Source organism: Buteo buteo, chromosome 26, assembly GCF_964188355.1.
Source record: "Buteo buteo chromosome 26, bButBut1.hap1.1, whole genome shotgun sequence".
Lineage (NCBI taxonomy): Eukaryota > Metazoa > Chordata > Aves > Accipitriformes > Accipitridae > Buteo > Buteo buteo.
In genome coordinates, this window is record NC_134196.1 from 14,055,367 (window position 1) to 14,199,545 (window position 144,179).

Sequence of the window (144,179 nt, forward strand, 5' to 3'; positions counted from 1 at the left end):
CACCCACCAAAATTACTTCTCCACTGGCCCTTCTGGCTGAAATGACTCCACCCGCTCCAGCCTCCTTATCTATGCTGAGAACCTGCACACTCCCTGCTAAAATCAATTTACATCTAGGATCATTTAACTTTTTTTTTGTTTTTTCTTCTTTCTCAGTTTTTACTTTGTTGGTATTTTACCTAGTTCTTTCAGGTACTTCACAGAAATGACCTACAGTCACAATCTCTGAAAAACCAAGCACACATAACTGTCCTGTGCTGCAGTCCCTCCTAACAGGAATGCATCCACTGTCTTGCCTTTCCTTGATGCCTAGATGATGACATGACTGTGCTTAGCCACTGCCTGTCTCTAATTCAACGGAGCTGTTAACTTCTAGTGCAACCTGAGCAACCTGACTCTGGCCAAGTCCCATGTTTTGGCCCCACCTTTCATTCGCCCTTACTATCTGCATCCTATGCATTTCATATGTGATGCTGCTACTGCCTCTCCGCCGTGTACCAGCTGAACTTTGCCAGCTGTTTGGTAAACCCTGACCCGCTTCGTCCGCCACGTGAGGGATTGGAGAGAATATGAGGATGCATGTGGGAGAATTTGCTGTCTCACCAGAAGCAGCAGCCTAGTGCAGCAGAACCTCATCTCTCCTGTGGTCCAATATGGTCTGAAGCCTGCTGGTAACTCACGCACGTCCATCGCCCGACCTGATGCGCGCCTTTGTCACAGGGTTGGCAGTGCCAGTCTCGCACGTAGCAATTGGGAGAGGTCGTCACTGAGCTGTGAACAGTGTGCACCGGGAGCAGGATCTGTTCATAAGGGTCTGTGAGTGAAGTTTTGGTAAAAGACTTAGTCTGTGTTGAAATGAAACACTAGTCTTTTTTTTTTCTTGCTCCCCGGACACCTAATGAGAACACGCAACCTGTAATTTATACTTTGCCAAAAATTTCGGACACCTAGGGAGGTTAGCGTAAGTATTACAATAACTTGGGAAGGATTAATTGAGGATGCATGCCATTTTGTGAGGTGTTAGGTCCCGATTAAATGCTCTTTACCGTGTAGTCACATTTTATTACAACTTACATATGTTTGGAACACTGATAGAAAAGAAAGCATGTCACCTATTTACAATCACTACACATTTACATTATGTTATTTACAGATAATGAATTTAGTAATATATATGAGCAGAAAATATAGCAAATATCAATATGAAACTGTACAGGGCTTAATCTCACGTACTTTACTGTGGTTGCATTTCACTGTAATAATAAATACAGTTCTATATTTACACATTTTACTTTAAAAATCTATTAAATGAATTTTAACAATTTCAAGTTTAAAATATCTGATCAAAATATTTCAAACATGCTTATAAAAATAAGACACAAAGCCTTTAGGACTTTCTGCAAGCTAAAAAAGTTCTGATAAAAGAAGCTTTCTTTAACTAGTCTTTAGAATTATAACATTATTTTGCTTCTCAAATCACTTTACAAACTTCTTAAATATAGCGAGCTGAAAGGAATTTCACTGACATTAAGCAGTGCAGCACAGATGGACCCCAGTTAAATTAAAGCTAAGTAAACACGGTAATAGGTATTGTGCAATGGTTGACTGATCCTCTGTTTAATCCAAAGTGGTTTCAGGCATCGTTCTCCAGCTGTATGCTGCACTGCTTCAAAAGCCACAAGAGATAAAGGATTAAGATAAGTACTCAGCTGACTTTATCATACATAATTTCAGCATTGGTTCATTTTTTTTCCTGAAGGATGAACATGTCAGCCAAAGTCAACTGATGCCATCTGTAACTGCAAAACTAAAAATATGCCAGTGTGAATGGACAGGAAAATCAAGGCATATCCATCATTGGCAACAAATTCTTCATTGTGAAAATACATCCTTTGAGTCCCAGGAAGTTTTATGTACAGTAACAGATGAACAACAGAGATCATCTGTAACTGATTACCTTAATTACTGGGCTAGCCTAACCTTGGTAATGTTCAAAAATTAGTCTCGTTCACCTGGAGGTTGAGTGGCCATTAACTGAGCAGTGAGTACTGGGCTATTAAATGTTACTCCTCAGGGAGCTATTTTTAACAATAAAAAAAAAGTAAATTTGTGCACTTTCGTGTCTTAAATGATCAGCTCACTCGAGCAAAAGGTGCCAGCTCTGAGAAAAGAATACTGGAATATCCGCTGATGGCTTGGCCAGGGTCAAAGACTGATATTCTAGGGAAGTGAAGGTGGCTCTGTTGTCCGAGATATTTTGACAGTAGACTTGGCAAAGACCTGAAGTCTATTCTCTCTTACTGGGATGCTTCTGATGTGTAAACATAGATGCCTTGATTCAGCAAAGTATTAACAGATTTAAAGCCAGAGAGAAACTCTGTGTTAATCTAATCTAACCTTTTCCTAAACTAAAGCCATCAGAAGTCCTTGAATTCCAACAGCTGCTCCAATAAATTTTTTTGCAATATATCCAATTTGAATTTAGAGATTTTTGGTGACAGATAGTTCCACTAGCTAATGACCATCACTGTCAACAATTTGCACCTTTATTTCTATTCTGCATATCCCTAATGTCAACTTCCAGTCGATCTTACCAGATTCTTCTCCTCTTGAATGAGTAGCTCTCTGCTCTCAAACTTCTGTTTCCCAGAAGTAGCTACTTACAAACTCTAATCAAATCTGCTTTAAATTTATGATATTCATATCCTCTTAAATTTCACAATGCTCTTTACAGCATGTGAATGCAAGAACTGTTTGAATTATCCCAGTAGTGCTTCCATCAGCACTAAGAACACAGATCATACAACCTCTTCACTCTTACTTGACATTGCCTTGGCTAAGGATATTGGCTATCCTTACCCAGAAGGACACAGTGGCCTCTAAATCTTTGACTGACTAGTGACCATGAACTAGAAGCTTTCTAGAATCACTGTTTCATAGGACACAGATCATGCCATGAGAAGGACTACAGTTTTTGTTCCTAGACAAATTACCTTAAATGCATGTTTCTATGTGAGTGCCTTTGGTGTCCTTTAATTGCCCTCAGCATGCCAGTCTTTTTGTATTGATGACTTTCTATGCAGTATTTTCCACCTTCAAATTCTATGAGTCATCTGCCAATTTTATCAGCAGTAATTCTGGGAGTAATTCTACTGGCATGGTAGCAATTCAGGACCAAACCGTGCAGAATCTCACTAGAAAAATACCCATGTGACAATGGCTTGCCATTTACAATTACATTTTAAGCGCTTGACAGGATCTTGATTAACTTCTTTCACACCATGTTAATTTTGTAGGTTTAGCTGACAATTAAAAATGCTTTGTCAAGTCAGATGACTTCTAAAAAACAAACCCAATGCCCGTTAAACTATTAAATCAGCTTTATCAAACATGGAACTTCACCAAAGTCTATTCTGCAGAAACCTTTAGGACTTGAACAGGATTACTCCTCCATTTAGATACCTTGCTGAATGACGACCATACACAGATGCTTATAAAAACAATCATGGTACTGAAAAACTATTATTAAAACCAAATTACAGTAAACAGGAAAAAAACCCCCAAACCCTGAAAACAAACTGTATCAGGTGGTGCTCAGAAAACAATTTAACAGGCTATTTTTGCTCTTGGCCAACTGAAGCCCTTTCTGAGTAGTGCTACTTTAAAAGGGAGCAGCTGATACAACTGCACAAAATGCAGCAGCTTTCAGTTTCTCTCTTCATCCCAGCATTTTGGAAGTAGGCTGAGAAGGCTCAAATATTGGATCTTCAGCCTGCTGCAAGTTTTGTCATTGTTTTCTGATGTGTGCAACAATAACTCAGAGGCACTCTCTAGTTTGTATGCACCCATCCATACTTACTTTCGGGATTAAAAATTTTGTAAACATAGGTATTTTCTGTACTGCCACTGAAACTAGCGACATGGAACAAATGCAACTGATGAAAGATTGCAGCTTTCTGTCATTTGATAAGATGATGGCATTAGTGAATTGCTGGTAGGCATATCATATGATATGCTGGCACTTGTGAACGTTACCAATGCTTGTGTTGAGTCACAAGACTGTTTTTCTATGTCTTCTGAATTCACAGAGATCAGACTAGCATGTTTTGATCTCCTCCATAACAAAGTTTGCTTTCGCAGACTTCCCAAGTCCTCCTTAAAGTGTGGATTGAAAAGTATATAAAGGAGTGGATTTAGACATGCAGGCAGTGGGACAATCACTAGCAGTATTGACTTAATCACTTCTGGGCTGATAAAAGTGAGGTTTAGTAAGGAGGAAAAAGATAAGAAGGCCACAGGGCAATAAAGAATGCAATTAGTAAAAAGTAGCAAGGCTATATGTTTGACCATAGAGCAATCCCAAATGTTGTCTAGTTCTCCCTTTTCTAAACTACAGTAGAGCTTTGTATAAGCAATAGTCATTACCAGAAAACAAAGGGAGTTCAGCAATACCAGTGCTACCATGTAGCCCATAGCACTGGGTTCTCCAAATGGTAGTGGTAAACAAAGCGGAGAAACCCCATACTCACTCCCAGTAAGGAGTGGTACCACTGCAATGATTAGTGCCAACATAAAGCAAAAGAAAATGGCAATTTTTACACTGGCAATGGAGGATTTTGTTTCAAATTTTGTAGCATGCTTTACAGAGAATGCACGTTCAAGTGCAGCTAGGGTAAGGAGGAAAATGGAAGCCTCTGAAGCAAAAATGGAGAGAAGGCCAGTTATTTGGCAACCAATTCCACTTTCCCACCGTGCTCCGTACTGAGCAAAGCTACCAAAAGTTGAGGCATCCACGCTGGCCAGTACTCCACTAGCCAGACCCATCAAGGCATTTACAATAGCGATTAAACCAATCAAAAGTTTTATGGAGGACATATACAATAGAGATCTGAAAACTGTAGCGGACACCAGTGCATTGCAAATAAAGGTCAAACCCACTACGGTCCACACTCCAATTCTGATCAGCCAGCTACCAAACAGATGGTCACATGGTTTGAAGGGACCTGAAATGACAAAATAAAAATGGCAAGGGAAACCCATGTAAACTAAAAAGTAATTTTGCGCTTTCTAAAACATTACATTTCATGCTTCTTGCAGGTTCTCAGCATAGCCAAGCAGTGAATTTCAGTCCAAAAAGGGAGCTAGAAATTTGCTCTTCCTTTGGAGTAATCCGAGACCTTGGTAACATGCTGCTGAATGCACGATGCATGTTTCATTACTGGTGCACATGAGTCTTTGTCCCTCCACCTGAATAGTCTATGGGTTTCTTTTTGCACCTAGCAGTACAAGTGAAATGTGAACGTCCAGTCTGTTGTTTCAAGAAATGCTGTGATGTTTGTCAGTGTGTGCAAAAAGCTAAAAAAGATACCTCTCACTAAACTAGGACAGGTTGCTAATGAGTCCTTGTGAAGTGCGATGTAATGGATATGGACAGATGCACTTTGCCTACCTTATAACATGTCATTACACAGTCCAAGAAAATTGAGGCTGTCTTTGCATTTGGAAGTGCTGCCTTTTTGGTGGGGCTTCTGATGACCTGTGGCTGAAGTCAGGTCATTATGACTGAAGCCTGCTGTGTAGTCTCATCAAATTGAGGTACATATGCTGTGCGGTTGAAGCTGAATGCTCTGCAGTCTGAGAAACAGTATTTATCTTGGTATGAGCCAGCTATGCTCTCCCAAAGCAAGTCCTTCACAATGGTCTGTGCTTCTCCATGAAGACACAAACCCCACAGCTGAGATGCACTCATATGACTACAGCTGTTGCCATCAAGTAGGCATAAGCATCTATTGCGTCAGTTGGCAAGTTCTTCTAAGATACCCTTTGAAAGATCAGCATGGAAGCTGGATTTGCTCTTGGGTCTGGTGATAACTTACCTTGAAGACAGTGACGTTTTTGTGAACTCAGCAGTTATATTAAGGCCACAGGAGAATATGTGATGGTCAAATGGTTCTAAATTCTTTGGCTTCCTGCCTTTTCTATTCCTCTTTACATAACTTTTTAACATAAATTTTAAACTAAGTAATAAAAATTTATTATTATTTGCTGTTACAAACAAGAATCTTGGCTTGGAATGAATGCTGAAGTACTAGTTGTCACTTGGGTTTTTTTTGTTCATGTTTCACAAGACAAGAACAGCTACGGTAAATGTTTGCTGAATCAAGCAAGCAAGACTTATGACCACAGCTGTTAAAGCCAGAAGTGACCTTCCAAAGACATGTTTCTTTCCTTGCCTTAAAGGAAACGTTCAGTGGAATTGGTGGCCTGTAGCTATGCAATTCAATCAATGTATTTCTTTTTCCTTTCTGCCACACTGCGAAGCCAGGGATGTGCTATTCTATAAAGAAAATGACAGTGCTGGGGGTACTTTGTGATGGACTGTGTACATCAATACAGTAGTGTTTGGTATTTCCTAGACATTGAATGAAACTGTGTGTTGTTCAAGAAGCTCAAGTGTAGAATAACGCAGTGAAGTTCAGAAGAATTACTTTAGCTTTGCAAAAGACTGAGCGAGCAAAGATTCTGCTCCCCTTTATCATCTGTGTCTCAGTAGAACAGTCTTTGCTCTCTCCTTCCCTTGATAAGGGGATCAATTCCTGTGAAAAGGGGCCCAGAGTGAGGATCTGCTTGAGGACTGGGTAAAACTTCTGTTATGCTCATAGATAAATTTAGTAGCTGTATAGTTTTCTGGACTTCAATGCAAAATTCTATATTATTGTGCAATGTATTTGTATTATTCTCATCAAATTATTGTGAAACATCACAATAATGTTTGCTGTCCTAATATCAGACTCAGAGTTTGTTCTGCATCTAGAATATCTGGTAATGCTGTGCTTGGTTTCCTATCTGTCTGGCAGTTTCATACCTGGAGAAGGTGAGCATTGCACTGAATGATGAGCTTTCAAATCTTCTTCAAAGTCAAGAAAAAAATCTTCAAAGTCACGCTCATCTGTGGTGGAGAAAATACCCAGATTTGACACTGCAATTTTCAGGAAAACTTCTTTTAGTACAAATTGCAAAAATGTCTGTGGTATTTAAGGCCTGGTCTTGTCCCTTTGCCTGCCAAACTGTGAGCAGAAGCAGACATTTGCCTACTTGGTTTTGAATTACTGTACTCAGGATTATTTAAAAAGTTGGCACCATCGCTTCTCTGAAAATAATCACTTACAGGTACATTCTTTATTACCTAATTTGCAGTGTGATGACTGCCTAGGGAGGAGTTTAAAATATGAATTCTGCTGTTGTGCCAGGCTACTAAGAATTAACCCAAGTTTTTCTGTGTTTCTTATGTCATTGCTCTACCATGTATTCTTGGCCCTATTCTTGCTGGCGCTAGCCCTGAACTCTGAGACTTACTGGTTTGCAGGAGTGGAGATAGCACAGAAAGCAGTAGGATGGTATAAAATATATGTGTGCACCTACGTAACAGGTCAAGTAACAGACCCTGTGCTGAAGGGGAAGAAAAATACAGTAGTTTTACGTCCTGGAGAGCAGATGCACTCTCTGGTACCCAGGAAGTGCCAGGAAAAAATATCAGCAGCTACGCCAAAGTAGCCACATAAGCTCTGTGACTCATCCTGAAGCGTGTGGACAGCAGGAGAGCCAAGGATGTGTTGCTACTTCCAAAGCTGGCAAGAAACTAGATCTTTGTTGGCCTGCCCTTGTATGGGCTTACGTACTAGCACCACTTCCCTGTCTCTCACATAAAGGGAAGAATTCACTTACCACATTATTATAGTTATTATTTGGATGGAAAGATGAGTGAGTGAGATTTTTGAGAGGCAGACCTGAAAAAATGATTTTGCTAAGCATAGGATTGTTTGAATAACATATTATCAGGTGAGAGAGAGGGAGAGGCTGCCTCTGTGATTGTAAAAGAATATTGGATTTGCTTAACATCACAGGCTGCTCACTAGCCTTCAGGTAGATTTAAGAGCCAAAGATGACAATTACCTTGAATTTGTAATAAACCAGCATCCTTCCTGTGAAAATCATCAATGCTGCTATTCTCATCTTTGTTCCACTGGCTGGAGATTTTGTAGTGGCTCTCACAAGCTCCAAAGGCACAGCACTGATAAGCATAAGGCATTTCCATGACCCTGTAGAAGAATAAGGAAGCATGCCATGATACTCGTTTAGCACCAGAGTTACTGGATTGTACTGCTCCTCTTCTGTTAGCATAAAGGAACTTGTTTAAATAACATGTCTGAAAGTAAAAGTATCTATGGGTAAAAATCAGTCTTGATAATACACAATGAGGACTCACAGATGAAATTCCACACCAGAAATGCATATGTTTTCTAGGCTAATTTTAGTAAAGGCACAATGAAGTTTTCTTATGCATTTTCATGGGAGATATGGAGGTGGGAGATATGTCCCTTGCCAGTGAGTGAATGTTACTCTTAGAGTTGTATTTCTGTTTTATGATTTTGAATGATTTTACAGTGTACCTCAACAGTTTCTCCATGTTACTTTCTTAATGGTTTCCTTTAAAAAAGCAGATCCAAAGATCACAACTGCATCTACCTACCTAACAAGCAAACCCAAAATATCACTTCCCAAATGGAATTTCTCCAGCTTGGGGAGAATGAGATCTTTTGGAATTCAAACTTTACCCACCTCTTTCTACATCCAACTCTTTTCACAGTAAGATGGCAAAAAGGAGATTGTCTTTTGTGCACAGATCAAGAAAGCAGTGTTCTAAACCAAAAGGTGAATGAATCAGAAAGGCACTGTGTGTGAGAACAGATGTCAGTGAGAAAAAGCTTTTACTTTATTAATTATCTTAGAAACGAGCATGGTCATTGCAGGACACCAGATGCTCATTCCTAACTCTTAAGATCACTGGTATTCCTAACACATAACTGAGTATAGGTCAGTGAGTTTCAATGATTTTGAGGGTTTCTTTCGTCAGAAAATTGCTCATTTCTAGTATGTTTTGAATTTAATTCCTTTGGGGATGTGAAAATTCTGGGGTAGCATGGAAAAACTACATACGTTCAAGTTCTATAGACTACTTCTTCTATTCTTAGATATATTTTATGCTTTGGAAGCAGAGATAGTTAATTTGCACAGTTCACCAACAGTACCTAATAAAACTTAACAACTCACCTTAATTCCAAAAGCCCGATAAACCAAAAAATTCAAAGATAAAGAGGTGATTAGAAGTTATTCTGACTTCACTTAAAAGGAATAAAATAGAACTAGATCCTCCTATCAGATTACTTTCAACAGGTTAATCATGTAAATGAACGTAATGAGCATTCCAAGGAACCTCTAACCCCCTGGGAAATCTGCAAAGAAATCAGTCTGAATCGGGCTCAGTGCCAACAGGGCTTAGACTTGTGCACTAGCCAAAAGCTTGGTACAAATGGGAACAAATGGAACCCTAAGCTCTGAAGTGATTTTTAAATTAGTGCATTCTGGGGCATTTAGATTCTATATACTTACATTTCTGTTGGGAATTAGCAACAATAATCTCTTCCCTTGTACCCAATACAAAAAGCTACATAAGATATTTTTGAGGTACTCCAATAAATGTTCAAGATAACCAAGATCTAACTATCATGGAATCTCATGCCAGCAGATCTAAATATTTAATTTCTAACTCATTTCTGTGCATGCCATCTTTTAAAATAAGGACATTATCTCCATTAAACATTTCTGAACACATTTCCCTGAAGCCCTTCTTAAATAAACTATTATTAAACCTATAGATTACCACAGTAACCCATAGCTAGTCACCTGGACTAAAACCAATCCCAATCCCCAACTAGAAATGCCCCTTTTCTGGAATAATTCCCCACAAACAACAACAAAAACCCTTATTAAAAGAAACACTGACAGTTCTGCAAGGTGATCACTGCAACTTGTGGCGTCAGACCTTTTAGAAGACATTGATACAGCTGGGGAAATGAACAGCTAGTGGATATTTTAGGCTCAAGGGACTAAAAGAAATGTATTCTCTGGTTATTCAAACAGCTCTTTGTGCTTAATAATGACAGATTTCCAGACGCTGTTGCGCTTCTACCAGCCTGCTGGCCTGTCATACACTGGGAATGTGGACCTCTTACATTGTGCTGGTCCACTACTTCGATGAAGTAGCCAAAAAACCCCACTGCTTTTAAATTATCTTTAAAGACCAAGACTCCCATTTCTTATCCTCTCTGTAGGTTTTTCTAGCATCCTTTCTTAAACCTGAACAGTTTGGGGTTTTTTTCCCCCTTAATTAGTAGGATAAACATATAGGCCTCAAATTGGTGAATGCTTCTGAATCTGTGTGCAAAGCATAATTGCACAGAATGACTGGGACCCAGAACACAGAGGACAAAACGTACTTTCCAATGCAGAGAAATTAGTATCAGTTTTTCTTGGTGACAGAGGAAGTTCGTTCTTGCAAAAGCTACATTTAACAAGAACAACAACAACAACAACAAAATAAAAGGGAAGCAACTCTCAGCCACACAGTGCTGGAAGCAGTCCTTTTTATGGCTGGTGCTTATTTGATATGGGAGATTAGATTTGGACTTTGTCAAATTAAACTCTTTTAGAAACACTGGCTGAATTTATTTTTATATACTGCTTATCTTACTGATGATATCTGTATCCCTGATAATTTTTTCCTGCAGCAAGGAATGCCTCTTTTTTCCTGTTTTTAGACTAAGCAGCAGAGAACAAAAGGTCATTTTCCACCTCACAAAGGTGTGGGGTTGATGGTGAATGGGAAGGCTCAGTTATGATGAATGGAGCAAATCACTGAGTTCTTTACAGAGCTGAATCAAAGCATCAGACAAATAAGGAAGGAGTGGCTGGCAGCCTGACTTTACTTCCTCAAAGCTTGCCATAGCAGGTTGGGCTCGGCGCTGTAGAGCGTTCTCCTGCATTGCTGAAGGTGGGGCAGAGGATGCTCAGCTCTTTGATGTGTCTGTGTATTGAACAGCAATGACCCATTTAGATGAGGAGGAAGCTTTTATACAGGAATTTGTCTTTAATGTTGTAACCAGTGTCTAGTTCCAACAATTGCAAAGGTTGAAATTTCATTTTGTTTTAGATCTCTGTTCAAGTTTGGTTCTTCATGCATTGTCTGTGCAGTGACCCTGTGTGAGGTCCTGGCCTTATTTTGATTTACAGTAAAAGTCCTGCAGACTCCAACTCAGGATTTTACCCCATTTTCTCCCAACTGGATGTAATTTGTTCTTACAGATGTGAATCAACTCTAGATACGATAAACATTCTTTTTATCCCTTTTTTTAAGACTTAAGCTACTGCCTGACACATCCTTGTTAACTACTTACCCAGACTAAATACACTGTAGTTGCATATGAGCAATGTACATAATTTTACTGGTGGAAAAATCATATAAAGTACAATTTTGATAAAAGAAATAAAAAATCTTAGTTGTACATATTTCAGTTGAATAGTGGATTATTCTAGGACTACTACAGCACCTCTTATGCCTCTAGGCCATGGTATATACATCACTATATATTTGCTAGGTTGCAGTAATCCATTTTCTTGTGTTTATATTCTTTTAAAGAACCTTCAGGTATTTTAGAATTGTCACCTGCCTCAACATGTGGACAGTCAGTGAGAGAAGAAAAACTATGGCCGAAGCTCAACCTCAGCCATTCATGTTTTCTTATGGCACTTGCTTCTTGACCTCTGAGACCCGTCTCGAGGTCTCTAGTGTAAGAGGGGCATAAAGCCTCTCGTACTTTGAATGCTTATGTTATAAAGTAGTTTCACACACTGTGATGAAGTCACTGCCCAATCTCCTCTGTGACAAACTACAAATATTGGGTTTATTAAGACTTTTAAGGCATTGTTTCCTAACCTTGGAACCATTTTTTTGCAGCTCTTCTCTGAGCTTATATTAACACGCCATCATAGAAGTGTTCCAGTGTGGAGCCCTCCAGTGCTGTATGCAGAGGTTTTATCAGCTCTGCACTTCTACTCATGACTCCCTTACTGAGAACTCCAAATACTCCAGTCCTTTTCATTAGTGGCAACATCTCCTTGAGTTGTCTGCCTGCTAAGACTCATAGGACTTTTCCAGTGCAAAAGGCAAATCTAGTGAAGACATGAGGATGGAGTCTCCATCCTTGGAGATATTCAAAAGCTGTCTGGAGGCAGCCCTGGGCAACTGGCTCCAGGTGACCCTGCTTGAGCAGGAGGGGTTGGACAAGATGACCTCCAGAGGTCCCTTCCAACCTCAACCATTCTGTGATTCTGTAACAATGTGCACACTGTTTAATTGTTTCAAATGTTATGATATCAAACCTTTTACAGTAAAACATGGAAAAAATGTATGTTGCACTTGGCATCCTCTAATTAAAATATAAAAATCAAGGGAGATTTAGAGGACACTCCCAAATACCCTGAAGTCAGAGGCAAAACTCTCTTTACTGTGATTTCTCTATGGTTATCCAGTGACTGGCAGAGCTGCAAATGATCTCTAGAGAACATTTCCTTCTTGTATCACAGAGCATCCAGCAAAAAATTACTAGCATCAAAATGTTTTAGTAATAATGACAAAGAATTACCTGAATCTTAATCAAAAGATTACAGAAAAAACCATGTTCAAACAAAAGAGGTCAAATATTTTGGAGCTTCAGGAGTATATTCTTCCCTTGATATTTGCTGTGTTCTCATTAAATATAATGGAAGTTCTGTAAGCACAGTCCAGTAGAAGAAGGACATATCACTAAGCTGCTAGCAGTATTGTTTTAACAGCTTTTGAAACATATCACCAGGAAGCAGATGTGGCTTGTATTAAGCAAGTACTTGGGTTAATATTTCAAAACCCTTCATAGTTTCTTCAGTTAAAAGTGAGCATAATAAAAGAAGTCTATCATTTTTATCATATTTGCTTTAGTTTTAACAGCACAGATCAAAGACTGACAATACGAAGTAACATGCGTTACACACTGACACACCTTCCATTGCACATGAACACAAATGTGGCTTATTAGTTTTAATGATATACTCACTTGAGCTCTGGAAAATTTTCAGATGATATCAAACTTTGTAGGGCATGATTTCCTGTTAATTTTAAATGAGTTAAACCATGTAGCCCCGTCACAGGAAAAGAGGACAAAAGGTTGGATGACACATCCCTGCATAACAGCAAATAAAAATCAGCTTATGGGTTTTCATTTTTTTTCTTCAGCACTAGAAGTGTCACTTTGGAAAAACAGGTTAGACTTTTCTAACTCAATCAAAAATGACTACATTAAACAGAGGCCCCAGTCAGCAGAGCAAAGCTGCAGCACTGCTCAGAAATATGCACCTATGTGTCTAGCAGAAAGCTAACAGTAATATCTAGTAGTTAGCCAAGTCTGTTGCCAAATTTTGATTCCGAACACTCATCGTGCCAGTTTTGAGACTAGCAAATTAATTTAAAATCTGTTCATTAGTTTGTCTGAATTAAAGGGAGCCAGGACCAGAACAGCTTCCTGTAGTTTAAAAGATTCAGTGGGATGCTAGAGGGCACGGCTGCCCTGAAAGCTCCCCAGGGAGCCGGTCAGGTGTATGGGGAAGACATGTGTTTCAGGGTAGGATGGGTCTGGGCTGGAGCAGATGCAGGTGACAGTTCTAAGCTGAGGTTTGTCCAAGGAGCTGAGGGAAGACAATGCAGATGAACATGGATACGTAATGTGGGAAAAGTAAAACAGGTGAATGAAAAAGTGACAGTGATCAAGGAGATATGGTAAAGTAATCAAAGAGGGGGAAGTCCAGAGGTATTCTGTTCTCTATTTCTCCCTCTCCCATTTATTCTATGGGAACAGAATCAATATTATAGCTATTAATAAATAGAGCCTTTTCAGTCCTCTTCACAATTATCTACACTGCAATACTTAAGATGGTCAACAGTCAAGAAGGAGGAAGAAGGGGAGTCTGATGCTGCTGAAATGCTTTTATGCCCAAGGGTGAAGAGCAAAGTACCTGTCTCTTGCACTATCTACTGAAATCTAAGGGCTAGACATAAAATAAGGTATGTTGATAGGCTGGTCTTCCACCTATCTGGTTTAGTGTGTGTGTCCTCTTGATCACAACGTACTTAAATACCGAAGGTGAAATTCTGGTCCTACTGCAATGGTAAGAATGACCACTGACTTCAGGGTGGTCAGACCAGGGTTAGAGACTAGCACTTCAGGAAACACTGGCACACTGTGTTACTGTGCGTGTGTTAAAGGGCTTTTTTCTTTAACCCTCTCTGACTGTTCTATGCCATTGACCAAAGCTACAATTTATTGCTCACCTCACAAAGTAGGAAAGTTCTGAGGAGGGCCCCAAAAGGGACGTCACAGACAGTATTGTCTTTATGGACGTTTTTCAGTGCACCATTCAGAGGGGTGGCTTTGCACATCGACAGAAATTAATACCCCTTTCCAAATTTACGTTTCCCAGCAGCTGCTGGATTATCCATGAGCAAATGCCCAGCAATGTATGTTTGTGACAACCATGCAGCAGGATGACTCCAGAGGAATTTTTTTTCATGTCTTCCCCATACTCCCAATGCCTCAGGGATTCACCTTAAAGAGGCATTACAATGACAGTGGGAAGCAGGAAAAAGTTAGTAAGGACTGAGAAGTGCTTGTGAACAAGGCCTGCAAAATTGGCTGCTGATGTTTTGACCACTAACTGCTCTGGCTGCACTTACTAAAGAAAAAAACTATTCTATCAAATGAGGAATGATGAAATAAAGATGCTTACTGGAAAATGTTTCTTATTTAATTTGTAATCCAATTCCTTAGTCCTGAAACACAACTAACAGGAAATATTCCCCACTGCTACAAGAGACTAAACTGCTAACAAATTGAATGAAGAAAGGCACTGATATTCTTTGTGGACCCCAAATCACTCTGCTTACGCAGTGTTATATGCAGCTTTGCCATAATACCTATGGGAATTGGTGAAGTACAAGAAAGTAGGCATTTAGATATGGATTCAACTGACCAGAAAGTTAGAATAGAGAAAGCCTCAATTTCTGCTGGGGCACCAAGTTATTAAATTTTTATATGCTCTTGCAAGAAAAATGTGAAAATTTAAATGTAAAAGATATACAAATACTTACAGTTTGATCAGAGATGGTAAAGAGGAGAAGGCATTGGGGTGAATAATTTTAATTTTGTTCCAAGCTAAATCCCTACAAGAAAATGAGTGAAAAATTACATACCCACTGAATGAATATGGAAGTTTTCATACCCTTGATTAGGAGGCCTAAATATAAAAAAGGTATTAATTACATGCAAATATTTTCAATAAACTTCTGAATATCTCATAGTGCAAAATCTTTTTTCCATTTTTAAATTATGTTCGTCAGTTAATGGTGTTAGTTATTAAACTGACAACTTTCTTAAAAAGTCTTAATGCCTTCTACAGTCTAAGGCAGTTATTTTCAGTCTGCTTCCTAAGGCAGCAGAAAGAAGGGTGGGGTATACAGACTACTTCTAAGAGGTCCTCATGATGTGACTAAGAACAGCAAATCCATTGTCCATAGGCTTAACTTAATCTCAATCTTCAGTGCCCCTGAAAAATCAAAGAGACTGAAAGCAACTCAAAAAAATGTATGGGTTTGATCATGCAAAAACTTAGAACAACGAGTAATTTCTAGACAAAATTACTCTGCTAGGACATGTGTCTGTGTGCAAACTAGAAACCCGCACATGACTGGACTCTATTTCTTAAGACACTGTTCTCTATAAAAAGATTTCATGCTATCTAGAGCTGATTATTACGTGAACCTGCCAAGAGATATCAGCTCTGGCTCAGTATCTCTCTCCATCTCCATCAGAAACATTTAGAAGTAACAGCTTTTATAGCTACAAGTATACATCTTTGAATTCATTGCTGCAGATGCTAACCTTCACAATGTTTGTTCTCCTTTCACAGTTATGACCTAATGGGTGAAAGATCAAAGTGAGGAAAAACAGAAACAAGGATGATTTGGGGCATATAGCGAGCAGACAGTATATACCCCATGTTTTTAAGAACCTGGGTGAATGGCTGTTAGGGCTGTACTCACAGAGACCGAAGAGCAGCCAGCTGCTGAAACGTGTCTGCTTTGATTTCACCGATTTCATTGTGATGCAAGTCACTGAAATAGCAATAAGAATCTCCTCAGTTTCAAAGGCACTTGGAGGACACTTCAGGGTGTTTTAGTTTGTGTTTATGATCCACTTCAATATACTGTAAGGGTATGTATTTGGGATATGTCAAATCAGCCAGCAATAACCAAGGTAATGATGCTTAAACACATTTATATATAGATACTTCTTTTTAGGCTTTTTAGGGTAGTTTGATGCTTACATTTTTTGGAGTTTTCTACATGCAGTAAAACACGGTAAATCTTCCAGCAGATTATAAGACAGATCCCTGTAATACACAAGAAAAGAAAAGATGAACATCAAAGTGATGTTAAAAGATCTTTCATTGTCTGCCTTCACACTCAATTTAAAACAACTTGCTTTTATCCACACTCACAGAAGAACAGAAATGTGCAAATTCACTTATCATCTCTCATCTGTCAGATTTTGATTTCAAACTGAGGAGGACAGAGGAGGGGAAAAGGCAAAATGTATTAACTCCATATCCTACATTTGCAAATTCCTTGCATTGTCTGAAGATTTCCTGCCTGAAGTGTAGACTTCTGCTGAATGTTTTACAGTAACGATATTGGCCATCTGCTCATAGGGAATATTGGATTTACATCACAGACTTCATATTCATCGTGTTTAAATTCTAACAGTATTTAAACCATTTAAAATAACCTACTAAATATATATACTCATTCAGAGAAGATCCTGTATTTTTCTGGTAATAATCACAATGGACTGTAATCAGCTTTCCATTCTACACTTTTAATTAAGCACTATTGCCTCTGGTCCTTAGACTGTTGTATCTTATAACTGGGGGAAATGGTTAAAAAAATATTGGAAATAACTTTGAAATCAATCACTACATGGGGGAAAAAAAAAACTTAAAAAGACTTGAGCCAAAACTCAACAAATTACAGAATAACTGAAACATCTGGACTGATTTATAGTATAATATAGCTAATCAAAACCAAGCCCAGGCAATTTGCAGAAATTGGAGGGAAAAAAAAAAGGAACCAAACACTCCCCCTCCCCCCAACAGTCTCATCCTGTATATACATGTTGCTCAAGAAAAACTGAATGGGAAATTTGCTAGTGAAAAGAATATAGAAAAAAAGCTTACGCATATAATTAGGAAAAATGTCCTTTCCCACAGTTAATCAATATTATCACATAAAAGAGTAATCTCTTTTCACTCCTGTTTCAAATTCTTTAAAACTGGTTCATCTCCACCCATTTACTCCCTTGGTAAAATTTTATTTTCACTGTTACTATTCCAACAGGGGCATTTAGATTATTCTGTATTTGTAGAAGTGGTGCAAGTAATGACCATGTGTGTTTTTAAGGTATTCTACTCTGCTTTTACTATGCACAAAGGCTGCCATCAATTTATGTACATTTTTGTTACAGCAGGGAAGATTACAGCCTCTTTTTGTATTTTTCACAGGTACTCTGTGGTTCAAATCAGACATGACAGAGGAGTATTCAAGTGAGCTGGAGGCTTTTAGGCCAAGGTAAAAGATGTTTGGTATGTCTGGTGGACCGTGGCTGTTCTGTCTTCCAGAGATTTGTGACTTATGTCTTCTTAAAAGTATATTATCAGCTTGAATTTTGTACATACTGACACTCCCTCTTCACACATGAAAAAAACCCAAACAAACAAAACCAAAACCCTTCTCCCCCCAGTTTCTGTTAGAGCTCCAGGAAATACTTTACTTGTTTATTTTTATGGATTTTTCCCCACTTTGTTAGCACATGAGGCTCTTGGCAGCAGCAGATGGCAAGTGATTTTGGTTCCTGTGTTGAGGTGCGTACCCAACTGTGCTGAGGGTAGTCTGTTGAGGACTGCTGGGACCATGTTCTCACATACACCTTTACTGCAGGTGCACAGACACTCAGGAAGCCTCCATGTACATTAATCCACACTTGGAAGTATTGGTGGCTACGTAGGAGGCATAAATTGTCTTTCAAAGCAGCATTTGCGCTTGTAGTGTTTGTGCATGTATCTGAGCCAGGAAGACCCTCCAAGATCGCAGTCTCCAAGTAACTTGTGGGGTTCAGCAGACCATTATGCTGTCTTTTATTGTTTTGGAAATGATTAGATTGAGTCTATCAACTAAAACTTATTTTTTTCTGGAAATGTTCATGACATCCACGCTGGTATTCAAATAATGTGTTATAATTAGTGCTATTTCAATGTTGGCCAGAGAACTAATACCGAATACATTCCTAGTGATGTAATACATAGAGGAAAGTGCTGTTGGCTCATTCTCAAAGAAGCGGACACGATGATTACTTTCATTAGTGATTAAGCAAACTCCAAGGAAATTTCCAAGCTAAAATAATATTGGATATTTAGCATAAAAACTATACCCCAACTATGCCAAGGAATAGTCTATTAAAATGTCAGTCAGCTACTTATGTCTGGTTGAAAAAGAAACTAAAAGAGGAGCATAACAAGGACTCAAAACTGCACTCCTTCATTATATTTTCCACTTACTTCACTGAATTATCTGCCTCAGTGAGGAAAAAAAACCCAGACTACTGTAGGAGAGACAGAATGAATGAAAATAAGGTAGTTCTGTTGTTTATTAAAAAATCAAAGACTGTTTTACCCCTTCCTAAAAATATGCAAAATAATTATCTTTTTCAGCAACCTATGGGAAATCCTGGCTGATAAGTGGGTTGTGAACTTCTTGAGTAACATGGGAGCCTGCTCCCTGAGCTGAATTCCTAAGAAGTAATGTGATACACAGAAATAGCAGTAATTAGGTAATTTTGAAATCATAATGATTTAATTTGTCCATTAATTTCTTGCATTAATGTGATGTTAATAATCTTACTGAAACGTACAGCACTTGGAGATTAGGTAACTGGTCACAAGCTGATTTGGGGAGAGAGGTGATCTGTGCTCCTGTGAGTGTCCTGTTGAAAGTATTTGTTAAAAAAAAAAAAAGAAAAAAAAAAGATTAGTTTTTAAAGATTGCAAAACAAATATTTTTTTTTTTTTTAGGACATTCTTTAGAATAAGTCAGTATCCAAAAAAATAAAACAAAGCAAAAATACTTCACCAGCACTTACAAACTCTCCAGACTTGTAGTCCCTGTCAGATCAGGAAACTCTGTTATCTGTGAAGCACCATTTAAAGTCCTAAAATTTAAAAACATCATTTCAATACAACTGTGGTGAGGGAAGTTGTGGGATAACTCTAATATTGCAATATATAAAGAAAAATAAGAAAGTAAACATACAGAGTTCTGAGTTCTGGTAAGTGTTGAAAAGCAGATTTTCCAACAAGCTGGATCGGGTTATCATAAAAATGTCTGCAAAAGGAGGATAAAAAGACTTTTTACAAGAAATGTTTTAAAAGATTCTAAATATATTACATGATTATACTATAAGCAAATGAGTAAATGATGAATCACAGACTGTGCACCTCTGGCTGTAGCAGAGGTGCACCTCTGGGCTTTTCTCACCCACTAATCTATATCCATCAACCACATTTCACGTTTTGAATATTCAAGTAGTCATTGTTTTCTTGGTTTTAAAGCCAGAAGCCAGTCAATGAAATATTCCCTCTTCCTCCCAAGTTTGCAAAGATAGAAATCCAGATATGAAGAAGTTTGTTATGACCTGAGACAAATTTAAGGTTAGCAGGTGAAGAAGTCAGAACTTCACCTACTCAGAAAAAGTTCCCTTGCACTTTTGAAGTCATGCTGCTCTTGCTCATAGAATAATATTGCTCAAGATGAGTCACTATTTTTCTTATATTTATCTTATGATTTCTTATTTTGAGGTTTGCCCATTAAATGCATTCTCATGTAAGACAATGGGAACTCGGACTGGAATCCATCAAGAGTAATTTTTGCTAGCTTCTACATTGCCAGTAAAGCTAAGAGACTTAGAAGAAATAGTTCAAATAAAACATCAAACGCCAGAGACCACTACTCGCTTCCCTTAAACATGGCATGCAAACTGCCATTCCTTCCACAAAGTTGGAAAGATACGAGCTTGTTTGCTTGTGTAATGATGTGCTACACAGTACGCTTACAAGAAGAGCTATTTGACTATTAGCCACAAATATGATACTTAGTTCCAAGTTCTCTAATAGGAAGAGTCATTGAAAAGACTTATCACTTACATTGTAATAAGTGATGGATTACCCACAAATGCACGCTCAGGTATTGACTTGATGTTATTGCTATGAAATCCCCTACAAAAGGAAACATGGTTTACACAGTAAGAAAAAAAAAGTGAAGGCACAATCTCTATTCACAATGTACAATTTTTTTTGTTTGTAATAAGAGAAGTGTCTGTATGTAAAGATATGTCCTTGTTTTCTGGAATAAGACAGAACTGAAAAAAGCTAGAGAAAAGCAAAGCAATGAATGAAATAGCTGGAATCCTGCACTTTTCTAAATGAACAAAACCATTCAGATGAAGTAAACTGCAAAATGGCATTTTAAAATTCAGATGCCCTCAGCAGGAAACTGCTTTGTAGCTGTATGTCATTTATCTATGTGTGTATGTTTATAGATATAATGTAAACACACACACACACATATGAACCAATAAGATTAATATTTAAATATTAATAATTAAATAAATATCAATAAATAGTATATATATTCCCTGCTGTACTTGCTGAAAAGCAACTATTTCTTTTGCTGGGATAATAATGGATTGTACAAGTTTATCAAGTAAATGATTATACATTATATTGTATTATGCTGAGCCTCCCACAAACACCTTTTTCTTGAAATATTTTAAATGTGGACACGAACAAACTATCCAATGTAGTTGTGCCTGCTGGATAGAGGGCCAAATCTTTGTTTCATCATTAATTACTGGATTTTATTCATATGAGTAATTCTCCATTGTGAAAAACAAAAGACACAACTAAGATTTCAAAAGAACAATGATGATTTGTGTGGGAAACTCCCATTAGTTCAGTCGGGTATGAAAAAGGCTTCCCAGCTTAAATTTATGCATTTAGAAAGCCTTAAATTGTTCACTGATGCAAGCACACTTGGCCATTACTTGAACAGGTCCCACATTATCAGTTTTACTTGTTTAGGCATTGTGTTACTGCTGATGAGCTACAGAGCAAAGCTCTAAATCCCTAGTTCTTTTGCATGCAATAAAAACTGCATCATGCAGATGCAGACTCTAAGCAATATGAGGATCCCATTTAATCTAGAACCAGTAAACAGACTGGTTTTGTGGCTGCATTGAATGGGATTCCGTGCATGGCAGAAAAGCTAAGGAAATGGCACGACTACTTCCCAGGGCAGTGTCTGGCCCCTCATCACCATTCTGACTTGAGTTAGGGTGAGGAAGCAGCCCCATCATAGCCAAGAGCAGGCTCCAGCACATTTATGCCCAGAAGACCCTGAAGCACTTTTGAGCCGGTCGGAAGAGAGCATGCTCACGGCTGCAGCCTGTGTCCAGGGGCACTGTACCCAAGTGAAACACTCTGTCTGAACTGAAGGCACTTCCTAGCCTGTTTGTTCACATACTCAGCAAAATAGCAGTGAAATCTACCTACACCTCTGGGTAAAAAGACTGTATTAAGGCTGCACTGGGAAAAATGCTTCTATAGGTATCTTTAAAATCCAGTCTGGAAAACATTACGCGTGCATTAACTTTGGGTAACAGCTATACCCACTTACTTTGGAGAGGTAACTACTCCTACAGCTGAGACCTCGAAGTGCAGAGCGTCTGGGACAATGGTGTCCCTGTAGCATCAAACAGATAAGGCCCTGACTCGCTGGCCACTTGCCAGTAGATCTCCAGCTCTGACTGGCTGCCTTGGATGCCTCCAAGCTGTAGACAAAAAGCCATAGCCTGTGTTTTCAGCACAAATTCTGACAGAGAAGTGAGGTCCCACCCAGAAACACCCTTACTAAGGTGGCCCTGCAGTGAGCTAAACCTCTGTGGGCCGGGGTTCCCACTTGGGTGAGAACAGCAGGGCATGCACCATCTTGTGGGAGACACCTTGCACTTATAAGATCGGCTTCCAGGGCCCAAACAAAGCACTGAAGCACATGGTCTCATGGTCTGCGCTGGGTTTGGGATGTCAAGTTGCAGTTTCACGCTCCAAAGTTTTCTTGCACCTAGGAGCTTATCTGAAACAATAAGTTTGATACTTAGAGGTGAAGTCCTACAGGGGTCAGTAGTATTTTCAAGCACATCAGGCACTTTGCTGGGTCAGGCAAGGTGCATTTACTGCAAACCTGGATTATCCGTGTTTGGGTACTAACTCCAGAGGTCAGCAAAAAGGCTAGCCTTCAAGGCCACTGGATTTCATACCAATTATTTTAGCCAGCAGATGACGTAGCAGCAGCTGAGAACAGTAGGGCTGAGAAACTCATAGCCCCACTCCCTCCTCCAGAGCTGCACTCTGCCAACACTGGAGGTGCTGAGCTGAAGTCAACACTGCCTGGGGATCCCTCCTTTGGAAAAAATCCCAGGTAGCTACCTAAAGCGGCTTTAAGATCAGTTTGTGATGTAGCAGGGGTACAACCATGTCCAACTAGTATATGATTACCTATTTTTTTCAAGAATCTATGCTGATGGTACCAGTAACGTGGTAAATAATTCAAATGGAAAGAATTCTGAACGTATGCATTGATGTGTACATTGTGTGTATGATGTGTGAATATAATTTCATTCTTTTTTTATAATTCAACTGTTTCTTACAATAAACTTGGCTGGGTTCTTTTAATTGCTGATTTTTTTAAATGCAAACTATGTCTATGCATCCAGAAATATTTTATTTACAGCATTACAAAGGACTATTTATATTGAAAAGAAAGTGCTTTAATTTAATGGGGGAGAGGGAGGGAAGAAGGTAAAGACATTAAAATCTGGTGGACTAATGAGGGTGCCACACCTTCTTCTTCTTAGACTAGAAGACTGTGATATATTGAATTGTTTGCATAATCCAACTGTTGTGTTTGGGACTCAAAGTGAATTAATTGTGTTTATTATTTACTGTATTCCAAGGATGAAGTTCCTGGAAAAAAGCCACTGCAGAATGCAGTATAAAAGTAAAAGTTGTCAGAACCTGAATTCTCTAAACTGAATGTTGAAAATTATCTTTTATGCATGATGGCATGTTTATTAGTTTTTCCTAGGATATCAGTTTTTAAGGATTACTGATAAAATCACCAGCATTAAAAAAAATAATCACACACTAGACAAAACATCCTCCTTCCTAATATGAGCTCTGTACTTACAGTTCTTTTAGGTTTGTTAGTGTCCTGATAGCAGTGGGGAACTCGTCCAGACTGTTGTAATTTAAATCTCTGTGTGAAAATAGATTTTATTATTTAGGTTATGCAATGCATAATGGATAACACAGAATTGTTGGCATTTGTAATGAAATATCATCTTCCATGCATTGAATAAACACATCCAGCCAAAAGCCAGGAAATCCTCAAAAGTGTATGGATGTTTTCCAACAAACTCTATTTAGGGCACATTATCATTCCTATTTTTTATCAGCATCCTATTTTTAGTTATATCTTAGCTATTCTGCAATAAAGAGAACATAAGTGGATTCAGATACTACTACGGGATTTGCTGTTTTGTAAATTGCCCACCCTTTTCATTACTTGAAAGTATTAACAGGAAAAAAAATCTTTCAAACAGAATATTCAACAACTTTGTATGGTGAGCTGCATTTTACATGGCTAATACATCTTACTACAAAGGTTTCATTTGCCTCTGACTCACTGTCTAGTTGTATTAGTCTTTCTTTTTTTTCGCTGATGAAAAAACCTCTGAAGAGATTTTTCCTGATGGTTAAGTGGTAAAAATAAGACATACTGGAGTTTGGATGGTAAAAATGATTGGGGGAAATCTTCCTCTGGCTAAAACAAGTGGAAAAACATACAGTAAAAGTTCAACGTTACCATTAACTGTATTGTTAATTTTAAGATTTGTCAATATTCACACAGAGAATGTTTGTAACCACACAAATCATAAAAATGATAGTTTAGCTAAGGTAGTGACCTCTGCTTTAAGAACTGCTCTTGCTGCAGTGGTAATTAGATTTTACTCTGGTAGGCTGAATGGACTATAAGCCTACTTCTGCCCTCAGCATGACATGTGTGTCCTTCAGCATTCAGGAGACACCTGAAACTAAAATTGACATATACCACTTCACTGTGATGCTCTCTGGTACTACTTTGTGAAGAATATAGTCTGAAAAACTTGAGCAAAAGCCTTTTTGAAAAGGCAAAACACAAATCACAGTTTACAATAGATTGAAAATGAAACAGTATCAGGCTGAAGTAATGCAGGCAGGAAACTGCTGTCTGAACTCAACAAGGCTTTCCTTCCTGCTTGTAAATCTCTCTCTCCTGCTTATTGACAAAAAGAGATTACAGGCGTGTACTGTTTGGTTTTGCCCTCCAGTGATATGTTATTTCCAGACCTATGCGTCCATGCAAATGAATGATCTTAAAGCTGGCGTCCATCATTTACACCGGGATCTCTTTAGCTTATCTTGAAACTATCTGGAAACTAGTCTATACAGTATGCAATGACTATGCTTGAGGCAAGTGTTACATTCTCCTATTGAATTGAAGTGGCTGCACCTACACCTATTTCCAGGTTCCTGACTGTCCTCTATATTTTAATCTCTCATGCCAGGTGGCTGGGACTGGGTTTGCAATTACTTATTCCATTGTTCTGTTTTTCCCCATTTTTGACCAAGTGCCATGTGAATCTCACTTACAAAAACAAAACAAACAATTACATTTTCCTTCTCCCTTTCCTGTCCCCCTTTCCGGTGCTACACTAAGGGACTTCCTCTCAACTCATAGCCAGCTAAAAGTCAAAATTGTAAAATTGCGACTCAGTGGCAAGGGATCAATGTGATCAAAATTACTGATAAAAAAAAAAGCCCCAAACTTCTGGCTTTCTGATCTTAATGAAACATGAAAGTGGGCAGTACACAGTTCTGTGGATGAGAAAGCAAAAGTCACCTTTAGACTAGCATTATTCATGTTTGAAACTGTCTATTTGTTCCTTATAACAGGCCTTTTAGGCTCTGTCCTGGTTGGATGAAATACCTAAAATCTCTGAAAATGATGCAGCTGACTGTGGCAGGTGCCAGGGGGAAGGTACACAAGGTTTTATTGTCCCCATAGCATTTTGGGGTTCTGTGGGCTACTCTAGCAGACAACATCTTTATTTGACTAACTCTGTAGCAAAATACTTTGATAACTGTCAGCACCGCATTCCTGTTGTGTGTTCTTCTGTAGAATTATTTTTTGTTAGAAAACTCAAGAAAATTTGAATTGGTATGAACAGAACTACAGTGAAAACTTGAGGAAATTTCAATCTCTACCAGTGCTATTCTTTATTAGAGCTCTTTAAAGACAAAAACTTGGATACAACTGAAACATTCCTCTTCCTGCCTTGTAAAACACATGCATAATTTGGCCACCTGTCACTTTCGCTTTTTCCAGGGATACAAAAAATAAAACCATCTGATTTTATAACCCTCCTCTATGGCAAGACAGTTTCTTAATGTTAAAGCTTTTCATTGTGACAATTTCCCAATCTAGCTATTAGCTTTATTGATTAAACAAGACAAACAAATAGTACTAAGCTAGGCAAATGTAACTGTTCATGAATAGCCACTTCTTTTTCAATGCTCAGTACAGTTTTCAACTGTCATTCAAACAATTTATCAATTGACAATGCTTATTAAAAAGGCAAACTAATTTTATAGTCAAAAATAGGATTTGCTACATAGAGTCATTGTAAACCATCACTTAGATCCTGTAGCGATTAGGCAAGCCAAAAACCACATTTGGCTTTTAGGCTATTTTTATTCTTTCAGAATATTAATGAAAACACTCTAGAAAAAAGGAAACAAATAAGAGGTCAACTCACAAAGTCTCTAGGCTGTGGAGCCCATCAAAGCATTTCTTTCCCAGGGAGTAGATTCTATTGTTATGGAGATGTCTGCAGGGGAACATTAAGCACACAGTCAGGAAAGCACACTACACACAGTGGACTTAAGCAAAACATTTTGATGGTTAAATCAAAAGAAACTTATTTTCAGGCATGCACTGATTATATGCAAGTCATGTTTTTGCAAGAGCATGTATAGGAGGTACCTTCAATGCCCTCCCCCCTTTCTCCCGATATCTCCCCACCCACGCAGGCTTCCATTTGGTTTCATAGAAGGGATTTGTTTTAAAACCACCTAGATTGTTTAAAAAGGGTATATCCTGGAGTTCCAGGTTGGGGTTTGCATATCGAATACTGGGAAATCATAGACATAATCTCACTGGTGGTTAATTAACATGTCTTAAAAACTGTGTGGTGTGTGAGATGTATATTTGGAAGGTGTATATTCGGAGGGCGTTAGAGGGTATGGCACAGCAGAGGAGCAGGTGAGGAGATGGATAATACAGCAGACAGGAAAGGGGCATTAGGCTTGCAGTATGAAAGAAGACACAAAGCCACAGGACAAAAAAGTCATTGCTTCACTGAGATGAGTAAACTAACCAATCCTAGGAGTGCTGTAACTTGCCTTCCTTTGTAACTACAAAAATCAACAGCTACTTTCTCAAATGTTTAGCAATTGAAAGTAATTTTTTTATATCTTTCAAACAATCCCCCCCTCAAAGGCTCAGAGTGCTGCCTATTTCTAAGCCTTTTAGTCCAATATGGAAAAAAACCACTCTATGTGAAGCTCATTAATGTGAGTATATACAACTTGGAGCCACTTCAGATTGTTTTTTTAAAAAGGATGCCTTTTTCCCAGCAGATTTTCCCTTTTATTCTTGACACTCTACCCCTATAGTGGAGGGAAACTACAGGAGTAGTACTTTAAAAGAAAAGAAGGGCTGTGAATGAGGGGCTTCCAGGCCCTTTCCCTTCAATGCTTCATTCTGCTCTGAAAATAATATTAAAGGTCAGAGACTCTCTGAATGTTCTGCTGAACCTACAGAAATTGAGTTTACCTGTCCATAAAGGCAGGGATTCTGATGGCAAAATGCAAATGTGCTGTGGGTTTTTCCTTTGCTAGGAAGAAACATAATCAACTTTTTTTTTTTTTTTTTTAATGACTACACTGACCTTTAATGCTTTAGTTAGCATAAAGAGTGCATCTTCAAATTCCAATTATGGTTGAGTCTTTAATGATAGAGCTTCAAACCTGCTCCAATTGACCATGCATTTTTGCACTGAGTTGAAAATTTGCCAGACTGTATAGAGTAGCAAACAAAAGAAAGCAGAACCACACACAAAGATTTTGATGAGCCAAAAATATCAGATGTTGTAGATCATGAGGAATGATTCAATTATTAATCAATACGAAGCCCAGAAGATTAGAAATAAGCAAGGCAGATCTGAATTAAGGAAACCTAACTTGAGCAGAAGCAATCAGGGCTTGAAAAGAAATTATTTTCTCCTGCATTTCTTAACTGTTCTCTTATCACTATATTTCTGGTAGGGATCTAGAGAACAACATTCAATCTATGAGAAGTATCTCATTACTGAGACAAGTCTAGAGGCTCAGTCAAATGACAAGTCCATCTGTTCTTTAACTTGAATGGGATTGATACTTAATGTAAAGAGAAGGCAAAGATTTTGCAGCACACAGCAGTTGTTACCGCCATTTTTGGTGCCCTATATGCTTATATGAATATATTAAGCACCAGACAGAGATGGTGACTATAAATGTCATTAAAGAACCCCGGAATGTGCCAGGTCCAATGCTTACACTGGGGCTAGAATATGCTAAAATATGCTAAGTGTCTTACAGACTATGGTTTCAGGCAGCTTGTAAAGCTTGAATATATTATTCTCTCTTTAATAATGCTAATGTTTTCCAAAGTATCCTGAAATAACTTCTCCACCTCAGTTTCTCCAGCCAGTCTAGAATTTTTTCCACTTGGTACATTCCCAGAAGATAAAAAACTGAAACCGCGCTCCACAATATACCTTCCAGATTTTTGTGCAAGCTACACAGGTTTTGTTTAGTTGCACTGGTATGCAAGTATAACAAAATACAAAGCTACATATACTTTCCATGAAGGGAAATGCATACTTTTTCTACTGGACAGCATTCTTTCCAAGTCACCCAGAAAGCTTTCAGTTCATTTCCTGTTTCTAATCTTCCCTCATTCAGCCTTAGAGTCTTAAGAGGGCACACAATTCATCTCTTCCTGTTTGCTTTGCTGACCAGATAGGGTGATTTTTTAACTCCCTTACATAGTCCTTTATTGAACATGAAAACTTCTAAGCTAGATCAAAACAAGTGATTTAGCAAATGCTAGTTTAACTGTAGGACGATGTAAAAAATCTGCTTCACCAAGATAATTTTTTAAAGTTTTGGTTTGTAGTACATATACAATTCAGAAAACTTAATTTATATTTCAAAAAGAATGATTTCTGCAACAAACAAAACTGACCTCTTGGTAAAGGAGTATCACTAAGCCTAGTACAAATGTAAAAGGGAAACTGCAGATTTATAGCCCCAAGATATCAATTTAATATTAAGACTATAAGAACAAAACAGATGTTTAATTAACCCATGTATATACCTATTTACCTATCATTTGCCAACTGGGGAGGGACTAGGGGAATATTTAATCATTAAAGATTGTCTCAAGCAACATCTGAATTAAACATTGCATCTTCAAGTAATTTATCATAAAGAGGTCAAAGCCTTGCAAAGAAGCTGAGATTGTGTCTAAAAAGCAATCAATAAAACTTACAGAACTACCAAACTAGAGAGGTTTCCAAAAGCATAGTCTGGTATGTAATGAATTTTATTCAGTGCCAATGTCATTGCCTGAAGTGCTGGTAAACTTCTAAAAGCTTGGACGGGAATTTCTGTCAAAGAATTATCGTCTAGCCACAGGTGTCTAAGGGAGACCAAGCCATTGAAGCAGTTGGGGGGCACATAGTTGATGTGGTTGGCATCCAAACGTCTAGGAGAAAAAGAAATAGAGAAAATTGACTCTGAGAAAAGAACAGTGGACTTACACAATGGCTATCAGAATTTATCACCAAGAACACAACCCCAAAGGATGGACATGGGTTGCCACATCCATTTTTCATTTCCTGGAGATTCTACATTTCCACCTGGCTTGCAGCCTCACCCCTGAGACCTGACATGGTGTCTACAAGTCTCCTTGTCAGCCGGCTCCCTGCAGACAGCTCTCCTTTGGAGCCATCAACTCACTGAGAGCACACACTGATCGTTTTTGAGCAGAGCCTCTCTACAAATGGGGTATGAATTTGTTTCCTTTCCCAATTATTTGAAAGTATGGAATAAAAAAGTACAAGAAACTCAGCCAGAGATTCTCTTTCAGAACCTATAAATCACTGAGCTGCAAGATGATTTGGGTTTTCATACACTAGACACCCATTCTAAGAGCCAAAAATAAAACTCACTTCTGAGTCTCTGTTCCCGTTTTACCTTTTCTTAAATATAGTTTATTCCAATGATTCTAATGAACACTGAAGTTCACATTTTTTAGCAGTGGAGCAAAATGATTTTTGAATAGAGATTAGCATTGCTAATACGTGTATTTATTTTGAAAAAGAAGTTACTAAATACACTTCAGTCGCTGCAGAGCCAACAGAGGGAGCTCAACTGCACATCGTACGTCTTCAGAGTCTGCAGGTGATATCTTGCTCTCACACTTCTGTAAATAAGGATTAGATCTACTGAACTTTTTGCAGATGTGGCACTAGAAATACTATGTCATATATTCATTGGCTTTTGCTTTTGCTCTGTTTTGCTTTCCCGTTGTGATGCTTTCAGGGAAAGATTTAAAAGCGTGCTTCAGATTTCTGAAACTTTGTGAAACATCCAGATGGTGATCTGTACTCCAATACACTTTTTCTGCTTTTAATGTGTTGTAGTAACTTGTACCTTGTTCAGAACATGAAAGCTATGCTCTAAAACTTTTCTTGAAGATGTCTGTACAGAGGAGTAATTAAGTGAATGGTGAAAGAGAAATAAATTTAAATAGATGTTTGAAAACACTATAGAACAAACAGCCACACCCAGGGTACAAAGAAGTAATTCTGTACAACCTAAATTCGGTCTGTTTGAGAGAAACGCAATACTCTTTGTGGCGAGCATACTAATCTCTTTATTTAAAGCTGCTTCCTCATTTACAGTCATGTAAAATGTCAGGTCCATTCTATCTCCTGCTCCATGCTGCTCCTACCTACTGCATGAGAACAAATAATGACTGCTAAGGCTCCGTGCCAGGCTGGCAAATAACTGAGACAAGGTCAGTTGGAACAAATTTATAAAGTTCAGTGTCAAAGCCCTTGTACAATTAAATTTTCAATATAATAACTGACATGGCAGGCAGCAGAGACAGAGCTTCCAAAATAACTCAAGGGTCTGTCAACAAATGGGTGAGGCTGGAAATGTTTAGAAATACTCATGCTGTACCTCCCCCATTCCCCAGGCAACAACCATGCTATGCCTGTGTTGTCAAATAAGGTATAATTTGAATGAGTAGATGAGGTTTCTTTGTGTTCAGTCAGAAGTAAATTTCTTCCCTGGGTGATGCTGGTATGTAAACTAAGAAGTTACAGTTGCCTTAGTTTGACAGTTACACTGATTAAAGAATAGAGGCTTTATTCAAACTAAATGTGTTACTGTATTACAGTTAACATCTTGTTCAATATGGAGCCTGCCTGTGCAGCTCTGACATCCCCGTTGACTCCACAGGAGTTACTCACAGGATGCCTGGCTGCGTGGTAAAGCCAACAGTCAGTTGTTTGTATGCAGTCCTGTGGCTGAAATGGCAATATTTCTGCTGTCATCAGTGAGATCAGGATTTTTATCTTACCAATATTCAGTAGCAAATCAAGGAACTGATTTTTTTTATAGCTGAAGTTTCCAAATATAAACCCACCACTGCCTATGTAAACAAAATACGCAACATAGAAAGAAAAGGAGGAGTGCTGTAATATAAATGAAATTCTAGGTAGTTGAATTATTGTTTAAATAAAGCAAGAAGCTACAATGATTTGTGCCGCAGGTCCTATAACTTGATTACATAACCTGCAAGTGCTTGTAAGAAGTACTGCCTCAAGTACTCTTTGGTTATCTAATCTTTTTAAAATTTCCAAGTACCGTTTTCCCTCTTGCAGATATTATAAGGTTTCAGCAGTGGTTATGTTTCCTGTCATACTGTAGGTAATGCACACTGATGTATAAAGCATTGAACATAATCGCCGTTTTCAGCCAATTGTTTTACATGTGTTGATCAAAGTTTTGGCACTTCCAGAACTAAACCCATTAACTCACAAACAGGACCCTATTTAGAATTGAAAATAGATAGATAACATGTGGTGAGTTTGAAAGCTGCTATTATATTCCAGAGGGAGCCAATTTAGGGAAACAGAAATACTTGATTTCTTCTGATAGGCAGCATGTAAATAAAGCAGCCAGTATGAAATTCACCATGAGCTCACTTAAAATGTCCAAACCTTTCAAAGCAAATGCTTGAGCTATGTGGACTGTATCCCACTGGTGTTTCCTGTGACATACTGCAAATGCTACAGCCATGTGCATAAATTATGAAAAGATATCATTCATACAGAATTGTAAACAGGACTCATTTATTGGTACTCTAAAATGGGTGAAGGTAGATGTTTGAAAAATATTTGATTTGCATTTCTTGATCAATTCAATACGACTGCATACTTAGTTTTATGCCACTGGTAGGTTTCTAAGGGAAATATATTTTTTTTCCTTTTTCTGAGTTTTTCCTCAAGAGCAAGCCCAGCTACAAACTGGATGTACCCTGTGATCATGAAATTCCTTCATGTCCTGTTGGGAGAGTCTTGCTCATTCATTCAGGGTTAAATCAATGCTAGATACGGGATCGGGAAGGAGGTTTCTCCCACATCATTCTCCCCTCTGAAATAAACAGCTATTACATGGATTGTCTCTTCTCACAATGGATGAGGGCCTGAATACCATGAAGGGACCAGAAAAGAGGAGAGCCACAAAGACAGATAAAGAGTCAAGGACAAAATGTTTCTTCTGACTTTTAAGTTTAAAATAGGAGAGGTAAAACCAAATGAAAAGGGGCTATACATAACAGGTGGGGAGGCAGAGAAGTGAGAGCACACGAGGACTGATTTTGGGCATGGTGGATTAAAGAATCTCCTTTAAAGAGGCTCCTCCCTCTCCTACCACCTTCCTCTTCTCCTGACCTGGCTCTGTTATTATTGGGAGCCACAGCGGAGCCTCACCCCAAGGTATGGGTCAATGACGGATAGGGGCTGGGGACATGGCCTGTCTGGGCCTCCCCACATATAGCAGGCAGGAGCAGTCACCTGCAGCCCCACCATCTTTGCTAGCGTGTGGTGACACGGACCATCTCAAGGGTTTGTTCACAGGAGTTTGACTAAAGCCTCATTTAAGTAATGGCAAGTGACATCGAAACTGGCTCTGAAAAGTGGATGTAATGAAAATATAGCTGGCTATTGTGAGCCATGTTTTTCAAACATGGCCTTTTACGCAGGATATCCCCTTCAGTCCACAGGGGAAAATGATAGGACTATTGTAAAAGCTTAATTACAACACACCAGCACAGCGGTTCCCACAGCTCGCTTTCATCTCTGCCCTTGTATGGGCTTCTACAGGACTGATACAAAGAACCCGGTACGGCAACAGCAAGACCAAAAAAGAGAAGTCACAAGTCACAGTTTAGTAGCGTTTGTTTCTGTCCCACTGCTCAGTTTTACATCAGGAGGTCTCTGCAGCTCTGGGAGTTTCAATCCTTAGTGTTCCTCTTCGTATCCAAACCTGCTGCTCGTGTTTGGTTAACCTGCATTCGAGACGGTGGGCCAGGATGCTAGCATGTTGCATAAAGCAAAACCAGCCAATTGTAATGCTATGTTTATACAAAGATTGGCTCTGACACTGGGTACCCTCAATCCCCACAGGTGGGAAAAAGTGGGAGCCAGCAGGAGTTGTTGGGTTATCCTAGGAATCTGGCTGCAGACTCAGATCAGGAATCCACAGCTAGACCGGCACATTTGGTGTGGCTGGGAATGCTCCCAGGTCCTGCAGCCAACTGGCTCGGAGTGGCCCGCGTTACGCTGGTGACCTCTCCTCGCCTCCCAAGCGAGGTGGCTGTATGCAGGGCACCTACTGGGGACGGTCCCAGGGGCATGAGAACTGCCAGATGGCTCCCGGGAACAGTTCACGCAAATGTTATTTGGCACGGGTCAAAAGTGTGCCAAGGACCCTGTTAACGGTGCAGCAGGACAGACTGTCATGGCCAGTGCCTGGGAGCACTCTGAAGCACTGTTTGCTTTGCTAGGCTGGCTGTAGCCACAGTCTGTCACTGTGTGGTGCCCTGGAAGATCTCCTTGGAAATCTAGGGTGAGCCTCTGTACTGCTAACCACTCCAACAGCGGCTTCTTGTCCTCCTCTCACACGTGGTGTACGTCCTGGCAGGCTTCAGCCATGCAGGATGATTTTTGGCTAGCAGTTCTGAGGTTGAGAAATTTGTCCGTCCCTTACAAATGTGACAAAAAAAACCCCTTTTGAGATTACTCAGAAGACAGAAAAGAGTCAGATGCCTAGTGGCTTCTACTAGATGAAAGAAAACATCACCCAGTGGCCTGGAATTGCTGATCTAGTTCGGCCTTTTTGCACCCCACTTTGAAAGCAACTGGCCCTACAGATGGTTGAGTTAGGGACTGCACCCAAAAAAATTAGTAGCACATACATTTTAGGGAGCCTTGCACCTCTGTCTTCCTCCCAGCTGCTTATCAAGCTAGAAAAGTGTGACTGAGAGAGGTGGTCTGTGATTGTACTAGTGCTCCATGTTTCAGTCACCCTTGTGTTATCTGGTGTGCCCCTGGGCTCTAGTAGCTCGGATGGTTAAGATGTGCAATAACATGAGCAGACTGCAATGGTGAGTTTTGAGACATCTTTGCGTATGTGTACAGACACCTGCATGGCTACACACAAACGTGATTTAAACTGTGGGAAATTCCTCCTCAGGGAGTTTGTGGGTACCTGTTGAGGTACCGGGTTTCCTAAGAAGGATAATGCCTTCTGTAGGCTGCATTACCATGGGGTGTGACATGGAAAACCACAACTAAAGCTCCTGTCTTTTCATGAAAACAGTTCTCTTGGGAGAATGTGATTTCATCAAAGTTGTATTCTCTTTTAACTAAAAATGAGGATTATTAACACAAGCATCAAACCGGAAAAAAATTGTTTAAAGTTAACAATTCTGAAAAAAAGGCTTTTTAGTTTCAAGCCTTAACTGGAAACATTTCAGAACTCTGTGCCCTCAAAGTCTTCAACTCTTTGTTTGGATTAAGAATGGAAACTTCTCTTGTAATGTCAAATATTTGGAGGAGTAGGAAGATGAAAAATCCACTTGCTGACCTGTTCCAGCCAGGTAATTAAGAACATCCAAGATGATTTCTAGATAATCTTTTATGTAAAACTCAGGGTCACCATCAGCTGCTCCACAAATACCAAAATATCTTAAAAATAAAATTTAAGTGATTTACAAATTCTGTTAGGAAATTTAAAGCAAATTTCATTGATATTATTTTCTTGTTCCTTGTAAAGTCAAACTAATTTGCTTCACTAAATCCCAACTTTGCAGGTTGTCAAGGGAGAAAAGATGGTTTATTTTTTCCCTCTATCAATGGTTTCCAGCGATTTGGAAGATGAGCTATGTTGTATTCTGCCCTATTTTCTACTATTAAAGTAAAAGTCCTCTTAAATTTTACAGGAATGAAAGCAGGTGATACAGTAAATAATGCTTGCTTTTAAATGTCCTTCATGACCGGTTTGGCATGGGCAGTGAGATAGCACCCAATGTGTTCTTGGTTTTGACTATTTCTGTGTCTGACAATGCAGCAGTAAAAGCTGCTCATTAACACTGATGTCTAAACAAAAAATTAAACAGGGAGTGAAGTTTCATGAGTAGTATTCACTGCAAAGGATTGCTTTTCCATCAGCAATGCCAATTACATTTTCCTCCTTTATTTAGCAACATTTGCAAATGGAAATCTGCAACTTACCAGTTGCTAGTAATACAAAATTTGTGTTAACATGTTTAGGGAAAAAATCTAAAAAAAGTTATTGATATGTCATTGCCTGCTTTACCAATCCCTTCTTGTTCAAAAATACTTAAATTATATGCCAATTCTGGTATACAAGGGATGTCACTGGAAACTGCAGGACAATCACACTGGAGGAAAAAAAGTTACCTATTTAAACAAATACATACATTAAATGAAAAAAGTTGGACAGAAAACAAGCTGTTAATTAATAATGATACTTGAAGAACAAATCAATATACCATGACAAAGATTTTTGGACTATACAGGTATATTAAAAATCACTAAAATGCTTGATTTAAAAGCAGAATGGAGATATTGATGCTGTGGGAAACACAAAATCCAGAGACCATCTGCTTATAGTCAGTTCTGAAGAAACACATTTGCTCAAGGTGAGTAACAGGGAAGACAGCATTCAAGTGACACTTCAGACCCTGCTGCCAAGATCTAAGTAGTGACACGTCAGTGATTATGTGTTCCTCCCTTTCAACCATGGTACCTGCGAACATATTTTCCTCTTTTTGGCTTAATGGAAATAAATGCCATTTGAATCATTAGGACTAGTAATCCAGATAATTTGTATTCACACTAGTTTTCAGAGGAAAATTATAGCCCATATAATAAATTGAAGATATCCTTATGCTGAACTTGGAGATCAAAGCCACATCTCAAAATCAACAAGTTCTGGTTACTTCCTTAAATCCTCCTGCCACAAAGGGCACTGGAGTCCTACACAATCATTGCCCAAGCTCTGGTAGCTGAACTCATTTATCAGTCAAAGTAGCACATCACTGTTGTTGACTATTGAACTACAAAGACTTTTATAAAATTGGAGAAGTTTTAATATTGTTTAATCTTATTTTTTCTTCAGTGACAGAAAAAAAACATATTGTTGTTTGTTTGTTTTGAGGCAACAGTAAAAAGGTTTTCTCATAGATTTTTGCTGTTGGAAGATGAAATTCACAAATCTTAGGCTTTTTTGGTTAATTTTTTTGTGGCCATTTCTCATTTTATAGTATTTATTAAATAATGTCTGCTGTCTGAAGAAGACTGATCTATTCTAGAGTTAGGTCAAGCCTTAAGAAATTTATGAATATTTATCACTCAAACTTCTCACGCCATTTTGCATGGCAGCAATATTACAACTTGAACAAGAGAGTGGAAGAAATTGTTGCTCGTTCCTGCAATACACCAGTTCTTGTTCTGTGTGCCCCATGCCATTTAACATTAATTAATGTATCTATCAATATCGATACATATACTGTAATTTTTGAGCCTGGAACTAGATAATAAGGGGAGCATATTATCCAGAAGTACCTTTTTGTGCAAAAATATGTGATGAATTTGCATGATGAGTGAACATGGAAAACTTGTGTGTGCATACATATACCCATATATTGTGCATGTACACACACACAATTATATATGTATACTTATATAAAAATGATTTTGACATAATCCTCTTCACATTGATTAAGGTAGCAGGTAGTATGGCCTCACTCCTGTCACTGGTTTTCAGTTTTTTGCATCTATACTAACCTAAAGCAAAGGGTTAACCAGGCTTTCAGGAATCATGCCACCTGCATAGTTAAACATAATAAATACAAGAAGTTGCTATCTTATAGGAATTGCCTTTGTGAAGGCTTTTAACCTCTTAATTACACTCTTGAAAAGACTCCTGCTATTTCAAAGGTTTCAAGAAATAATTCCTATTGTAAATCAGAAACCAATGCAAGAACCACCTTGTGAGCAGAAAATTCCTAGACTGTATGAAACAAGAAACTGAATCTGTGCACACCTTCATCTGACAGGCACAACCCCATTTAAGCAAACAAAAGAGTAATAGTTTTCCTTTCCTCAAAGAAGTCTCTTTTGCTGGTGATCGTCTTTCAGGTGAGTAGCTTTTCTGTACAAACCCGTATCATTCCATCTTGGGTCTGCTACACAGCTGTCTAAAGGTTTCCACTGACCGCTCCTATTCTTCCTCTGTTTTAATTCTGTCGCAAAATATCGGTCCTTTACATAGACTGCACAAACTATGTTTGGTTTACTTCTTCAACTTCTTCACCCAAGGAAAAAAAAATTTGCAGCAAAGTCTGAGTGAGACTGTCATTTTGTTTAGAAACTGTGCTGAAAATTCAACAGTCTTTTTCAGAGCAACAAAGGAACTCTTGTTTGCTTGGCTTATCGTGTTTTGGTCCAGAATATGTATACAGCGATGTGATCTCAGCAAGATTTTTTTTGTTTGTTTAGCAGAAAGAAAATCTAATATAGTCACTAGACCAGCATTTTCTCATGACTTTTTCAAAGATCAAAGGAAAGAACTGTAACCTCAAAAGTATATGGCTGAGATATTTCAGTCTGTCTGGTCAATAAAGAAAAAAGGCACTGACCAAATAACAATTATAAGATAATTAATTCTTAGGGCTGTTTAACCTTTAGGAACCTTAACAAATGCTTTGTATATTAAAGAGGTAAATGTTGTTCAAGACGGACATAAGAACCTGGGAGCTAATACAGTATAATGCGTGTCTGTGTAGTGGTAAGTTATACACAGATGACATAATTTTGCTGAAAATCAATTCATTTCATTAATTCTGTTATTCAGATTTTGGCTGAATTGAATGTATGCAAAAGATGTTAACCTTCTGGTGGAACTTCTTTATATAAAAAAAAAGAAGAGCACGTTCAACACAATTTCTCAACCAATACATCTTAACCAGACTGGATAGCTTGGTACGGATGCTCACTCTATCCTTGTCATTGTTAAGACTCTTACCAGTGACACTGGTGATCAGCGCACACTGTAGCAACAATTTTTGTGATAGTTATTTGAACTTCCAGATTGACTTCCACATTTGGATCTTGGAACTTTTTTGGAAAATAATTTTATTTCAAAGTAATTCTGTGAAAATATAAGGTGGTCAACTAAAGCACAGAGAAGAGTCAGTTGACATTTTCCTCTGTCCAAAGAACCTGTCTGCCTATCTTCAATCATCTAGATATTTTATGCTGCACATCCAAAATCAGTAGGTCCTTTAGAAAATTTAGTCTTTTTTTTTTTTTTGCATCAGGTGACAATGAAATTCTGTGGATAATTCAGAAACATACTCTATTTACTGTGTCCTGGATTGAGACAGCAGGAGTGGCCTTGTGGTTGCAAAATGTGACCTGCAAGTGCAGCAGAAGGAACTCATGATACTCAATTGACTGAACAAGAACATGGCAGATGAATTTCGGTATAGACAGGTGTCAAGTGAGGTACTTAGGGAAAAGGCAATTCAAACTTTACATGAAAAACTCTTGAGTAGCTACTAACATGCTAGAAAGAGGTCCCACAGTTGTAGTAAGTATGAAAATAACAGGTCAGTGTTCAGTAAAGGTTAAAAAAAATTTAAGCAAAACAAAGTTTGAGGAGTTAGTAGGAAAGCGAACAAAAAAGCATCCATAATTCCCCTCTATAAATCCATGTTGTGCAAATTTAAACATGCTGTGCAGGTCCGATCCCTCCTTGACTTGTCTCAAATCATATATATGAGAACTGAAAAAAAGTTCAGTAAGAGTGAGAAGAATGACCAGAGGAAGGGAATAGCTCCCACATGAGAAACAATCCTATCAGCCTACGTCTGAAAAACATGACTAACGGAGATACAACAGAAGTCTATAAAATCTGGCATACATCAATAAAGAACTGCTGTTTCCACTTTCCCCTGATGCTGCACTTTGGGGACATCAAATGTGGTGGGAAGTTCCGAGTAAGTAACAGGAGCTACTTCACCATGCTACACAGGGCTAGCCAATCAGCAGATACCCTGCCACGAAAAATCGTGTTACGTTGGCTCAAAAAGCAATCGTACAAACTCAGAGAAGAAAACCCTTTAAGAGCGATTAAATTCAAAGAAGCCACAATAGGCTCAGTGAGTCCTTGAGTACAAACCTCCGGCAGCTGGGATATTTTACCAAAGGAGTATTACTATATTCTTTGCCGGACCTTCTAGTTTTCCTTTGGCATCTGCTGTTGAAGACTGGATACTGGTCTAGGTCAGCTTTTAGCATAACCTGGTACAACCATCCTTATGTTACGGGGCAGAAGCACATCAAAATAATTTCATTCATACCACGAAGCAGCCAATCCTCACTCCTTGTCTAGAGTTTTGGCAGGAGTTCTGTTAAAACTGAAGCTTGTGGACTGAGTCAGCACAGCACAGTCAAGAACTATAAATACAGAGACCTGCCTGAAGCACAGAATATAATTAAGCATCCTCTAGTACACTTTGTTTCATGAGTTAATAGTGTTTTCCATACTGCTTAAAAAGAAAAAAATTATGCCAAATGAAAAAAACCATGGGAGTCATTTGGGGTTCTTTCTTTTCCCCAGTAAAGAATCTTAACAAGAAACCATGGGAAAGACCAGTGCTCAAGGGACCATATTCTTCTTGACAGACAGAAAGCATTGCAGGGCAAGGAGTGTCTTCTCAGATGGTAAAACAGTTTAGAACACTGCAAAGAAGCTGCCACGGTCATGAAATTACTGGAATGAAATCAGTCACTTCTGATGTTTAATTGAGAGTACAATTCTCTTGAAAAGCAGCTCAAAGAGAGTTGAAAGAAAAAGTTGATTCAGCACATTATTAAGTGATATTAACAAGTAGTTAATAGGTAATCACATATTACTGTTCATGCAAGGTTACAGGTTCATTTATCAAGTATACTCACAGAGACTGCAGGCTGCGCAAGTTCTGGAGTGCTTCAGTAGGAACCTGGCGTAGTTGGTTATTCTGCAGCATCCTACATTTTGAGTAGCACAAAAACCAGAATCAACACAGTAAAGATATTTTCTTTCTGTTGTAAATTTTCCTCCAAGCTTACCTCCTTTGTACTGGTTCTACTTCAAGATTACAAACAAAGGAAAGCTACACAAATACTCTGTTCCTCTGCCCCTGTCAAATGCCAGTTCTCTTTAAAGCAAATACCTGTAGCATATTAGCTTTGTTAACAGCTACACATCAGCTTTGAGCAGGATTTTCAAAGCAGCTGAGGAAGTTAAAAGAATAAATCTGATTTGCTTTCAATAGTGCTTGAGATCCTAATTGCCTCCAGTGATTCTCAAATTGTCATCCTCATGTACTGATTTTGTTTTCCTTCTGAACTGCTGCAGTTTCTTATTCTGATAAAGCTGTGAAGGATTGACTCTTGAAATCCTTACTCGGGCAAATGCTGCTATGGCAAACAGAACTTTTGACTGTATCAGGAGTTTATGATTTGGTTTGAATAAAATTCTACCTCTGTAAAAACTGCTGAATTTTTCCCAATGAAATTAATTTTCTCAAATGGAAGGTTTCTAGCAATTACCTGACAAATTTCTTTTCTGAAATATCACATCACTTAGCTTGCAAAGATTGAAAAATCACTTTTCATTCCAAAAGAATCTTTTCCTCCCTTTGAATACGGTTTCATTCACACCACCTAATATCCTTGTTTGGACCAACTCCTACATATATAAAAGGATTCTATGTGGGTAAAACTGAAGTAGTACACGCTGCCTTCAAAATGAGGCATACTCGATGGCACATTGTAAACTAAATCATTTTTGGCAGGCCTAAATCTCCTTAGGCCAACAAGAGCTACAGCTGGCCAACTTAAGAGTAGATGGAGTGGGAAGCTCTTCATACTTCTTTCCCACTTACATATATTTTCAGCAGAGCTTTGTATACTCTCACAGTAGCATCTGGCTTGGCTTGATGCTGCCCAGGAGGTTGGTGTTCTTGCTAATAATACAGTTTCTTGAACTTTACATAGGCAAAGATACCCTCTAGTATAAATATTATGAGATGTGGCCTGCTAATAATTTTAGTAACCATATGTACTGTCTTATTGCTCCAAATAATACAGGGTTTTGTCATATTTTTCATAATTTATCTTATAGTAATTACATTGCAAAGAACGAGATATGAAATACAAACTGCATTTTAAATTACATGGTGTTCTATAATAATGGTTTTTTCCCCCTGGCTCTCAAGAAAAGGAAAAGGCAATTTACCCCCAGTTTTGTGTGATCACGAAAAGTTCACTAAGATTTTTAGACTTGAAATTAGAACTTTTGAGACAATTAAAGAAACTATTAACCAAACCAATTTTTACCTTTGATATTGTACAGAGACATCTACTTGATGAGCAAGTTGTTTTTAGAATGCCATTAATGTTTTCCAACCTTTGTGTTTAGGATATTTTCTATATGAAAAAACAAAGATTTAATGATGTTCATATGTATCTTCACTTCAATTGAATTGTTCAAAATGAGCTGATCAAAATATGTAATTTACTTGATCAAAACTTCACTGGTTAATTAGTTCCCTGGAGCATTTAGGAAATCAGAAATATATCAAACAACACACAGTTTACTTACAGCACTTTAAGACTGAAAAGGCCAGCAAATGCTCCCTTAGGAATGTATGTCAAGCCATTTCCTGCAAGACGTCTGCAAAGTTTGAAAAAGGAAAAGAGTGAATACTTTTTCTCTTCATGTGGAATTAATTTGGTTGTTAAAAAGTGCAACACAGCTATGTTTGAGTGACTGATGCCAGAGGCAGTAGTTTAATAGCCTTGTTTTGTCATTAATACACTTTTAAAAGCAAAAAAACCTGAGAAGCCGTTAACTGTACAGTTGATTTACTGACAGCTGGACTGCAGAGACAAAATGCAATTTCATTGCAAATCAAGCTTATGGTTTAGAATGCACACTGAATTCTTCATGTTGTTCTTTCTAAGGATTACAGCAATCTCAGCAACTAAAATACAGATATACTGACAACAATTAGCATCACTGGATTTACAGGCATGCACTTTTGGAATTGTGCATGTATGATGTCTGTGAACATTTAACTCATTTGCACTAATATCAAAATATATCCACATAGTAATGGCCACAGTTCATTTTAAAATAAATACACATAAAACCGCCGTACTGGTGGAATCATAATTTTTCCTGTGAGCAGATGTGTAATAGGTTGGCATAAAGTGTATTTGCTAAAATTTGTAGGGCTTTTTTCCCTACTTCTATTACGTATTCCTTCTCAGAACACCTGAAAGTATTTTACAGACCTATATAAGTACAACAAATACCTCTGTTAAGCATGTTAACTCTGACAAAAAAAGACCGCATTCTGTAAGGTTTATGCCTAGGAAAGATCTCACGCATTCAATGTGAAATAATGGTATTTCCATGTTCCCCATCAGTGCATCTCCACAGAATCTTACATTTAGCCTCCTGACATCTCAGGTCGGCATGAATGTGCTATGATACCTGTACCCTAGCTGGAAAACTGACTGGCAGGGGTCAGATTCCCCGTCAAGTTACTTCGTGTCAGTAGAGCCATAGTGTCTGCTCTTAGCTGGCAACAAATGCAGGTTGATATGATGTAACCCTCTCCTATCTGCAGACCAAGTTAAGCCAAGCGCAAGTGATATTTCCCATCAGCTAAGATACTGCACACCAAAATTGCAGACAGTTACCACAGACCAGCTGATGTGATAACAGAGTTGACATTTGATTTGGCCTCTGGCCCCTTAGGAAAGACCACAGGACTAGATCCAGAAAATGCCTGAGGTACCAAGCTGGCAGAGAGGAACCTACAGCACTGAAGTAGGCACCAGGGTTGCCAGTACTGTTCATGGCAAAGGCCGGCTGCTTATGACTGCAGTCCCAAAGATCCAGCACTGACTGGCCCTTCAACGCAGTCTTCCTTTGGAGTTTAGTTGCCTCAAGCTAACTACAGGGTCCCGAGCACACCTCCTTAGACACCTCTTTCATGCAAAAAATAAACATATAAATTGGGCCATAAAGAAAGAAAACACGATTCTAGATCGCAGCTCCAAAGACTTTTCAGGCGTTTCCAGTTTGTGGAAAAGGCTCTTCCCTGTACACACACACCTGCTGAGCAATGTGACCTGTAACTCCAAGCAAGTGGCTCTTCCTCTCTCTGTTTAATGAATTTAATTGTGCTCTGCAGAAGCACTCAGCTTCAGACAGAGCTGCTGAGCTTGTGTCTCACTTTGGAGTACACTGGAGTTTGCCGTTCAGACATCTGAGAATTGGGCACGTGCGCCTGAATCCCTGCAGGCAGATGAGTGAACCAAACCTGGGTCACTCTTGCTCCAATGTGAAGCACTCACAGGCCGAGTCTATTTTTTTTTTCAGATGTGTGAGTGGCTTTCATTCTGAATGAAAATGGCAATGACTTTTGGGTTGTTGCTGGATCAAGCAGATGTGTGCTAGGTCAAGCACACCAGACTGGGTCTCTGAAAGTAAATGCCATTTGTGGATCACTGACTAGTAGAGGCTCAGGACCTATCTAATGCTGATCTCAGCTTAGGATATGATTTTTTGGAAAGACTTCACCCCCACAGCACCCTTTTGATCTGTTATTTTAATGACATGACTGGACATGAGTCTCAACATGAGCCTGGCATGAACCAGAAAGTGAGGCGTCTGCAAAACTTTACTGGAAAAAAAGTAGGTACAGATATTGAGGTTTTCACTTAGAGCTGTAAATTACTGCTTTGAGTGTCACATGGAAAGCTTGATAAAGAGCAGAGAACTGAACTAAACCCACACGTCTAAAGACTCAAGCTGGTGCTCTTTCAGGCCACCATCCCTTCTTTAAGTGTGGCTGTGTTGCGGCAATTTTTGTTAACTATCGCAATGCAAACTGCTAAACACACTACGTGTTCATACCGCCTGTTTGAACTGGAATACTCTTCATAAAGTGGGCCAGCTGAGAAAATCAGACCTGTTTAAAAGCTCCTGGAGAAGGCTCTGACAATTACCAAGCACGCTCCTCCCTGCTGCAAATGCAGGACTGTGGCAATTTAATTGGGACACTATGCAGCTTTAAAGTCTTGTTTCAATGTGTAATACTCACTTTTCCCAGCTTCAGAGCATCATCGTGGCTTTCTGTGGTAAGACTTAATGTTTGGCATTTTTTGAAAATGTACTATCATAATTTTAAGACATTTTTATGGCAGCTGTAATGTATATCTAATATATTTAGAAAGAAATACCTAAGGACAGAGAGACACTTATACATGTACATGCTACACGTTTTTTTTCCCTGTTTCCTTTTGTGGCCAGGTCTTCTGTCAAACTGGCTTCAGGAGAAGATTTGCCAGATTAAACTGCTGTCATTCTGACTGTAAGTTCCATCTAGCCACCCACAATATACCAGCCTAAGAGCCTGACCCCTACGCATGGCCCCAGCTCCAACACCTTTTAGAGGAATATCCAAAGCTGACAGACGGTAAGTTGTAAGCGAGGGATGCTGAGCCATGTTCCTGAGCTGTTCTGAGTGATAGTTACCTGCACTACTAAACTGAGATGTAATTTTTTCCTCTTTCCTTTTGTTTTGTTTCAGATTCCAACCCTTGTTTTATATTCTGCTTCTTTTCCTTCTAGATCACAACTTCTCAATTATTAAATATGTCTTGTACAAACACTTTAGACAGATGAAACCACATGTTTATCTTCTTTTTGGTAGAGACAGCTTCTGCATTTACTCCTTATGAGTTTTTCAAACCTCAGGTCATTCTTGAAGTTCTGCTTTGAATATTTTTGAGTTTGGAAAGAGCGCTCACTAATTTTGCAGTCAGTGATTAATACTATCTTATATAATACTCCTCTGCTTATGCAGCAGAAGATCATGCTCATCATGTATAGCTTTACAGATTTCAGTAGAGGGCTACATCAAATATATCACAAATGCCAAAATACATGTATGCCTGTCTAGTTCTCTCACGAAGCAAACTGACCATGTCAGAAACGGTAGACATCTGGCAACAATTATTTTCTATGTAATGATGTTGTCTGACCTTCAGTTACCATATTAAATTCTTTCTCATGATGCCCTTTTCATGACTTTCTGTGGAACTGACTTCAGGCAAACCACCTATCTATTCCCAAGACTCTCCATGGCACCCTTCTGAACACTGGCACAACAGTAGCATCTTCCCAGCTGTGGTAGGTGTGTGGTTGGAATTCCTCAGCATTGTGGTATTTGGCAAAAATCAGCAAAACCGATTCATTTGGATCGTTGTCTAATTCTTCCAATATACTGGGATGAAAGTTAGCACATCAGTTCTTTAAGGCCTGCTGCAAAGCTCATTAAGTTTGGCTTATTTGTTCCTGACCATTTTTAATACCTTCCTTGCAGCTTTTTCCTGCTATTACTGTGTTTCTATGTTCAGTCTTGGCATAGGGGAAAATTAATCCCCTTGTTGACACTACAGTATCTATGAAGTACCTATCAGGGTTTACTCTTCTCCACCTCAGGGATTTTGTTTTCCATTACCCTAAATTATTTGAGGGAAGCTGCCCAGTATTGTACTGAACTTTGGATGGACTTTGGGTAGTGATTTTACTCTGGATCGGTAAATATTGCTTTCCCTGAACAGATGAGGATGGACATACTATCTGTCTCTATAGTTCAGCATTTAGTTAATGATTTCTGAGAGCCGGAATGAACTAGCTTGTTTATAGCACTTACATAACCAAATAGCTGGCTTCTATTGTTTGAATGACTTTGAATTTGAATTTTTAAAAGTTATTTATTTCCACCATTTCTGACATTATTTTAGGAATATCTCATTAAGTACATTCAGGCTCAAATGTATCACATCTCTTTAATGAAAAAGTAATCAAAAGTACACAGCATTTCTGATTTTGGACCACACTTTTGGAGCTATATGATTTTAGAACTAGATTATACCTACACTGCTTCATATAATCTTGCAAATTAATGGAGGCTGGAAAAGTTTATGGGGAAGTGTTACCACATGCTATCCTCAGTACCTGCCTCTTGCCACTGTTGGAGTCAAAATACTAGGATACTTTTGGCTTAAGCATAGACTAAGTTTTTATACTACTGCATGTTTCTTTCTAAAAGATGTAAAATAAATGAGTTTAGAGAAAAGCATGTTGCCTCCATTCTTTTAAATGGCAGCATTTTATAAAATATCTTTCAACGCAGTTCAGCCCAGCTGGCAATCTCTGCTCACTGTTGGAATAGCTGCAGTGCTGCAGGTCAGGTTCACGGCCTATGGCTGGATCTAAAAAAAGGTGTGTCTGGGCTCTCCTTTGAGTGTTCCCCATCTGTTTACCCCTTTGGTGTATTCTGACCTCTCATGTAGTGTCATAGTTCTGAGAAACGGTGGTCACCAAGTCAGCAGAACATTCCCAAAGTCAACACAACTAATGAGACACCCACAGAAAGCTCTGAAAATGATCAGAAACTTTTTGTTTTCTTTCAATTGTTGCTCATGTCTGAAAAGAAAAACTTCATTCCTCAGCAAGAAGCAAATAAACATGAAGTTGTGACTGAGCACAGTCAACTATTTTCTTTATGTTTCTAGTACAATAATTTTTCTTCGCCACCTCAAAACTGCTTTGTATGTGCATGTTTTCTGCATCAGGACAAGCCTTGCCTGGGTCCGAGTGTCTCCTCATTACTTGCTGGGGTGGAAGGTGAACTTGAAACACTGAAAAGTCTTCTCTCTACAGCTAACAAACTGTGGCATTTAACAAAGAAAGCACCTCTCCACTTACTGTGGAAAGAAGCCGTGGCAAATCTAACCCAGCTATTCCTCATTGTCTGCAGCAGACAGTGACAGTATGATATGGGTAGTGACTGCTTTTCTTCTTTGCTTGAGTAAGTTCTAGTCCAGCAAATGCTGAACAAGCACCTGTAAAGTGTATTTCAAAATCTAGCAGTATCAAACCTATAGGAAGGACGTGAAAGGAAGATAATAGTCTCCTTTGGAAAAAAGCATAACATTTCCATTAATTCATATTCATGCTGTGTTCTAACAGGAATAGCACAACGGAATTTTTTGGAACAAGTTACTGATCAAATCTTGCAAGGTGCTGAAATGTAGGAGAATAGATGGCACTCTGGATCTTGGGGTGGCTCAACATATGACAGGAATAAGCAGTGTGAAAGGAGACAAGCTCCACTATTAAGAAGTGAAAATCCAGTGAAATCTGTCATAATTCTATTTCAGAACAGATACAGTTAAGTAGAACTTCATTACACTCAAATTTATGATAAATATATTGGACTCTTATTATTATGCCAGTAAACTATAATAACAATACCAGACTGACTCAATGTTTCTAGACTAGTGCCAGTGCATGCCCTTTAATACAGATTAGATTATATATTGTTGCACCACTTGTGTTGCATTATATTTAATCAATCCACATATACTGCAATATCCTATGCAGAATGTAATTGTGAATGCAATCCAAGATCATCCTTCAGCTGTGCAAAGATACTGAGGGATTTCTACAATAATAATTCTGTGAACTACTATCTTGCCTTGATGTCCCTTTGACTTTGCATTTTACTTCTGTTCACTAACTGGTTTGCTGATTTTATTTAAAGAATGAGCAAAGACTGCACATGCTAAGAGAATGCTATCCTGAATTTGGTTATATATATATATATATATATATATATGTTTAAAGATGAGTAGGTTAACATCAACAATGTCACAACTCAGTTTTATATTTGCCTGTTTTCTTGGAAAACAGACGTTTCATTCCTCATTTGCTACATTATATACTATGACTAACAAACTCTCCAGACAGAAAATTGAAAAGGAATAATATAGAAGAACCTAGAGACTGATGAAAAAAGTCTTTGCTTTTGTGAATATAAATTGGAAGTACAGAAGGCCTGAGACAGTGAAAAACCCCAGCAGTTGGGACAGTTCTGCTGCTATATGGTACTAACCTTCCTGAATTTGGTGCTAAACCACTAGCATGCCATGTAGAATATTCCGTTAAAATTCATGTAACCGTGAATTGTCTTTTATACCTTGGGTACAGATAAGAAATTCTCTTTTGTAATTTGAAACTTCTTTCTTAAAAGCCTGATCCGCCTCTCTAACTGCCATAATTGCTCTGAATAACTGATAAAGATCCGTGGTGAAATCTTAGTCTCATTGATGTCTGTGGAAAAATTTGTGCTGACACAAGTAGAAATAGGACTCTCATTTGCATCCTCCCTTAGTATCGTATTTGCCAGCAATTTACTCTTCTCTGAGGAGTTGTACAAGTAGCATTAGTACCAATCCTAAAACTATTCCCTGCATTTCTAATAAAGGAAATGGCTGTTTGTGGAAGAACAACGTGGAAGTATAACAGGAAAACATAAATGTTCAAATCTTTTTCTAAAACAGCTTGTTCTGGATATAAAAAATTGCCTTTGTTCAAGGAAGAATTACCAATCTTGAATCTTTTACTTTAATTTTGTTTCCTGTCAAACTTAATCAAAGATACACAAGCACACAACTACACATATATTTAGTCCAACTATGTAAATATATAACCATTATATATAATTTATATATTTCTATGATGATATTTTTCTTCAGCTTACATATACACCCAGAAATAGGTAACAGGAAATGTTCTTGCTTCTTACATCAAAAAAGCTTTGACAATACAGATACTCATCAAGCACTTACCCAAAGTCAACTAAAATTTCAAGGTAAGAGTTTAATTTGATGTTTATTAGTGATTATTCTTGGGCCAATGCAATAGAAATGTATGAATTAACAGATGATTAATTACTGTGTTAATTATTAGTTAATTAATGGATGATATCAACATATATATTTCAAAATGTTTTTGAGGAATTACTTTGTTAGACTAGGAATTTAAATGTTACTCTGTATTTTAATTACCTTTTTATATTTCAATCTGTCATGTTAATTAAAACTGTAATCATTATAGTAATATAAAAAGAAATGTGCGTCAAATGATATATTAAAAAATCTGATGCTCAGAGAGATCAAAGAAGAAAATGTAAAGATATTCTCCTTTCTTTAAAAAAGGGGAGGGGAGTGTGCAAGTTGTAATTGTGCTGTATATTATATTTATTGCTACTTACAGTTTAGTTGGAAATTCAAATATAACACAATCTGCTCTTGCTTTAGGGCCTAATTGGCTTTTAAAATGCATGTGCCAAATTCTCATAGGGTGTAAACTGGAATAACTCCAACTGACCTCAAGCAGTTGGAATGAAATCAGTGTGTATTTGATCTTGAGCTGGCTTTGATAAAACAGATCATAGATTTTTGTCAGTTAAGGATACGGTCTAAAATGCACTATTTCTTTCTCCACTTACAAAAGGCAGAGACTCTTTATGCACCTGGCACGAGTGCTAAAGACAACTGATCTTTCCCTTCATGAAGCTGTCCGTGGCCAGTGCTGAGAACAAGCTGTTTTGCTCTCAGCGCTGCAGAAGGCAGCGTCCTTCTACAGGGCTCCAAGAGGGCCCTTCTGCTAAACCGGCAGCCAGGTACCTGCCTTCTGACTGCAGCAAGGCCAGCTGTCGGGAGGTACTGCAGCATCAGCCAGGGGATCCCACGCCGATTCCCAGCAGTCGATCCCGAGGATAGAACCAGTGAGAGACGTAACTTTACTTCTGTGTTTAAAGAATGCTGTCACCAAATCACTACTCCCAGAGTAATCTTAAATTTGTTAAAATTCCTGTCTCAGTGTTTAAATGTTACAGCAAGATGCAGCAACAAATGGTGGATCATATAGATCACACTTCCTAGGCTGGGTCTTCCAAGTGTCATTTACACTTCTGATGCTAGTTTTTGTTTTATCCCAGTAGTGCCAGTATCACCAGAAAGGGTAAGAACTAATAGTAATAATCATTAATAACAGGAACTGGGTGAAGTGTACTGCAGTACAACACACTACGATCAAACTATCAATAAAGAAAAATGTGTTAGCTGTTTTGTCATTCCTGTGTGATAGGCAAAGGATACAAATTGTGTAGATCCAAGTTTTGAGGTTACTACTGTTTTCTGAGTAGTACAATGAAGCAACACCAAAGAATTACTCGAGAAATTACTGCTACTCCTGTTTGGAAATTCAAAAAAAACAACTAAGAGAGAAGAAGCTGGTTTTACTGTGCTTGCCAATCTATTGGATATAAACGTGATAGTGGCTGAATACTTCACCCATGAACCTAAGCAAGTGGAAAATTGAACAGTGTAGGTATCAGAAGCGCTCACTGCACTGAAATCAAGCAGTCTACAAACAAGCTGAACTTCCTTCGACAAAAAAGGAAATTATTTCTGCATACTTGCTGCTGCAGTACACACGGAATGTGTAAGACTTAAATTAAAATCCTGCCTCAGGTTCTACAGATATATAGCACGTTTAATAAAGCATCATTTCACCTTAGTTTAATTAAGTATAATTTCACTATCTGTATTGATCACAAAACACAAAAAACTCTTCCTATGACTTTTTTTTGATATTCTAAACTAGTTCCTAACGAATATTGCCGGATAACAAATTACAAGTTCCAGAAAGCATTTACAAGCTACAAGCCAAAAATAAACTTCAACACACACTCAGTAAGAGCAACGCAGCAGCACTGACAAGGTTTCTTGGATATCAACCTAGAACATTTATTGTTTCCTCCTGCATGCATATCTTACTCTTTTCATGTCTCTTTTATCTTCTTCCTTCCCCCATCTTCTTCCATTCTGCCCCTTTACACCACAGATGCACAGCAGTTCCCATGTCAAGGTTGCTCCATGCAATTTGCATTAACATTTCCAGAATAATTGTCTGTCAGCACAAGCTATTCAACAAGCAATGCAAGTAGCTCTGATTTAGTAAGGCATTTGCTCTGTTGTTTCTCTTTTTTTTTTGTTCCTCATCTTGTCATTCTTGATAAGACAGCAAAAAGGGCAGTTTGGAGGGTGTCAGACTGACACATCCACATGGGAGAATTCTTTGTTGTTGCTCACTTTGGTGGCATCAAAGGGACAGCAAAAAAGGCAGTGACAGCTCCAGAACATCAGGGCCATTGTTTTGTGAATGTAAAGGTTACAAGTTGTTATTCCATACAGTAGGGAGCTTCTGCGTTTATGTTTGTTCTTTTCTAGGTAATCAAACTAACTGTGTATGCAAAAACTACAGGAGAAAACTACTGTAATTGCTTCCAACTGATTAACTATACAAACATCTTCTCACTGTTTTTACCAACGTACGGTTAATCTCAAAATGACCACTGCACTTCCCTCTGTCAGGACTTTGAGTATCTCCCTGGCTGTATTAAAGCAAAGTTGGGGAGCCACAGCCCTGAGTTATCAACAAAGTCTGTCTTATGGCAACAGAATTTACAATGTGCCATGGGCCACTTGCCTGGCTGGTGCCAGGTACCTCTCACTGACAAACACCACGTATCGAACACAGTGGCATAGTCTGAACAGATCGTCTCTACATGTATGCATGTTTGAAGTGAAGAAACCAAATTCACAATTTATGTGAAGAAATCGAATTCACAACTTGCGTGTTGGATTGTGTGCAGCTCTGAAATTACCTATGGGATTGTAAGTCATTTAGCAGTGAAAGTTCTTGAAACTTTAGCTGACGGAGGTGGCGCAAGCCAATTTCCACCACGAACAGCTCCACTAAAACCTGCTGTGCAAGAACTATAAAACATATTTAAGTGACATCGGAAAGAAGCATGTGTGGACAGTTTGAGGCCAATAGATACTCTGTTTTTACTTTTTTTGTACATGTCAGTTGCAGGTATTTTTACTTTTTTGCCTTGGAGGTTTTTAAATCTATGCAGATTAATCTTTGGGAAAGATTTTAGTATTTAAGCATCCTGTCCAAAGATTGTGGAAGTAAATTACAAGATTCCCCCACTTTCTCCAGAAAGTTTTGGACTACGGCTGCAGCAGTTTCATGTTTTATACTAGCTTACATAATAGTGAAAAGTACAGAATCAGTTTTCAGCGCTGGCCATAATGTGCCTGCACTAGCACAAAAATAAGACTGTACGACACCCCAAGAGTTAATGCTCTCAGTTTTCAAAGATGTAAATGACCAGAGAGCTCAGTCCCACCACTCCAAGTCAGTGGGGAAAAGAACACCTAATTCCCATTAACAGCTTTGAAAACCTCTTTGTAGGAAGAAAGAGCAAACAGAGAGAGAAGGGAAAACAATAAATAAGAACAGATGGTAACGGATTGTGTCTGGTAATTTAGGACTTGCATTTTCATGTATACAGTGGCCTCTTGACCACTTCTGCAGTGTAAAGGGATTTCCACATAAATCATGGTGAGATTCACATAATATGTCTATTTTGTATTGTATCTGTAATTCTGCACTTCAGTATTGTAGTAAAATGAACTTTTAAAGGCACTTCTGCCTGAGTAACTGCTGTAATAATACCGTGATCAATTTGAAAAACTTTGTACATATATTTAATTCCCTTCAAGGTTATTTTAAGAAATAACATGGGTGTCAGTAAAGTTTCTTGCACCTGTATGTAGGTTGCAATTAATTTAAGGTGGTTTCATTGCTTGATTTTGTGAAATGGAAGTTATTTGGAACTGGTTTACTCTGTAGGTAAAATAATTGTAATAAAACAGTCCTTTGTTGATGTTTTACTAAAACACCTATTTTAAGTTGCTGAAAAATAGCAAGGTACTAAAAATCACTTGGAGTTTTCTTATCTGTGGAATGTTCTAGTGTTTTAAATTAAAATAAAAGCCTTGTATATGTGCATGTGTGGGTGTGTGTTCATATATTTATGCATATGCATATGTATGTATGTGTGGAGATATATCTAGTTGGAGATATTTGTAGTTAGGTCTGATTAAAACAGTTTTAAATTATTATTGGCTTTCTTCCTCATTCTTGATAGAGACACTAATTTATAAAATGAAACAGTTTCAGGCACTGCTTTGAAGTATTCTTAATCACAAAATGATATGTCTATGACATAGACTCAGATGTAGTTGCCTCTTAAACTCTTATATAGGAGTCCCACCCTAGGTAATTCTTTACACTTTCTAAAAAACCTTTTTTTCATGCATTACTCTAACTTACTACTCTATTAATATGGGCATTCTACACATATTGCACAATGACATACATCTAGAAATACTCCACATGAGACTGAGTCTTGGACTCAGTCATACTGATAAATATCTGCAGTTATTTTGAATTTATAATGAAGAATTTGACTTAATGGTGTTGTACAAGTTCATGCAGAGCAACTTGCTGATAATCAAGCAGCTGAAGCATATTTCTTTCTTAGTGGGAGTTCCATCATATGCACTTTAAGAGAAAATTAGGCCTGAAAGGCCCATCATTTTCACAAATAAAAGGTCTTGCTCAAAACTAAACTCTTCCAGACCTTGAACAGTTCAGTTTTCAAATTACCGCAAGGTTTTCCAAAATTTTTAGAGGAACACGCACCTCAAAAATATAGCATAGTTTCATATGTTGTACTTCAGTGATCAAACTCTTTAGTTAAGGATAAATACCAGGCATGATCATCAGGATTACAAGAATGCTGATTGCAGAGGTGTCTAATCTTGGTTGGAAGAGTGAATCAGATTCAGCCTAGAAGGTCAGAACTGGCTGGACAGACCTGGCTTATCCATCCTTGCTTTGGAGTCAAAACAATTGGTTTAACTGTCTTAATAAAATCTCTGTTCTTTTGTGGTAAAGACTTATCAGTATTGCCAAACCAGGCACCTAGGACATAACATCTAAGCTAAAACTCAGTGGATCAATTGTTAGCTTTTATTAGATTTTTGAGGCAGACCTCTAATAAAGGGATTAGTAACACTTATTTCAACACTAAAAAACCCTAAAAAATGCATTTTGAGCTCCTGTTGTTGTATTTCAAAGAGCAGATAGATATTACTAAGATGCATTTTAATTTCATGGAAACATTGCTTTGTTATAAACGTCATGTAATATCTTATTTTTACAATGTCTGCATTATGGGCCAAGTTATATTTTGCAATAGTCCCCTTCAACTAAGCAACATAAACAAAACACAGAATTCCTAGGTAAGCTGGGAATAAAAATCATGTGGCAATGCCTGGATGGGCAAAATAATTTTCATATGTACAATCATTGCTCAGAAATGAACATATGAGAGCATGGGAACTCCATTGGCTGTTACCCTTTACTTCAAAATTTAATATCCAATTCCCTTTCCATTGTCTATATTTTTTTCTATGTAATACTAGACTGAATTGTATTACATGCCTCTAAACACTGAAGAATCTCTCAGCACAATGGGTTTGAATCTGCATTAAGAAGAGGTAATCAGTTGCCTCACCTCTTCAAAGACTTCAGTTTTCTATGCTTCTTTGAAAAGTCAATACAAACTGGAGGGTTTCACAAAACAGCATCACAATTAATGAGAAATGGAAACGATTGGCTTGTGTCAAACGAATGGAGGAGCTGACTGTATATGTAAAACAAAACATAGTAAAGAAATAAATATTTTTATGATACTACCAGCAATGAAGGACTGGAATTACTTAATTTGGAACAGAGGGTTATAAGGATAATGGTTTAATATTTCTGGTGGAAAAAGTAGGCCCAGCACAAGAATAAGGTAAGAACACTTTCAAAGGTCTTTATCAGGAAGATGAAGTAGACTGCTGAACAGTTTCTCAAGCAGCGATGCAAGTGTCCCTATTTGGGTCATCTAACTTTGGACCATAAAATGAAAGAGTGAAGGTAACTTGGCTTAATGTATTAGAATTTCCTTCCAGGAAAAGCCCAAACTTCTGTTTTTCTTCTTTTCTTTAATGGCTGGAGAGAAATCATTGGGTTCGAAGTTTTTAGTAGGGTTATTACAGTTGACAGATTGGACAAGCAAACACAAACATGATGCAAAAATCCACAAACAGGGTCTTTGTGGCATGATTCACTTCATACACACTTGATACTGTTAACACTTGTTGTGTGACATCTCTCCTTGTTATGTCCATATCTGTATGTTATTTCAAAGCTGCACCAACAGCAATACAGATAATGATAACCAAAGACAAGAAGTAAGTAAAGGAAGACAAAGAATTAAAAGAAATAGTGCTTTCTAAATACAAATGCTACCACTAATAAAAATAAGACAAGAAAGGAAAATCTGCTTGCAAATAGGGTATTGTTCAAAGTTAGCAATACAAAATGGTTTTAATTTCTTGGGTTTTTTTTCATAGAGGCCGGCTGGAAAGACCAGGTGGCAAAATTCAAATGACCGATAGCAAGGACAGCAAAAGTTGTCAGTGCAATACCCACCTAAATTGCACAGGACTGTACACATTTCATAGCTTAAAATAGACCATGTCTTTGCAAGAAGGGCAGCACCATGAATTTGCATATCTTACATGGGTTTTATGGTGTGTTAGCAGCTAAATATGCTATAAATAAAGGAGGCCTTCACTTTTAAAAACTTATAAACCACGTTTCGTAAGAGGCTGGATGCCCAGACAATTCTTTTAATCAACTTTTAGAGGTACTCATGCAAATGCAGGTGCCAGCTTTTTCCCACAAGATCTATGGTGCATCAGTTACAGAGTCTCCATCACTCCTCAGGAACCTAAATTTTCTTTTAAGCCTGGGCCATTATAACTAGGGTCACTGCCAAATCCAGGTCTCATGAACGCACAATACTTTTCACTTTTGGTTAGTCACCATCGCTTCAAACCAGCTTTCCTCTTTTGATGTTGTGCTTGATTAGCTAGTTTCTGCAGTGTACTTTTTCCCCTCAGTGAACGTACTAGATAGCGTAACTAAGCTTTTTGCAAGATTCTGCATTTTACAGTCAGCCTTCAGGGATGCTAAATTTAAGAGTAAGGAAACAGTAATTAAAAGTGATTAGGACAAGAAGCCTTGATACTATGAAATGTGGACTCAATTGTCCTTGACACAGGCAGAACAAGGCAGCAGGTTTTGGTTTTGATTATAGCTTTACTTGCGATTTTAATAAACATGAGCCAGTATTCAAACTTTTAATATCCTGCTGCTTAACTATTTCCAAAAAGCAATCCAGCTCTTTTAAACAGCCCTTGTTTAAAAATTTTAATTTGTTTGGCTCTGTCTCTGCTTAGAGAAGTTGTAGCCTCACGGTAACTCTTTTATAAGTTCATTTCCAGAATCACAAGCAATTGGTTTTTTTCAACTAAGTGTTTCCGCATGTGCCAAAAGTGTCAGGCTGACAGCTTTCCTGCACTGTTTTATCTGGTTCCCACAGTAAGTATGAGAGACAAACACAGGAATGTGTCTAGTGCTGACTATGCCCATCAAGGATACAATGATACTTACAGCTCTTCCAGGAAGCGGAGATTGTGCACAGGGTTTGAGGGCAGCTTAGTAATGTTGTTCATACTGAGATCACTGTAGGGGAAAACAGACAGAGACTTAATATGGCATGCCACAACTGTGGTATCCAGCTGTTCATTCCACACATTTTTAAGTACTACATTAACAAAAATTAGTTCCTCTGCCAGAACTGATGAATCATTATCTAGTTAGCACGTTAAACATTCTTTCATATGAACACCGCTTTGTCAAACCAAATACAGGCTGTAGCATGTTCCTTGTTTCCAAAGATTTTGGAATGTTTTATCATGCTCTATAAATCAGCTGGAACACTAAACAACCCTTTTAGTCTACATAATTTTAATAAACCGCTGTACTGTATTAAAATTTACTTGGAGTAGTAAAGGAAAACTACTACGATTTTTGTTGTTGTTATAGCACTGTAGCACACTTGGTATACTGAAGTAGACAAGCAAAAGTGTACAGATATAAACTATCTGCATCATTCTTTACTTTTCATGAATATGGGAACATTTTGCTTTTGCTGTACAACCTGCTGCACGGTCGTACTGATTTGCCTTGCCTTACATTAGGCTCATCAGGTGTCCTCAAACCCCAACTTACTTGAGTCAAAGAAATGACATATTTTCAAATAATAAACATCCCCTTTTTAGAGTGCTCTTTTTTTGCAGGTTCTCAAATTGCATTAAATAAGTGAAATGAACCATAAAACAAGGGTGTAATGTGATCCTGCTCTGTAGCACACTTCCTGGTGGGGTTCCACGGTAGTTCCTGGCACAGGAAACAACCAGCCATATCAGCTCTGTCAGGGCTCATTCAAGCTATGTTTTAGACTAAATTTTATAAAATACCTTTTTATTCTTAACATGCTTTTTCATTGTTTTCCATTGTCTTCCCCATGCCCCACAGTACCATTATAATTGCTTTGCATTAAGTACAAAAACTGTAAACAGACCGCATAATAAAATTCTGTGTGGAAGATACGACTTATGCAACTACATCAAAATTCCTGTAGAGAGTTAAACAAAAATATTGGATGCCTGCATATTTTATGCAAACATTATGTGATAATTTAAAACTCCTCACTATTTAAACATATATATATATATATATATTTGTAGAGGCCCTTATAGTTTCCAGCTACTTCAGGCAGTATTTAGATAACTTTATTTCTTCCAGCTGTTGAGAGCTTACAAGGTAAGTAAGTATCTGTACTTTGGTGGGTAGACATCCTATTCCTATTCCATCTACTTCTTATTACTCACAGTCTGTTTCACATTACAGAATATATGCTTTTAGTCAGCATAGTTAATTTTGATGTTTGATCTTTTGCTGAATTTTAGAATGTATAATCTAAAAACATACTTCACGTAGAGATTTTGAAATAAAGGAAATGTGTTAATACTTTACAACAATTATCAAATCACTGTTGGGTAAGGTCTCTGCATTCACTTCAAATTCAAGGTATAATCTGAGAACTGTGTACTTACTAAATTCATTCTTTACTGTAATACTTTATCACCCAATTCTTTCATACTGTTTAGCAGGTTATTACCCTTTCACTTTGATAAAGGCTCAAAGGATTTATTCTGGCAAAGGAAAAAAACATGGATTTATTTGGTAAAAGAAAAACTCATCCAGGTAGTGAATCATATACTACTGAATATTAAGATAAACCCAATATTTTAACAATATCATTTTGATTGTGAGATTTTCAACACATGTCTTAATGGGTTTTTGTAAACATACCAAAACACATTTTAGACTTAAAAAGCCAGAAGATGGGAGTGAATCATCTTATGACAGACAGACATATATTTAGGGCATTCTACAAAACCAGCATTAACCAGTGCTCTGGCTGACCAGGGAACCTGAAGCCTGTTCTTCTAGCGTATTAATTTCTGTCAGTGGTAGGCAGTACTTGTCTGCTTGTATCACCCACAGGACCCCATGATGATCCTGTCACAAGCAATCTACAGACCAGACCCTAATATCTTGAGAAGATCAGAATAAAAGAAGGTGACTTTCATTACGTGCTTTGATGCACAATGAGAAAATAAATAATACATGCACTTTTCTTAAAAACATCTTTAGACCCCAGAGGTGGATTTACCAACAGTGAACTCCAATGTCCTGGTCTCCTTTTTGGACTCCACTCATGTGGTAAAGTATGTGCTCCACATCAAAGGATGGAGAAGAACCTCTTCTTTTTCCCAATCTACACTGCAGCAATTGCTAGCTCTTTTCAAACCTACCAGTTAAATAGTCTCATTCTGTTACATAGGCTCCTTTTTTCCCAGATTATTCTTTTCTTGGAACATAAAGTACAAAGATGTTTTTGTGCAACAGAACTACTAAACATTACCTATGCATATTTCATAGAATGATGGAATCATTTAGGGTGGAAAAGACCCTTAAGATTGAGTCTAACTATTAACCTAACACTACCAAATCCACCACTAAACCATGTCCGTAAGTGCCATGCCTACATGTCTTTTAAATATCTCCAGGGATGGTGGAGGTAACAGAAATTATTTCCAAATTTGCTCAATAACGTCTTTCCAAACTAGTTTTTAACAGACTAGTAACTAATACACAGGCCATCCCAGTCTATGCTGGTGATGTGCTATTGTTGTAGCTATAAGGGTTTAAGAATATAAGGGAGACTACTACTATAGGAAGAGGTAAAATCTTTGATTAGGCTAGCTGATACAGCTGGAAAAACTGAGAAACTTTCAGGCACAAAAATAAAAAAACTCTACTTCTTCCAACTGTACCAGTTGGCTAAATAGGCGACATTATTTCTCCCTAAAAACGTCACATGGCTTACACGGGCAAAGCAGTAGTTCATCTGTGCTTACAGTTTTTAGATTCAGAATACTCTTTTGGGTCAGAATTGCCATGGATGCATTTAATCCAATTTTTGTTCACTGAAGTAACTAAGGGACTTATGAGAGAAATCCCATGACCCAGAGCTACTTCTGCAGGGATGTTCAGAGAAGTGAGACAAACAAAAAGAGTTAATGCAATGCAATCAGTCATTGGGTCTCATGTGAGCAATACTGCAAAGCTTGGGCTGCTGAGCAGAAATTCCTCACAGTGCTCCAGAGACAAATAAAGGAGGTTCTCAGCAAACTTGCCAGCCTTTGGACCATATTGCCAAGAAGACATAGCTAGGATGAGATTTATGGCCATTACCTAGATCAAGCACAGCTAACAGCCAGAAAGAGCTAGCTGGTAAATTGTAGGCTTACATATTATTACTATGAAAACCAGTAACAATTGTAATGGGTGTGTCTTATGTCCGGCACCTGCAAGGCTTTCTTTCCAAAAAGTGCATCAAATGGGTTTTCTGATTTCTCCTTTCAGTGCTAGCCTGTCAAAATCAGCAATCTGCTCTCTAGAAAAGAGAAGGGGATGAAAGATGGCTTGCACATCAGGATTTGTAGTGTAATGCTGAAAAATATTAAAATCAAGGTACTAGATCTTTAACTATCCTCAGTGGAATGGTTCTGATTTTATATCAGATCCATTCCCCAATTTCCTTTGTGTCCCTGTGCATGTATAGTCAAAACCAAACCAGCTGAAACTGCAAACATTTCTTGTCAAACTTGGTAGATCTTACAAGCTACAGTGACAAAAAATTTAAAATTATTAGAATACTGAAAATCTTTAAATATGTTAGTGTAACAGAACTACTCCTATATCCCACCGAAGCACATGCAAACCCCACCAATGTCAGTAGGAGCGGCATTGTAATAGTATATTGTGAGTTTTAAAATGCTCCTAACGTAAACAGCTATATTACCAGATCTAACTTTATGAAAACTACCTGCACCATGAGCTGATGTACTGTGCTGAAAAGGCGACAGGTTATTTCAAACAGTCAGATGAACACATCGTCTGTTCTCCCATCAGCATTCCTGCAGCCTGCTTCCAACTGCTGACTATAAAAGCAACATACCAGCAGATGAAACGTTTATCTTTTCAAGAGATAAAAACTTTTGCTTCAATGACTGCATTGGCAACACGGCTCACTATAATGATATCTTAATTATACTCTGTGCCAATCAATCACCACATTGTGTCTCTGGTGACTTGCAAAAGGAATCCTATCTATGAGGAAATCTTTGAAGAGCGGAAAATATTGCAAGCTGCACCATGCATCTATCTGTTTTTTCTTGGTGACTATATGGGCAAATTCTGAGTATTTGCAAAACAGAGTCCAAGAAGGCAAATACAACAGGTCTCCCCCCGCACCGCCCCCCAGTTTTGTTGCCCATGCATATGCATGCTGAAAAAATATCCAGTTACCATCTTAAAAGTGAGTAGTTCACAATGAATTCCCAAAAGCCAGTAAAACAAGTTAAGTGAACTAGTTCTTAACATATAATAGATGAATCTGGAGGCCAAGTTACTAACCTGTTATTAGCTGTTATTACAAGAGATGTTTCAGTGACTATTCATCTTGGAAGATCAGTTTTCCACGTTATATTTATTTCTTTTAAAGGAGAACAAAAATCTGTCTTGGGATATATGCAAGGCTTCTATTGGCTTTCACCAACCTGTTAACCTACTACTAGGCTAAATTACTATACTGAATGGTACAAACTTGTCTACCCGTTGCAGGGCTAATACAATAATCCAATATTAAAGACAATGAATTCTGTAGCCTATCTTTTTTTTAACATTTGCAACCTGTTTGATTTTTGGAAAATGATCAAGACTTATTATTAGCATTATTAATTATGATTCCTCTAGGCCTGCCTTAGCCCAACAAGATGTTTTAATGATTATATTTATGGAGGTCTTTGAAAGAGAAAGGACTCACATAAAAATACTGACAATAGACTGAATGCGCTCCCTGAGTTCTTACCAGCTGAGAACAGCTCCTAAACCAAAACAATTTCCTTAATACATTTACAGCAAAGTTTTACACTATCTTATATGTAGTAATATAAAATAATGAAAAGGGGTGAGAATTAATACTGCTCTTCCCTTGCTATGTCTATCTTTTTAACACAGCACTCATTTCTACTGTTGGCAGAATACTTTATTAGATCCACTGTACGATGGAAGAATATGCTAGCTATTAAGTGCGTGCCATGTACTAATGCAAATGATTCACTATGGATATTAAAAATAACTTTATCTGCTACAGCTACCTAAAGTAGATAAATCTATTTGCCAACACTGTAGTACTAGTAGCTCCTATTTCTTATAAATAAATTCCTATAGCATATTTTCATTCAAAGGTCTCAATAAATAAGTAGAATAATAATTACCATCATTTTACAGAAGGGAACATAAGACACCTAATGGCAAAGTAACATGCCATGTCAAACAGCAGGTTATATGCCACGGAAGAACCAAACACTGATGATGATTTGTCCAGTGCCCTTTTCATTAGATCATACTGTCCACCCCATGGCATTTACACCAGTTTTCCAAACGGTGATGCATAAGCTGTCAATAGCCTCAGAAAACAATGACTGTATTTTCATTTTAATGGTCCTAGATTACATTATCTTCAAAAATCAACATTAAAATCAGTAGTCATGTATTTGCATGTTTAATACACCCATGCAGAGCAGCACAGGGCAGAGTATGAGCATGCATAAATAAGCATTGTAAGCACTTCCTGACAATTAAATCATAGCATTTCTTCTCACAACTAGCTTCAAACTTCATCTGTGGTTCTTTGAAGGACTTGATAGTAAATTATGATTAAGATGTGTATTTCCACTAAATGATTCACATTTGAAGCAGTACATCTTTGTATTTGGAAAAAATCTTCTGGAAAAAAAGTGGCAGATTTGCAGGAAGAAGCAGTAAAGAGAGAGACTTATAATAGACATTAAACAGAGCAGGCAGTCTCTCTATGAAGGTATTCATAGTAAATGACAAGTGGCAATAGCATGGATATTTCTGCCCTTCTGCATGTTGATAATGACAAATGCTAAAATTGAATATTTAAAAATTCATTATTCCATGTAATAATAATTGTGATAGGAAATTATCAGCAACTGATCCCATTCTATACTTTTAAAAAGTAACACAGAAGCGATGCTAGGCTAAAACAGGACTGCTTGTTACTCATTTTTTTACAGAGAATTTCTGTTACTTGACATTGAAGTTCATTGTTTCCAGAGACCTAACACCTTTGTATTAAAACACACCCTGCAAAAAGCACATGATGTTGTGTGGTCGCATGAGAATAGAATCTGCAGTGAGACTATGTGTGCCTGTGCCCCTCACGAGGAGCTTTATGCCAGTAAACGGACAGTACTCCCACTGTCCCCCTCGCACTGTCCTTGCCTTCCCTGGCACACCAGTGGTGCTTGTTCCAGCAGCGCATTTTGCTTACAGAAGATATAACCACTGCAATTGTAAATAGATATCCATGGGAAGGATCGGGTGCCTTGAACTTAGGGAAGCCTCAAAGGCGATCCACCAAGGTCAGGAGGGCTCTGCCTACACCTCTTCTCTGCTGTTGTGTATTGGCCCATAACCCATTGGGTGAATATCAAACATCAGACCCCAGCAAACCAGGCTGATAGGCCATGTCTGGATTCAACACAAACTAACAAAATGCTTTGGCCAAAGTTCCGCACTCCCAACACCTATCAGTGGGTTCCTCTAATGTCACAGACAGCAAAATTTGGCTTATTACTGCCGAAGCTCTGTAACATAGTAATTTTAAACAGCCGGCATTATTCCTGAACATAGTAGGCAATTCTGTCATATAAACAGCCATCAAAGACTTACTTAAATCTAGACTGCAGAACGTTTGTAAAGCAAACAGTATGTGCATGATTAATCTTTTCAGGAAACAATTTTGCCATTCAGTTTATCCAAGACTCCAGCAGAGGGAGCAGGGCAGAGCAAACAATTAGGGTCAAAAAGAAAGTAAAGATCAAAGATCAGATTAAACACACACAGTGCTGAATTAATCTGACAAGTACCTGACATTTCATTTTAGGTACAAAGATTCTGGCGCTCTGCTTTTTTTAATATCAAATTCACGATGCTCCCTAGATGAAATTATCCATTTACTTTCAAAGCTGATCCATGGTTGTTCATTTGGTGCTGAAGACTCAGTTTGCTAAGTAATAATTACCAGGGTAAGTTACAAAAACATTCCAACATGTCAATCATTTACTGTACTTAACTCACATATTTTAAAGCTTAAATAACTAAAGGAATATTTTGTAACACAGAAGCCAGCAGCAGCAATTAAAAAAGGACTGAATGGAATTAATTTTCCTCCCATGCGCAGAGATTGTATTAGTATTATTTTACTTTGTGAGTTATTAGTTGTTTCTGCTGCACTAATTCAAATAGATAATACGAGTACTGAATACACGATTCACCTTGTTCAAATATTGAAACAATACACAACAGGAAAATACATCAGTTTTAATCGTAATTTATGAAGACAACTACTGGAATGTTCTGTTTTTCATCATTACCTGTTTGTTTATCAGGTACTGTTTATCACAGTACAAGTAAATCGAGAAAAGATATTTATCAGAAGTGACCAAATCTGGCAATGAAATCCCTTGGTCTCTCTTAGTTTCAGAATATCTTCTGCAACTCTAGAAGTTGCTGATTTTTACAACTATTTGTTACAAATATGACAAAAATACAGGAAAACATTCTTTTTTTCTGAATGAATGGACACATTTATCCATTTTAGAAAGTGGGGGTCCAACTTCCTTCTAATTCCAGGTCTATAATTTCATCCCTCTGAATTCAGTGAAGGTGTTCCTAAATTATGGTAATTTCTATGAGAGGAGAGCATCTACAAAAAGCACAGCATAGTTTGCTTATTAGCGTACTACACCTTGACTGCAGCAGAAACTAATTCAAAACATATCTGAGTGTAGACAAAGACTCAAAATACAACCCTAAAATCATGAAATACAAATTTCCTGAATCAAGTATTATGGGCCACACAGCCAACTGGGCTGAATACCCCACTGAAAGTTATGCACAGCATAGTTTATATGTTACACAAACCAATTCTAAAACTCATCTTCACCAAAACATCAGTGTTACTTCAGTGAGGCTGCTAAGGGTGGAAATTAATCAGGATTAGCCTGATTTCATTTGTAACAAGATACACTCTAAGTTATTTATTTTGCTGATCTTATTTTGCCTCAACTCAATTCCACAGCACGGAATTGAAGAATTAAAAAGCAAACATTTTGAGAGCATTTGCTACAAACACATTCCAACGGTGATGGTGTAAGTCTGAGTATCTGGAAATCTGTACACAACACGCCTGCATTTAGAGCAGGGAATATATATCCTACATTGCACAGTGCAAAGATCCCCAAAGTAGAGATGAGTGAGCTGGGTCCAGAGCTGGAAGTTACATTACCATGTTAGGTGCCCTCGGAAAGGCTAAAGGTCAGGTGCCCTCAGAAATGTACAGCCGGATGCTGCTATGACTGTACTAGTTTCACAGTGCAGGGTCTCTGCACAATGCTACTTTGTGTGATGTAACGTAGCAGTTGTGGTATATATAAACTTGGTATTCCCAAACTGTTTCACTGCAAAATACACACATACTCTAAATCGGGTGAAATTCTGGCTTGGTCAAGCAAATGGCAAAACCGTCATTCGGCAAAGACAAGAGTCCACCTCTTTGATCCCAACTGATCTTTTAATCTCAGAGGAGTGTTCAGTAAAATTCTGCTTAGCTTCTTCACTACTTTTATTCTGAAGGTTCCCATTTTTCTATGCATTGGTGCTGAATCATAGAATCGTTTAGGTTGGAAAAGACGTTTAAGATCATCAGGTCCAACCGTTAACCTAACAGTGCCAAGTCCATCACTAAACCACGTCCCTAAGTGCCACATCTACATGTCTTTCAAACACCTCCAGGGATGGTGACCCCACCATTTCCCTGGGCAGCCTATTCCAATGCGTGACAACCCTTTTGGTGAAGAAATTTTTCCTAATATCCAATCTAAATCTCCCCTGGTGCAACTTGAGGCCATTTCCTCTTTTCCTATTGCTTATTACTTGGGAGAAGAGACCAACCAACACCCACCTCACTACAACCTCCTTTCAGAGAGTGATAAGGTCTCCCCTTGGCTTCCTTTTCTCCAGGCTAAACAGTCCCAGTTCCCTCAGCCACTCCTCATCAGACTTGTGCTCCAGACCCTTCACCAGCTCCGTTGCCCTTCTCTGGACACGCTCCAGCACCTCAGTGTCTTTCCTGTAGTGAGGGGCCCAACACTGAACACAGGACTCGAGGTGCGGCCTCACCAGTGCTGAGTATGGGGGTACGATCCCTGCCCTGCTCCTGCTGGCCACACTATTTCTGATACAAGCCAGGATGCCGTTGGCCTTCTTGGCCACCTGGGCACACTGCTGGCTCATATCAGCCGGCTGTCGACCAGCACCCCCAGGTCCTTTTCTGCCGGGCAGCTTTCCAGCCCCTCTTCCCCAATTCTGTAGCGTTGCGTGGGGTTGTTGTGACCCAAGTGCGGGACCCGGCACTCGGCCTTGTTGAACCTCACACAACTGGCCTGGGCCCATCGATCCAGCCTGTCCAGATCCCTCTGTAGAGCCTTCCTGCCCTCCAGCAGATCAACACTCCCAAATGATTGGACTTGTTTTAACACAGCACTGTCACTTCTGCTTTTATTATAGTTTAGTTGTACCTTGTGTTGTTGAAGAGTAACTGAAGAGCTTCAGCAGAAAAAATGATGCTACGCTATATCACAACTACTCAAGTTCTACTCTGAATTACTAATTTGATCATTTTTGTGTTATTGCCTAGCTGAAATAATTCTTCACAGAATCTTTCCTGCCCTAGCACTGCCCATTCCTTTTGAGGATGCTGTTGAATCAGTTGGCAACTGATCTGAATTAAAACAAATCCAGCAGGAAAAAACCGTATGTTTTTAATCCAAATCAGTTCCCTGAGCTGGTTCATTGTGTTGCTGTTTGTGCCACCACAGGCTGAAGTATAGAGGAGAAGCAAACAAGGAAGATGAACCAGAACGGGTTTTTTCAGTTGCCAATGTTGGCTTGAGAGTAATGCAGGGTGATTCTATACCTAGGACGTAAATATTGTAAATCTTCTTCAGACATACAAAGTTGTGGAATTATTTTTATATGCATGTCTTCCCTTTATGTCTGACAGAGATTGTTCGCTGAAATACAATGGGGCTCCAGATCTGCCAGCTCCTGGCTGGCTGACAGCCTCTTCCAACACCTCCTACGGAGCTCAGAGGAATGACAGAGCTGTCAGATTTTTCACTGACAGATTGAACACCCAAACTTCTGCAAAGTAAGTGCCAGGAAATATGTATAGCTTGATTCTTACAAAGATAATGCACTTGAAACCGCTGCATTTCTCCATCAGGTAACATTTTTTTTGCTTAAGTGTTCAAAATTCACTTTCATCATGAGATACCTTCACAGGGGCTGGTATAAAATAGTCTGAAAATACATAAACATCAGGTCCTTAATCTTAACCTGACATCACATATACCTGGTCTCCGTAAATTTTGTTTGCTTGCAACTGAACAGCTGCCCTTCAGATAGGCAGAGTACTGAAATATCTGAGCTAGCTTTAAATAATTCAGGTCAAGGAGCAGGGTTGAGATGCGCTAACTTACCCTACCAAGGAGAATTCTCCAGTGGAGACCTCACATATTGGATCGGGCTGGCATATATTTTTCATGTGGTTATACCAGCACAATCTTCAGGGAAAAGAGCTGTGCTCCTTCTAGTATAAAAGTGTCTTCTCTTTGAATAAATTATTTCTCTTTCCAATAACTTAAATTACTGGGACCAGAGCTGTACAATTAATACATGGAGGCAAAATACTTCAGGACTCTTTCTACTGCAGTCAGCTGGGATGTTCAGAGGATAAGCTAATATTTAGTATGAGTAGAGGCAGCAGACTCTGATCCAGAATAAATGATCCCTGTTTCCTTCCTTTTATTCACAGTGTTTACATAGTCCACTGTTTGGCAACCTCATTTTGAGGCCAGTGACCCACCACTTCTTGTGATTGTTATGATGATCAACAGAAAATCTCTTCAGGGCAAGCAATTAACTGGTGCTGTTCAGTCAAATCCACTGCTGTGTCTCAGTTTCAGGTTTCAAATATCAGTTTTGGGTCTTCCTGGAGACAATATTGAGCAATATTATAAAACATCAGTAGCCAAAGCAAACCTTTAACAAATGTAAACTGTTGCTGCCAACTCTATTGCACCTGTGTGCATATGTGAACTAAGCATGTCCCCTATACTGCACCTGTCTGCTCTGGTTTTTTTGTACATGAAATGAGCTTTCCAAGATCTCTTTTCTTTAGCTATTCCAAATGCTATAAAAATGCTGGAAAGAATCAGTTGCCCTATTATTTACATGTCTTAAAACTTATAACGCAGCAAGTCAATGTCAGCACTAGAATAGTGCCTGGGGGTAAACACCTGGCTCCGCTGATGCTGGTAGCAAAACTCCCATTGACTCCCATGGGAGGAGGACGTCATCCCAGGCCTACGAGTGCCTAATGCCAGGTTCTACCCAACAGGCAGTATTTCACCATTGTGGAAATCATGCAACAGCACATCACTTTGCCTGAAGTAGTGAATGTAGTACCGCTGGGTTTACTGGGAAGATTTCTACATATTTTTTCTAGCCCTTTTTATCATTTCTAAAATCTGTTGAGTTAAAGGTGGGACGCTGTTGGTTTGGGTCACTAAGGAAAGGAAAGTGTGACATTTTCTGCTGACAAAATCATCCTTATACCTTTTTGCCAAGTGAGGAGGTTCAGAATCTAAGGAAGTGCTTTATTTCAGTTTCTTTTATTTCTGTATTGTTTACTGTTAAAGATTTTCTTTCTCTTCTGTTTGGTTGTCATGCCTGCTCCAATTATTTGGGTACTTAACTTTTCATTCCTGGTGTTTTGCTTCCAAAGCGATGTGCTGATTCTGCTCAATTTTCCTTCCTCACCCTCTCTTTTCTATAGCCTTTGCTCAATTTTTGTTTCACATGAAGTTCAGCTTTCCAGTCAGCTCCATGAGGAAACCAGAAGGATTACTCAGAATAATCTGTATTGTGATGGTTCTTTCCGGGCGAAGATGAATCAACTTTTTGGAACCAGAAGGCTTAGACTCCATGACACTTTGGGAGATCTCTTAAAGGCTTAATTTGCCTTGCAATGAACAAGTAGCACAAACAAACACAGCAATACCCACCTCCTACATCACAGCAACTGCTGATGACCACTCGTCTCACCTTGCACAAGAGTGAACAAGACAGCACTTGCCACATACTGCTATTGCTGCACTCCTCCCCCAAATGGTAACAAAACAGAAGCCAGCTTGAAAATGGAGCAGGTAGACATGAAATACAGGACAGAAATAAAGTCAAGGCACTCACTAAGCAGAAGCAGGTCTTCTGCTGAAAGGTGTTACCCTATTTTCCGCACTCTGCAGAATCCAGTCAGCCTTGCTTTCCCTTCTTGAGGGGTTTGGAGTTGGTGGGATGTAGACTGCTGTTCTTCTGGACACCACACACAGCGTATAAAGAGACCACCTCAGCTCACAGGCTGGCTTTGTTGTCCCATCCCACGTAGGGAGTGGTGTGAAGATAGAGAGGTGAAGGATGGCCCTCTCAGTCTCGGTCTTGGCATTTGGATCTCAACTTTCACATACTTGGGGCAGGCTGAGGAAGACAGCACCACATGGCTCTCCAGGCAATAATATTGTTGCTATTAAAGGGACTGCAACGGGGGTTTTGTGGGCATTCGTTCTGACTGAAAAACACAAACCTGTTGGGAACTTGCTGAATAAAGGCCCAGTATATCCTTGCATGATCCACCAGACATTCCATACAGATCCTTTCTCCACAACTGCCCAGCAGGTTCTGCCACTTGAATTTCGTTTGTGCAGTTTTATTAAGCTCTACAGAATTTTCATCTTGAATCCTGCACATTCAGCACAGTACAGGAAAAAACGAGGACTTCAAGCCATCCTGATCTTAAATTAAAACTCCTTTAACAAAAACACGATCATCTAAGGTGTCTTTTTTCCTAACCTAATCCCATAATGGACATTTTTTAATAAAGGCATGTGGTTTGAAAATGAGCTTTTAAATAACCAGAGAAAAGAAAGAACATAGAAACAGGTTTTAAAATGTCTGTGGAAAAAAGACAGGGCATTATTTTAAATAATTAAACTCAAAGCCCAGGTGATTTGTCTTGTCACATGTATAATGTATGAGGTTACTTTTCTTTACAAGCCAGTGTTAAAGAAGGAAATGGTAGCATCTTTAACAAATGCTATAGGGCAGAGAGCCTTTTCTGGGCAATTTTTCAATTCAGTAAAATTTTCAAACTTGTATTTCACCATTTCCAGCTCCCATATTAAAAATCTATTAGCAGAAAGCCTATTGAAAAGCTGACCGTGAGCACAAGAGACTTTTTCTGGAAACACTTCTATTCAGTTCTCATGCCTGAACAAAAGCAGATTGGCACATTCAGTTATATACAAACGCCTTTGAAAGGGACCTCCCCCCCCTTTCCCATAGCCACGCGTTTCAGGGCCCTATATGCTGAAGGAAGCCAGTGAAAGGTTTGAAGGGGTGGGGAGACCAAGGGCTTCCACCGAGATCCTTCAAAGTCCTCATCTTCTATAGTGGGAGGATTTCCCTCTAAATCCCTTTCAATAGCATATTGATGGCTTTGAAAGCTTAAATGGCATTTGTCAACCATCAGTAAATCTTGAAAACTGTTTCTGCAAATAGCCCAACTCTGAGTCTCAGCTTTTCCCATTAATCTGTACGTAAGGCCACTGAAGACTTTTTCAGAGCCTAGATAATGCCTGGATTAAAAGGTCCATTCAGAAGGGAAAACTTTAGCATTCACCTTGTGTACATAGCCATTTCACCAGTGGTATTCATGGGTTGTTATTTCAACTCTGCATTTGTCCTGCAAACAAGACATTTTGCCACAAAGACTTGGTAGAGACATTCTTCAGTGAATTACTGAAACCTAGCCCTGCTATTTGTCATGGCTTGTTATTTTTATCAAGTGTAATCAGTTCAAATAGGAACCCTAGACTGACAACTTTACAATTACATTACTATTTTAAGAGTGGAAGGTATGTTTCTTCTAATTCAACAAGGAAACTGATTAAAGCACAACCTGATTGCTTTATCTAATGAAACAGTCTAAAATTTCCCTTAATCAGATGTCAGAAGACTTTTTGTTTGTTTCATATTGAAAGACAAGAACTTTATAAAAATAATTATTCAACATTTTTACTTTATGATATTTTATAAACACTTTATACATTTACAAGGCTTAATAATTTATGTTACATACTGCCTTGTGTTCGTATTTTAGGGCAATACTGTATTAATTTACCTTTCTCCAAATAAAGCAAATGAACAGACTTTAAACCCCCAGAACCTCTGCCCTTTCCACACACAAACACTTTTTTTAGACTGTTCTTACATCCTAATAATGTTTATGTTCTCTCCTTTCTAATTTTTTTTTTGCATCCAGTAAGTTATACCAACGCCAGGGTATGAGCTATTTTGAAGAGCATAAGGCATTTCATTATTATTATTATTATTGAAATAATCAGGTCAAAATGTTTATGCATCACAGAAAAAAAGAAAAACAGAACAAGATCACACACTGGAGACTCCAGGCAAATTTTGAGGTGCCAGTGATGCAATGCTAGGCAAATTTTTTAATATTAAAAAAATAAATAAGTAAATCAGACACCTGTCAAATTTCCCCCAATCCAGATAGATCTCATTGTTTGAACAAATCGACTTTTTCACCATACTGGACAATTTACTGTGAACGTCAAGAACACCCAACCTGGGGATCAGTGAAGTTCACTGGACATCCCTCACAAGGATACAAAAAGATTATCCTTCCCTCTAGTACTGTTGAAAGGGAGAAGCTTAGTCAAGTATTTATATATGTGAAACCACATGAACCATGGCTGATGGCCACACCTTGCATCTGCTTCTTTCGTTTGCCTTATTGTCCACCTATGTAGACATGTCCCACACAATTTTTGCTATCAATGGAAGAGACCTCATAATTTAAATGTGAAAACTCTTTGCAGCCTGGATATGGCAAACCAGATCATCCATGCTCCGCTCAACTCACTGTAAAACTAATATGAAGCCTATCACGCAAGTTTCAACAGAAGGGGTTTTCTACTCCAAACCTGCCCCCCCCCCCCCCCAAGTTACTGTGTTAATAATACTGCAATTCTCCATGCCATGGCTCTTAGCTGATTAAAAGCAAACTAGGCCAGATTTTTTTATCTGTGGGTCACTTCTTGAGATGACTTAGGGTATCCTGCCTGGCTTCCAACCAACCCTGTCCACACAATAGGGGATGCACTTCCTGTAGAGGCCATACCATACGTACCCCATGGAGACACCTCAGATAACGTGGAGTACCTTAAACAGCATAAGGGAGGTATGTATGAGCATCTAAATGAAGCTCCAGCTGCATTAAAGAATGGACACTCAATTTAGTTTGCTAAACATAGGCATCTAGAGCCATTTGAAACATCCTCGGTTAGCTGAGACATCCCCATGGGTCTGGCAAATGTAACATTACGACCTATGTCATGACGCATTGCTTTCTGAAGGGACAACTGAAGGCCAACTAAGATACCCTAAGGCAAATCATGGGTACTAGATAGATACCTATGGTTAGGCAATTACATTGACCTCTGAGACTGGGATTCAGCTCCTAACACCCCTAAATTAGCTGTCTGCACGTGAAACAGGCTTCTGGGCTCCTACTGTAGACAGTTAAATCTAGAAGGATTTATCCCATCTTCAGGTAAGTGACTTTTTTTGGTCAATGCTCTCCAACGACTAGGACTACACTGACTGTTAGGAGAGTGAGACACTGCTTACTCTAGACAGCTGCATTTTAGATCAGCATGTGAATCTGGAGCTGAATACCAGTTCAGTTGACTTCAGGGGCATCTAAATAATGAGATAAAATGTATGCACAATATTCATACTAGTGGTAGTGCAAGGAAATTAGATGAAGAAATCTGCTCCCTTGATTCCTTCTCTGTACCAATACAACTCAAGTTTTCTGACATCTGAAGCATACTGTAGTGCCTGGTTGCTTACTCAGGCTTTTCTTTTAATGAAAGAAACTAGTTTTCTTTATGTGGGAAAGTGAGAGTTTGTTTTTACTTTCGTCATTGTATGTTAAGACTTGTGACCTGATTGTTGGGCTTTCTTTTATAAAAATATAAATAGGTAGGTCTTCCTAGAAATACAGAATACTTAGTAAGGACAATTGAACAAAAATTAGTAAAACCCTAATGAAAGTGAATGCAAGTTAGGCTGTAACAACACTTAAAGACTTTTGAAATCTTTCTTCTCTGTAACTCAGGATGCGTTTCATGAAAGCAGGGCATGTGAGTTTCTATCTTGTAGTCAGACTCCTCTAGGTTCAGTGAGATGGAGCAGGTTTCTCTCCCATGCAGATTCTTAGGTGTCTCTAGATAAAAACCATCCTTTTTGGTAAGGTTAGTGCTCAGGTAAGGTCAGGCTCAGTGCTTTGCTGATGGCTTCCAGATGGCTCAGAACATGGGCAGAGTTCACACACATCTTCCTAAAAAATTCTATATAGATGTGACTTCATATGTGTGTTGAATCCTTTGGGACTAGAAATGAGTGATATCACAAAAGTGTGAAGTATTCCTTGTAAAACTATTTTTCTGCACCATTTTGAGAGTCGTGTATTTCCATATTACCACAGGAACGTTATTTTAAAAATCCTCAGCCTTGTAATGAACAGAATGTTATGGAAGAAGGACAACTTTCATAATTAGGGTCAGTGTTTTCCTCCTGTGAGAGTTACAGATCCTCTGATCTCCTCATGGTTTTCATTCTGAAAAACTCTAAGGATTTAGGAAACTAATTTCTGTGCAACTCCAAATGAGTAGGAAAAGCAATCCCCTGTCCTTCCTTAGGTTTGTGAATAACAGCTGTAGGAATCCGCACTCTAGCTCACATGCTACAGAAAATGTAACCTAATTGAAGGATCTGAGACAGAATTGCTATCTCTTCTCTTGGGAGTGCCAGGGCAGCGACTTCTGCCGACCCATACCCAAGAAGAATGTCTATTGGCAGGGAGCGGGAGGAGAATTTTCTGGGCTGAAGTAATTATGTGCTTGCTGGCTTTTCCCTCCTGCACTTTTTGTACAGCAATATTCGATTATGCAATACTTTTCAAAGAACAACATAAAGAAAGAGTTAACTACTATTTAGGAGTTGAGGAGACTGTAGAGTGGGAGACAAACTAATTATGCTGTGGCACTAAGCAATGCAATAAGGAAATGGAAGAAAATATAGCTCTGAATCTCAGATCAAGGCTTTATCTATGAGGTGGTGCTGCCTCCTTAAGCAAAACCAATAAATACTCGCAGGCTAACCGCAACTCTCAGTGGTATTTCAATGAATGCTTCTATTTTTCTGTATAACTCTTCCATCAATTTTTATTTTTGTGACCATGTTCTCACATTCAAACTAACATAGCTTTTGCAGCTGACATCACATGGGTTGGAAAACAAAAACTGCAGGTGTTCACAATGCCAACATATTTTAGGACATAGACAACTGAAAAATCTGTTACCTACTTCAGTTTAAGAGTGCTATCACATGGGAACATAGTTCTTTTCCCCCAAATACTATTCAATGCATCTTGCTGGCAGGGGAAATTAATTTTCCAAACTCAGTCTTTAAAGGATATTATTTTTTTAATAGGAGCGTCTTTGAGATAGAACATATGCCCATTTCTCTATCCACACCATAAAATGTTTTTCCCATTCATCACAAATAGCTGTTTTTTTCCTATGAAAGCTTTTATAAAGCCTGCCTCTGTATTTTAACTGTTCCTGACACAGTGGATCCATGATCCCAGTTATGGCTGTGGACTGCAATACAACCATAACACAAATGATAAACAGAGTTCTTACGGTTACCTGACTTTTTAAATGTAACTTTCAAAATACATGGAGGTAGGCGGGTGGACAGAATTATTAAGCAGGCTGGCTGTAACTGCCTGCTGAACTACTCAATTCATACAAAAGATGGGGAAACCTTGGGGAAGATGTAATCCTTAACCTTCATTTAGTACAGCCTAAGGTTACATGATTCTTCTCTGCATTATTATTGTGTAGCACAAAAGTATGTACAAATGTGAGGCCCTAATGCTTATGGAAGGTCTGTCTGGCCTCCGCAATGAATGGGTGTTTTAGCCCCCTAGTGCCCCCCCCAAATACCTTCTATACCCTTGTAAATCAAGTTTGTGAAAGTGAGATAGCTAAAAGCTAAACAATGCAGTCCAGTAATTTCTACTAAGTCATGTGTGATGAACAATTTAGAGATCTGTTTGCTTATGGTAATAGGCATGTTACTGACAGAGCACCAGACTGCTGATCAGCAGCAAAGAGAAAAAATCACAGGAACACATATTCTTAGTTTAATACTAGTTAAGATGGCTAATGAGTATTTCCAAAACAATCTTCATTTTAAAGACAGGGATTAAAAATGGGCAATACCGCAGCCTACAGACTTCAGTAAGATTATCTGAATATGTACTGTTTGCCTGGGTGTCCTGGCTTCAGCTGGAAGAGAGTTAATTGTCTTCCTAGTAGCTGGAACAGTGTTATGTTTTGAGTTCAGTATGAGAAGAATGTTGATAACACTGATGTTTTCAGTTGTTGCTAAGTAGTGTTTAGTCTAAAGTCAAGGATTTTTCAGTTTCTCATTCCCAGCCAGCAAGAAGGCTGGAGGGGCACAAGAAGTTGGCACAGGACAGAGCCAGGGCAGCTGACCCAAACTGCCCAACGGGGTATTCCATACCATGCGACGTCATGTCCAGTATATAAACTGGGGGGAGTGGGAGATGACTGCTTGGGGACTAACTGGGTGTTGATCAGTAGGTGGTGAGCAATTGCACTGCGCATCATTTGTACATTCCAATCCTTTTATTATTACTTTTGTCATTTTATTAGTGTTATCATTACTAGTTTCTTCTTTTCTGTTCTGTTAAACCATTTTTATCTCAACCCACGAGTTTTACTTCTTTTCCCGATTTTCTCCCCCATCCCACTGGGTTGGGGGGGAGTGAGTGAGTGGCTGCGTGGGGCTTAGTTGCTGGCTGGGGTTAAACCACGACACTGGGTAAAGACAGCAGTTCTAGGTCCTGGCATTTCATTATGTCTGCATATTAAGAGTTTTATAGTGAAACTTAGTATCTTTCAAGGCATCTTGATTTATACTTGAACGGAATGGCCAAAGCCAAGGAGGAGTAACAGCTCCCAGAAAACTTGGCTGAGGCGTACTACACCATAGCACTTGTGTCAGGCTAACAGTCACAGTTTGGGCCCACAGCTCTGCACAGTTGTTACCTAACAGAATCAGGAGGCGGGGATATCGAGTATTTTGGCTCTGGTATTTTTGATTTCACTATGTGGCCTTAGAAACCCTCATCTTAAAGCCTTATGGTAGCAGCAGATCCAGACTTTAATTAACCACTGAATTATTCTAATGCGATTGTGGACAAAGATACCAAAATGCCTTGGGAAATCAAACAGCATCCTCAGAGAATGGCAGGCATACTGTTTACATGGGATATGCTTTTTCCATAAAAGAGAACAGAACCCAAACATACTAGAACTCATGTGAAATTAATCTTCAGAAACATTTAGCTGCGTAGCATTATAGATCATGGTTCACAATGACAACCCAGCCCATAAAACCACCTTAATCGGGGCCTCTCTCCTTATGGCACCATCCTATTTTCAACTAACAATGCTTTCAGATGAGCCGAAATGGGGTACTTTGCTCCCACCATTACAATTTCTGCTCTTCTTTTCTTTACCCTTTTCAAAAACATGAAAGCATTGGATTGCTAATTACTTTTATCCAGCCTATAGGAAAATTAGTTTATCTTCCTGATCAAAGCAAATTAGGCAGATCATGGCTGATTAGAATGCAACAGTAAAATCTCCATACTTTCTATTCCACCCCCTTTTCTCTCAGAAATGGGGCCTGTGTCAAATATGTAGGTATTTCCCACGGCCAGTCTGGACTCTGTTTCCAACAGGCTCTGGGGCTGGGACAATGGTTCTTACACAGACACTGAAGTTCTTTAGTTCAGTCATTGTGCAAGGAAAGAACTGGTAACCCCTTAGCTAGCATTTGATGAAACATCTAGATTTACATATTTCCCTAATTGCATTTTTTGAATGTGAGTGAGATTTATCTGACCAGAGTTAAATGCCTCCTTTATTCTACTACCCAAAATACAAACCGATGCTCTCCAGGCAGAGTTGGATTCGGTTCTGATCCCAGCATTAAAACTTTGGTTTTCACTATAGTGGGACAAATCAATGTCTACCTTTACTTCTCAAAGCATGACCTAAAGAATGGCTTGGCTAGTTGCTTCCAAGGTGGCTGCCGCATTACATTGCAAAACTGAATACCATTACTCATTCTAAGTAACTGCTTCAAGCAGCATTTTCTATCACTCTAGTATTTTACTATTCACTTTTTACCCTTCATAACTAATTTCCCTTCAATTTGTGTTCTATGGCTTTAATAGATGAAAGCCAAGCTATACTGCTACTTTATTTATAACCAATTACTATAAATTAACAGTAAATCTCACATTTAGCTCCATTTAAACATCACTATGCAGCTGCCCATTTGAAAATAAAATGGTTGCCTTCTTTCACTTCAGTGGGCACAATACAAAACATCCATTGAGCTTTTCCTTTATTGCAGCTGCCAATGCCCAGCCGACTTTTAACAAACCAACCAAGCGGAATAACAATGCAGCTGCAACATTTTATGGTATTTCTGTTAGTTCTCTTTTGAGACTGAAGGTGTTAATTAGGAATCAAAGAATACAACCCTGCCAGCTTTCTTTCACAAACTATACACTGGCCACTGCAGTTTTCAGAAGAAAAATAAATCTAATAAAGGGACAAAAATGTTGTTTGTCACACCAGTAACGTGTATTTAAGACCCTTTGATCATGAGCTTTTTATGTAGTCTTGTCAGACAGGCTGAAAATATTTTTTCCTCTCTTTTCTCCTTTCTTTAGGCTTTTCTGAATACTGATTCTAGGGTTGTCTGGAAAGGTGAAAAACCCGATACTAACTGGAATACTTTACAGGTTAAAATGGCTTTGCTGAGCAAACCAGCTTTAAATCAAATCGAATCAAATCATAATTGTTCACTTTTCTGATTCAAGTGCAAGTTGTTTTGAAATACAAATGATCTGTTCCTGTTATGGAGTTTAACAATTCTGTGTATCAGTTAATATTTCAAGCATTTAAATATATGCAGGTGTTTTAATATTAATACATCAATTGTTTTGTGGAATCTCGTTTTAAACCACAAAAATGACAGTTTACAGGATGTTGTAAAATATCCATTACATACATATTTCCATGTGTACCATACCATATACATTCGATATTTTATTTACACTTATTAACCATAATCGTATTAGAGTATCATATATTCAAAGGTAGCAGCGTGAAGTCATTACCTTTAATCTTTAGTCAAAGTTAAAACCTTAAAATAGGTTTATGAAGTTAGCACAACTGAGAATTAGTCAAGCTTGCTAGCTTACCCAGCAAGAGCTTTCACTGTTAAATGCACAAATCATGCCAAAATCCATTAATCCTGCCAAGGAATGGCAGAAAGAAGCTCTGGTTGTTGATTTAATGATAATGAATTGAACAGGCTCTTAAGGCTACCTGCAGAGTTTTCTAAAGTGTAAAACAAATAAAGTCAATTTTAAGAAACACTTTTTAAAGAAGTACATCTAAGTTTCCTTTGCCTTAAACACCATGTAGAAGAAGCAATTTTTTAAAATACAATTCTACTTATCTTGTTATATGTTTAATATAATTCCTTATAATGTTTTTTATATATATATATATATATATATATATAGAATGAGATTATAAAACATATTTGGGGGATTTGCTATTTGGTAATCAAGAAATACAGAACTGGCTTAAAAATGTTAAAATACAAATCTTAGTAACAAAAGTTCTGATCAATGTTGTCATGTTGCATGTCTCATGTAAAGTGTAGTCTCTGGCTACTGCAACTGACACACAATGAGATGATTTATAGTTATAATATATACATTTTCTTTAATGCCCCCAGTGTACAATTTCTTAGATTCCTGAATATTAGAAAAGTGAAACATAAAATTGGAGAATGGTTTAAAGTTTTTAGAAACATAAACATGTCTACCTTTGTTTTGTTTTGGTTTTTTTAAAGTGATATACAAGATGATAACCTATTAAATGTGATTGCCATATTTTTATCTGTTTTACTTGTTGAGCATTGGTTGGGGATGCAGAATTTGGCTTGATTTTCAAAGCAAGCAATGGCAGCTGGGAGGCAGAAGAGAATATTTCCTTTCTGCATATGGAATAAGGTAAAAACAGCAAATATATTTGAAATTGGCTGCTGCAATCACTTCTTACAATGCTTTTTTTCTGTTACTGCATCATAATAGTGCCACAGTGTCTAAAGGAATTAAATTATTACTGTAGAAAGATGTCAAGTATATACACACAAGCCATACTGCTCTCCATAGGGTTAATAATAATTATTAGAGTCTTGTTGCTAATAATTTGTTGAAGTTCTGCTCTGGATGATAATTTCATAGCTATTTCAGAGTAAGGTGGCATTTTCAACTGTAAGCTTATATCTGATGAGTCTTCTTTCCCTCTCTTACACATAGTTTCATGTGGTCTGTAGGCTAAGGAGATCTCTCTCTCTCTCTCTCTCTCGGGTCAAGTCTGACATTAAGCAGACAAAACGTTTTACCTGTGGGTACTTCGATATGGATTGGAGGGCATTTTTTTTCCAATTTTGGAAAAGTTTTTTACCCAGTCATTTTTTTGAAATTATTTGGTGTATAAACTTCATATTTATTTGACTCACAAATTCAAGAACTGCTCTGTGCAATTGTTTTTATAGACCTATGTCTGGATGAAAAATTTCCTCTTAGTTGACTACTAAATTGAACCACTGTAAATGAACTCAAGTTCTCTGAGAATGTTTACCTGCTCAGTTTTGCTGAATTCTAGACTTATCTGGAATAGTCTGAAGAATTTATATTGTGCCTATTATAAGCACCTCCAATGGAATTTTTACAAAATGCGATGTTTATCAACTATACCAAATTAATCAAGGCAAAAGATTTTGCTAATGAGCACATGACTACAACTAAATCAAAGATAACAAAATCCCATCCCTATGGTTTTCTGTATGTTCATTTTTGCATTGGAAACTGCAATGGTACAAGGGTACTCGAAAAGTTTTCCAGTCTCCTTCAGTTGCTCACAGAACTCCCAATCAGTTGTCCCTGTCCCTTCAGCTTGTTTGGCTGTTTCTGTGGCTACATTCTAAAACAGATCAGTGAAATGAAATATGTATTTTTCAAAGACCAGAAATGTGTTTCTTTTTAAACTGGATTATTTCACAGATCTGCTTCGGAGCACAGCCCAACAAACAGCTGAGTCAGCACAGCCGAAAGACGAAGCCTAGAGAAGGCGGGTGGGAACAACTGGCTTCAAGGGGGAGAAAGCCAACATGAACATCTTAAACTGTCTATGTTGCAGAGGGACTCTTAATATGGAAGCACATTTTTTCTGAGTTTCCTATTCCAATGCCAATCTTCCAGAAAATTCGGAGCACTATCTTCTTCCAATTCTGTGAATTCAGAAACTTAACTAGCAAAGACAAGCAGCTCCCACTCAAGGAATTCAGCTGCAGAAAGCAAGTTCTTTTCCCAGTGCCCTGCCCTGCTAAGTGAAATTGGCAATTGTGCTTGAGCTGGGAGTGTCACTAGTCAGCACACATGCTGGCACCTTGTTAGTGGTATATACCTCTCCTCAATTGTTTTTTTTCCTCATAGATCTAGCAAGTCCTAAATCTGTTACATTTCACAGTTTGGAGAAAAAGTCCATTTTCATTTCTTATGCTTTTGTATGAGGAGATTCTGTGCTGATGGGACCAGAAGATTAAGTGTATAGATATAACATATCAGAAAATAAAAGCATATAAAATCAAGCTTTTCCTGCCCTCTCTCTCATCTTTTTCACTAAACCACCTATGTTATAAGATTTCATGACTTACCCTCAAGTACAATCTTCTGACCGAACCCAACATGCCCACTACATCCTCATTCTGTTGTCCTTTCAGGTACAGTAATTATAGTAAAGAACAAAATTGGCTCTCAAAGTTGGCTTCTGCAATGGCACTGATTTTTGATTACTCTGTATTTTTTTAGTTTGGTAAGCAAAGAATTGGAAAAAAAAAAGAAATTTTGTATTCACTGAACATTTACTATTTATTTTGAGAACTCTAAAGGAATTTTAAGAAACTATCATAAAAGCATACAAAAAAAAAAGATAAAGACTGTTTTGTTTAGAGAGAAGATTAATACAATGGTTAGACTATACTTATATCTCCTCTTCAAAATGAGAAACAATCCTCTTCATAATAAAGAAAATCCTGTAATAATGAACCTATCAATATTTAATACTTTAAAAAGCAGTCTATTTGTATCTGTAAAAACTGTTGTCTTGAGGCAGCTGAAATTAGTATTTTGACAGCATTTAGAAAGGGTCAGTGTGCTCTCAGGAATAAGAATATTCACAAATATATTAAAATACCATGGAACACAGGGATTTGTTTTCACTTACAAGGTAGCAGTTAAATATCTTCCAAAGCAGCTAGGTGTGGTTTCTGTTAAAATGAGATACAGATTTAATCACCTTGGTCTGACCCATTTTGCATTCTCTTATTTTGCCCTTCAGAATACAGGTTGCCTAATAATTCAACTCTGTTTTTCCCCATTTTAATTGCTTTATAATTTGTAGACTATTCAATAATTTGATTCCATTTTATGACAGCTTACAAAGTTCACCGTGATAAGACCACTCAATTTTGAGTTTTGTTTGACAATAACTAGTTCCACAAAGAGGATGGACCTAGGAACATGACAGAAATCTAGTCAGTGATCTGAGGATCAAATTTTAGACAGCTGTCTTATTCTCTACTGACCTTACACTTGCAGTCATACTCTTGCTGTCTTGTATAGGTTCGCAGATTTCCAAAGTGACTGCCAGGCATATTTAAATGATATAGCATATAAAAATTAAGGTAAAAATAAATATTCTAAGGCCCAAATATTTGCCAGAACCTCTTTCCCAGACTGTATACAGGCACACACAGTGTCTGTATGTATTCTACCCACTGCAACTTAGAAAGGAAATAATCTTCTTCATCTTATCAGTTAATGTCTTAAAAAGTGAGAGATGTAATTCAGACTCAATTAACTAGAAAAATCCTATGAAAAGCCTCTTCCTAGGTCTGGAATTGTAAGCTGAGAAGCTTGAAAAAGCTTTGTTTTCCAGTGTAAGGTGTCTCTTTCCTACTTTAATAGCTTAAAGATGGTAAGGATAGAGGTCTTAAAAGCTGTATAGGTACTTAGAGATGCAGATAGCAAATACAGACTTACTAGGAAGGCATCAGCACTGAGTAGATGCTATGGAGGTAACAGTCCCCACAGCTGATTGCCTGATGTCACACCAGTCACACCATGATCTGTCTTTCCTTCCAAACACAAAACAGCTAGGTCTGCAGCTGTATCCAAAAGTACGTAACTGCCAAACTCCCATGAATATAGGATACCTTAGTATCCAAGGAAAAATTTTATGTATAACAGAACTTCAAAAGTATTTTCACTTTGACAGAATGAAAGATTCAGATACTGAGAAAAAATACACTAATTTCTATATCTTCGTATATTTTACATTTTAAGGGTAAGACTTAATGAGTGCACAGAGATTCTGCACTATACAGAAGCACTGCAGCTGAAATCATTAGCCTGAGGATGCATACATTTGCATTAGCCTGCATTTGTTCATGTCTCCAGAAAACATAATGTGTATAATAAATCCAGTCATTTTACCAGAGACCTTTACCTAGAACTAGCAAAGCTTGTAGTTATATTTTCAGGTCTTCTACATGTGAAAGTTTAAGAACATAGAAGTTTTTTTAAGATCCCAGAAAAGCCAATGATTTCAACTACTGAACTAAATTGATAGTTCTGACAGATCTTCATAATTTTTAACAGAACTGGGGAACGGTGCTTCACTGACTGAGCTGTGGATCAGTCCAAATGGGGCCCACTTGCCTCTAAGTAGCCCTCTCAGGACAAGGCAATGGTATACAGCAAACCTCCTCAGAAGCCAGAGAAAGACATTTTACATTCTCTGCTTGACAGTTCTGACTAGTGGAACCGTTCCCAGGATATCTATGAGCTGACTGCTTTTCTAAGAAGCAGCCTTAGGCCTTTTCTACTTTCTTTGTGAGCTGTGTTGCTGTCCTAAGTAACCTACAAAGGAAAATATTCTAAAATGGCAAAAGGTACCTCTAGCCACCCCTACCAGCCCTGGATTTTAGAAGCGGCATAAACTCTACTCCAGTATCCCTTACTGAATTCTTAATTAGTATATTTCAAAGTCAACTGCATCATGCGCTTTGTGAAATACTGAGAGAGTAGCATGAGGTACAGAACTGGTATTAAAATCAACCTTTTAATCATTTTAATATCACTCAGCCATATGTATATATTTTCACGGTGACATCTCAAACTTGTTTCTCTACAGCAGGAAGCTTAAGTGTTATTTATTTATTTATTTTGAGAAAATTGCAGGTCTATTTCATGTCATATGTTTGAAGAAATTATTCCATGGTCTAACATGTACTTTCATTTGTCTAGTTTGACTTTTTATCCATCAATATTGTATCTTATGTTAATATGTTAATACTCAATATATTATTTTAATGCAATCTGTTCTCTGAGTGCTTTACAACAATTTTTAAATTAGTTTATGATCTCATGTCAGCAGTAAACCTAACCATCATCTTGCCTATTAGAGCATTTAATTATGTATTTTTACTAAATCTGGCAGTCAGAGACAACCCTGTCAACAGGATTGTTACGAATATGAAAGAAATAAAAAAATACTCATAGGAAATAAACCTCTTGATTTTACATGAGCTCCATTATCTATTCTGATGGATGACGATGTAAAAGGAAAGACAGATAGATACCTGAATGTTGTTGGCGTTTCTTTCCCCACATTTAAAACCCTGTGCGCTCAGATCAATCTCTATGCACGGCTATTTCTTTGTACTTGCCCTGACACATGACAAAATATTCAAAAACTGTCTTTTTTAACTAGAAGTGAAAAACATACATATATTACATCATTAAAATACTTACTCAAGAATGATATGTTCTGAAGCAGCACTGTAGAATCATCTTAGTATGCAACTTCAAAGCCTCTTTCTCATACTGTAACTACTGAGAAATTCCACCTCATATTTCATCTTCATCAATAATGGTGCCATAGTGCATAAAGAAAAATTTCGAGCTCCCTTTGTTCTGTGTCATCCTTCCCACCTGGTGCAGCCCTGGGCTGTTTCTTTCAGGTCAGCTTACATAGTCTTGAACCATGCGTTCCCAAAGTGCACCCGAGGTCACTGCAGTAGCAACAGGCTTGCTCTAATTGCACCCAAGTGGACTGACTCAAGCGTTTAGCCTGTCACACTGTTTGAAAGACCTCAGTTCGCCTAATAAGCCAGGAGCTGCTCCATGAGTTAAACAGCATACAAATATACTAGTTGCTTTGTCAAGTCTTTAAACCCATCTTCTAAAGAGTCACACTGGCTAGTACTGGTCCAAGGCATTTCATTGTGAACGGACGTGATAGCACAGAGGAACACTCAGATTAATGGCTAAACCTGCTAATAAATGTTAGATTACCAAATGTTTTAATTGCTGGAATTTTTTCTGATAAACAACACCATTTTACAGATAGACAACAATAGAAAGCTTATTTCATGTCTGATTTTGTTTCGCTGTTACAGCTAGACATGTATTTAATTTATCGTTAATGCCAGTAGTGATATTACTGACTGAAAGAATACAGACATAATGCTTTGCTGCTAAGGTGTTTGGGGTTTTTTCTCTTTTATGTCTTTCTGTTATTATTCTGTGGCTAGGACATCCATGCATTTACCAAATTCATATTGTTACATCATGATACACAGAGTGCTTGTTTTCATTTGGTCTAATCTTGATCAGTACATATTTATTGAACAACCACCTTAATGCTGCCTTATAAAAGCTGTGAACACTTTAATGGAAGCTCTCCATGCTGAGATAATCAAAACCGCTAATGAATGTCATTTACAATTAATTACTGTCATTGTGTACTTAGGTAATTATTCATTCACCAAGTATGAAAAAGAAATCTGTTTGTGTACTCAACATATGGTGATATTTGGATAAAGATTGAGTAATTTCCCTTAGATTAGACTCACCATGACCCAACAGAACCCTCTACGATAAAACTAATTGTGACATACCAGGAGCTCAATCCGTATCATTAAAAGGAGTTTCAGTTCTAGCTTAACTGGGAACCGAATTGGCTCGTAATTAGTTTTCACAAGCCCTTATCAGAAGAGATTAAACTAGCAGCATGTTGAGAGCATGCAGCATTTCCCTATATACTTCCCACACAGAGATACAACACTGTAAATAATATCATCAAGTGAATCTGGATATTACAAATTCCTTGTGAAATCTGATGCTCTTACAGCACTGCTCTATGGTCAGACAGGCAGGAACACAGAGCTACATGACTGCAAGATGCTCTATGTATGATTGATGATAAATGTAGAAAACAGACCACATCTGGCTTCAGGTTTATGGGATTCTTCACAGATTGACCGGAGACAGCCATTGAAGGCAGAACAGCTGAAGCACCAATATGTACAGAAATGTGATTTTGATAACTCTATTTGGTGTGACGGTTCTTTCTATGATAAATGGAATGAATGTATCACAGTGCTGTGTAAGCACCCTCCAGAAAAATCTGTTGCTCTTTTCACTGAATGCTATCAACAACAACAACAAAAAGACTGAAAAATGAAAGAAAACCCCTCCTTCCTCAAATGGCTGGAAAGTCTGTACAGTTGACCACAACTCCCTGACACAACACTACTCAAGTCTCCTGCCAGAGTCTACATCCTGACACAAACAAGGCAATAACTATCACTTGGCTGTATGCTTAAAACCTTTTTTTCTAAAAAAAATTTTGACTTTTATTTATTTCAGACAGACAGACATGCACAGTAATGACATATTAGAAGCTTTTCTGTCAAGAAATTAAAACTGAAGTGAATGCTTAATTTTAATTATATTAATTAATGCTTTTCCAAAATCTTCAAATTTTTCAAATTAAATTTATTTTAGCAGTACCAGTTCCACACAATTAAGTTAGTTCCATTAGTATAAGCAGACCAAAAACTACCTGAAGTCTTTCTCCGTGTAAGTCTATTAAATTACACACATGGAATGACATGCAGGGATGAATCTGGCACTGGGCCTTTTTTCCTCCATTTAAATAATCCATCCAAATAACCTAAGAAACATTTCTGCTACAATATTCTTCCACATATATCTGTTTCTACACAATGTTTTTTTTTTTCTATTCCAGATGAAAGTTTTTTGCCTTACCAGTATTCAGTAAGCATTTGTTTTATTCTAAAAATATGTACTTCAAGATTTCAAGAACGTGTTCAGCTATGCTCCGTACTGTCTCTGGCCTTCAGGCAGATGGATGTTCCAAGATGCCTGTCCTGCCCTTTCTTTTCACATCTTCTGTCTTGGCCAGAAAGAAGCAAAATCCTGGCACTTGGCAGCTCACACTACTCTACATATGTACAGGCAACAGGTAAGAGGCAACGTGAAGCCTCCATATGCTGAGGAACTTACAGCCTTCCCAGATGCTATTCTCAGATCATGAGCTTTCACATTGTCCTTTTTCAGTGCTAGGCCTAAATAACACCACGTGAACCCCTTATTCTGCTACCAATTACTCTTCCACAGTGCCCCACACTCAATTTTTAAAACACCCAGCAGCAGTGCTGCAAACCTTTACTCTTCACCCCACCACAACTATATACTTAGCTGTTGTCTCCACTAGAGCCAGTCAGTCACAAACGTTTCTGATAATAACCATGCCAAGGTAACTGTACCCAACAACGTCGTATTGCAGACACATGGCACAAATGTAAACTGTGATCTGCCTTACTGCCACTTCTCCTGAGGGTTTAAAATTAGTTGAGCTGCCTGATGAGAGCCACATTTCACTACTCTATAGCACCGATACAGATGGATTCCCAAGCTACCTGCCATCTCTTTCTTCACAATGTACTTTTTGCTTCTCTGTTAACCTTCCTGTAATTGTGTGTACCTGTTGCAGGTTAAAGTCAATATAGCGAGGCTTTATGCAGGGACACTGTAGGACTGGAATTTACTCCCCGAGACCCTTGTCAGGTCACAAGGTTAAACCTGCACTTCTTTTGGCCCTCTTCCAAATCCTTGTCTTTGCACAACTTCAGCATGAGTGCAGGCAATACTTCCATATTGCACCAAGCATATGGATCCTCTCTTTTCTTGTCAGCAGGTCAAATACTGCTTTCAGATGCCTGCATAAACTCCACTTGTTCCAGTAAGAATCTTGTATGTCACAGAGTTCAGCCCACATAGACAGCCATGAGCAAAACCAAAAGGCAGACATACATCCTTATGAAGAGAAGAAAATCCTTTGGGATTTCACCTTATTTTACCATGTCATACTCATAATTAGCACCTCATTAAGTGTTTTTAATCTACATATCTCCATCGTTTATCAGTCACTACCAAATTAGTCAAACTCAGATGTAGGTAGTTGTCCCAGCCATCACATACATAGAGTAAGACTACAGAAAAGTTGCATGATTTACTTAAATTTGTAAACTACTTCATTACCGCATCTAGGAGCAGAACCCAAAGGTCTTGCTACCTAGATCCCAGCTATAGCTATCTGATCATACTCCCTATTCCCAGAAGCAGTTCCTGCCCCTTCCTTATGCTTCCAAAATGGCAATCCCTGTGAACCACTGAGTTTAAGAAACATTGGTTTCTATGCCTTCATGAGGATGAATCTCATTTCTGGACACTGGACAACTTGGTCTGCCCCCCACCACAAACATAACTGCAACCTCATCATGTGTGAGACCAATAGGAGAAAGATTTAATTTCTGAGGCAGCCTCCATGCCAAACTGATCAAGGATAAAAGACCCAAAGGCAAATTACTCATCAAGGTGGTTCAGAACAGGTATCTTTCAGTGATGGGTGAGAGCGAGCTTTGTCTTATCTTACTTGCTTCCTTTGCCAGCTATGACCTACTTCTCCCCTCAGGGTACACAGAGACTCATTTACAAACTCAGTGAATGCCAAATCAGTGCAGTTACACTTCCCTTAATGATGACATCATCTCACATCTGTTCCCTCATTCACTTAGACTAGCATTTATATTATCACAGGATCCAGAAGACATGGTATAACTGGCATCGGAAGATGCCTACTGCTGCAGAAACAAGGGCTAGGAAAGTTTTCTTTCTGTGTAATACCAGTGCTGTAACTATTCCATCCTCAAGCAGACTGAAATGTTTGGTAAAGGAACTAACAGCAAAAAACCTGAAGAAAATAGAGAAGTAGTAGTACTAATAACCAGCTTTACTTTTCTACCTTCTACCTTCCCTTCATAAATACCAGCATAAAATTATCGTACACTTTTCATAGGAAAAGCTGTATGACACAAGCACAAAAAAATCATAAGACTTAAAGGCTTACATTTATACACAATCATTGTAGGACTTAAGTCCCAATCCAGCAAATACTTCTGCATTACTTAAGTACTTAATGCTTATGTTTGGTAACATTATTAAGCATGGTAACTCTCAATAAAAAAGAAAGCATTTATTCAAGAGCCTGCAAGAGAGGAGAGAGATTTTGTGTGGTGGGAGCTATAGTTACTTGTATTGCTTTAGGTTGATAGGTACTTTTTTAATTTGCCCAAAGCCTATCTATACACACACACATCTCCACACACACAACATCCTATCTCCTGCACAAAAAGACTATCTATACTTTTACACCATGATGCAGCAAGTTTTAGAAATTTTTTATCAAACACATGCCCTTAAAATTACTTAATTGCAATTACATAACTTAATACTGTTGAAAGACAGTGCGTTCCAGGTTAAACTAAATATTAATTTTACATAAGATTCTGAAAAATTTTAGAATAAAGGCTTTTAAATGATTTATGATACACATAATGCTTTAAGCTGTGTAATGAGACAGTGTAGCAGAACATCTTAGTGAACCTATTCCACACAAACGAGTTAATATTTGGGGAAGGGGATAATTGTTTTAGAATTATTCAAGGCCTTGATCTGACAAACATTTGCACATGTGATTTCAGTGGAACCATTCCTGACACTAAAGTTAAGTATCTGGATAAGTATTTGCAGGACTGGAGCCAAATCATACAACTGGGCCCAAACTAAGAGCCCATTTGTTACCAATAAAATCTTAATTTGGGAGTGGCTGATTATTATAATTATCACTGTTGGATAACACTACACTTCAGAATAATTTTTTTTTGCAGCAGTGTCTAGCCATGAAAATAAATACAACTTGTCCTTGCTGGGATGGACCTTAGTGTTGTGGCTACTGCCCCTAAAACCCAAGGCTCATAGCTTAAACTTAGTAAAACACAGCAAAATAATAAATCTGGAAGGTGATACAGAATGCACTGTCTTAGCAAAGGCCTTATCAAGCTAGGGACATACTCTGAGTACCAGCTCCTGGGGATTTGCACCGCTATCCCATTTCATTCCTGCTTGGAGTTCTGGGTATTGCTACTGCCTATTATAATACTAGCTGGCTTGTGCTCTCTTAGCTTGAGTGATAACACCTCATTGAGCAGCAACTCACAGGGGTCTTTTTCACCTAAATGGCAAAGACACTCCAGGATGGATGGTATTTCTGTTGGGGTGCTGCTGCTTTAATACTCATTCCAAGGTCTCCAATTCAAAAATTCCAAGCTGTTGTCCATAGGCTTTTAGAAAAAAGCACGCTTCTTTGGACTAAAAACAGGGGTACCATGAGTTACTGTCATACATGGTCAAAGCTGTTCATTGTCTTAGTTTTGTGCGTTTTTCATTTAAACCTTGATTCCAAAAGAGAGAGGGTAGCACTCCTTCAACAAGTAACAGTAACATTGTTTCAGGTCCTACCCCTTCTCCAGGCGTTAAATTTCTGACATCTGATCAGTAAAATTGTACAGAAGTTTCTCAGGTCTTCTCAGCAAACAGTACACAGCATGTAGTATAAGGATTTGCCACATGAATTGCTAAATCTCTGAGGACTAAGCATGCTTTGATCACATCTCATTCTTTTTAAAGATGTTAGGGTATTTTCTTCTAACTGAAGCCTAAAGCTGTTTTGGTATGTCAAAAACACCACATCATGTTCTGCCATCAGTCAGTTTACTTGGAGCCAAAGGAACCACACCTTATTTACCATGATTTTTACTGGGAAAAGAATCAGATCTGCTGGACAGTTCAAGGAAGGAAGTCAGGGAAAATACCATAAATTGTATTAATCAAGACCATTTAAATAACCAACAGAGAATTAAGAAAGCAGTGCATGCAGATGAAATATTATCTTGGCCAACAAACAGAATAAAAGAAAGTGATCTGGACAGCTGCAAAACTGGTAGCAATTTTAAGCATTTGAAAGACAAATGACATGGGAGAAAAGACTGGGTTAACAAGGGAGCACTTGAGGAAAGTCTAATCTCCGCTGGCATGCTGACTGGGAAGGTCAGCCCAGTGCACGCGTTCTCAGCTGGAGTCAGGCTCCCTCTGCCCAGCCAATTGTCCTATGCACTTCAGATACCAAACCAAATTGAAGGTGCCTTCACCCTGCCAGCTCCTTATAGTCTAGCAGCTTAAAGACAGCTTCCTTTTCCCTGTCAATTTATGCAGCGCTTCCATAGAGCAAATGCTACAAAGGAAAGAGGTAGTGTGCGAGTGCCTTTTTTCCCCCCTTCTGAGCAGCACAAGGCTTTTTAGGAAGCAGTGTGAAGAGTTATTTTTAGCACTGTATTCTCAAGTGGGAAGAGTGACATTCTCTTCTTAAATACATTTTTAATCCAAATTTTTTACAAAGAAACTAACTTTGAGTTGACACATTATGTTTTGAAATTTAACGCAAATCCCTTCAGAACTGGTAAACATGAACTTTACATAGTTTGTCACTTCTTCGTTTTTACCTACCTCTAATTTATCTATGCGTACATTTTACCTTTGCATACCTACTATTGCCATGAGTAGAGAGGAAATGCTCTTTTTTCTTTTCAAAAGGGGGATTTAACACTAAATTCTAAATCCAGAACCTGGATTCACCTTCATCCTCAACTGGGACAAGACTCAGATTATTAACTGAAACCGCATGGAAAACATTTAATTTATTTCAACTAGAAAGGCACAAAAATGGTTTATAAAGTTTGTAGCTATGTAAAGAAGTATTTCTCAGAAGAGGCAGACATTTTACTAACTACCTAACACCTAAATTTTGTCAAAGTATCTGGAAGTTGTAGGACGCTTTATAAAGCTTACTTCTTCATAAGAAGATACCTTGCTGTTTGATGTGTTTGAAAAACTATGGTAATTCCCAGGATAACTTAGATGAAGACACAGACAAGACGTGAGTTTGCACTGTGAGATCAGAATGACTAAAATAATGCAAATCTACCCTAAAGGGTTGGTCTTCATGTTTTGGGTTATGCCTGACACAGAAACAACTATCTGTCTTATTTCAGAAGTGTAGTTAATTTCTGGGAATATACTTTTTAACCTTCAAAAAGCAAATACTGTTTTCCTCCCGAATTCTTTGTAATTTTTTTTTCTTTGACTGTGCTCTACAGGAATATTTATCATCAAATACAATATTATGGCAATGAATGAAGCAGAAGGCCAAAATTTATTTGAAAACTTGTATTTTAGGAACCTTATAATATGCACTGTTTTCTTCTTCATAGGTTTTACTGTAATACTATCATTGTTATCACAGTTTTGAAAAATATTTTTTTCTTAATCAATTATTTCTATGAAGAATTAAAAATTATATGAATCAGATTTTCCCAAATGTTACTATGCATATTTACAATGTACTCAAAATAAAACTTTTTAAATGCAAATAACACATATCCCAAAATAAAACATTAAGTAAACTATAAAGTAAAAGGCAACATCGTACGCTGCAATATTTATACATGTATGCATGCATGTGTATGTCAATCTAAGATGCTAACATTATGAAAACATTCTGCTTAATATTCCACTTAAAATATTCCACTAAGTTTATCATTGAGAGTTTTTGATCACAAAGAACACAGTATCTGAACTGCTAGACAGCCCTGGAATTTATAATAAATTTACTTTTCTGTGCTATCCAGGAACATAACAGAGACCCTCAAAATCGTTAAGAGCTATCTTCTATATTGTCATTACACAAGATCTGAAAACAGATTTTTTTTTTTATACACAACATACTAAATATTGTTGAACAGGAGTTGCCAGATTTGACACTATTTTTAATGAGTAATTATTTAGGAGAAGTAGGGTGAGCCTGTGGTTAAAGAATGGAGTTAGGATAATAAGGCATTCTGTCTTTAATTACTGGCTTTGTCATAAACTTTACCTCTAACTTTGAGCAAGGCCTTCTTTGCCTCAGTCTTCCACATCACAGTAAATGGTAACAATATTTCACTAACTCACAGGCTTCGTTTGAGAATTAATGAGGGTCCCATGTGCAAAAGACCTGCAGATCCTGGCTTCTTCTTTTCACTGTGTACTGATAGGAAAGTGACATGTTCTTAATTTGAAACAGAGACTCAGTGCTGCCCTTCATCAGCACATGGAATTCTCATTTATGTCAACAGGAATTGCATTAAATACACTGAGTAGATTATTTAGCCTAAAAGTAAATGAAGAAAAAGGAATGGAAAGAAACTCCTGGATTCTCCTTGTCTGCTCTTAAAAAGTCTAACAGTTCATGGCAGCACACACATAATCATAAATAAAAAGATTTTTGATGGGAGGCAAGAATTGCTGCCTGGGAATATAAATGAGAATGGAGAAATGTGTAGCAGGTCCATCTGTAGACTACATTTAGCTCTGCTGCAAGAGCACCATCATAAAAAAAACATGCAAAATTCAGTCACCATAATATATCATGCTCTGTACGCATTTGTCCCAACATAAACCAAACCTTAATGGCCTCGGCATTTCAACTTTTCACGCAATTTCCAGTGTGCACCAAGAAAACATTTACCTTTCATTTTTCTATGCGAGTATCCAGATAAGATAAAAATGACAGAAATTCAGAAAAAAAATTTTAAAAGCCCAAACTTAACACAAGGTAGTACCACAGACCATTTTTGGTCATGTACGTCTACTGTGCAAGAACAGAACCAACTAGAGAAGACAGGGTTTTTTGCTGGAAAGAGAGTTAATCTGAGTACATGGGTTTATGTCCTGCTTTGATCTGAAGTAAAAACTGTCACAGCGCAAAAAAGTATTTCTGTTTTTCTGGGGGAAAAAAATTTAAAAAAATAAATCAAGGAGCATCAGGTTGGCCACTACCAAGCTCAGGGAGGCAAACATCTCTGCAACAAGCAGGCACATTTTAAAATTTGCCATTGCTTTGCCACCTACAGACAATGAGACTTGACAGTTCTTTATGGAAGGCAGGCAGGAGCTACAGCTCTGCATAATTAGGCAATAATTAATCAATCCAAGGATAGCAGCCTGGTAAATTTGGAAAAGGGCAAGTGTACCTGCCTATGTGTATGAACCAGTCTTTTATACTGCATGTCTTTTATACTGTTATACTGCCTGTATGCAGCCTTGGCCATTTAAAAGTCTGCCTGTCCCACAGTGGTGTTTTTTTACTTCAGGGTATACGCTACTGAGCAGCACAGAATTCTGACCGGAGAAAGACATTCCCCTGCTGAAGGACAAGAGCATTTAAAAACAAAAGTGCAGACCAGATCACAATCCTACCGAGAAGCAGGTTACTGGAGGTATATATCTTTTCAACAGCAGAAGACCACAGCAGTGGTATTGAGACATCATCATGCATATTTATGTTCTCTTTTTCTTCATAAAACAGTCAAACAGTGGGGTTTCTAAAGTTTTTCCAGTTTTAGCATTCCTCCAAACAACGAAGAATTTAGGGCATCTACTTCTTGACGCAGGATATATACAGCTTAAGTATGCCTTTATACCTTCATTACCTATCTTTCTGCTCATGACTTTCCAAAGCACCAGAAAACATTGTGTCTTGTGTAAGCCCAAAGTGCTGACCTGCTACTTTTGAAACCAGTGGGAGACTTTGTATGTGTCTTAAAGATTGTATCTTTATTATGTATAGCCAAAGTTTTGCTCTACTGTAAGTGGTCATTCAGTAACACTGACTCTTGCCTCTTAACATTACTAATAGCTTTGACTTTGAAATGTTTATGATAAAATGAGCTAAACCTGATCTTATTAAGATGAATTTCAGAACAGTATTTACATGCATAATATTTAGAAAAGTCTTTCAGCTGCACATTCTCTTTCTAAACCAATGCTATTTTCACTAAACTAAGCTTTCTCCTAACTTAGCACTTCGATTTTATTGCTAGCACTTCATTTCTACCATGCCTATGTTATCATGTTTGTACTTCTCTTAGAAAGGCCATTTCTAGTTTAGTTTCATCTACCTTCTCAGATGCAACATAGGTTTTATGTCCTTTCAAGTATGGTACTAACAGAGAAGTGAGTTCAGAATTATCACTTTAGTACCCCAGACACAAAATACAGTGAAAGCATCTTTAGAGTAACCATAGCAGCAATCATGTCAACAGCATGTCAAGATATACAGATGGACAAACACATTCAGAAACAGACATACTGTGTGCTGGATATGGAGGATAAGCATTCCATTAACAAGCTACTGGACATGCAGCCACAAATAACTGTATGAAATCAGTACGGAGGGCACTAAAATAACACTTTTAGTGCACCAACACTTTCAACACACAAAACCAAGAGAGGCTAAACGCTGACCCTTCCGCCAAAAAGAAGGAAGCAAAGTTTCCCCACAGTTTGGGGTGGGTTTTTTGTTACTACAGAGTTTCTCCGTTCTCGCCGTCCCTGTCCCTTACACGCTGTAACTCGGCGCGCCCGAGATGCGGAGGAATTTCCAAGCACCGCAGCCCGGCCCGGCGGGGATGCCCCGTAAGGCGGGTACTTCGAGGCTGACGGAGGGCTCCGGCGGGGTCGGGAGCGCCGGTTCGGGGCACAGGCACCTGCCCGCCGCGGCGGCAGCGCGGGGCCGCCCGGGCTCCGCACCGGTCAGCGAGCGCTGCCCGCCTCCTGGGAGCTGGTTTTATTTATTGCCTTTCCTCAACCCGAGGGGAGATCTGTTAAAGATTAAATCAGCAGCAACCGCAGTTCAAAGCCCTGTCCCGGGAAGCAAAGGTGAAGATAACGTCCCTGCAGATCGAATCGGGTTTCTGCTGTTGCAATCGCTTTTAATTGCTCTCTAAACGGCACATCACACGGCGATCCCCCAGGCGCCGGACCGGGCACCCAGAGAGCCAGATACCTATAAACGCTTTACAACCCGCCCGCTGATTAAAAAGCGATTAGGCACTTATTTGAAGTCGGGCGTTTTCTACAGGCAGCGGCGCGGCAACGCACCGACCACCCCCCCAGCGCCCCCAACCCCTCCCCGCGTCTCCTGTCACCGGCCCGGGGCCCTCCCGCGGGGCCGCCCCGCCGCTGCCGGCTCGGCCGCCGGTGCCCCCCCCCCCCGGCCCGCCCGCGGGGGCTGCCCACACTTACAGGTAGGAGGTGAAGACGCTGAGGTTGGCGGGCACGGCCGTGAGCCCCAGGTCGGAGCAGTCGGCGCGGAGCAGCATACCCTCCTGCTCGCAGCGGCAGGGAGCCGGGCAGCCCCGCGGGCGCTGCCCGCCGCCCCGCGCCCCTCGCCGCAGCCCCGGCAGGCAGAAGAGGAGGAGGAGGAGAAGAAGGAGGGCGCGGGCAGCCGCCATGAGGCCCGGGGGGTACCTAGACCTGCGGGTCGGCCGCTCTCATGCCCCGCGGCGCGGCGAGGGCGAAAGGCGGGCGCCCGTCTGAGCTCGGGGAGCTGCTGCTGTTGCTGCTGCGGCCGGCGCCGCGCCGCTGTCTGTGGTAGCATCTCAGCTTACACGCTGCTTTAAAGCCCTGGAGCCGGCACTGCGCGCCCGCTGACGCCGCCCCAGCCTTGCCCGCCGTAGCGCGGCGGGCCCTGCCCGCGTCGCCGTACAGAGCGGGCGGGCGGGGGCGGCCGCGGGCCCGGCGGGCGGGCGGGGAGGCGGGAGGCGGGGGGGGGTTCCCCCCCCCCGCCTCCCGCCTCCCCGCCCGCCCGCCGGGCCCGCGGCCGCCGCCGCTCCTCAGGGAGGTGATCTCCCCTCAGGGCGGTTTTGTCCCCTCAGGGCGGTTTTCTCCCCTCAGGGCGGTTTTGTCCCCTCAGGGCGGTTTTCTCCCCTCAGGACGGTGATCTCCCCTCAGGGCGGTTTTCTCCCCTCAGGGCGGTTTTCTCCCCTCAGGGCGGTTTTCTCTCCTCAGGATGGTGATCTCCCCTCAGGGCGGTTTTCTCCCCTCAGGGCGGTGATCTCCCCTCAGGGCAGTGATCTCCCCTCAGGGCGGTTTTCTCCCCTCAGGGCGGTTTTCACCTCTCAGGACGGTGATCTCCCCTCAGGGCAGTTTTCTTTCTCCCCTCAGGGCGGTTTTCACCTCTCAGGGCGGTTTTCTCCCCTCAGGGCGGTTTTCACCTCTCAGGACGGTGATCTCCCCTCAGGGCGGTTTTCTTTCTCCCCTCAGGACGGTGATCTCCCCTCAGGGCGGTTTTGTCCCCTCAGGGCGGTTTTCTCCCCTCAGGACAGTGATCTCCCCTCAGGGCGGTGATCTCCCCTCAGGGCGGTTTTCTCCCCTCAGGGCAGGGGCGCGCGCGTTGGACGTTTCTGGAAAGCGGCAGGAGCGGCGGTTGGGGCAGCGCGTGCGGCGGTGTCATGAGGCAGGACTGTCTTCTCTCCTCCTCCCCCCCCCCCCAATTACTTTTGAAATTAGAGCTTCGTGTGAGGGGATCTGAGGCAGTGGGGGGGTCTGTGGGGTGGCGGGAGAAAGACTTGGGTGTTCCTTTGGGCTGGAAGGGAGGTGTAACCTGGGTCTTAATTATGGTCGGGAAACCCGCTTGTGGGTGAGCGGTGCCAAGCGCAAGAGCGAGCGATGGTCCCGTTCGGAGGTGGGGATCCACTCGCTTTCCTTGCTCCCGCTCAGTTAAATCGCAGGCTTGCCAACAGGCAGCAGTTTTCTAAAGGAGATGGGCTGACAAGAGAAGCCGACTTTGCAGCGAGGCTGCCGTTGAAAGCTCTTGAGCCGTCCCTCACCCCGTGTCTTGCCAGAGGTGTCCACTCCTCAGGTTGTGAGGAAAGTGGCCTTCGCGCTACTGTTCTGTGACTGAGTGTGCCAAAGCCATTGGTGACAGAACAGTGAGGATGGCCATTTTTTTGAACCCTTTTTTTCCTCCAGATGAGTTTTCAGTGTGAACAAAGTTGACCACAAGCTCCAGACTTGAGACTAGCTACCAGTTTAATAACCCAGTCCCAGCCCAATTCCTGTTTAGACTGGTGACTAAATTGTTGGTCGGGCTACTCGGTATATGTTGGAGAGTGTTAGTTAAAGATTTTCTGCTACACTGCCTTTGAATCTACAATTAAGTCCGAAATGAGAACCTAATGAAGAGGCCGGCAAAATACATGCTTTTATATTCTACCCAGTTTATAATCCCTATTCCCACCTCTGGACCATCATTCGATGTAATCCGAGCTGCAGAAGGATCTTGTACTGGAGCTCAAGTGCTTTATTTAAAATAATAAAAAAGGAATCTGCTGTCTGGCTGGTTAGACAGGCCAGAATGTTTTGTAAATCTAGGCCTATGAGGCTGCTGGAAGACTTTTCCCCAAGCATCACCTTATCGTAAGCTAATAAAAACAATGGTTGAAAGCATAGATTTTCCAGAAGAAATGCCTGAGGAGGAAAATTCTGCAGGAAGTGGAGTTTTCATTATGTACCATGATACCTGTCCTGGAGACCTGTTCCCCCCAAACCTCTGACTGTTTCTTACCTGTGTCTAATACCACTGTGAAGCAGCAATACTTTCATCACAGAATTTCATGGTTTTTAAAAAGTTTCACGCTGTGCTGAATAGGTACATATTAATGGTTTGATAAATTGTGAATACTTTACTTTCTTCTGGAGTGAAATAGTTTCTGTTGGGCATCTGTACTGCATGATATTAGAGTCCTTAACATGAGTTGCCAAAAGACATCAGAATAGTTGTAGTTAACAAATAAGTAAATATTTTTCATAACTGTAGTGAAATAGTATTTATATAACCCAAGGCTACTGCACACATATTTTGTTTGTTCTAGAAAGCAAAGTGTATACTGTTTGTTCATTTTCTGTTGAAGATTTATCAGCTTGCGCAAGATACCTGAAGTTAGACATAGATTAATTAGTAGTGAGGGTTTAACTGTAAAAATCCTCCTTTGAATGTTGTTTATTTTGTATGAATACATTTGTTCAGCTAGTGACTTTCTTTGAAATATTTAATGTACTTTGATTCAATTTTACTTAAAGATTTTTTGAAAGAAGAGTAGCTTGAAGATTAAAAGAAGGATTTGATAGGAATGGATATGGATAATTCCTACCTTTGTACATTTAAATTGGGCCATACAGTTATTTCCTTTTCATTTTTCTCATAGGTCTCTGGTTCTCCATAAAGAGAAAAGGAAAAACATCTGTCAGTTTGGTAACATCTTTGGGAGGTGCCGTTACTGTTCCAAAAGGCCATTGGGACTGCAAGGTTTCCTGCAGGTTCTGACATCTCAGCATAATGTCCTGGTCACTTGGAGTGACATCCATGCTACAGCCATCAGTGGTCTTCGGCTTTCATCAAGGTAGTAAACAAACCCCTTAGGGATCTCAGCAGAGTGGTCTCTTGAATCTCTTCCTGGTGCTCGGGCAAAAAAACCTGTCTTCTGAATGTGATAGATAATGTGACGACACTCCAGCCTAGGGTTTATCAGTATAAAAGATATCTTTATGGAATGTTACGTATGAATAAACAAAATGATATGCTGTGTTATATATTGTTAGCTCACAAAAAGCATAGTAATTCTTGTGTCAAGAATGCACAGCAGTTACATATTTAAAATGCATCTTCTAGATCGTTACTTACAGCATGACAGATTTTAGACTTTATGTGATATCTGATTTTTAAATATAGGACTGTAAAAAGAAAATTGGATATCCAAAATATTCACTGCTATTTCTGTTTTGTAAGTTTACACTGGTTGAATTGATTTTAAAGAAGTGTGGCCAAAGTGTTTAACAGTGGAAATTTATGCTTAATCCTGAAATGATCAGTTGTCCCAGCCAAAATGGAGTTTAAAGCAGAAATGTTAACAGATCCTGCACTAGCAAAGGTAGCAGCTAGTGCTTAAATATTAAGGCAAGTCCAATACACTGCCAAAGCAAAAAGCACAGTGGCAAAGGACAAGGTGGTTTACAGCTGAATGTAGCTTCTTTTTCCCTTTCCTGTCTATGGATGTCTATGGATGAAGGGTAAGTTCCTAGAAGGCAGTACAACCATGTGATTAGGCTGCAGAGAAAATAAAGCTCTTGTGCAGGGTGGGATTTCTTTTTCCGCCCATTGGGAGAAGAAATTCTTCACTGGATGTGTTGAAGTCATTATACCGAAAGGGTTCTTTAGGCAAATGTGAAGCTCTGCTAGCCCTTAGGCTGTGCTACTGTAGAGTAGTACTCCAACTGCCCAGTGGTCTGTGCAGAAGGATCCTTTCCTCTTTGCAGGACACCTGATTTGTCCTTTTATTCTGGCTAGCCCTGGAAAATGGTGCATGTCTTTTAAGATTTATCACTATGTAGGGTTTTTATACATACAGCAGAAGGCTATTTATATACTGTGTTCATTTGATTCCATATTTACCTATCGGTATACGTTCACATTCATTTGCATCATGTGTCTGTTGTGTTTCACTGAGGATCTTAAGCTAACACATGTATTTACATCACTTTATTAAGCCATGCAATGTTCTTCAGACCAAGGCAGATAGCACCATTTCTGTTTTACATAGTGATAAATGCTGGTACCTGCAGTGTAGGATGGTTAGGGCAGAGTCACTCCTAGAACCAGAAAGAAATACAAGAGTTTCAATTACCCTGGCTCAATTTACTACATGGCTACAGCTTGTCAGTCACAATAATATTATGGATCATCTGACATCAACTTGTTTTTGTTCAGGTTTTTTGTGCTATTTAAGGCATGCTATGTCATGCATCTTTAGAAATCGTCTTTTTTATATTGATTCTTTTATTTGGCACACTGCCACCTAGCCGCACTCTTCCCTCAACAGTTCTGTAGTTACTGTGATGTTAGGACCGAGATGAAACATTTGACAGGTAAGATTTAATTGGGTTCACCTGAAATATTCTTCAGTAGTCAAGTTCCTGATGGGAAGAAGGGGCAAAAATAGAAAAACAGTATTATTATTACTGTTACAATTCATACAGTGACAGTTGACTTATCCGTATAATTTTGAAGCAAATGCTGATGTGAACATTATTTTTAGTCTGAAAATATCTGATAGTAAAGCTTGCAACATTAGTGGAAAAGTCAGGATTACCCAGGCACGTTTTAATAGCTAGGCATTTGGGAAAAGAAACAAGGAAAAAATGTAAATACATGGGATGCAGATTTACTGAATGTTTGTTTAGAGGGAATGAAAGCTGATCATTACAGTAATTCTCTGTTTAGGAAATAAAATCCATGTGTTAGAGTGAAGATGTGGAAATAAGCTATATGAAGACAACCTTCTGTTATTTTGAGTTAAGGTGGACATGACATCATTTAGGGAATTACAGCTAGGCTGCAAAAGCATTAAGTGGATATTTCACCAACATAGGAATGATGTGCTTTAAGCAATACTTTAAATGATGCTTTTTAACTTTAACATTTACTGGTCTGTTACCTTATCCTTGTATGTCTCACATAAAGCCAAAAGAAAAAAGAGGAGAACATGTAAGCTATGTCTAAAGGTACATGAAGAATGGTAAGACATTAGATGAGGAGTAATGCCTTTTATCAGAACAACTAATATTTTGAAACAGACAAGAGCTCTCTTTTTGGCTCATCAGTTGTTTTCCTCAAGCTGTATCTAACTGCCCATTCAAAGCTTGTCTCACTTGTAGCCCTAGAGAATCATATCAACAGCTACGATACAGTTTCTTAAGAACTGTGCCACATGGGAGTGTGGCAGCAAGGCAGGTCAAATCGACTGTAGCCTTCCTCTAGTCAGGTGTTTATACTGTGGTCTTAACTGTGCCTTCTGATAGTAAATCATTGCAACAGCTCTCTGAACTGATTTTTCCTGGTTTTACGTGCACAGAAAAACGCATAGTAGGTTTGAACCCAAATGGCAAGTGGGTTCACATGTTTCTTAGAAAGGGCTGAAAGAAGGATGTGAATTTTGGAAGGATATGTTTTGATGGAATGTGTTTCCTGAATTGCACAGTCTTGGGACTGTCTCACCCCACAAAAGTAATCGATAGCTACTTGTTCCATCTAATAGCAGGTGTCAGAGCCAAACATTTAAAAATGCATTACTGTGCATTATAGCACAGTAGTAAGTCCAAAGAGTGCTGCATTTTGTGGTTCTTGTCAGTGGGACTTTGAGGAAGGTCTCCAAAACATTGTTCACTTATTGCCACAGAAGTTCAGCACTCCCATGGAAAGTCAATACCTCCACATCTGTGAGGAAGTTAACTCCAGTTCATAGAGGGTTGCAGGGCTTTTTTTTTTTTTTTTCCTTAACACTTGTAAAACATAAAACCTTTGAATATGTGTGCGTGTGGAGATGCATGATGTATTTCTGTGTCCTCTACGTGCTGTGGTAATCTGCATTCTTCTCTGGGTAAAAGACAAGAGTTGATACATACCATGTGCATGCATAGTCATTTCTTAATTTAGCAGCTCATATAGAAATTCTGTCCAATTCTTTCATCTTTCCTTCTCTCACTGTGTCTGTGTGGCAAACACCCTGGGGTTCCTGTGGTTTTGGAAGTGTATTTGCATGATACTGTATAATGAGCGATTACATTGTTTTGTAGTTGTTTGAAGGGGGTCACAATATTTTTTTTTTCTTCTTTTTCTTTTTTGTGGTGGTTGTAATAGTTTTAGTCATTTTGGGATCAGCTGCTGTGCAAAAGGAAGAAAAGTATCTAAGAAAGAAGCACCTAATTGTGACAAATTGTTGGAAGGCTTTAGATGTGGTGTAATACCTTGTTTTCCTGTAAATTCCTCTCTGGAAAGGGGGAGCGGTCTGTATATTTATTTCTGTCTTGGTGTATTTGCCTTCTGAGGTGTAAGCACAGAAAAAGCAGATTTCTTTGCAGAAAGGGGAGTCAAGCATTTTTCATTAGTAAGACCAAAAGATTTCAAACATCTCTATCATATTTTCCTATTCTTGACTAGGACTTTGGAAAAAACAAACAGGAAATACCTTATAGGACTTCATTTTTCAAGAAGTTTTTAAAAACCATTTGCATATTTCTCAGTGCAAAATTAATCAACAAAGCTTTTTAGTACATACTTAATCAGAAGAGATGTTGAAGTGTCCATGTTTCTGTGGCTCACATGCTTCATCCTCACTTTGTACCACAGTGATAAACTGGCAGGATACGTTACCCACCTCTGCTGACTCTTTTAAGTTGATGGCAGTCCCATCTGCAGTAATGCAAAATGACAGAAAGGGAGGGAAGGAGCAAAATACAGGTCTGTGACCTTCAACACATGCACAAAGCCTCCACCAGCGCCTGCCAGTGGCACAGTTCATGTAGAACGCTTACATGGATGTACAAGAAACGCTGTTTCTTCTGCACGGCTGGCAGTCATGCAGGGCCCCTGCTGTAGGTGGAGGAAGGGAACTGGTGGATAATTTGGTCAGAGGAACCAGCAGCAAGGAAAAGTGGGATTGTGTGCCTACAGCTGCCAGGGAGCTGAAGATAGAAGGAACCTTATGCAGGGGATTATGGAGCAAAGGGAGGAAGAATGATTGCAGCACAGATGTTTATAGGAAGATGAGAGCATGTGAATTGGAGGAGCCCTTGTATTAGAAAAAGGAGAATGGGGACGCTCAGAAGTAATAGGAGGTTGAGAGCAGGGGAATGACAGGGAGGTCTTTACAGGGAAGAGGAGGGAAGGTGGCCCACAAAAAACTTGCAAGAGAAAGAGGCGAGAAGTCTTGGTACTTTCAATAAACTCAGCTAGTTGAAATACACAGCTGAAGTTTCTATGCTCTTTCTTCTACAAACACTGCCCCTGATAGTCTTAATACTCTGTGAATTGCTATGTATTTGCATTAAATGTTTCTGAAAGACACAGAGATAAATTTCTGGACTGAATGTCAGAATCAGGGCCTTATATAACATTAACATGTTTAGAACATGCATTGGGTTGCTTTTCTGTTCCTTGGCAAGGCTGGTTAGCTGACTTAAGGGCAGGCACATTTATTTTGGGATGTGTTTGCCTTTGAGGCAAGCAACTTATTTGAATGAGTTTTATATTTATAAATCCCACCTTAACAGAGTGTAAGCATAGACCTATGACATGTAACATCTTTACAAAAGCAGGGAGCTGGGTGTTGCATCCTTTAGCTTCATCTGTCATCACTGAAGACAAAGAGGTACCTGCAGAAGGCACCTTGCTGGCCCCTGGCTTCAAGCTGAGAGAACTCTTACCTCTGTCCATTGAGATCACACAGGGAGCCTTAGAGCCTCCTACAAGGCTAGTACAGTTGCCCATGCTGGATGGTTTGAATACCCCTCCAATTGCTGTCATTAGCACTGAAATTTCCAAATGCATGGTTGCTGCAGGACTTTCTTTTTAAAAGAGTGTCTGAAAGAAGTTCAAATTTATAGTTTATAGACCTGGACCATGGAAGCCAATATATTTATTTCTGTTAATAACTCAGGCCTCTGAGGGTTTGGCTACTTTTCTTTCGTAATTAATGGAGACAGGAGGAGATGAGGAGAGAGTGTTCATACCACCCAAATTTAATCTCCCAGGCATCTCTCTGAAGCTGATTAAGAGTAATAGACTCCTCCAGAAGGTGGTTCAAAGCACCTATATTATTTTATGTATTTGTGCATACTTAATTCAAGGTTGCTATGCAAAAGTATCCTTGCATGGATTGTGATTAGAGCTGCTGCTACAGTAGAGCAGGGCCCTAAGAAGTTATATGCAGGAAAGAGGAAACTTTGGCAAACAAGGACTAATATGAAAAGCCCAGGCTTAGTATGTTCTCTTAATGTACATTTTTTTGGTCTGCATTTGGCTCAGTATGTGAGCCCCTGAGACAGGCAAAACAGAAGGTTGAAAGTAAATCAGTACTAATCATTTTGGTTTAATGCCACTTGGAATCTGTCAGAAGCAGCAGTGGTATAGAAAGGAGCATTTGGTTAAGTTTAATTTTTCTCTGAAATATCTCTGTGAACTATGGTAAAAACAGATGGAATTTAAAATATACAAAGAGAAAGAAGATGACAAAAGGCAAAAGCAATGCATTGTATTGAAAAATAATTACTTTTAAGTTTGACCACTTGGAAAGGGTTTCAAAAGCATCAAGTCAAAAGCAATGTATTTGTACTTTTTCACTTTCATTTCCATTACAGGTTTTCCTTTTCAGGGAACATATCTTCAACTGCAGAACGAATATGCACTTAATGCACTTAATATTAAGAATAATAATGATTAATGCAGAATATTAGAAAATGTTATTATGGAAAGATGTCACAAGTGTCAGGTCGCTTGGCTGATGATTTTAGGGAGTATTTTTCTGAACATAGGGACTTAACGCAATTGAAATTATTTGGGAAAAGAAGAAGACTTCATAAAGGATGCTGTGTTGCTTGTGGCTAGCTATGCAGAATTCAGCTGTCCTCTTATTTTGCTTCAGAATTCTGTCTTCTCAATGACTTGCAGCTTGACCCATTTCTACAGAGAGCAAAATCTGCCCCTTCCATACAGTATCAGAGGGTTTTTTTAGGATAAGTTGTCAGATCATGCATTACATTATGTTTATGTATATCTGTATACATTAGCATTGTATTCAACTTTTTTAGGGCAGGAGCATATTATTCACAGGTGAATTTGAGTCAAATTAGGTACTACTCTTAGTAATGCTCGTTTGTGCCCAGAAATCTTCAGAATGCTAATTTTGAGACGCTAGTATTTTTTGCGGTCCTAACTTTGCACAACTTAATTGCAAATTGAGAACAACTTAAACAGTTTGAAAAGTTAGAGTAAGTAAGCTATTTTGAAATCCTAAATTCACATTTACTGTGGTGATCAAAGAAGATTATTTATGGTATATTTGACTTTGGAGCTTTAATGTTTAGAATTTCCTCCGGTTTTGCAGTTGTCCAGCAGCATATCAGCAAAGTTTTTCCCACTGCATTTTTTAAGAGAACCTTTTTCTATGCAGTAAGAACTCTGACTTTATATTTCTTGAGCATATGTATCTGAGAGACAGCATTAAATTCAACATTAATTTTATCATTAAATTATTTTGTGGTGTAGAAGTTTGGAGTAATCTGGTGAGACTGTTATTTCATCTCTTACTATTGCTGTGGATTGATAGATACAAAGAAAATGTATTATCAGGTACATAGATGTTTCTCAAATACAGCTTATTATTTACTGTGGTCTGTCCAAATAACAGAGGCTTTTGTGGTAGTTCCATTGCACTTAGCATGCAAGGCTATTCTTCCTATTTCTATCTCAGTACCTCACCAGAGTAAAACCTAAGAAGCTTAGAACTGTGTTCAGGTGAATTCCAACTGTTCAGAGAAATTTCTGTAAAAACATACCCATAATACATGAAAAATATGGTACCTTTTATTAATGATTTTACACAAAGAGTAATTGACATGAGTTATAACAGAGCTATTTGGAAAAAAAAAGCAAACAAAACACCAAACAACCTAAACAATTAGATTTCAGTAAGACGTTAAAAGGACAAACTACTCTTTGGAAAAGTCACAGGTATATATTACAAATATATTTCTTACACATTGCACAACTTCTTTGGGACTCTTTATATGGACAAAGTAAGTGCATATATTTGTTTGCAAGGCTGGAGTCTAAAGCTGTGGTTGAACTGAAGAAGATGAAGCAGTAGATGAAGACAATATTTTTACTTTTTAAAAAAGCAGTGACAGACAAAAAGGCATATGAGGCCAAGGGTTAATTAAAAGATTCCAACTGTATCTACAAGTTGATCTGTGAAGAAGTTGAATGGATTCCCATGCATTTGTGTATTCACACCAAATAATTTTTTTACTGCTTATTACTGGAAGGTGTGGATTTTATTTATTCTTTTGCCAAAAGCACGCACACGCAAGAGATAGATACTTCTGCTTGAATTAAAAGGTAACTTAGCTACCATCTCTTACCAACACTTGAGTTTATCTGCACGGAGGCTGTACGCTTGTTGCCTTTTTGCTTTGCTCACCGGTTTCACTAAGACAAGACCAAGCTAAAAGCATGGGCTCCCTCTGCTGCTCGCTCTGAGCTCTTCCCCAGGACAGTCAGAAGGTGCTCCAGGCAATAGAATTGAGAAGACACGAATTGCAGTTTATCTTAAACAGTTACACTTCGAGGCAGAAATATAATCAAGTGGCTATTAAAATAGATTTAATCTGGCCTTTAAAATACAACAGCAATATAAAACTTGCATTTGAAATGCCAAGACACTCTGAAGTAGTAATAGTTTTATGGTGAAAGAGCATCAGACGGCTCAGAAAAGAAAATAGGAGGCAGAAACAAGTTTTTACTTTCTGTGATTTCAGGTAATAAAAGAGATGGGGGGAATGGAGAAGTGAGGTTGTAGTCTAACCAATCCTAGCTTCTGCGTAAAACTCAACAGAAGACTAATATTCCAACTCTCACTTCTTTTTAGATGTCCCCAGACTCTGGGGCATAATTTATTTCAGGATCCTTTGATTTCTTTTCAGTTCTCAACTGGATAAGGCCTTGGGCAATCTGAACTGAAGTTGGTCCCTGAGCTGGAGGTTGAACCAGATAACCTCTGTAAGTCCTTTCAGCATACATTGTTATATGTTTCTGTCCTAAATGTGAGAGAAAGGTTAAACTTATGAAAAAGAGTTTGTATAATATAGCCTTTAACTCCATGTTCATCTTGGAAGGCTTTTTATATTCCAAGATAGAAAATGGCATTCTACCTGTGTAAAGAGAGGGGCCTGGAACCACTTTGTGCACTTTCACTCTTTGCATACCAGCAAGCTTTGCAAGAGGAGAGTTGTAATACAGGTGCAGAGTACAAGGCTGTAGATTAGGGAGTTCCTCAGGCATTAAGGAAAATGGCTGCATGCCCCCTATTGCAACTAATAGCTGTTAATAAAGCTGTGGAAAACCACATATAGCTCATTTCAAAAGGAATCCTGGACACTCTTAGACTGAGAGCTCAGATGATAGTCTCTTGATATGCTGTGCAATGAGGGAAGGCTCCACAGGCTATATGAAAGTAAGGGAATGTTTTTAACACCCTCTGTGCATTGTGACCAACAGTTACCACAGACCTGCTCGATACAACCATTCACTGCGTGGGACAGAGAGGGGATGAATGTGAACAACGCATCCTTCCCCAAAGTACTGAACAGCAGTACATAGGTTCTATGAAAGAGAAATTTACAGTTCAGAGGAAAGCAGGGAAACGTACAATATTCACAAGAGAGAGAGGCCTCTTTAGAAGATGGTTCAGAGTAGAAGCCATAATCTAGGCATTCTTGATTCCCCCCCCCCCCCCCCCCCAGTACAGCTTATCTCCTTCTATCAACAATGAAAGTAGCCTAGCAAGTCTGGTCTTTGAAGGCTAAACTTAGCCTTTGTGAATGCTTCCTTCCCTTCCCTCACTCCAGTGTCCAGTGTGATTTTCTCAGTTCTTTAGGCCATGGATGGATATGGAGTTTGTTTTTTATCTGATGAGTTTGAATTATATGTGAAAAAGTGGTGAGATCAACTTGCCGCAACAGATTCCCATCATCCTGCCATGAACATGTCAGATGAAAGGTTTGTTTGGGCCTGTGTTGTGATTTCAGTCAAGGGTAACTGTCAAAAAAAGGACTGCTTTTTCCACTAATTTTCTGGAAAACTCCCTTTACAAACATGATACCAGAATTACTATGAGCCATATTTCAAGATGGGCTTTTTTTGTGGAATTACTGAAGCCCAGTATACAAAGGGCAATTCTGAAGGAACAGCCTGAAATTTTTATGAGTCAGGGTGACCAAATCAGTCACGTGTTAGCAGTGATGAACCCAGCTACAATGTAAGTAGATATGAGGAGGAAGGTTAAAAAACCTGGTAGTTCTGTGATGATAGTCCGGATGAAGATGCTGTATCCCCAGTTAGTCCTTCCTGGTCAAATTACCCTTGATTTACTAGACAGTTTTTCAGGAAATAGGAAAAAAATCATAATGAGAAGCTACAGAGATAACCTGGAGAAGCCTTGTGATTCTTTTTACAAGTTGCTCCTCGATTTTACCAGGAGACACTGGCATTGAAAATGTCATTGGCAAAACTGGCTTTGAAGTCGGTGTATGTTTTACAGGTTGTTTTGTTCAATGATACTTGCTGAAAATGCTGAACCTACAATGTAGTCCAGGGGATTAATGGTAGTACTGGCATGTGTCCCTGATTGAGCCTATCAGAAGAGTGAAGGAAGGTATGTAGCTGATGTTGCCATTCTTCCCAGATGCTGTTGTAACAGCTGTCACAATCACGCTTAGATTTGCTTTGTAGCATGATATACATTTACTTAAAATAATTTTAGTTATAATAACATATCTGTAACTTTTGTATCCTTTTGATACTTAAATGGACATGATAGTAGTAGTACACAGAAAAAGGACAATATTCCTTCAGGTCTGTGAACCATCTGTGTCTTCAGTGTTTCAGCAGTCACCCAGACATTGCTGGGACAACAGAATGCAGATATGGTTAAACTTTGTTTGATATGTATATAGATTTAATAAAACTGGAGATTTTTAGAACTCACTGCTTTTATGTGATTACTTTAGAAGCACCCCATATAAAATGAATTTATTTGATAGCTGTGCACAATTCACTTGCATTCAACCGGTTAAGGCACTGACAGTAGACATAATTTACCATGGTAAATTCTATGCAGGCAAATGAATGGAGCAAAAAGCCTGCTTTGAAAGCATCCTCACATTAGGAACTTCTCTGTCCTTTATACCTGGCTTTGAGACACAGTGGAAATTTTGACTCAAGGGCTATATCATGACACAGAACAGGGGTGTTTATATGCCTCTGTATACCTATATTGATACACCTGAGCTGGCTTTGAGAGAGCAGATACATCTTTCAGGACAAATGCAAAGCTGAGCTAGCTCAAGTCATGCGAATAGCCAAGTGGTTGTATTAGATAGTACCGCACAGCACAGATGCACTTGAGGAATCAAGGCCATTGCTAAATAGAAATTGCTTTCTGAAACCAAAAAAAGGGCATGGCTTTAGCCATTAGATTTATTAGGCTTTTTATTTTCTAGCACATTTTCAAAATACTGGAGAACAGATTATGCTGTTGGTATGAATGCCTGGATTTTTAAGAAGCTATGTAAAAATATGAATATGATTATCCTACTCTCAGTTCTATCTGAGTTTTAGCCTGTTTGATCCTATCACAAAATGCAAGAGAAAAAAGTCTTCCATATGCTGCCTAAAAAATCCTGGGAGAAGCATGCACTGTTCATTAAAATACAGTCTATATTCTATGAAATCTATTTTTTTTTCTAACTTCATTTTTTATTAGGTGTATCTGCTTTACAAGCATAAATTCTTTTAATATAATTTCTTCTGCACATTATGTTTGTCTGCTGTAATAATTACACGGGAGAATGTTTGCTGAAATGTACTGAATCCCAGCCTGTAGCTTGTGCCTTTACAGTCATCAAGTAGGTGTTCCAATTTATGAATAATAGGTTTTATGGAAGGAGGCGGGTGAACGAACACCACTGGCTTGTCTCAGTAACTTCAAAGGGAAACTTTTTTTTTCAGAAGAGACAGAAAGATCACATTTGGAGGTTGAAAGGGTGCAGTGCACTCTGTAGCCAAGACAAGGAGAATCAGCCAGTGACTGAGAGATCTCTTTGTCAAATTATTTAAATAGAAATACAAAGAAAATGTTCTTTAAGTTATAAGTAGCATGGATAAAGTTACTTATAGGCAAAGTGGCTTTATTATTGTTTCCAGATGTAAATTTTGAAACGCAGAAGGGGCAGTTAGCATTTGGGTCCATTAAAAACGATGTAATTCAGGACTCATTCGGCTTCATAGACTCTCTCTTGGATGAGAAAGGGGAGACAGGAATGAGAACCTAGTGCAGTTGAAGGCACTAGACATGGATGGAGACATAATGTGGAGCCTGGGTAGGATGTGTTACTTGAAAAGCAGCATCTGGACACATACACACACTAGGACAAATAATTGACCGTTTTATTCTATGGCCAAAAAGAAATTGGCAAAAAAAAAAATAAATCTCAATCTGATTTTTTTTTTCTTGCAGCATCAAAACTAACATACAGATAGCCATTTTCAAAGGAGGCAAAGGGAGATACAGCTTCCCATTTCCCACTGAAATTCAGAGACTACTTCTCACCTTGTAGGCAACTCTGAGGACAGTTACTGTGAATAAAATGAAGGTACCCACTAAAAATGATACAGTTTTCCTCCTATTGTTTGCTTCCACTGTGTGCTGAGCTTTGCCAGCTTACTGTGCTGACTCCAGGGATGAGTGTAGTCCCTAGACAGTTTTTCTCATGTAACCCAGAGGGCCACAGGACTCATGGTCTATACTTACGGGCTCCTTCAGGGTTTGTGAAGGTGTTCAAGCACAGGGTAGGGAACCCTGAAGCATAAAATCAAACAGAAAGCAAGCCAGGTAGGCCTTAGCAAGCAGCCTGCAGCCTGTCCTTCAACAGTCATTTGTGAGCAGCAGGCAGACAGGAGCTGGAGCATACGGTGCTTACAGGTCTTCCAAAAGTGGCATAGCCACCTTGCTAGTGTGTTTTAGCTGCTTTTCTTCTTCTGGAGAGCCAACAAATTTAGTGAGAGTGATTCAGTTTATTGTCAATCTTGCACAATAGCATTTCTAATAGAGCTGCAGCTGCGGAGCATCTTTTACTGGTGATGCTGATGAGTATAAACTTGAGAGAACTCATCTTGACTTTTACATTTCAGGCCTAGTTTGGCATTTATAAAAGGAAGCACAAGCATATTTTAACTTGTAAACTGAACAAAATTGATACAAAATCTGTGAGGTCACTGGGAAATAAAAATACTGAAAGACCACAGTTTTACAGAGGAGTATTTTAGTACACAACTGCATAGTGAAGTTTTATTCTGTGAATTCCCTCAGGACTGACTGTTTATATCTTTCTCACTAAGCAATATACAGGTCCCAATTCTTCTGTGACTGTACACTCAAAATTGCTGTAGGTTTCAAGGGAGTGCCACGAATGGAACTGAGTAACTTAAATTATAGGACCCTTGTAAAAAGATCTCTACTGAAGTATTCCAGCTTTTCAAGTTTGTCCCTTGTTTCTGGACATACATTTCTATGAAGGCAGATTTTGTCTGTAAATGGATGCAGCCAAATGTGTAGGCAATGCGTATACACTACTTAACCAAAATAAAATTTTCACGAGTAGAATTTATTTTGGCTTTTCTTTATCCTGACAGTGTTACTGCTTTAAAAATATTTAACCAAAAAGCACAAACTGCACTTCACATAAAACCCTCAGGAAGTGCAATAATACACCACAGGAGGAGAGAATAAAAATTGTCAATTAATAATTCATAGCATTTCAGTAGCTATAGTAATATCTGCTACTAAATTAATAGAACAAGCAACTTTACAAAAAGCATAACAAAAAGATTATACCAGCACTGGCTCTCCTGAAATCATTCTTTCTTGGATGACCTTCAATGTTGGATTTTCACAAAGCAAGCCAGAGGTCATGACATACTCGACTCCATCCTTTTGCTGTTTGTTTTCTGCAACTATCTACAGAAATCTTTCATTTCTTATTAAAAATATGGTTCTACTGTTAACATAAACACCACTGAAGTTGGTGTAAAGGTTCACACTGAATTCAGTAAGACCTCACTGGTCCCTCAGTCACCCAAATTTCCATCTGTTTTCTTGAGCTGTGTTTGAGGATGCAATTGTGGCACTTGCTGGTACAAAAGTTGGGCTCATAAAATATATGGTTATCATGCTTCTCTTTATGAAAATCTGGCCTACAATGCAAAGGGATAGGGAAACTTAAAGGCACTTAATACTCTTCTGATTTAAAGATGACCATGCATAACTCATCTGTGGCTTTACTTCAGTTGACACCCTGAACTTTTGTGCATAAAGTCATCCAAGAGTCACAACTAAAAGGGGCATATTCTAGGGCGCCACAATTCCTTTGAGGCCTCTTTAAAATTAAACGATAAGTATAAATTGCAACTGAGGGAATCTGGTAAAACTGTTGCAAAAATACCTAGACTGCCGCACTCTACCAAGTACCTTCAGATGGCAATAAGCGTTTCTGGAATTAAATCTTTCTAAACTAAGCTATTTTGCATTACCACCACTCAGCTCCTTAAGCTGAAGATTGCTGAAACTGCACTAAAATGAGGTACCTAATTCCTAAAGAAGCAGCCAAAAAAGCTATTTTCCACCATTATCTACATCTGGTGCTGCCTAAAATTCTTTCATTGTGACCCTGATTGCCCTCGAAGTTGCCCCCAGGCTGATGCATAAGTGCCCCCGGGGGGGTAAGAGGTCCCTCTTCTCCCCTCTGAGTTGTGCTGGGTTGTAGGAGTTTGGAATGCCTCCTCCATCCAAAGCCAACCTTGTATTTGCACTCAGTGGACAGGCCTTGACCTCTCGCCTTCTAACCAGTGCTACTGTCCCATTTGCATCACAGCACTCTGCCAGGAGGTGAGAAGGAGGAACTCCAGGCTGTCTGGAGTCACTGGCTGTCACTTCCCCTGAGAGTGTGGCAGCTCCAACTGCAGTGCATGCCAAGAAGAGAGTCCTTTTGTTAAACCCAGATCACTGTGCTGCTGGGAACGCAAGAGACTGCCGTCAAAAGGAAACCATAAAGTTTGACTTTGCAGCTTACCAGGTCAGGGAAACCAGGGCTACTGGATCAGGAAAGCACACACCTATGCCTATTAATGCTAGCTACAGATCTAGCCTTGGAATAAAACTGCTTTGTCTGGTGGAGGCGGAAAATTGTCAAATTATTTAAGAGCTGTGTATCCTTTGTTCGGGAAAGTGCAGGTACCCTATAAGCAGAAATGTTTAGTAAAGGAAATAGGAATACTTCGGTACAGTATACTTTAAAATATTCAGTTAATTCAAATACTGTTTGGATTTAAGAGAACAAGTAGGCTACAAGGCTGGTTGTATATAGACAGGGTTTCCTTCTAGACAATTATGTTATATTGCATGTAAATTAACTTCATTGTTTCATACAGTTTAAAATGATTTTCCTTCCTGGCAAAACTTTCAAGATTCAGATGATTCTGTCCATTCCTTGTCAGGGCAATATGTTGAAATTTCAGAATGGTTGTGAACTTAACTATTGCTTTGACGTGAATTGTTCTTTTTGATTGTTTCTAAATATGTAATTCCATTTTTAAGGTGTATTATTTCAGCTATTACTGACTTATGTTTTGAGATTAAAGCTTTGAAAGTAAAACTGATCAAACAGAAAATCTAAATAACTCTTCTCAATACTGTTGAAATAGTTCCCCCTTTTTATAAGAAATTCAGTGCAGCTGGCTCATGTCCCCCAAACAATTTCAGTTTAAATCATTTTGTATCTTGCGGCAAAAGTAGATTTCTTAAAATTTTCCATTCAGCAGCATTCCTAATCCTGGAGGAGTAGGGACTCATTATTTCTTTCAATGTGATGATGGATAGGCAGTCTGCTTTTTTACTTTTAAAGTGTTATCTGATGGTTAGAAACATAAGCACAATACAATATCTTAAAACCCATAAATGCCTTAGTTATTTAATAGAAGAATGAAACAAAAAATATCATTATATTTTTTCCCAGCATTGAGACCATGCAATCTTATTATAATGGTTACATAGGATTTATACTGGTGACATCACACAAGTATTTTATCATAGGTATCAATGTTAGTTTCCAAAGAGGTTGATTTTGGGGGTTTCTTTTAAACATCAGAGGTCTGTTAGTGTCAGTCTTCTAACAGAAAATGTAAAGGAATTCACTAGGTGAAAAAAAGGCTTATAATGAGATGAAACATGTTCAGTTTTAGGTTTGCAGAGAATGCTTCAAGCATTTTATATTTTACAAACATTGTTAAAATCCCATCTGGTGTTTGTGAAGTATTTTACTATCTCCTGCTGGGCCAGGCAGACATTGGTTTTCATGTCTGTATGTTTCCAAAACATTAGGAAAAAAAATTGAATGGACCTGGACCAAGTGCAGCAAAATGATAGAATACTGTATTTCCATTCTTCTGCATTTGGGAATGGAGACAAATGCCCCCGATTCCAGAAAAGATCCATCAGTTCCCATAATGGAACTTCTTGTGAAAAATGCAAAGGAGTAAATTTCTCTAAGTACTTCAACATTCAACATCTTGTGCATGATGGATTTTTATGAGCAATAAATACATAATTTCTGTTTCAATTATATACTTCATTTTCAAGGGAATTAATTTAGAAAATATAAAAGCCAGATGAAAATGTGTTCCATTTTGATATACGCATTTTTCCTTTATGCAGTTGACTTATTAATTGGGTGTGAAAAAATAAGTAAATACCAAAACAGAAATGCGAAGTCCTGCTAATTTTGTATTCCTGGAGCCAGCATCATGCATACCAATGACCCATTTTCTCTGAAGTCAATGGGAACAGACCCATTTCTGGTCTTAAACCACATCTACAACTGGTATAGATTTTAATTATTTTAATTTAGTTACTCAATTAATAAGAGAGGAGAAAAGAGAATCAGTTCAGAAGAGGGAAGGGTCAGTGGGTCTACATTAGTGTTGTTTGTAGAAGGGAGATAATTATCTAAAATGACATGGCAGTGATAGCATAGCTACTGCATACAACTACATTTTAATGGCTTAAGAAATATAAGTATTTCCAAACACATTTGTTGCACTGAATATCCTAGAAAGCCTTTCCTATATTCGCTGATAATTCATAGAAAATGTAGATACATTGCCAAAACAAATAAAAAAATCTTAGAGGAACAGAAGTATAAAAATAGACTGATTGCTTTTTAAGATGCAATGGTCATACCATTGGAATACCAGATGGAATTTTCCATAGACGCTTTTGTGCCTTTTACCTGATAAATGGCTGGCATTATATCAGAAAACCCTTTCTGTGCGTGCTTTTGATTGTGCATTTGCCATTTTCTTAAAGGACAGACTTTTGATGGGAGTGTGATTCTTGCTGCATTTGTTCATCCTTCGTTCTTCCACACGTGATTTGCACAGACAGGGCCCATCTTCCTGCCAGGGAAGGTGGGGAGCAGGTCTACATGCAGACACACATTTCATATAAACTTCATGTGTGAGCAACCCAAGGGATTGACTGTGTGTGCAGATAGTCAATAGGCACATTCCCACTTCCATACAGTCTTGGCTCTTGTGAAACACATTGTCCCTCTCATTCCAAGCCCTCAGTTCTCTCTCTTTGCTGGTATCATGCCCATTCTTAGAGCTAAAGAACGAAGTTGAGAATGTGAGGTCAACAGATCATCTGTTGCATATATAAAACCCATGGAAATTAGATTGGTCTCTGCTTGTCGTGTTCTCTGACCAGTGTAAAAAACCACTTCCTTTGCTATTTAAAATGGTATTTTCAAATATTGATCTAAGTAAACATTGTTACAGCAATCTTAAATGTCATGATAATCAGCGTTCTGGATAAATGGCATTTATTTCTATTTGAGGCACTTTGCTGAGTCTGTATACACAGAGTTTGATAACAGCTTTATGCTTAGCAGCAAATGTGAACTGTTAACTCTCTGGGAGACAGGGCAGAGGGGTGGAGAAGCTCAGCCGAGCTAATTGCTGTCTCCTCCATAAGGCAGATGTGCAATACAGGTATTTGTTCCATGAAGATCTGAATGTCTCATAAACTGGAACTGGAGGAGGACTTAGAGAAAGGTAAGAAGCTGAGGAGGAGTTGGAATTGCTAAAGTCTGTAACAGCAAGGAGACAATTGCCTCTTCCAGCCCCTTTACCCTTTTTTAGGGGATATGGTGGTCAGTAGTGAGCTGGTGACCAGCTGTGGAGGTGGGGGGGAAGGGGAGGAGTGATGGGAGAAAGGAGGCCAACTGCAGCTCTCCAGCAGGTGGGAATGATTATGGAAAGAATGACGACCTGTACTGTACAAGTTATTGATGGTAGTTCCCAGAGGAGTTGAGTTAATAAAGCTGCAGCCAAAATAAACCACATCCCTTGCATCTTGTCTTTCTTCCTGCATGTCCGGAACAATGCAATGAAAGTCTATTGCCTCCCCTTCCCCCCATGCCTCCTCCAACACGCTGAAGTTTTCTTCTCCTCAGTTCTATGCAGCTGTGTCATGGAAGGATTTAACTTTTGTTTTCTGTTAAAAGTACAAAACCAAGAACATTGGGTAGATCCTGATTCTGCTTTTCTAAAAGGAAGTAAACACTTAAAATGAGAAAAGGGAGTGGAAAGCAAGCAAGCAGAAATATTACCTGCTTGATGTAACAGTATGTTGGTTTTGCCTTTAGCATCTGTTCCTAGATCTGTGCTAAGCTGCATTTCTCAAGACTGGGCAGATATTACTGTGTTTGCACTGTATGATCCATGAGGGGAGCTAACACCCAGCAATCAGGTGATGGTCTTTTGAAGTGATTGTTCTTTTTAATAGTGTAGGCTTGTAGAAAAGGAGTTGTTCTGAACAAGAATAATCGTAGAATGGAACTCATCAAAGAGTTGAATTCCTAGAATCCAAATTCCGGCGTCCTCAGTGGTTCCTGTTGATCTAGAGCTATTTTATTCTATTAAGTCTTTCTGGTAAAAGTATATATATTGTCCATTTTATAGACAAAGTCACTTTCTAGGTCTTTTCCACAACAAACAGCACATGGCAACCCTGATCCTATATCATGTTTTTCCATTTGCTTTTGCAGCTCCAGTCTTAATTCTCATTATTTTCATCACTGACGCTAAAAGGCATTCTTTGGTACGACTTGGGTTCCAAGCCCTGTCAGCATGGGAGAACATTTGAACTAGTGGGGACTGAATGACTGGTTTCAACACCACGTCTATTCTTTAATAGCTTTGGCGTGCTATTTCCTTGAAAATTGGTTTGTCTGCTTCCAAGTCTATCATAGGACCTGTGTGTGCCAGAATACTGCTTCATGTAGACATCAAACCTTGATGCTGTTGCCCTGGATATGATTCTTTGCTATTTGTACAGTCCATCTAGGAACTGGCCTGTTACTGAAGTATCAAAGTTCTTCCTGAGTGTTTAAAAATAGAAATATCTGTAACAATGTAAGCTTCTCTTTTTTTCCTTTTTCTTTGTCCAGGGTGTAGGAAAAATATCTTCATTAGTTTATAGCTTGCCTGAATGGACATTTGTGTACCTGTGTATGTGATTGAGTGCATCTGTATTTATACTGAGAACTCATAGTGTTCTATACATTTATTTCTGAAAGTGGTGACATTTCTGCTCATTCTTCTGTGAGTCCTACAATCAAGGTTAGTGTTTCCCATACAGGGGAGCTGTAGCATTCACGGGGAGGTCATCAGACAGAAGTGGGGTTACAGTCCTGAAATTAGGTGTGCTGATATAAAAGCTTGGGAGCAGCTCATCTGGGTCAAACTATTGTTAAATGACATTTGAATGCAAGATAATTTGTATAGGTAGGTTTATTAGTTTATTAGTAAAGAATCTTCTTTTAAGCCCAGGAGGCAAGGAATTGAAAATTGAAAAAATAGAATAATAGGCATGGGCTGCACAGCTGTTCACTAGCAACTCAGACATTTTGTGTGCAGTGGTTTGTTGCTATTTGGGTATCTGCTGTTATTGTAAAATCATTACATCTTCCTGTAACTACTTCTCAGTCTTTTAACAGCTGAGCTCACTTTTGAAATGAAATCAATCAGACCTGTTGCTTTTCCATGAGCTTTTAAAGTCAAACACCTTAGCATATGTATATTCTAGTTTATCCTTATTACATGCCAGTTTTTACTGCTTACTCTCAGAAACACTGGGGTAAGGATTCCTACTAACGTGCTTTTTCCTTACTGCATGCATCAGTAGTGAAATAGTGAGCAGTACTGGCATTAGCACCTCTTGTAATTGGTGGATTTAGTGCATGCCTAAGAGGATAAGTTGCAGGCAGACCCTTCTGAACCTATTGCTCCATTTTTGCAGGCACCTTTCACAAGCACAAGAGTTAGAGCTTTAATTTTTAATAATGGCAGCTCAGCCTCTGTTAGGAGAGTTGCACACCGAAGTTAGTCCGTATCCTAAGGTATGTTCTGCATATTGAGAAATGTTATTCTATAATTACCAGCTTAACAGCAGGCAAGTGGAAAACTCTTTTCACACGTAAGGACTAGACCTTTTTTAAAGATAAAACATTTTGCAGACTGCAGACATTTTGCAGTCTTGGTGATGATCTTGGATAAAGTTAAAATGAGGGTATTTGCTTCTGTTGACTGAATTCCAACATTAATTTAGACCTAATCATACTTAGGTCTAATCATCTTGATCTCTATTTCTCAATGAGAGGTGGAAAATTTCCTCAAAATCCCTTTTGTTACCCTGGGTTTTACTTGGTTTGCAAATGTAAGAGTCTATCCCTATAATTTTTTCAGGTATTCTCTGCTGACAAAGCCTTTAGGGAGCGTATCACTCAACTGTGGGCATTTCCTGTTCTATGAAGTATGATTGTATTACTAAAGCTTTAGATATCAAATGTTTTGAATTTGTTGAGGTACAATTTTTCCTAACAGCTACCGGTGCTCAGTATGTAGGAAGTTTGGCGAGTGGATCCAATGACTGGGGATAAGTGGGTAGGCCAGACGTGGATCTTTGCCACCCTGCCCCAACCTCCAAATTTTCTTAGGAAAGAATAAAAAAAACACAGTGTGGATGTGTACCGATGACAGGTCTGTTGCTGTCTGCACACAGGAAGATCTGCCCCAGCATTAATAACCACAGTAAAGACCAACATTCATTTCATCAATTGTTTTTAAGCAACTGGGTCAATGATATTTCTGACAATGTGAATGGTGAGCATTTAAATTGCTTTCACAAAAGCGGTTAACACATTGTACCACTAATTATATGATTACAGGGGAGCTGTTTATCAATTTACTTTTACAGGAACTGTTTATTTTGGACTTAACCTTTAAGTTTTGCTGTAGTTTGAAACAGAGCCTCTCACAGAGGGAAGCTGTTAGTAGTGGCTAGTTTATAGAGTTTGGGGCCCAACAAAAATACCTCAGAATCATCCAAGGCCAGACAAGAGGTTTTATGAAAGTCTCCTAATTCCACACATGAAACACGAGTTAAGTTTCAGCTAAAATGTGATCATTTTTTTTATTTCTAAATATTCATCTTTCTTAAAATTCAGGTTTCAGCTCATGCAAGCATAGACAACTGGTGACACATAGAAGAAGACAGGCAACCTTTGCTGTATCTACCTTTGTTCACTTCCCTCCTCATATAGCAACCCTGCTCTTTGGTTTTTAGCAGCTATAAGAAATAAAGGTAGTTGACTTTGCTCATGGTCTCTGGCATGTACTGGCTTTGAGTGGAAAGATTTTGTTAGGGACAGAACAATAAACCAAGCTGCCTTTTTTAGGGCTATTTATAAGGGCTGTAATGTGTCTAGAGCTCTTGGTAGGTCTGCTAGTGATGGCATAAGGAATTTTGTATGATAGGTGAAATACGAATGTTGCACCAAAAGTGAGCATGCACAGTACTCAAGTGGAGTAAGAATGTGGAGCAATGAGAGTATTAGAGGGAACAGAGTGTACTAAAACAATAGCCAGAATGGCATTAACCAACACAGGTTGGCCTTTTTGCAAGTTAATTCAGGATTATATGGAATGGACTGTTCCCAAACCTGGGAACTTATGCCCTGTGCTCCCTTTGGAGGAGTCTACATATGCAGAATAAATGCAGGGCAGCATGCCCTGAGCTTTGCCTGCAGAAGCAAGTTGCATTGGTTTAACTTAAATTTTTAAATAGATTTCACTTAAACACCCTTTGAGGACATGGTTCCCTTAGTTTAAGTATTAGACAGGTTCCTGACTAGCTGACCTGAAATAGCAAGGTTTGCAGTACTTTTTATATGAGAAGCCTCAGAGAGTACTGTAGACACTACTGAGTTGTGCCTAAAAAAGAAAAGAATAGAATTTGTTCACAGACTGTTATTTAAAGAGTGCCTTTGAACACACTTGTACTTTCATAAGAGTTGAGCAATTTGTCTAGTTCAGAGCCTAAGGACTAGCCCTACTAAAGGCTGTTTAAAAATTAGGCACCCTAGACTGGCTCCCACATCCTGTGCTAAGTGCTAGTGTTAGCTGTGCTGAGCATGGGGAGAGAGGATGAACCAAAACATCTGCAAGAGGCCTGTACAGGGGACTTTCTACAGAGGGCCAGAAGGACATGTTTGGAATCTTGATTCTCTGCTGGAGGAGCGAATCTGACTGACAGCTTCAAAAGGTGCATCCTTCTAACTTTGGATGCCTGGTCTAGAATCCTTTTCATGGGAGACCCTCAAAGTTCAGTGTATTACTTTGATTGCACATTTGCTGATAGTGTGACAACCATCTGCTTCTTTTCATAGACTGACAGCTTGAGGACTGACAGCTTGAGGACTAACAATCTGAGGACTTGCAAGAGGTGGGATCCCTGCCATTGGCATGAGGGACAAATCTGGATGCAGGCAAATGGACATTGAAGTGAACATTGCAGTCCTGGCCTCTTGAAGATCACATCAGGTACTCGGCCATAACACACTGAGGCTTTAAGTTCAGGCTGTGTACTTGAGTTTCATTCTCCCAGGGTGCCATGGTGGTGATGGTGCAGACCTGCATGTTGTTCCACATTGAGATGTGAAGTGGCAGGGGCACTTACCAAGATTCAGGAGTCCCATATAACCAAGGGCAGGAAATGCTCATTTCTTACTTCCAAAAATGTGCCTTTAAATTACACCCTGCCTATACTACTGAAGTTGTGACACCATCCAGAAGAGCATTCAGAATTCATTGATCCAGAAAGGCCAGGAAGAAACCTGTTTCTGTACCTCTTATTTAGGACCCATAACTTCTCACACTGATGATCCTTGATTTTTGTCCCTATTCCAGCCTCAGGAGCAAACACCAGAACTCAGAATACCCCATCTGGTTGACAAATGGTCTGTATTGCTACCATTCAGAAACATACTGTCTGCTGTAAATTGCTGTATCGCAACTGATCTTTCCTTCGTCATAGCCTCCATACTAGCCAACAACTCCAGCGGCAGAATTTGAGTTGTCTTAAAATATGTCCTTAAGCTGTTGCATTTGCATTTCTCACTTCCTGGGTAAATGCTATAAGATCTTCTGTAAAAAGGGGTGCTTTTACCTCTGGGTATTAAATAAAAAACTTGATGGCTCACAACTGCTACCTCTAGAAAGTCCAGTTCCATGAGAATGTGTTAAATGTCTCTCTGAATGTCTGTTGCATTCAGTTACTCAGAGATTTTAAGCTAGTGGAACATGTTTTTTCTGGATCCTGAGCATATCTAGGCTGGCAGTGGCAGAGAAGGCACTGAATCAAACAGATATGTATACTGGGTGAATTTAAGCAACTTCAAGATTAGGCAACAGCTGATGAGTCTTATTTGGATTCCAGTTTTGGTCTCAGGGCTTCAGTTCCAACTTCAGTCCTGCTTTAAACGCCTGCATCCTTCCTGGATACAGCACAAAGGCTTTAGAGAATGCTAGTGCCTGTGTCCAAGTGTGCTTTTGCATGGAGCCCCGGAGGAAAAGATGATACTCTTTAGTCTTCTTCAGACTCCATACTACGGCATGTGTTGTCTCTTTTTCACTTTTGAGTAAACAAAACTTATAGGTTCATGATGGTCTGTACAGATTCAAATGTAACTTTTTTTTCTTTCCCTGCTTTTAGGGCTCAGATACTTCAAACAGAGGGTTTGGGGGTTTTTTGGTTTTTTTTTGGTGTGATTTTGTTAAGGTCTCATTATTGCTTTTGTGAAGTAAGGTATAAGCTAGTAGATTGTAACATACATGTTTCTGTGCATGTTAATTAGATTTTGCAAAGCTAATTAATCTAATCTCAAACACCACAAAATCCGCACCTCTTAGCACATCCTACTCTGAGATTTGTAGCGGGAATGAAATGGAAGGAAAAGGCAGTTGTTACGAAAATACACAGGGACTTTCCTCCGAAGAATGTTGACCTAGAGGCTGTGTACACATGTTTCTTTTGTTAGAAGAAATGTTCTAAAAGGTGAATACAATAGTTCTATATTTTCTCGGGGAAACTTCAAGTAACAATTATATTACTACTATTCAAAATTATATGGATATATATTAAAATAGAAAAAGTGTTACATTCAGTAACTTGCAAATACTATTCTTGCTTTTAAAGCTTCTTATAAATCTCTCCCTCCTTTCAAAACAGAGAACCTACAGTTAGTTTGTCAAGAGCATTAAAGCATTAAACAGTTATTGTTGATGTTTTTGGTTGCTCTCAGATACTAAATACTAGAAAACGTGAAAGTAGCTAATTTGAGGTTTGAGAGCTTACAGCTCAGATTCATTTTATAAAACTATTGCCCACAGAAAATAAAGAAGTAGATGTTGCCTGTTGGTAAATATTCAGTGAATAATTTCAGTCTCTAAAACACAAGTGGTAAGGGAACAGATATTTGAGACATAGAAAAGACTGCAGACAGATAGGTGGCTTGTTTTTAGTCGCTCATTCTGAGAGGAGCATGTCTGATATTTACACTGTTTACCATCCATTCATTTCTAACCCCAAATTAAACTTGACTTGAATGTGGAGGTCAGTCTGTCAAGAGGATTCCTCAGATGAGTATCCATTAAACCACGTGCCAGAGAAGTCAGCTCTGATGCAGCTTTTCAGCAGCTCACGCGGGTGATCTAGGCAGACAGAAAAACTGTGGCTGGCAATCCTTTTGCTGGAAGGACTACCCAACTTGCAATGCTGATGGCAGAGGAGCTGCTGTTGATAGCTGCGCTGCTCCTCACAGTCTGGCCAGTGGTGTTGACAGCAGCTGAGGGAATTGGATTCCCAGGCCCACAGCAACATCATGCATAGTGCCTCTTTTCTTCATTTTAAGGGAAGAAAAGGAAGAGTTAATTTTAGCCTAACATGCAAAACTTTTCTTCTTGTGTAATGCATGAAGCATGAACTCAGTGGGAGGTCCATGAAAATGAGCCTGACTCTGCCCCATTAGCATTCTGGTCATATTTTAGGACAACATAAGCAGACTTACAGCTTTTAGAAATGTTGTTTTGCTCTCATCTAAATCTGCCCCACAGCTGAGTTCTGTGTAAAGAGGGAGTGTTGTCCCATGCCAAGGCTGGGGTATTTCAATTTCCTGGCTGTGTATATTTTATTTAATTATTCTTTCTCCCCCTCCCCACCCTGACAGTTTTTAGAAATCAATGAGAAATATTAAAGGCAACTAATTCAGTTCAAGACTTACTTCTACCAAGTCATTCCCTAGCCTATGTTTCATCTCTACAATTTTCTTTTTTTAAAAATAACTATTATTACTAGTAACTTGAAAAATTGTGGGTTTAGTGTCTGCTCATGAACAAAGTCATAGGAAGCTTCACTGACCTCTCCTTGCTTCCTCTGCAGGGAGGGAAGAAGAGCTGTGCCTGTTATTTCCATCACCACAAGTTGAAACAGGCCGTGGTGCCTTTGCAGCAGCCCCGCCATCTGCCTGGGTGAGTCCTGTATCTGGCAGAGCTGGGGTCCGTAAGCAGGCAAGGGCATGCTTTAAAGAAAATCTTGTTGTAGAGGTCACTTGTCCTCAATACAAATGACTCCTACTGCAGGTTCTTTTTAAATAATGAATTATTTCTAATTTCTGTAGTGATGAAAGTTTTGTATTTTTAACTTTTCAGTTTATGAATACTGCAGGAAGTATATCACATTGACCAAATTGATTAAGAAACTGAAATGGTTTTCTGCTGTTGTGATTAGAACACATGAAATAATGCGTATCATAGTAACAGTTTATTTTGTTTAGTTCTTTCTGCAGCCAACTTCAACTAAGTTTTCAAGTTCCTTAGATAGTTTTTTTTGTTTCAGGCAAGGCTATTGATGCAATTGGGTTTGCACTAAGCAGAAAATAAAATATTCAGAACTGTTTTGGGCTTATGCCCTCTAGAACCACAATTATGTCTCTAAACGAGAAATTGATTTTGAAACAAACCACAGGTTTTAATAATTCTCAGTGTTCCCGTCAGGTTCCTGTTCTGTGTAGGGAGTGTTGTAACTAATTTGCACCTCATGGTTCAAGGCAGAAGTGCCTTAAATGTGGATCAGAACTGGATCTGGCTGCAAAGGCTGGCCCTGTACTTTCCCAAAGTTTGGGAGTGTTTAGATCTTGGAACTTATTTTGGTCAGGCTTGTTCTTTGATATCCCCAGATGAAAGGCAGCCTATAAATGTGAAGAGTAAATTCTTCTGCCTTGGTTACACCAGTGTTACCAAATTAATGCCGATGGGGTCGCATGTTGTAACAGGGTGGAAAATTTGGCCCAGAGTGTTTATTGTAAGAAGCAATAAGGAAAAGAAACCTATTGAAGAGAAGAAACACAAAACTGTAAATGGTCAGGCAGCAGGCCTCTTGCTAACTTCACTAGCCAAACTGATGATTTACTCCAACATTAACATTTTATGCAACCAAGCCAAATTCACTGTACAAAACATTTTATTGCAATAATCCTGCCTCCCCTGCCCTTTGCCTTTTCCAAGAGATTGGAGGGCACATATAAACTGCTAAAGGAACTGAAATTGTTTAGCTATCTGTATTCAGTATCCCTCCAGGCTTATTTACTACATAAAGAGCAAAGAAAAACAGCTAAACATTTTAAGAGGATAGAGAACTTTTTATTGTGAAATATCCAGGGCCTTTATTGTAGACTTATGGGTCTGCATTACACATTTCTAATAGCAAACAGTAAAAGTGAAAAAATAAAAGGGATTAATGCATTAGTTATGGGTTGGCAATGGACAGATATGTGGTACTTACTCTCTGGCTGGCATGGCATCAGCATTGGGTCCCTACTAAAACAAAAAAGCGGAAAGTCAAACAACAGTCATGTCAAATTAAACCTCTTTTTGTTTAATTTTTCAAAGTGATTCATTTAGGTGGTTGGCAGAGAGTCAAACTGATAGCTAACAATAGTTCATTTATTTAATGTTGCTTTCAGTACCCTGTAGCCACTCGATTGTATCAGAACTTATCTTCTGTAATTCTCTTTGAGCTGTGAAGACAGGCCAGGAAACCGAAGTAGGTCAGGTGTACATGAAGGCGCAGCTCACATGGTGGGGCAGTTTGTGCTTCATGAACCACAGAATTGGGGAAGGGATTTTCAAGAACAGTTAAAGCTTGCTTTTAATTTGAAAAGTGAATAAAACTGATATCACTATGTTCCGTGTTTGCTGAGTCTCAACAATTAAAAAAATAAGACCTCAGTTTCTGGAGAAAAAAATGTGTTGTGTGAACTGCCAATGCTGCAAATACACTGTGAGAGCAAATAATGAAAATGAGATCTTTTCTGACTACATTTTCATACCAGTTATAGAAGTTTGGAGATGGTAAGTTAGTTTCTTGGTGATTTCCATGTAATTCTATTTTCTTCAATAGGGTTGAAAAAAATAAGTCTGATTAGAATTAGCAAAGAACTCTTCAGTTTTGCACGAATATGAGTAAATCTAGTCATAAGCACTTTTTAGTAATGGTTCTATGGGGCTTATAGAAATAAAGTTAAGCAAAGGTTATTAAGTCAATAAAGTCAGTAGATACAAACCTAATAATCAGAAAGGAAGCAGATCAGTTGAGTAAGAAGATAATATTTACTATAATTGTGAATGTTGATAACAAAGTTTTTTCTGTTCTATTTAATAGACTTTTGTGTGACTGTTGCATAGTGTTTGATAAAGCTCTGGCACAGGTGGTTCACCCAATGAAAACAAGTGTAGTGTATGACAGTTCTCTGGCATTTGAAAATTGTATATCATGCAGTATAAATGTATACAGAAACACTACAGTGAGTGGGAAAATATGAGCAGCCTACACATGGAAGACATCTGTTTAAATCCCATGTATAATTTTTGATGTTTGTTTGTTTGTTATAAAGGGCTGGATAATTTTGATTTTCAGTTTCAATTTTTACATTTTTCAGCTAAACTTTTCCATATATTCATGCTCAGACAAGGTGATCTGTGATAAAAGAAAACATTTTTATACATAAGACCCATGGATTGTATATTAAATAAATCTTTCTATTATTCAGCTCTGGTGAGGATTATATATGCTTACAAGGGACAACTTTTCTCAAAAGCCAAGTAGCCCTTTCACCTCTTTTCCTGTAAGTATGCTCTGTCTGTGCCAAAAGGTCTTGTGCCTGTGATTCACTTCTAGTTTTGTGCACATCTTCTACCAAAGAAGGTTATTTTAGAATAATTTTCAAATGCTGTTTTTCTTAAAGAACCATAGTTTCTGTGAGTCAGCTTATATTTGTGAAAAGATAATAATTCTGATAGAATAAAAACATTTTTTTTCATAAAATGTGTATAGTTGTTGCTACATAGAAGGATTCTATCAAAAAAAGACGGGAGAAAGAGCATGGTCCATCATCCCTGTTTCACTGGGGCTGTGTTTATGTGATCCTTGTGTTAAAACCTGTAATTTTTCCTCTCTGAATTGCATTTAACTTATTATTTTGATTATTCCTTGTGTTGCTGCATCTTTAATGTGTTGGGAAAGTTTTGTGTTCTCTGACATCCTGGTGAGCCAAGTCAATGACAATTTTTGGTAAGTATGGGTCTCTAGTCAGTCAAATCAAGAGTGGATTCTGATCAAAAGGAATCCTTCGCCCTAACAGGGTAAAGGAACAATCTAATCTCAAAAAAAATCTACATTATAGAAACAATACAATGCCCATAAGAAATATTCTACTTATGGTATGTATTTTCTGGTGGTTTTTAAAGGGAGATAATGGAGAAAACCAGATTCTAAATATGTATTACTCACCACACTGTGGTAAATGTATCATGAGTACTCTGGTGAGAGTGCCAGAAAGGCTACCAGTATTGAGAATATACCCATTATGATAAGGATCAAGAACCACTCTCCTATAATAGAGGCACACACTGCTAAGGACTTTAAAATAGGAAAACATTTAAGAAAAGTGAAATCAATACAGCATTGGTTAGGGTTAATACAAAGGCAATGTAAAAACCAAATCAAGCATAATTTTATTGTTATTTATTAACAGTGTTATTTATATTGCACCAGCAGTGATGTAGTTGTTATGTAGATTGATATATAAATAACATTTTCTCCCCAAATTTAAATCTAAATGCGTATGTACAGAAAAAGCAAAACCACAGGAAGGGAGGTGCCAGAATTGTTCATGCCAATGCAAAAATGTCCTACTATGTGTGGTGCTGGTGGTGTTGGCATGGGGCTTACAGGATATTTTATACTGTTGAAATGTATACTTTGAAAATATATCCCAGAGGGTAAAATCCAGTCATGAAATTGAGTTTTGCCTTTGACGTCAAAAGGGCCATGGTTTAACTCAGGTAGGTACTTCTGTCAAAGTACAAGAAAACATATGGCTGGGGAGAGTATTAGTCAATAACTGAGAGGCAAGTAATAAAATTTTATAGTTAATTTTCTTGAAAGCCCTTTTAGTTCTGGGAAGAAACCAGGAGTCAGTATCAAGGCTATGCTTAAAAGTTACAGCCTAAAATATGTGTTTCACCTTCCACAGTCAAAAAGTGGAGAAAGTTCGGTCAGCTTTTGGGCTGAAATCACTTCACTTAAATGAAAGGCAGAGAGAGATCACATTAAGTGATCACATTAAGAGATCACATTAAGAGACAGGAATTTTAGTCCAAAACCTATGAGTTATGGGTTCCACAGACTTCACACATAAGCATGCAAAGGTGACAAAAGTGATTGCTGAAAGGAGGCAGCTTCTAGGCTGGAGTATGGGTTGTGCTCATACCTCTTTATTCAGTGCAATGCGATACTTCCTGGACACTGCTGGGGTCAAAACATTTAGAAAACTGAATGTAAGTCGACCATCTCCCCAACAGCCTGACTTTTTTTCATATTGCCCACAGTTTTAAATAAAAGCACAAGGAATCATGTTTTTTCCCACTCTTACTTGTGGAAAAATGTTAATTGCTTATTGTCCTGGTTTCAGCTGGGATGGAGTTAATTGTCTTCCTAGTAGCTGGTACAGTGCTATGTTTTGAGTTCAGTATCAGAAGAATGTTGATAACACTGATGTTTTCAGTTGTCACTAAGTAATAGTTAGTCTAAAGTCAAGGATTTTTCAGCTTCTCATGCCCAGCCAGCAAGAAAGCTGGAGGGGCACAAGAAGTTGGCACAGGACACAACCAGGGTAGCTGACCCAAAGTGGCCAACGGGGTATTCCATATTATGTGACATCATGCCCAGTATATAAACTGGGGGGAGTGGGGGCGGGGGGATCGCCGCTTGGGGACTAACTGGGTGTCGATCAGTGGGTGGTGAGCAATTGCACTGTGCATCATTTGTATATTCCAATTCTTTTATCATTACTGCTGTCACTTTATTAGTGTTATCACTATCATTATTAGTTTCTTCTTTTTATATTCTATTAAACTGTTCTTATCTCAACTCACAAGTTTTATTTCTTTTTTTCCCCATTTTCTCACCCATCCCACTGGGGGCGGAGGGGGGGAGTGAGTGAGCAGCTGCATGGTGCTTAGTTGCTGGCTGGGGTTAAACCACGACACTTACTCAAATAATCTGGTTCCTTGCTTATACCAGAGAAAGAAATATTGATGGGAATATGCCATTATGTCAGACTTGTATTTTGCAGATGTATTTTAGGAAACACCATTCTGAAAACAGAGTTAAGTCTTTATGCTGTTACAGCACACACACATTTCTTCACCAACAATTTCTGACACAACCGGAGGGCCCTAGAAAGGCTTATAAGCTTATAAGTAGTTGGAGCAGTCTGTATTGAAGAAAGACATTATAGAATATAACCTTAGACTGGGCAATTGGAAGTTCAGTTAGAAGGATGCAGAGATTCAGACCTGTAAGTGGATTTAGGATTTCAAAAGGCCAGTTTGCTAAGTTACGGGTACAGGTACCCGTATGCCTTTGATGAATAGCAACAGGTCTACAAGTGATCACCTGTCAGCTGATGCACAGGAATTACCTGTAAACACACCTTAATCATGAAAAAACACATTAGCTCAAACCTCAGTAAAAGTAATCAGCTAGCTGCCTTGCATTTAACCACTGCATGGGCATAGATGGCCACAGAGAAGCAGCTGACAAACTATAGGTTGACATGATGATTACTCTGCAGCAATTCATCACGGTGTTGATGCACTAAACACAAGGATAGAGATACCTAGGGATGAAGACAGAAGCTAAAGACCTAAAATAAGTAGCTGCGTGGTAAAGAGGTTAAAGAAACCATAGCTGTTGACACAAAAGGAAAGAATAATTTGTTCTGCTTTTCAGTAAGTTGACTAATACTATCTACAGGAGAAAAATGACGTATAAATGGGAATGAAATAATAGAAAGAACTATAACAGAAGTAAAAACAAAATTACAGGTGATTTTACCAAAAGGGTAACAGACTCAACAGTGGCCATCCTCTTGCAGAATTTGCACCAAAGTAAAGGTCTAATAGCAACTATTTTAAATCAAGCCTACTGAGTTAGGGATAGTACTGCATCCAAAGACAAGCGTTTTGCATGTGTTTATGTAAGGAGAGGAAACTGCTGTATGCAACTGCAGACTTGTGAGTCTGGCTCAGTAATACATGTAGTTTTAAAACAGGTTTTGAAGGGAAAGACCATTAAAGCTACAGATAATAGGGAAGTGGAATATTGGTTTACCAAAGCAGGATATGCCAAACTAACTTGATCTGTTCCTCTTTTCTTTTCTTTTCTCTTTTCTTTTCTTTTCTTTTCTTTTCTTTTCTTTTCTTTTCTTTTCTTTTCTTTTCTCTTTTAAATAGGATGACTTCATTTTCTAGAGAAAGGAAATGAAGGCAGTATATTCTCCCTGTCCTTCTACAATGCACTCATTATGCTGCTGAAAAGAAAACTACTTACTTGCTTGGAGAAAGTGGAATTTAAGAGCGCAACTGTGAGATGACCATGGTAGATGATTTCAGGCAATATTGAAAAAGGAACCATTAGGCTGGGGGATAGGTAGTTAGGACTGATTCTTAAGAAGCTGTATTAGGAGAAATCTTTTCATTGATAGTCTTAAAAGAAGGGGGATTGAAACTTCCTGATAGTACAGTATCGGGAAACTTAGATAACTGAGAAAAGGCTCAGTATAGCCAATGAAAAGAGCTGCATCACCTCGAGGACTGGGGAACTACACATGGGATTCAGCAGGAAGAACTGCAAAGCATTGCAGAAAGGTACAATAGAGAAAATATAACATCTTATTATGAACTGAGAACTCATCAGCTGGAAATGGAGATTATGAGAGGCCTGATTTCTGTCTATCAATATACTAGATGGCTAGAAAACTCCATTCACTGTTTCAAATATGACCTTTGGGTCTTATTATGCCTTCCTCTGCTGTGCTAAAAATCAATTTGTTATCAAATATCTCTTCCCCATGTGGCTACTTGTAGAACATGATCCAGTGACTTTCTTAATTAACTAAATGAATAGAGCTTCTGTCACCTTTCTCACTACAAAAGAGTTATTCCTAAACCACTAGCTATTCTTGTAGCTCTTTTCTGAGCCCCTGTCATCAAGATCCCTTTAGAAGTGAAGACAGCAATGCGTTTAAGCATTGATCTCATTAATACTGTATTACTAAGAAATTACCACTCCTGACACTGTTACACATCCCTCTATTCAAGGATTATATTCTCTGTCTATACCATATTGGAAACAGACATTAGTTGCTAATCACAATTTTGATAAGTTTTCCAATGATGCTGTGGTTTCAGATAGTATTCCCGTCCTCCTGAATTTGACTTACTGTCTTAATTCCTAGGTATCCCTATCTTTGTGTTTAGTCATATTAAACAACTTGTTTATTTACCAAGCAATAAAGATCAGCCTGTATAAGTGGTTTGACCCTACTTTTACATGTTATTCCCATAAGTAGAAGGTTATCTGCAAGTAGATGTGATAAATAAGATACCACCTTAGATACAGAGGGATTTTTCTTGGCTTTGTTAGAAATTGACCCTACCAGTGACAAAGTGAGGATCCCTGTTTACAGAACTCTTTTTTTTTTTTTAAGATCTATCAATTAAATAAGAAATTGTTGATATCTTTATGTACCAATTAACAATATTTATCTATATTTATCAATGTCTTTTGTGTGTGTATATATATAGAGAGGACATATATGGCTATGTCTTTATGTATTTTATGCATACATAATTAAAAGATAAGTATTGATGTGTGTAAGTCTTCATACAGTTACACCCATTATAAATTTAAGAGATTTAATTATAACAGTAAGAGAATTTGATCTTGTTTATTAGTAAATTCCTAGTAGTATGAATAATAAGCCTCAATAATGAAATTATTTAGTAGGTTCTTAATAAATAAGTACAGTGAGTGAATTCTATGTTAATTAAAACAAACATAGTAAGTTACTATGAACTGATGTTAAGGCCAGAATAGCAAGAAACATATGCCATGTAGAAACAGAAATCTTGCCTTCAAAATTAAATCCTATATACTTAACACCATTGTAAAAGCTGTTTTACTGTATAGCACTGCAACTTGAAGACGTATCAAGCTGCTGCTATCTGAACTCCACTTCTTCATAAACTGTAGCTGTAGGCTAGCTCTATATAGGCAGGCACACTTAAACCAGTGGCCAAAAAATAATCACAGATGAAAGGCTCTGGAGACAGATGAAATGGAAAATGAGAGGAAGCCAAAATGTAATTAACAGCATAACAAGGCAAGCGTTGGCTTGGAATGCCTTTTGCCACACTGCCCATATAGAACCCCAGAAATGTAGACACCTTTGCCGTTTGCTGATCCAAAGGGTAGTGGAAGCAAGCTGAACCTGATAGCAGTTGTAGAGCCATTGAGAGTTTACAGGTCTCCTTGCTGGCAGAGGAAACAAGGTGATTTTCTCTGCCTAGATGTTTCACACTGCCCCAAGTCCTCCCGAGAATATGGAGAAGGTAGACAGTAAGGCTGGGGCTGTCCTACCACTCACTGCAACTGATGCCATATACAGCAACCTTCATGATCTGTGCCTAAAACCAACGTTTTTCCTAGGCAAACAGCATCAATTCAAACAAAAGACACCATAGGTTACACAAAAAAGGGGGAAACAACCATTAAAAGGGCATCTGGAGAAAAAAGACTGTCACATAGAAGTCAGAGATGAAGCACTTGTGTTTCACACCGGACAACGAGGCAGAGCTAACTAACCAGCTTACTGTCAGCCAAATGCCACTGTATTGTCTGCAATCTGCTGCAATTTCAGCATCTATAAACTTCTCCCTAAATATGTCTCTTCCTATCACCATGAATGACAGTGACAAGGTTAGACAAAAGATGGTATTCTTTTGGACACCAAACTGGAGCTGTAAGACTTGCCATGGGTTAGGCCCTTCACTTATAGAAATGTAAGGCATGACTGAGGGACTCGTTATCTCTTATTCCAAGCAACAGATTCTGGAGAAACAACCCAACCTTCTCATGCAATTAAAATGGGAAACAGTCACAACAAAGACTTCAGAATAACAGTTTTACTGGCATTATGCACTGTGAGAGTTATACATTAGTCAGACAATTCAAAAACTGGCTAAACTTTTGAGCTGGTGTCCAAAAAGTACTTTGGAAACAATTTTCCATGTTAAATATAAAATTACTAAGCAGTTTATTACTGTCAAAGTCATTCAACACAGACATCCTTGATTCTAATGCAGATCTCCTGAGGGATGTATTTATGGCAAAATACACATGAAGCATTCATTTCTGAGCATCCCTGTAAGCCATCCGCAGCAGGAACACTTCATGGAACTTTCCACTGCTCATTGCTTTCCTACCCTCTCAGTGATTTCTTTTATGTCGTTATGGCTCAGTGGCTCTTAGGTGACGGAACTGGATACAATACTGTTGCTCTAATTAGGCTATAGTGATCAGTCAGTGGAAATTGCCTTGCTTTTCTTGCACTGCTTCGTTCACCTTCCTGTTGGAGTTTGTAAATCTTTTCTGTCAGCCTCTGTATTCCATCTTCCCATACACTTTAAAAGCTGACGTTGGGATGGGGATTACTATCTCCAAAACTGCCTGGCTATACAAAGCTTTCTCTCTCTCTTTTTTTTTTTTCCTTTCAAAAATACCACATTTTGGTAAGAAAACATTGTGAGAGATTCTTTGTATTTTGCTAAATCCTGCTGTTCTTACTGAGGATAATATGCACTAATGGTGATAAATTCTCACCCACTCTAAGATCCCTTGGCCCCGAATCATTTCCTCTACCATAATCCTTAGGAGTGAATGAGTATTTTGAGTTAGTTGCCATTATGTGATCAAGACTCTACCAGATTAAATTGCTTTACTGCTCAGAAGAGCTTGAATCTGGCCTTTCAAATGTACTTGTAGTTTTGCATATGCAGTTCTTCTTGTGCCAGCTGTTGATATTCTTGATTTTTTTTCCTCCATCTTTCTTATTGAAGCAAAATCCAATTGAACATTTCAGAATAAGCCCTCATATGTTCCAACTTCATGCTTACATGCACATGAATTACACTCGGTATCAAATAGAGCAGCTGGATTTGACACCACAAACTGCAAATCTGACTGAGGGTCAAAACAGGAGACCTGTTGCACATGATTTCTGTCAACTAATTTTATGCAACAGCATTTTTCAAGTGAGGAACATTTGCATATTCAATGCCTTTAAATACATAAATGTAAAGGAGGAGGGTGTCTGTCTTCTGTCTTTAACTGACTTCTTTTATGCTAACTCGGGGCAGGATTAAACCCGTTGGTGAAAGCCACTTCTACTGGCATAACTTTGTAAGTACGAGCTATGAAACTATAAAACGTTTTAAAACAAGGACCATGGATCTGATGTGCAGTGTTTGTAAATCATATGTATCAAAGAAAAACCTGTCAAGCTGTGTTTAATAACACAAACATGGAGATGATTCAGAGAGGGATGTCTGCAGTTTTAAAATATTTTTTAAAAAATAAAATTCCAGTTTGTTAATTAAAAAATGTGTATGAAGAAAACTTTTGTTATTATTCCTGGAACTAACAGAGTGTGCTAATTTTTTACTGTAAATATTTCATTTAAAATCTTGAACAGGTTGATTTTAGCTGTTTGCTTTCTGCCACTGAATTCAACCTGTATTAACAGGCCCAGTAGCAAACAAATTTTTTCCCCTCAATTATTTGAATAGTGAAGAGTACAAATTCTATAGGCAACTTCTGTAAATTTTCATACAGGAAACTTGATGTTGAGTTACACTTAAAAATACTGAAAACAAAAGTAATGCTAGATTACTTACCTGATTAGAAGTAAAGTAGAACTTCAGATTTTTACTTGAGACTACAGAGGAAAGCAAGCTTAAATGAAAATGATTAAATGGCGAAAACATTAGGGAAGTTACTGAAATATTCAGGAAAAAAGAAAAAATTACCCAATAAGTGGATATTTTAAATTGTTTCTTCCTCTCTGATGATTTCCCTTATGATTGTAATGAATTTATTTAAGTCTTGTATAGTGCTGACTATCATAATTTTAATAGTTAATCAGGAAAGGAAGCCAGAGTCTCTGGTGTTCATCCTGCATAATTTCACTGCAAAGTGCTTTTTCAGTTGTTAATGTTTCTAATCAAAGTTTGTCAAGTGATGCTGCCTGATACAGTTGGGAAGAGTTCCCTATAAAACTTGCAAACCCACTCCATTTGTTATATTTCACACCTCTCTAAAACTTGCCCTTGCTGATGTCTGCAAAAACCGTATCAGTGGGTAGACTGCTGGGGTGCAAGCATAATTGCCTAGCAGACAGACATTACTTTCACTTCTTATCACCATCTGAAATATTTTCTAGCCTTTTTTCATCTCTGTCACTTTCTCATTCTTTTGGAGTAAAGCTTCTGGAGGAGAGACTGTCTTTCTGCTCTGTGTTCTACAGTCATGGTCCATGGTTAGAGCTCCTACTTGCTAAGCTAATGCAAGTGAATGAATAATAATCTTTCAGCCTTTCTGTACATTCTATTCCCTGAGTAGATACCACCCTCCTCACATATGCTAAATATCTTATATTTCTTTGCCAGTGATTCTTCAGGTGGTATACTGAAATAGTATTTTATTTTCCCCAAAGATAAGTAAACAAGATTCAGCAAAGCATGTAAGCAGACTACACTTCAAGCATGTAAATGCTATCACTGCTAGGAACCAGTCCAATATAAGGTTTCAGTGCATAGTTATGTACTGTGCTAAGCAGTGATAACAGACGTTTCATTAAAATTCAGCATGAACTTCAGGACTTTGCTGCCCTGGGGTCTTTCTATGCTTAAAAGCCATTAAAATCCTAGGATGTGAAAGTGTACTGTCAATTCAGGCCCTTTACCCACAAGACCTTATGCAATAGGTATATTTTTCATTGGGCAAGATGGAGGAAGATGACACTGATGTTTGGAGTCATGATAACAAAGGAGAATAAATTTGTTAGGAAAATAAATCAAGACCAACCACTGTGTAACACCCATGTCTGTTTTCAGAGTCTACAGGACATAGGAAGAATGCAAACTGCTGCCTCTTTCCAAACTCTGAGTGCTGCATGGATGAAATCTCCGGACTTCAGGGATCTTGAAAATAATTTGATTCTTCAAGTATTTCTCAAGGTAGGTCACCTGAGAGAGTAGCCAGGCAAGAGACTGTCGCACTTCACATACTGTTGAAGATATGTCTAAGCTACCATTGTGAAGCTTTGTGGGCTTATGTTCTTGCCTCATACATGTCACACAAGCAATCAAAAAGACTGGAGCACTTCATACACTTCATAAAATCTTTTACAATTTTTCTTCTTTCATTGCTTAGAACACAGTTCTGGTCCCTAAAGTAGAGTAAGGAAAAGCAAATATGAAATTATCCATCACATGGATATAAAACAGTGAGTTGTACTTCCAGTTCCTTTCAACACTCAGAGAAAAAAAATATTAATCTCATAATAATGAAATCCTGAAATGTGCATCACAAGACTGATCAGTCTTCCTTATCATAAACTTCAACAGTAAAATTATGTCCTCAGGGAGGCAGTGAATGTCCTCATGCAGGGCATAATCCCAAATATCATTCATATGTAGTCAGATCTGATTAGCCTAGGTGAATGGTAAACTCATTTTATATTTAAATTACAGCACTAATAAAAAATGTATGAAGGCAAGAGATTGAGAAGAGGAGGCTGCAGGCAAGTGAAAGCGGAAAAAATTCCATACTTCTGTTTTTCAGAATGTATTTGGAGTGTGAAAACACACCTGAACCCTTGCATATCTTATCTGTCTTTAGAATCAAACATATGAATACTTACCATTAGCAAAAAGAATGGACTAAAAAGTATATAAACAACTGAATACTGCCTTTGATTTAGAGACTGTATCGATACTTTTGCAAGCCCGATGAAACTCTTACTGATCATTATCATTGATGTGAAAGGAATAAATAATGAAACCAATGTGTTTGTACAGATTTGAATGCACAGATTTTAGTTGACCATGAAGTGGACTAACATAGAGACAGTTCCTGAGGAGCTACAGTACAGCATAAAGAGGTGTGAAGGGGGAACAATCTGGGAGAACCAGAGATGAGGGCTTGGGTTTTTTGTGTGAGGCTTCTTTTCCCTATTTTTTTCATCATCAGAGGAGATACAGTGTTTTAAAAGATAGTCAAATGATTGAGGAGGAAAGGCTTGGTACACTACCAAAGAAATTGGACTGGAAGCTTAATTAGGAAGTTAGGATCTAGACACTGCTGGCATCACTAATGAAAGTCTATATTACCTAATGTTTTTATAATTGTATTTCATTGTGGATCCAGTACCAAGTCACACAATGCAATTTGCCAATGACTTAAAGAGATGACTGGTTTTTTAGGATAAAAAATTGAATAATTTTGCACAATATCATTGATATTGTCTTTGAATGTTACCAATCAAATTCTGCTGGTTTTGCTCGGAAAAAATAATTGCCTTTTTGTCATGGTTGTGTTTGGTCTATTCTGTTTCTACAGTATTAGAAAATGGTGCAAAATGACCAATAGAAAATTGCTGCATAGTCATTTTGCAGCCTTTTCCTAAGTGTTTATATTTCTCTTTCATCCTATTATTCATCATCAGTGTGTATTATTGCATAAGAGTACTTGGAGTTCATCCAAATATATGTTTACATAAGGTAGGCTTTTGTAAGACAAAAATCTGAGTAGTCTTAGCTCTGAAGAGAGGGTGTGAATGAAGAAGCATGTGTCTGAAATATAAAGGCATGGATGCTCTCTTGGGGGAAGGTATAAAGTTAGAGGACATTCTGGTCATCCATGAAACTCTCATAGAGCAACGTACAGAATAAGGCCAAGTAAAAAATGTGGGATTTCTTCAGTGTGGGGAAAAGGTAAGACATATCCATTCCTAGGGCACAGGTGCATGGACCTGACTATGTACAGTAGATGTTCAGTCACTAAAAAGATAACTCCAAGGCTCTGAATCCAGTTTGGTATAATTATCTCTATACAGCCACAGTTAAGCCTCTTACTGCAAATCTCATTGCCTCTACATTTTCTTGGGAACTTAGACCGGAATTCTGAATACCATTCAGAAAGTACTCAAAATTTAGATCCTGCAGTACTTAAGACACGTGTTGGATATAGGAAAGCCCATTCTGTTAATGGCAGTTTCAGTGGTAACTCTTGTGGGGAATAAAATGATGTAATGGTGTCGTGAATCAGGCCCATAGTTAGCACATGTAGTTAGCCTATTAGATGGTGTCACGTTATTTTTATTAATACTTTTTTCTGATTCCTCATTTTATGGATGGCAATCCATGGAAGGCAGCTAAAGGTCATTTAAATTATATTTCACATTTAAGGGCCTGCTTTTGCAGGAATTATGGCAAGAGAAATGTTGGCAAGTTCACAACAACTGCAAGATTGGGCAATAAGGGAATTAAAAAGATTTGTAAAAAACCAGTGACTAAGTGCCTATTTCACTGCCTGTTGTATCCTGTTATAGCTAGAGAATGGAAAAAGGAAATTCCATATTGACTAGATTGAGCTATACTTGCCATCTCAGTAATGAATCCATCATGCAATTCCTTCAAATGAAACCTCAGTTAAACTGCACAACTGTTTCTTTTTACTTTCACACTGTAAAAATTCAGAACAGCAAGTGTCCAGGAAAATATATTCATTGGAAAGAAGCTACCAAAGTCTGTGCATTTGACTGTCATCTGCAGCTTATTTCACACATCCCCCAAAAGCAAGAAGTCAAAAATGGAAACTGCATGGGTGGTTTATTACTCAGCATTGGGCTCCAAGCATGTCTTCTTGATGCAATTGTCTTCTTGATACAAAACAGACTGATAATTTGTTTCCAAATTCCATAATTATCTGAACTCATTAGATTTCAGAAAATATGAAAACATTTCAGATTGTGCATACCCTCCCACATGCCCCTGTATTTAAATTTTGGGCCTAGGTCCCCTCTTCCTAATAACCGATATAGTAATTTACAGCTTTGCAGGTGTAAGAGAGTGTAATAAGTAAACAGATTCTGATTTGCACAGGCCCTCCATTACACTGAATCCGAAGTATTTTTAACAGCATATGAGACCTGCATACTTAAATTTCCAGTGAAGTCCTTTACCATGATCAGTACCGTCTAAAGTAGTTTTTCAGTAAGTGTTCAATGTGGTGATGTAAATATCAACAATTTCTCTAGAAAGAAGGGAATTTCTTTGTGTCACTCCCTTTTTAGAGAGAGCTGTCTGCTCAGTTCCTGTGTCACTACAGTTCATGTGAAGAGTGTGTAACTGAGAGAGTGCAGTTAATCTATTCACACATTAGAAGTCAGGAGTCAATGACTGACTCCTCTATGTTTGGGATGAGGAAAGACAGAGAGGATTGTTTCTTACACTTACATAGTCTTTCCTGGAGTTCTCTTGGTTCTGTGTAGCTGCTCATTCCTCAATATTAGCAGTAAAGACTGTTCCAGCCTTTGAAAAATATTGTCCAAATATCTGTTTCTGAGTAGGTCATTAATTTTCAGGGACTTGCCAGCTATCCTGCACAGTAGGTGGGAAAAAATGTTGTGCTGCTTGGGTGTGATGCCAACAATAACTAGCAATTCACAGCTATGATTTCTCACCAAGTAATTATAACTTTTACTTTACTAGGAGAAAGAAAATAATACTAAGAATGAATATTTTAATAACATTTACCCATTACCAAATCATTCTTAAGTTTTCTTTGGGAAAAGGAGCTAGGAGCCTTTCTTATTGGCTGGAAATTTCCATTAACTTTCTTGGGAATTCCAGCCATGCTAAAAATACAGTATCTGTACACCTATATGGCAAAGCTCATCTTCTTTTCCTAGTAGGATGCCTTCTCTATCCCACATAGACATCTCACAGTTGTATCATGGTGTTTATGAGGTTTTTGGCACAGGTTCCTTCTCAGTTCCATTCTGTAGAGTGCTTGGGCATTCCTGAAGGTAGGTCTTGCAATATTCAGTTAACCTCTTCCTGAAAATGTTACTGCTTCTTAGCATCATAACCATGTACTGTTAGTGTAATGTTGTTTGTCTCAATTTAGCATTGATACCTTTGTCTGGTCAAGGGAAATCTAGAGCAGGATCATGAGGAAAAGACTCCAACACCCATGGGGAAAAAGTGCTAGTCAGGTTTGTATAGTATTTCCTTTCCCTAGGTAACCACAGTTTCATTTACTGCTTGACCATGTAATTAATTTGCAGTTCTTGTTATAAGAGGCCATTGTATTTTATTTCATTTTGGGGAGATACTGATCACTTCCAGATTTAATACCATTTCAGACTCTTGTTAACTTGCAGGTCTACTACTACGTGTCATCCAGGCTCAGAATTTTCCCATCAATAGTAACTCAGTTTTTCTGGGATCTCAGTGCACATTAGAAAAGCAAAGCTTCCCAGTAATATCACAGAGGTGGGGTTTGTATTTTCCTGTAGATCCTTTCTAAGACATTACCTGTCCATGCACATAAGAGATCCAGCATTGCAGGCACTTCCTCACTTCTGTATTTTATTCAGGCAACGTTTGTTCTTTTAAATTACAAGGTTCTTGGTACATGGTCTTCAGTCAAGATGGGTTTTTTAAGGTGCTTAAAGTTAAGCTAAGCCCTGAAGCCTGCATTTTGCACCAGTTCAGTTTTCTAATGACCTAGATCACTGGGAGCTGTGGACAGCCATGCATTTGGGAAATTCAAGCCAATACCCAAACACAGCCTCAGGAGTTTAAACTCCCATTTTTTAAAACTTTGCCCCCCATTATTTACAGATTTTGACTAATGCAGAGGGACCACTCTGTGTCCTCCCTCTGTTAGATTGTGGAAAATATGTAAAAGAGTTAAGGAAGATATAGGAAGGGATTGTGTGGTGGGGTTTGCATTTTGCCCTGATTTTTTGTTAATGCTAGGGATTGGGAATGGAAGCTGTTAGTGCCTCAAGGAAGAGAGGAGACAAAGATTACCAGCTGCAGAATTTATGGGATGAGTATTATCCTTTAGAGCATTTATGATAGAAGGTACTTTTGGCTGAAATGTTACTCGCACTCCTAAAAGAGAAGCTGGGGCAACTGGAGGTGCAACCATAGGTCAAGTCCAACATCAGGGATGGATGCTGAGATATGATGGAGTAGGAGAAGATGACACAACTAACTGAAGAAGTGCAGATAACTTCTGATGACGCAGATAAGGAAAACAGAGCTTGGTGGAAAGGGATGTCCAAAGAAACATCCAACAACAAGCAGGAGTACCTAGCAGAAAAAAAGTAGGATAGCAGAAGACAGCTGCTACAGAAAAGAAAACGTGGAAGGTGGAATGGAAAGGAGAAAGAGAGGAAGACAGCACTGGTATAAGAAAATAAAGTATGGGTATGAAGGATAGCTGGGGATTAGAACCAAAGGGAGAAAATAGATGATACACATCTGATCTGAGAGAGAAATACAGATGGCATGAAATGAGTTACAAACAAATGGAAGAACCCTTTTCATGCCCTCACAGAAAACAGGGGAAATTTTGTGTGACAGAGGCAGGTTTGTGTGATTGGTATATCTCACTAAGAAAAATCAGCAGGCTTGCCGCCAGAACAGGCCCAGAGGACAAAAAAGCACACTGTTTTTTAGGCTCTGGGATGCATGGAAGTAGAGACAAATTGGCAAAAACACTTTATGGTGGGAAAAATAAAATTAGCATTGCTATGTTAGCTCTAGGCCAGCCAGGTAGCATTCTGAGAGAAGCAAAGCAGGGGACCTCAGTGGCACTGCTGTCTTTTCTAGTGAAAGAGACAGAAGTTATGACAACAAAAAGAAGTAGGCTACTGGGACGGTTTGGGGGTTCCAGCTTACGGAACTAAGTTGGTAATTCACAAAGGAAGTTTTTTACAAATAGATGCAGAGAGAAGGTTGAGAGACACTCATGTAATCTTCAAGTCTTGTTTTATTTCACAGCAACAGTGAAATTAGGTAAAGGGTAGCAAAAATGCAGTTAAAGGGTAGAAAGTTATTGCAAAAACAAAGAATGCCAAAAGGAATAAAGAGAAAATATTAATAATGAGTAGAGTCACAGTCAAGTGGGTACTGCAGATAAAATCATGTAATCTAGCTAAGGAATTGAATGAAGTCAGAAAGAAACAATTGAAACAGGTAAAGATTGAAAGAAGTAAGGTAAAGAACCTCAAAAATAAATTGGAGGAATCTGAACAACTGATGCATTACATGAATTTAAGTATTACGGAGAAAAAAGAGGCATAATAGAGGAGGCAGATGAACTGCTAAATACCTGTTGAAGGGTATGAGTATTCAGAGAAGAAAGTAAGGTAAATGCACCAGGCAGACATTGTACATGTTTAGATGCAGAATGCTATAAAACAGTAAGAAAAAGGAGCATGCATAGAAGACAGTAGATATTCAATCTGGGGAAGAAATTAAGAAAATTATTCTGTGAACAGAACTTGAAGATCAGTTTTACATGTTGAGAGTGTTCCCTTTAACATTAGAGTAGAAATAACTTTACTAGGCATTGTGTTGGGGACATTAACTTCCCTGACACGACTTGGAGAGCAAATGCTATTGGTAATTGTAAGACCACCAGTAGTGTGTTGTGCTGACAAGAGAACAATGCAGCACATTTGGGGATGGATTTTATTTAGTATTTTCACTATTGAAAGTGCTATAAAATTCTGGAGGATGACCATGAGGTTTCGTGATGCCATAAAGTGAAGACGTACTGCCAATATCCAGCAGGATCAGACTATCATATGAGAAGCATTGGGTTACTTTGAGAATTTCAATGCTAGCTAGAAATGGCTGAACGTTACAAGGAAAGTGTACAAGTGTTTTTGAAATAAGCCAGGGATTCATTAATGGAAGACAATAGACACATTGAAAGATGTGCTTGTGCTAACCTAAGGCTGAGAAGAATCAGGAAGACTAGCTGATCACGGGACCACCCCGTAGTGCAGAAGCTGAAGAAGGCACCAGCGGTCGTAGGACATGTGAGGTGAGCTGTTTCTGAGAGGAGGATGGAGACGATCCTTGGCGCCCGCTGAGCAATTGCACTCACCTGTGCTCGGGGAAGCAAGCTGCCCTGAAACAGAGGAGGGACGCTTGACTGATGGGGAGTCAGAGACTCTGCTTTGCGAGAGAATTTAAAATCAATTCTCAGGAAGAAGACTGAAAGGGAACACCATGATAAATACAGCACGTGTTCAGATCAAACTGGGAGTGAGAAGAAATATCGTAGCCACCAGAAGTGGAAGGTTGTGGAACAGCCCTCCTACTGCAATAGTGCAGGCAAGACCCTAGCAGCTTTTAAGGTGGAGTTTAACGCATGGGAGCTGTCTGGCACGAAGGCGACTTGGTAACCCAGATGCTCCTGTCCCCCAGCAGTCAGCCAGGACCCTCAGCTCCACCTGCAGGTCCAGGAGCTGGGGGCAGGCACAGGCTGGGACCCCAGGTCTGATGGCGGCCATGTTGCCAGCGGCCATGTTGCCAGCGGCCATGTTGCCAGCCGCCATGTTGCCGGCAGCCATGTTGCTGGCAGCCCTGGGCCTGGCCCTGGGCCCAGCCCAAGCCCGCAGAGCCTGGTGGGGCTGTCCGGATGGACTCCAGCCCTGCCGCCTTCCCTCACTGTCTCCAGTGATCGCCAGGGGTTGGTAGTGCTGTGGCTGTCACCATCATGGCCCTGCTTGGGGGCTGCAGGCCTGCACCCACCAGAAGGTTACGGCCCGGCCAGAGTGTGGGCTGCCTGCAGCTCCTGCCTCGTCCTGAAGTGGGCAACCCCACTCCGGCCACTCCATGGCAATTCCCTTCCAACCTTAGGGGTACCTTCCTAGAACAAGGCAAACAGGAGGGTCATGTAATCCAAGGACTGTTAAAGAGCCTGTGTTCGTATGATCCAGGTCTTGAGATCCTAATAAAAATGATAATTGCTAAGTAATTATGCACTGGTTGTGCATGGTTGTCAGTAATGCACCGGTTGTAATTTCCTCAGTGGCTTCATGGCCTTTCTAAGGAGATCAATGTCTGCATACATATCTTCTGGTAGGAGAAACAGCAGCCAGGTACTCAAAGGCCACCCAGCAAAGTGGGGGCAGAGACCGAAGCAGAACTGAGCTCTTCCTAAATCTGCTTGGGGTCTGGCCGACACCTCCTTAGAAAGACCTCAGAAAAACTGCATTTCTTATGGTGGCCTGACTACAGTGAGTAAAAACGAGGCCCATGGACTGTGCTAATGCTTTGCCCAGTATCTAAAATGCTAAATAACCTATCAGTGACATCAGATCTAAGTTTAAAAGATGCCCATTTTTGATGGCAATGCCTAGAATGGAGGAACAATAATAGTTGTGTCGGTTATAGTGCTGAAAACAACTTTTAAAATGTTTAGAACCATCAGTCATTGCTCTAATGGCCAAATTGTCATGG

At 38.8% G+C, this 144,179-nt stretch overlaps 1 protein-coding gene across 2 annotated transcripts; it reads right to left on the bottom strand.

Moving 5' to 3' along the window:
• Window positions 1-1,903: 1,903 nt before the first annotated feature.
• LGR5 (leucine rich repeat containing G protein-coupled receptor 5) lies at window positions 1,904-95,584 on the bottom strand. 2 transcript variants are annotated; one of them, XM_075057878.1, is made up of 18 exons: window positions 95,339-95,584; window positions 56,374-56,445; window positions 41,614-41,685; window positions 39,924-39,995; window positions 28,847-29,062; window positions 26,010-26,081; window positions 23,339-23,407; window positions 20,239-20,310; window positions 19,349-19,420; window positions 19,179-19,247; window positions 18,951-19,022; window positions 16,312-16,377; window positions 16,028-16,099; window positions 15,077-15,148; window positions 12,990-13,115; window positions 7,954-8,099; window positions 6,866-6,949; window positions 1,904-5,003 (listed from the first exon to the last, which is right to left on the bottom strand). In XM_075057878.1, exons 1-18 carry the CDS (start codon window positions 95,545-95,547, stop codon window positions 3,913-3,915), a joined length of 2,724 nt encoding a protein of 907 aa, XP_074913979.1. In that variant the 5' UTR covers window positions 95,548-95,584; the 3' UTR covers window positions 1,904-3,912. The 2 variants fall into 2 exon arrangements, with proteins under 2 accessions (XP_074913979.1, XP_074913980.1); XM_075057879.1 differs by lacking the exon at window positions 28,847-29,062.
• Between the last annotated feature and the right edge of the window lie 48,595 nt (window positions 95,585-144,179).

Excerpts from the sequence above, each read along its gene's own strand:
- LGR5 (XM_075057878.1), bottom strand. The coding sequence starts at position 95,547 with ATGGCGGCTGCCCGCGCCCTCCTTCTTCTCCTCCTCCTCCTCTTCTGC. Across the intron at positions 39,996-41,613 it reads CTTTTCAGTCTTAAAGTGCT|GATGCTGCAGAATAACCAAC; the intron begins GTAAGTAAACTG and ends CTCAAAATGTAG. Across the intron at positions 16,378-18,950 it reads TTACCTAATCTCCAAGTGCT|GGATCTGTCTTATAATCTGC; the intron begins GTACGTTTCAGT and ends TGTGTATTACAG.